General features: G+C 37.3%; 6 protein-coding genes, 1 long non-coding RNA gene, 1 other non-coding gene and 3 pseudogenes across 13 annotated transcripts; 6 read left to right on the top strand and 5 right to left on the bottom strand.

Moving 5' to 3' along the window:
* LOC109095724 overlaps positions 1-1,043 on the top strand; it is a 3,579-nt pseudogene extending 2,536 nt beyond the window's left edge.
* An 843-nt stretch (positions 1,044-1,886) lies between these two features.
* On the top strand, positions 1,887-12,237 carry LOC122138482 (annotated as a pseudogene).
* Positions 12,238-23,773: 11,536 nt separating this feature from the next.
* LOC109095725 lies at positions 23,774-41,965 on the top strand (annotated as a pseudogene).
* Positions 41,966-42,749: 784 nt separating this feature from the next.
* On the top strand, positions 42,750-50,910 carry LOC109095954 (serine/threonine-protein kinase 17B-like). Its single transcript, XM_019109620.2, has 7 exons — positions 42,750-43,480; positions 45,915-46,127; positions 46,226-46,364; positions 46,486-46,612; positions 46,738-46,786; positions 47,544-47,723; positions 48,322-50,910. The coding sequence occupies exons 1-7, from the start codon at positions 43,362-43,364 to the stop codon at positions 48,557-48,559; spliced, it is 1,065 nt and encodes a 354-aa protein (XP_018965165.1). The 5' UTR covers positions 42,750-43,361; the 3' UTR covers positions 48,560-50,910.
* Positions 50,911-51,880: 970 nt separating this feature from the next.
* On the bottom strand, positions 51,881-54,431 carry cb9h2orf69 (chromosome B9 C2orf69 homolog). The gene is given in 3 exon segments (XM_042731204.1): positions 51,881-53,044; positions 54,106-54,390; positions 54,393-54,431. Coding segments are annotated over 3 exon segments (1,041 nt in total). The 3' UTR covers positions 51,881-52,327.
* Positions 53,895-58,943, top strand: ftcdnl1 (formiminotransferase cyclodeaminase N-terminal like 1). Of its 5 annotated transcripts, none has more exons than XM_019110390.2 (6): positions 53,895-53,913; positions 55,693-55,809; positions 55,966-56,061; positions 56,174-56,329; positions 56,869-57,057; positions 57,574-58,943. In XM_019110390.2, the coding sequence occupies exons 2-6, from the start codon at positions 55,695-55,697 to the stop codon at positions 58,008-58,010; spliced, it is 993 nt and encodes a 330-aa protein (XP_018965935.2). In that variant the 5' UTR covers positions 53,895-53,913; positions 55,693-55,694; the 3' UTR covers positions 58,011-58,943. The 5 variants fall into 5 exon arrangements, with proteins under 5 accessions (XP_018965935.2, XP_042587136.1, XP_018965934.1 ...); XM_042731202.1 differs by lacking the exon at positions 53,895-53,913 and adding an exon at positions 54,348-54,481; XM_019110389.2 differs by lacking the exon at positions 53,895-53,913 and adding an exon at positions 55,137-55,322.
* A 1,304-nt stretch (positions 58,944-60,247) lies between these two features.
* Positions 60,248-64,257, bottom strand: nabp1a (nucleic acid binding protein 1a). Its single transcript, XM_019110399.2, has 6 exons — positions 63,236-64,257; positions 62,860-62,998; positions 62,569-62,640; positions 61,675-61,759; positions 61,299-61,359; positions 60,248-61,004 (listed from the first exon to the last, which is right to left on the bottom strand). Exons 1-6 carry the CDS (start codon positions 63,327-63,329, stop codon positions 60,802-60,804), a joined length of 654 nt encoding a protein of 217 aa, XP_018965944.1. The 5' UTR covers positions 63,330-64,257; the 3' UTR covers positions 60,248-60,801.
* A 742-nt stretch (positions 64,258-64,999) lies between these two features.
* trnas-cga lies at positions 65,000-65,081 on the bottom strand. The gene has a single exon. It is a non-coding gene; the product is annotated as a tRNA-Ser (tRNA).
* A 2,778-nt stretch (positions 65,082-67,859) lies between these two features.
* On the bottom strand, positions 67,860-79,724 carry cavin2a (caveolae associated protein 2a). Its single transcript, XM_042731201.1, has 2 exons — positions 79,091-79,724; positions 67,860-69,232 (listed from the first exon to the last, which is right to left on the bottom strand). The coding sequence occupies exons 1-2, from the start codon at positions 79,625-79,627 to the stop codon at positions 68,363-68,365; spliced, it is 1,407 nt and encodes a 468-aa protein (XP_042587135.1). The 5' UTR covers positions 79,628-79,724; the 3' UTR covers positions 67,860-68,362.
* Positions 79,667-84,363, top strand: LOC122138481. The gene is made up of 3 exons (XR_006155613.1): positions 79,667-79,803; positions 83,313-83,446; positions 84,253-84,363. It is a non-coding gene; the product is annotated as an uncharacterized LOC122138481 (long non-coding RNA).
* Positions 84,364-84,393: 30 nt separating this feature from the next.
* Positions 84,394-140,936, bottom strand: LOC109059480 (tomoregulin-2-like). Of its 2 annotated transcripts, XM_042731198.1 has the most exons (10): positions 140,027-140,056; positions 131,863-131,972; positions 114,286-114,415; positions 108,407-108,433; positions 93,864-93,964; positions 87,826-87,974; positions 87,450-87,509; positions 87,220-87,343; positions 85,954-86,112; positions 84,394-84,526 (listed from the first exon to the last, which is right to left on the bottom strand). In XM_042731198.1, exons 3-10 carry the CDS (start codon positions 114,406-114,408, stop codon positions 84,430-84,432), a joined length of 840 nt encoding a protein of 279 aa, XP_042587132.1. In that variant the 5' UTR covers positions 114,409-114,415; positions 131,863-131,972; positions 140,027-140,056; the 3' UTR covers positions 84,394-84,429. The 2 variants fall into 2 exon arrangements, with proteins under 2 accessions (XP_042587132.1, XP_042587134.1); XM_042731200.1 differs by lacking the exons at positions 84,394-84,526; positions 85,954-86,112; positions 87,220-87,343; ... (1 more) ...; positions 87,826-87,974; positions 93,864-93,964 and adding an exon at positions 105,414-108,308 and having other exon boundaries at positions 140,027-140,936.
* Positions 140,937-144,179: the final 3,243 nt, after the last annotated feature.

Genomic DNA, 144,179 nt, shown 5'->3' with positions numbered 1-144,179 from the left:
AAAAAAAAAAAAAAATTGTATAACGTAGACCATAAATTAATATCCATGCGAAAAATAATTGCAGTGTTATCCCATTGCTTTCAGGAAGGAAGTATGTAAGTATTTTGATGCGTTTTTGGTACTTGACGAGTGCCAGACTTCCTGATGAGAGTATGGAGGGAGCAAGAATATTCCAGGTTGCCGTTGGTGGAGAGGGAGAGAGACCAGAGACCAAGAGATTGCTGACAGCTAATTATGAGTGAGTATTGTGATGAAACACATCAAAACCAAACATATAAATACAGTCAAACCAAAGTTTATTCATACACCTTCAACATTTCTCACACTATCACAGTTTATTCGCTGTAGTTTAGAAAATGGTAATAAAATATTCAGCTTGATAATGTCAGATAACTTTGATAGAATGGTATGTAATGAATTAGGTTGAACACAATTAGATAATAATACCAATTTAGGTATCAGCCAATTACCCAATGGTCCCAAATTTTTAGCAATTTTATGGTAGAAGTCCACTGTATGAAGAATACTATATTGTCCTGCACCCACTAGTAAAAAAAAATATATCAAAAATTATATCTACACAGTTTACTTTATTTTGCTATGCTTGCTTACATAAATGAACTATATTGTCCTGCACCCACTAGTAAAAAAAAATATATCAAAAATTATATCTGGTGTCTTAATAATTTTTGGTTTGACTGTATATAGATTCTTATATTTTAATTACAGTTTAAATTAACTATACATATTATGAATAATAGAAAACTACAATTTTAATACCTTGAGTTAATGTCATAGAAATATCAGTATTATGTTATAACTGTAGTAAATGATAATATAAAGATCATTCTAACATTTATGCCTGTCTTGTTTTCCTGTTTTGGCAGATTTCAAAGGGAGTTTACCCGAGGTGTGACTCCAGATTGGATCATCACGAGAATAGAGCACTCAAAACTTCTCGACTAAGTTTGATGGGAGAGTTTTTTTCATGATTTTTTTATTGCTCATCATGCCAAAACATGTAGGCTCAATTCACTAACCTTCACAGGAAAAAATGGGCAATATAATTTTAAAAATGTATGATGAATTTTGGGGTGAATATTAAATCAAAAAATTTAGCAGTAAAGATACATAGACAAACTCTAGCATAATATCAAAAAAACCCACAGAATGAATAATACTTTGAAAGACTCTCACAGAATGATGAACTGACCAGTAAGTTCTGTAACGGTTTCAAAACTTCCATGTTATGTAAAACGTTTTAGTGCTAAAAACAAAATAATGTAATAAAATATCATAATTAATAAAATATTGTTTATTTAACTTGCTTTAGAATATTATAATTGGTTAGTAATTCTTATGGTATCTACTTATTTTGTGATGTTGCATAATGTACAGAAAATACATTTGGAACCAAATATTATTTTTCTATCACTTTTCTTTTTTTTTTACATGCTTTTTTTTCATTGAACATAAAATGCTGTACCTTTTAATGCTTAATAACATAAACCCATGCTTGTGTTTCTATAAAAGTGCACACCAGACTTTCTGAAATATGCTCTGGTCAGTCTCAGACACCTTCAAACTTTATCAATTATAGCTCTGTAGCAAAAATTAAAAAAATACTATACTACTATACTATAAAATACTATACTATGCTGCTATACTGTGTTCTGTAATTTTCTAATTGCAATGCTTTATAGTTAAAAGGTTTTATAGCAAACCAACTAAATCCAGAAACAAAAATCACCAATGCTTTTACTGTTCATTGCTCATGTTAGTTAAAAGAACTTACAAAAATATCCAGTGAAATTGTGATAGAAAAACCAATGTGATTTTTAATATTACTATGTTTATATCCATTATAGTCAGACATATAATGGTAATAATATGAAAGCGCACTGCATAATAAGAATTCCTGATATCTGATGTGTAATTATGCACGATGCAGGCACTACGTTCCCTTGATTTTCTAGATGACACGACGGACAAGGTCCCCTTTATTGATGCGTTTCTGCGTTTTATACAGAGGAGAAATACTCCACGATGATCTCACCGTTCTCCTGCCATCCCGCCCACTGTCGACTGCGATTGGCTAAAGCCAGAACCTGTTCTCCCTCTCCATTGGCTACTCTCCTGTCTGCGTCGTGACATCATGCCAGGGGCTGCGTGACAGATCCTTAGGAGGTTTCCTATAGGTTTAAACAGGCAGTGTGGGTTTACAACGAGGAAAGCGGAGCCACGATTACAATGAATTTATAAATAAAATCAAACAAGTCTTGTAGAGACATGAGACTCGCTGTATACGCGTTTTGCTGCTTTGCTCTCGGGCTTTTGCTCGTGGGTTTGCGGGAATTATTGTTTGGTTTCGGGGAGAACCGATGCAGCATGACATACATGTTCGAGTACCCAGAATACCGAGTGAGTATCACTGCAAACACAGTCTGGCGATTCTTCACACGTTTGCTTTGCAATTCACAAAATGCATAATTTCTTCTAATTAGAGCAATATTACTAGCTCACAATTCACTGACAGGCCATGCATCAGTTCCTCATACCTTTCATTCTACCTGTTGTTTTGGCAACAACTAACATTCCTTATCAGCAACATCAGTCATTATACAATATTAAATATTTCAGTAGGCAAAAGCTTTTTAACCCTCTGGTATCCACCACTTAGGGGTCACATCTGGGTTTTTAATATTTATATTGTAATGGATTTATGGTAAAAGACCATATCATTTATTTTTTCTATATGAAATATAAAAAATATTAGGGGAAATATGTCATCATTTAGTGAAGTGTTTAAGTTAAAAATAGAGGTATTTAAAAACCAAAAGAAAATCATATGTATTACCTAGTTGCTTATCAAAAAGAAGCTCTACCTACCATACATTCAAACCTGCACTGCAACCTGAACATGCTTTTACAGTGCCGATTGTTTCAAGAATCCTGTTCTTCAACTTGATTTGCTTATGAACTTGGATTCTCTTCACCTGTGTGTTTGCAGCGTGTGCAGCTTCCGAAGCGTGTCGCGCGCCAGTACCCATCATACGGGCTGTATCTGTATGGAGAGAGCGCATATGCTCAGGAGACCAGAGGACTCAAGCTCACCGGCGCTCCTGTGCTCTTCTTGCCTGGGAATGCGGGCAGCTACAAGCAAGGTGAGATGGAACTGGCTTTTCTTCATTATTTCATTCTTTTTCTTTAAGGTGGATTTTGACTGTTGGGTGAAAAAAGAACTTGTTTTTTTGCTCAATCAATCTTGATTCTCCTACTGACTTTTTTTCCCAGTACTTATGAAACATTCAGGTTGTTGATTACAAACAGAGAAAGACAGAGGTGAGAGCTCACACAGAGTTGTTGTTCTACTCTCTCTTGCAGCTCGTTCTCTGGGTTCAGTGGCGTTGAGGAAGGCTGAGAACCTGGACAGGCCAATCCATATGAACGTGTTCACCATCGACTTCAACGAGGAGTTGGTGGCCCTGTATGGGGGCAGTTTGCGCAGACAGACTCAATTTCTACATGAAAGCATCAAAGCCATCTTGCGCCTTTACAAGGTCAGAAGTCAAGGGCATCTTTTTTTCCTTTTCCATCCCTTTTGTTAGAATTACAGATCACAAGATTAGTTGTCTACACTTTTGTTTATAGTATACACACTTGGTTCACTTGGAACACTAACAGTGATGATTGAATTTATGGACAAGTATTAGTTTTGAGTTGATAGCACACAAAATATAGGCCTGTGTGTTTATATTTCTTCAAGGTTAAATATACTACAAAACTATTGCACAGATTTTCAGTCTGGAGAATTGCATAGTCAGAGCCAGTCTGCAGATTTTGGGCAGTCAGAGATCGCAGATATCACAGAGCATTCTTCAATATTTCAGCACATCTTATACATACATACATATGTGATCTGAATAACTTTCCCTTCAAGGTGGGTTTTAACTTACTCCCCGACTAATGCAACTTTCAGATTTTTCATTGCAGATGGAGAAAGAGATACTGTGGAAGCTCATTGCAACACACAGACAATGCTGAAATCCTGAAGCTTAACATAAGATTATTGCATTAGCAACACCAGGGTCATGGGCAAAGAACGGATAAAATATTTAACGTTGAAAGAAATATGAGTTGTAGACTTCTATGCAACGCTAAATACATAAATATAAATGTAAAATCACATAATTTATGATGGGTACAGACTCAGATTTTTAGCTTCAGGCTAAAACATGTTTTATACTTTGAGCCGATTTTAGAATGCATATTATTCTCATTTGTCATGCGTCTCCTAGCAACAAGGCGCATGTTTCTGCATGTGTTGTGCTAAAACAGTGTTAAAGTCTGGTTGTGTTTTGATCTTCTGCCATCTTTGTTGATGTATGATGGCAGTTTTTTCTGTAACCATTCACAAAGTCAGCAAATGTATGATGCCTGTTGTTTCAAAATCGGTTTTAGATTTTAAAAGTCATGTGGTGTATTCTCCAGCCTTTCAGTCACTTAGTTACTGAACCTCATTGCTATTAGTAGGTCATCTAAATTCACACCAGTGATTTTCTCTTCTACATTCCCGTGGCTGCAGGACCGTCCAGACCCTCCCACGAGTGTGGTTCTGGTGGGTCATTCCATGGGTGGAGTGGTGGCAAGAGCATTGTTCACCCTGGCACGTTTCAACCCACGCCTGGTCAGCCTCATCATCACCCAGGCCTCACCCCACCAGGCACCTGTCCTGTCCCTGGACCCTTATATACTGGGTAGGAAAAAACCTACAGACCGACATAAATATGTAAAGATGATTTGTTTGAGATTTTTGAAGGTGCACTACAGTTCAAAAGTTGCTTTTTTATTTTGAAAACAAATTGCTAATTTTGTTTCACAAGGATGCAATAAATAGATTAAATGTAACAGTAAAGACAATTATGTTACAAAAAATCTATAAAAAAAAAAAAAAATTGCTGAACTTTTAATTCATCCAAAAATCCTGAAAAAAATGTGTTTTTAAGCAGCACAATTTTTTCCCAAACTGGTATTACAAAATTGGCAAACTGATAATAACTAATCATCTTACAATATTACTTTTTTTTAACTGTATTTTTGCTCACATGCATACATGTAGTTATGGTGAGCTTAAGAGACTTCTTTCAAAAATGAAAAAGTAAATACTTTTTTAACAATAGTTTATTCTGAAGGTGTAAACTTGTGTATTTGTATATCACACTTTCTCAGGAGTTTTTTGGTACACTAACATCTGAATTGTGTGTCTGTGGTAGAGTTTTACTCTACAGTCAGGCATCGCTGGGCCACAAATGCTGAAGACCTTCGAAATGTAACCGTTCTCTCTGTGGGTGGTGGTTACCTTGACTTCCAGGTGCGCTCTGGTTTGACAGCACTGTCCTGCCCCATCGATGACCTCAGTAAGATGTCAGTAGTGGTAGGTCTACTAGCCATTAAAGTTTCAAGTTGAAATATTTAACTAAAGATAAGCAGAACTTGATTCGTTTTAAATGTGCTTACCTTGGTACATCTGTGTTTTGTCAATTGGTTTTAGGCGACTGCAGTTCCCCGAACCTGGGTTTCCACTGATCACATTTCCATCGTTTGGTATGTTTTTGTATCCTAGCATGGTTTCATGAAAATGGAGAGAGAATTAAAACTGATGGTTAATTATTTTGCTCTTAAGCCTCTTAACTTCCTAATAGCTAATGAATTTCATTCTTTATAATGTGAAATCCTCTATACGTTAAGGTGCAAGGAGCTGGTTCTGGCCACAGTCCGGGCGTTCTTCGACCTTATTGAACCTGAAACAGGGCAGGTGAGTCATGTCCTAATACAGTGTGAGTGTGTGTTTAAGGTGTTTTATTGACTCGTGTTTCTCTTTAGTTCACCGAGATTCCTGAGAAGCGAATGTCAGTGCTGAACTATCACTTCTTTAGACATCCAGTGCTGCAGCCTGGAGGAGCACAGGATGCCCCTGTCACTTTCTCAGGTCTGTGTTTGTGTGCACATGTATATTTATAGGCTTATTAGTTTTCATCACAGCTGGAAGATAATATCTCCTTTTCCTGCTATTTATATCCAAATCTGTTCATCCATCCTTCCAGCTCCTCCTGAGGCGTGGAAGGAGGTCAACACACTCCGTCTGTTCTACAGTGCCCCCAAGGTGACAATATGTTTCATCATCTCAGGCAAAATTATGCCAGCAGCATCTCTCTGAACGTTGCACTAATGTAAACCAACTCTTGGCAGGAAGCTCAGGTCATGTACTTCCTGTTTGCCCTCTCCAGTCGAAGGAAAGCCTACAGTCATTTCCACTGCCGCAGTAATAATATGGTGAGAGAGTCCAACAGCATCACACCCAGAGAACCTTTTTCATTTAAATGTAACATTTCGATTTAAATGTCACTAAACATTTGGTGAAATTAGGTCTGTTTAAGAGCGTGAATTTGTATAAAATTGTGTTATGAGTTTTTCTTACAAGAAAATGTGTTATGAGTTGTGATTTTCTTATATGCTCATTGTGAATGTTCTCAGCAGTTTTTAAGAGCTGTGTGTGTCTGTACGTGTTCAACAGGAAATGACCAGCTGGCTGTATGGCTGCACACAGATGAGTGGCTCAATGTGGTGAGTAAAATAAACCACTTAAATTATTCTCATAATTACCACCAGGCCTGTACAGAATCTGCACTCATAAAGTTAGCACATTTTCATAAATCTGGTGCATTGCACACATGTTGATCCATACATTCATTTGGACTCTTGTTTTATAATGTAAATTGTATAGTATGTGTTATATTATTTGCTTTGTAAATTGCTTTCTTATCTATTTTTCCCCATTACCCAGTGTTCAGGCAGTAGATCTCTCATCTCTGACAGAACTTCTTCCAGCCTATAAGGTCATTCTAGTTTATTCAGTAGCACATTATATAGCCACATCTAAAATAAAAATTGTTGTAAAAATTGCCTGTGTTTCTTTACAGGCTGTTACAGTGAAAATCAGCGAACTGTTGTCTGTCTCTCATCTCATTATTGACGGCCTCAAACCCCAGTGGAACTGAGGTTAGAAGTTAACTTACAGTCCACATTATTATGTCCGTAATGAACTCGCATTACAAGACAGACCACATTAGCAGACGTTTCCCTTCTTAAAACATGCATTAGATGATCTGTGTCAGAATAATTTGCGATGAGCTCAATGTTTTAGATGCTTTCTAAAGGCTTGATTGTCTGATTGTAGTTTGTAGTGGAGTGTGAGCTGCAGAGAGAGGAGAGCTTGACTGTCTCAGTGCAGGTGCCTCATGTGCTGTCCTTTGGTGAGCCACTGAACTGCATGCTTGTGTTTGCAGTTTACTTTCAAGGCATTTACCAGATGCTGTCATACAGAGCAGTGCTTTTTAGTTGCCCATTTTGCCTTAACGACAGCTGTATGAGCTATTTTTACACATTGTTAACATAAAATAGACCTGTATAAAACAAGGTAATAATCTTACACTGTCATTCTTTAAAAAAAATAAGTTGTTTTTATTGTATGTGGATGCTTTAACTTTTATGTGACGGTTTATAGGTCTGACTGTTAGTGACATCAGCATTAACTCCTCTGGGCTGCTTCATACACTACAGCTACAAGACTTTCATCAGGTGATCGCTCACAGCATTCCGTTGTTCTGCTCTCCTTCCCTTTGAACCTCAGATTCTCCAGAGAATTTATTCCTCTATTCTTCAGATATCCATTCATAGTAGAAGCTTTTTGTGATGGTACAAATCCCATAATGGTCTTTAGAATAGTTCCTATGGTTGATGTTGTATTCAGTAATCTGTTACACCCTAGTCTTTAATTAAAATAAGACATGTACCCGAAAACATAATAAAAATGAATTTGTTTGTGTCCCTTCAGGTCTATCAAGCTTTCAGAATAACAATCACGAGTCACTGCAAAACCACTAAAGGTATCCAGTTTTTCAGCTTTATCTGCCTGAAATGAAGCGTGATGAATTAAAAGACTGATACTGTGTCTGATACTGTATCTGTGTTGTGTTATACAGACAGACTGCCCAGTGTGTACAGACTGAGGGTACCTTGGTTTCATGAAGACTCCTTTGATAAGGCAAGGTAGAAAGAGTCTTGTGATTAATTAGCCAACTTTCTTCAGCTCTCCTCAGCTCTGTTTTTGTGGCAGAGTACTAATGGTTGTGTTGGTTATGACCAAATTTTTTTTTTTCTCCATCAAAGTATTCCTTCGGTATCTGAAATCTACAGCACGCTGCACACCAGCCGCAGAGACAACGCCTCCAGTGCCCTCCTGCAGCTCCACACTGCCCCAAACTGCCAATACAAGGTAGTTCATCCACATTTGTTGTTTGTAAGGCGAACTTATCAGTTATTGGCAACAAATTTTGTATTTTGTCTTTATAGGTGTCTATTCGGACTTCGTTCCCCAAAGTGCTTGGGCAGGTTTGCTTACATTGTGGTATTTCATTTGGCATGCTGTTAACTTTCAACCTCAGTGTATTCCTCATATTCAAAAGGATTTGTTTTTCTTTAGATTCTGCGTTTCTGTGGTCCAGTTCTGCCTGTCTACTCAGCTGTAGTGCTTCTTCTGATGATCAGGGCTCAGCTGAGCTCCATCAAAAGATCTGGACATCCTGCTGGAATGCAAGAGGGCATGAGTCAATCCTTACAGCTCCACAAAACTAGAGCTGCCCATCCTCCTGCTGCTGCTGCTGCTCAGGTGAGTCCTGATACAGGAGATTTTGTTCAATTTTGACAATACAAATAAATTGTTGCCTGCAAATTATACAGTTATAAAGTGTTTACAGTATATATAAATTTCCCCCCTATTGCTCTACCATAGGCAGAGCTGGTTTCAGGATGTCTGGTCCTCTCTTGGTCTCCCTGTGGTGGATTCTCTTCCTCTAAACTCTGTGGAGGACCTATCCCAGGATCCAAAGGCCTCTGTGCAGGAATGGCCCCGTATAGTGTCACCACTGCTCTTTGTGCTAGGTTCATCTATTGCATTCTGGGGTAGCACAGTCCTCAGAGTGTTTGTCTGCTTCCTGTCCTTTTTTCTTGCTCCACTGCACAGGTAAAAGTGTTAGTAGTAAGTGCTATTGTATAGATGCTCTAAATAAATAGATGATTTTTGAATTATGTTTTATCTAAATGTAAATGTTTTGATCTAAATCAAACATCAGACAAAAATTAACACTTGTCAGTTGAGTAACACTTGAGTTCAATAATGCATTTTTTGAAGAAAGCAAGGATGCATTAAATTGATCAAAAATTATAGCAAAGACATTTATAATGTTATGAAAGGATTCTATTTCAAATAAATGCTTTTCTTCAAAAACTTGTTCATCAAAAGATCATGAAAAAATGCGTTGCTGTTTTCACCAAACTTTTAAGTAAAACAACTGTTTTTAACATATAATAATAATATTTTTTTCTTGAGCACCAAATTAGCATATTAGAATGATTCCTGAAGGATCATGTGACATTTCAAGACTGAAATAATGGCTGCTGAAAGTTAAGCTTTACTTTAAAAATATATTAAAATTGGAAACAGTGTTTTTAAATTGTATTAATACTGTGATAATATTATAACCACTATTCTGTAATATTATCGGTTTTGCTGTATTTTTGATCAGATAAATGCAGCCTGCTGAGCAAAAGAGACTTTCAAGAGAGATTAGAACATCCTTACTGACCATAAACCTTTAAAAGGAAGTGTGTGAAAACATTCAGTTCACATGCAAATATGTTTTGTGAGGATTATCTTTTTTTTTAAACATGGTCTTTAAATCTTAGATGTTCATTAATAATTTAATATAAATATTAAGTCAATATTTTAACATAAAATGCAGTACAGCATACAGTATTGTACTGTGGTTACAGGACATAAAATTTACATTTTGATCTAAAGTCCTGATGTTGAATTACCAAAAAAAAAAAAGTTATGTGTGTGTGTGTGTGTGTGTGTGTGTGTGTGTGTGTGTGTGTGTGTTATACAACCACCCCAGTGCAGTTAATAGATGACACTGTTAAAGTTTTTTGCCATAGAATTTAGTTAACAACTATGTTTTTTCAGATGTTTTCAGAAATGTTTCCATGTGGTGTGTGTGACTCTGTGTTTGTCTGCAGACCTTCAGTGTCCCGGGATTGTGGCACGCTTCGTCTTCATTCTCAGATTCTCCTGATTATCTTTTTAATTGTGCTGGGAGGGCGTCACATGTGGAGCACTGGCTCTTATGGTCTCCTCTCTTCTCCACCTCTACAGGGTGAGTGATCGGTCCATCCTTCATCAAACCCTTAATACCTACTCCATAAGTCGTGTTAGTGTTGATTAAAGGTGTGCCTAGAGAGGTGCTTTTTTGTCCTTGCATGTGCTGAATGCTTGACTTAAGATATTCCTAGTGACGCTTATAATAAGGCAATCTCAAAAAATCGGAAATTTGGAAAAGTTTTTTTTTTTTTTTTGTAATTTAATCCTAAACTGTAAGTCATAACCATCTGAATTAAAACAAAAACTTTTGAATTATTTCCGTGTGTGTGCAATGAATTAAGAATATAAGAAAGTTTGCTTTTATGAATCAAATTACAAAAAATAAAGACCATTTCCATGATATTCTAATATTTTTAGATGCACCTGTGTTTACTATAATATTTCTCTTTTCTAATTTGAATGTACAGTTTTCTTCATAATGATTTTAATCTCTTGTGATTATTTGTCTTTGTCCAGGTGCTTAGATTACGGATGGCAGAAAGGTCACTGAGCCACATGTTGAACCTGGTATGAATGTCTTATTTTACTTATCGGTTTTTGACTTTCTAATTGGCTTACAATACCTGTAAGTGCATAATATTTTGTTTTTGTTGAACTAGGCGCCCCAGAAAGTTTCACAAAAATCAGAAAATGGTCTCCGTGCCAGTGATGGACAGAGTAAGGTTAAAGAATGTAACGGCAGCCCTTTACTGACAGAATCAGTGCTACAAGATGTCAGAGATGATCTGCAGCTCCACTTTAGTCTGTCCACACTGCTTACTCTTACCATGATGCTTAGCCTCCCTTCCCTTATCCACTGGAGACACAATCTCAGGTAATCGTCATTTAGAGTATAAATTCATTAGATTTATTTTCCTCTGCATTTCTCATGCAAGTTACTAAAGTACTTCAAGCTAGTTCTACAAGAGATCAACTGCCTGAGAGTGAAGAGAAAGTAATCTGCAACCTCTAAGAGTGATTTTAATGTGCACATGTATGTGTCTTGTTCAGATATTGGTTTCATCTGGATCCTGACCCCTGCTGGCATCACGTTGTACCCCCTGCTCATCAGCTCTCGTTCTGCTCATTAACTGTAACACAGATACACTCCTGCGCAGGTTTGTGTGCATTTCTTACAAATGTATTCATGTTATTTATTTTTCATATATTCAAAGTCATATTCATCAGTGTTACTCCTTAGAATGCTTAATATGGTCATATCAAAGAGCTTTTTTTTCATGATGTTGAGATTATGATGTTGCTTAATTATTATTACAATATATAGTAAATATTATATTTAAATACATACAAATTTTGTGGAAAGTTTAGGGTGGGGTAAGATTTTTGTTTTTGTTTTTTGATAAGTCTTTCATGCATTTATTTAATCAAAAAAATACAATGTAAAAACAGCAATATTGTGAAATATTATTGCAATTTAAAATAACGGATGTCTATTTTAAAATGTAATTTATTGCTGTGACTGTGAAGCTGAATTTCCAGCAGCCATGACTCACATGATTCTTCAGAAATCATTCTGATATGCTGATTTGATGCTCAAGAAATATTTTTATCATTGTTGAAAACATTTTTGTTGAAACCGTGATTCTCAGAATTCTTTGATGGATAGAAAATGGAAATAGAAATTTTTTATAACATTTATCTTGCCTTAACTGTATATTTTGATTAATTGAATGCACCCTTGCTGAATAATAAAAGTATTAAAAAAAAAAAATCTTACTGACCCCAAACATTTGAGCAGTAGTGATGCCTGGAATTCTGTTGTCACAAGTTCTAACAGTGCTGTATGTCTGTATTTATACTTATTCCAGCAAACTGATGCTGAATCTGACGCTTCATCTGTTGTTTCCTCCCTCTGTGTGAATGAATGCTTTCTTTTTGTCCGCTGCACATTTACAGAGTCACATATTTCCTGTCAGCAGCTCTGACCCTCTTGGTCTGTTCTTGCTACCTTTGACCTCCCTACAACTTTATAAACGTGAGTCTGCACTGAGATTAAAACAAGACCTGGGCTTTGTATAAATTCAGACCAGATTAGACCAAAACAGCCTTAGAACCCTTTGTGTGTTCAGTGGTATCACATGGACTAGTGACATCAGTGGACCAGCACATCCAGAGTCATGTGACTTGTCGTTTGTCATCATTTGTAGCTTCTGTACAGGGTATTATACTTGTTAATGGTGGTATGTCTGTATTTATGAGCAATACCTTTGTTCGTAAGGCTAGTTTCCCAGACTCATTAAATGGTTTTACTCCATCCCAAAATGAAAATTTTGTCATTTATCACTTGCCCCCATGTCATTCCAAACCTATAAAAGCTTTGTTCCTCTTCGGAACATAATTTAAGATATTTTGGATGAAAACCAGTAAGCTTGTGACTGTCCCATTGACTGCCAAGTAAATAACAGAGTCAAGGTCCAGAAAAGTATCAAAAAGACATTGTCAGAATAGTCCATCTGCCATCAGTGATTCAACCGTAATGTTATGAAGCGACGAGAATACTTTTTGTATGCAAAGAAAACAAAAATAACAACTTTATTCAACAATTCGTCTTCTCTGTGTCTCTCCACATCACCATAGCGCCATTTTGGAGAATATGAGCTGAACGCAAACTGCGGATGCTATTCTGTGTCAGCCGCGACACAAGGATATGTTTTTTACATGTATTTATGCCTTGATTTGAATGAAAACAGCAAATCCTTGCAGGGTGGCTGACACAGAAGAGCATAAGCTGCTTGCGCTCAGCAGATATTCTCCAAAATGGTGCTACGGTGATGTGGAGAGACACAGAGGAGACAAATTGTTGAATAAAGTCGTTATTTTTAATTTCTTCACGTAAAAAAAGTATTCCCGTCACTTCATAACGTTATGGTTGAACCACTGATGGCAGATGGACTATTCTGACGATGTTTTTCACACTTTTCTGGACCTTGACAGTGTAAATTATTTGGCAGTCAATGAGACAGTCACAAACCTCCCTGTTTTCATCCAAAATATCTTAAATTGTGTTTCGAAGATGAATAAAGCTTTTACAGGTTTGGACCGACGTGAGGGTAAGTGATTAATGACAAAATTTTCATTTTGGGGTGGAGTATCCCTATAAGCCTCGGTCTGAACTAAACTGAGTCTAAGGCTGTATTTAATCAGTGTGTGAGAAACTAGCCTGTACTGGTGTGTGTGTGTGTGTGTGTGTGTTGGGGTGTGGGAGTGTATATGTCTGATTTAGTATTAATTTGTCAACCTGAAGTCATAATTGATAGGGATACACAATATCTTGGTATCATTTCATTGTCAGTGGATAGTTGTCAGTTTTTAAATAATTATTTATTTACTACTTTATCGTTATCCAGTAATTCTCTTTCTTCATATTGCACATTATAATTTCAGGATGCCTAAAATTCATTTGTAGAATTTCAGTTTTTACTGATTTATTTTTAACTAATTCATAAAAATTGTATATAATTTTAATATCAACCATGTTATGATTATTGGCCATAACACTTATCATTTACCCGTATAAACCAGAATTTTAAAAATGGTGCCCTATCAATTGACCCTGTTTACTTCCTGATCTTGTGCATGACTCATCAGTGCATGTTACTTCAAAGATTGTTTTTTATTTTTTTTATTTTCTGTTTAAATATTGAGAAATGGAGCAGTAAGAACACCATCTACATTTGCTGCAATTCAGATAAATGTTCATTATTTTATTTTACGTGTTGATTCAGATCATTGTGGTGTGGATAGTGACTGAAAAGTCCATAGTTTCATAGTAAATGCATCGTAAAACCATTGGGAACGGTTCTGTTTGTTTAAACTAATGTTATCACTTTCAAACGAGGCTTTTCTTTTTTTCTGTTGACTGTTTTATTGACTGAAGCCTTGGCTTCAATTCTGATTCACAGTATCAACAATTTTTAATCACATTACAGCATTATTTAACAATTGTGTACTTGAAAAGCTGCAGAAAAACGCTTTAGCAATTAATTCCAGCCACTGCTAGTATAAAATCCAAACAAGCTTTGCAGATCTTGCAAAAAAAATAACATGTCACATTACGGAAGTAAGATGGGTTAGAAATGCATTTTCATGTTGACTTTTAAGGATGTAAAAGCAGCTTTAGGTGTTTGTTGAGCTTTTCTGCGATTCACATGTCTGTGTGTGAGCGTGACTGGATCAGTTTGCCTGTTCTATCTTCGATCTGTCATTTCTGCCTTAAGCCATTTAGCTTTGAATGCACATGTAATGCCTGTAGGTGCTGGAGTACCTCTGTGTTAGACAGATCACTTCTTATTAACACCCTTTTGCATTAGCCCAAGCTGTAAGGCGAGTCTGAGTAGCATAACATTCCGTCTGGAGGTGTTATCGCAAAACTGGACTGACAAGCAATATGATAATTCATTTTATATCGGTGGGCACAATTTGTGGTGTTGAAAAGACATCACAGTCACATTTATGGTTATAGCGTCTCTTATAACCTGAGACAAATTGTTAGAAACACTGCCACAGTCACAGTAGCCATGAGATTGTTGCTGTCTGCACAGCTTTTTTTTTTTACTGTAATGTTTGATGAATGCTGTTTATGGTCTGTCTGTGTTCCTCACACATTGCTCAGCAGCATCTATCTGATCTGTCATCATTTGATCTGCTCATGACGGCAGATTCAGGATCGCTTACCTGAGAGCTGAAATTATACTTTGTCATCCTGAATAGAATGAGAGAACGGTGCCTTTCTTGTAATATGCCCCAGCTTCTCTGATACCCATTCACAATTTAACCTTCTCTTCATTGAGGACGGATGTTTGTCAGTAAATTCGAGTAGTTTGTATTTAAATCAGACGTCCTCCTCTCACAGGATGTACTTGACCAAAAACACTCATATGGCACATAATTGTGTCTCCTGCACTGTGAATGTACCTGTGTGTGTTTGAATAATTTTGCAGTGAGCTTTGATGTCTGTTGTGTTCTTATGCTGTGTTGCAATCTTGCTCTGCCTCATGCTAAATTTGAGCTGTTTTTGTGGTGAAAGTGTGAAAGGCTGCCTTTTTTTCTATCAATATGATTGTGACTTATTGTTTTCATTGGTGTTCACTGTGATGTGCCACAATATTTGGAGGCCAGGATCTGATTATATGTCTCAAAGCAAGAACTGCTTATTCAGGGCCAGATCTGTCCTGATTATGTAACAATGAAGCAACTCTTTAACACTGCAGCAATGACAGCAATGTTTGTATTGATACTGGTAAGGCTTCTTCTGTGAAAATGTAACAAAGAATTTGCTCATTTTGTTTAATAGAGACTGTTGTTATGTGGTTAATAGCTCTGCTGTAGCAGCTAAATATTAATAGTGAAGACCCTAGAGGAATGTAGTTTTATAAATACACTACCATTTGAAAGTTTGGGGTCAGTAAGGCATGATCTTTTAAATTTGAACAGAAATGAATGCAATATACAGCTAGGGTGCATTCAATTGATAAAAAATTGTCAGTTTTGAACTTTATAGTCATCAATAAATTAAAACATTTTCCACAAAAAATTTAAGCAGCACAGCTGTTTTCAACATTCATAGTAATAAGAAATTGTTCTTGAGCATCAATCCAGCATATTAGAATGATTTCTGAAGGATCATGTGACACTAAAGAATGGAGAATGAGAACTAAAAATTTGGCTTTAAAAATCACAAGGAAAAATACATTTTAAAATGTATTAAAATAGAAAATATTTATTTTAAGTTTTTATAATATTTCACAATATTACTGTTTTTAGATCAAATAAATGCAGCCTTGTTGAGAATAAGAAACTTTTCCAAAAAAAAAAAAAAAAAAGATGTTACTGACCCTAAACTTATGAATAGTATTGTATGCCATTACAGGTGATTTGAAATGATTAAAACAAATAAAAAATGTAATTGAAACTTATGTATATATCTGTTAAGTATGTTGATGTATTAACAGGTTTAGAATATGAAGGGATATTAACCTGAAAACCTCAGTCGAACCATAATATACCTTTAGCGAAAAAAATATGATCCGAGGGAACAAAAGCCTATACAAGCGTGTACATTCCATATTCTGTGTCACACACACAAATTCAGTATTTCTGTTGGTTTTGAGTAGGGTTTCAGACTGGGCTTCAAGTTTAGCTGTGACTGTTTTGACTTTTTTTATAGAATGCAGCTCACTGCCTCATGAACCTAAATGCTGTTGTGCTTTAATATATTTGCAGTGACTCGTCTGTTATATCTGTATTGTAAAGAGTTGATATTACTTGTCTCATTTAAAAGCTGAGTTAATATTTTAAAATGAAAACATTAATCAGCAGTTGTAAATTGCTCTCAATAAACCTTTAAAAGTGTAATCTTATAAAATGTTTACTAAGAGATATAGTTCAAGTTAGTGCTGTTTTGCTTGGTTTGTGGTGCTTTTGTAATTCACTCGTGTGCAGTAACTGAAACTGTAAGAGTGTAAATGAAGACTTGTGTCAATGCTTCTTTTATACCGATATGTGATGAAGCACTGTCTATCAGCACATGTATTCTTATATATTAGCACTTCTATTGGCAGTCGGACTGATCTATCATCATTGGCTTGCACCTGTTTGGCCAAACAGCAGCGTCACTGTGATTGGTTGTGATCATTCTTTTCTTAATACAGTGATTAGAGCAGTTCATGCTTATTTCTGGAGCATCTTTTGTTGTTATTTAATATACAGACGTGCTAGGAAGTGTCAGAGATGTTGTGTACCTGCTTTGTAATTAAATTGTTACAGTGCAGGATAACAAGGTAATTGCTTGTTTATCACTAAGCTTTGTAAATGGTGAAATAACAAATTGATCATTCTCAGGTTAAATAACGTGTTGTGGAGTCAGTGGCTTTTAGTGTTTATATATCTTAACATGTTATTTTACCCAAAAATATGTGCAATTTTTGAGCACTACTGCAGTTCCAATAAAAATTGTTTACTCAGAGTTGGTTCTCAGATTTATTGAACATTTTCTGTGTGTTGCCATTTATTTAACTTTATTATTATTATTATTATTATTATTATTATTATTATTATTATTATTATTATTATTATTATTATTAAGGATTGTTAACCCAGAAAGGAAAGTTCTGTCCTTAATTTTGTCTTAAATTGAGGTATGGTTGTCACACAAAACTTTTTCTTGCATAAAATAAATAATAACAACATCTAATAATACCAACCATAATATTCTACAACATTTTTTTTTTATTTTTATTATTTTTTTTTCCAGGTTTTTTTTTTTTTTTTTTTTATCAGTTTTTCAATTTTCAGTTTTATTTATCTATTTTTTTTATTTCCTTACTTGTTAAATTTACTTATGCTTGACCATTTCAAAGAGTACCCAGGATATTCTTTTAAAATTGTTTGTGTTTCATTAGATTTCAAGTTATTTCAAGTAATTTATTTATTTATTTAATTTTTTCAATCTGTATTATTTCTTTTTTTTTGTCTTTTTTGTGTTATTTATTTATTTTAGCTTGACTATTTCAGAGAGTCTATGATGTTCTTTTAAAATCTTCTTTTTTGTGTGCACTGTCCCTTTAAAAAGAGGGCAGTATGTGCATTAGTAATGCCTAGAAAAATCCCTCAAACATCTTGTCAGTGCCATTTTAATTCCTGCTAATTAGTCACATTTAATAATATTTTGCTTTTTTCTCAGCCTAACAGATGGCTGTTAGTCGTGCTGAGATTTGGCCACTGCAGTTGCCAAAACACCATTTGACTGGAGATGTTGAAGTTCTTTCATCTCAGCTGAAAGACAGATAGCTATATAATCAAAACACAATGTCTTCTAATATCTGATGCACTGTTAAAATTGCTTCACAGAACGGTCCTTCACATTCATAAATACATAAATCATTTGGCCCATACAGCTCATTGATAGTCATCAGTATTTACTCTGAGGATGGCACAGAATTAATGTAAACACATGTCTCGAGTAATATCGAGGTCTATGAGTGTTTAGAATAAACCACAGGATATGAATACCAATGCTGTCCTCAACCAAGAACAGGCTATAGAGTCAAGTACAGTCACATCAAAGAAAAGATTCATCTACAGTGGAATGGAAATGTGGCCCTTAATCTTCAATACCAGAGGACTCAACTTTTTTTCCCCCATGAGTTTTGTTCAAAGTAATGCAAACCAATTTTTCAAATAACACCATTTTTAAATATGTTAAAGCCCGTATTAATGACGATAACCTAAAGTAAAAAAAAAAAAGAAATTCTTCTAAATTTAAAATAATTGCAGTCCACAACACAATTATAACAATAACGAGAGATTAACGATATCATTGGAATTACTTTCAATTAAAATTATTTTATTTTCCAGCCGATAAACGATAATGACACTAACAGCTAATCAGAATCCATCCTACTTTAAAGAGCTCAAACGTTTAGAGTGGCAGATGACAAAATTGCGCGCAACTTTCTTTCTCGCCTGAACGTGCTGATGATGTATCATGTGCACAGAGGTATGCAAACACATTTGACAGGCAGGCAGGACAGCCTGTCGTAATGTTCAGGCCGAACATTGTAATTGGACGAAAATTTTATGGTCCTATGCTTTCCACAGACAATATAAATACAAATAAATAATTTTAGACCACTTAACATAGTGATTGCTATCGGGAAGTGAAGAGACTTTCAACCAGCATAACAAAAATGTTTTTGAACCAAATCGCCTATCCTGCTTTTAAAGCTGCAGTCCATAAGTTTTGCCTCTTTGTGGCCATCTCTGTTTGAAACCTGCAATTGCAGTAATTTGCGGAATTATGGTTTTTAGTTTCAGTGGGACTTTAATGTTACTATACTTTTTAGCTGCTTAATGTTACTATTGTTCATAGTTTTAAACATTAACTCAGAAATGCTGTAGAAGTAGGCTATTGTTATTGATAATTCAAATTAGCAATTGCATAATGTAATATAATTGAACCCTGTTATAAAGTGTTATTGAAATCTATAATTCCTGCGTTATTTACAGTCTTTCACTGGTAAAAAATTGTATTTCAGTTTAATAGTTTTGTGTTAAATGTGTTTAAACAATCCTTTGTACTAGGGTATAAAGATTATATCACTCTTGTGTCATGCTATTAAAAGTATAATGTGATTTCCAAGCTATGTATTTTGTGGATAAATATAAATCGATATGGGAATGTTATTATACCTTGAAACACAAATAAAATCATTACTATATTACTTCACCTCCCCTAAACAGACCTATAAACAAAGTAACAAATCGTACAGCAAACAATTTATTTTAGCCTATATCTGCATTATAATGATGTCTTGGACTGATCAGTCCATGCACATGTGATGTGAAGGTGTAACCACAGAGGTTCGTGTTGTGTGTGCAGGACAGATGTGTTCCCCAGCAGTCGCCACCCCGCCGCGCTCTCACACTGCCTCCAGCTCCGGAGCGCCTTATAACTGCTTTATTACCACCGCTGCACGCGCTGCGAGGACGGACCGGAGCGGGTGTCACGTCCACAGGGAAACCCATCACCGTTTGCTAGTGTAATTACACAGGCGTTGAGATCAAGTCTTCAGTAGCGTAAGATCAGATAGATCGCGCTGTAATCCAGGATGTTATAGCGCATCTGTCAACCTGTGCAGAAGGGAATTATCCCCTCAGTCGTGATTTCTGCTTCGGGTAAGCGACAAAATCTCGCTACAGTGGATGAAGAGAGAGGCCTTGAAAATAGCGACGCATCGCTGCCAACGCGAAATCTAAAGAGGGAAAAAAAGAGCGATAAAAAGAGCATTAATAACGCACGTTATTCGCCTTTGCGCCGCGGATTTTTTTTTTTTTGCGTTTTCCATGGACACATCACGTTGATGCGCAGGTACGCGGTTACACAATGTACTGTGGTTATGATGCATGCTGTAGTGTGCAGCCGATATGTTAAAAGAGATGGTTTTATGATTCAGCTGTTTTTAATGCCTAGTTACATCTTGTGCTTGACTTTCATTTGCGCAAGTTATCTATTTTTTCTAGATGTAATAACGGTGCATTAGCTGGGCTGACTCAGATGTTCAGAAATACATATGCGCTGATGATGGTTTATGTTAATGCAGCATGCTGATTCTCTGCAGAGTCAATGATGTGTGAATACATGACGAAGGGAATTCCCTGCGTTATCTGATAGCGCTGCATGCGATGCGTGTCGTGAGAAAAGGCGTCACGGCTCTGTGGAATTTGTGTGCGCGCTGGGCTTTACCTGCAGATACTAATAAAAAAAAACAAACAAAAAAAAACCTTCATGTGAAGATCTGCTGGATCGCACCTAGTGGCGCGAGGAGAGAAGATCGAGCTCATATGATGTAATACCTTACGCTTCTGCTGAGTAAATAAAAATAAATTAAAAAATATTTTATTTCTTTTTTTTTTTTTTTATTGTTTTTTCGACAACATAGACCAACGTTTAAATAAATGCTCCAATAAATAAATATTATTATAAATAAATATTAAGAGGCTGATAAAATGAAATTGGGGTGGGAGATTAAAGCGGTGTTAAGTTTATATGCGTTCATTTTCATACAAGTAAACAATATAGGCTATACTTCAATTAGATATCCTATAGTTATATTACAAATTAGTTAGTGTCTTCCATTCCAAATAAACCCTAACAAACTTAAGTGGCAACCATATGCAACAGTAGCTGATCTTTTTTTAGTTCTTTTTTTAGTTCTTTCTTTTTTTTTTTTTTTGTTTTTTTTTGCAGTCAAAAAACCGCACAATGAGTTTTGTTTTCTTTTTTATTCTTTTTTATTTTTATATTTTATTATTATGAACTTTACCACCACAATATTGCAATATCGTAATAAGTGCCATATAGCTTAAGTAATCTAGTAATACAAAATGCCTAAAGAAATCCCTTTTTTTAAAAAGTCAGCTCCCTGAAAGTCACTGCATAATTTGCAGGCTGATTTTGATATCCTTATTACTGATGCTGCAGTACTCCCCCAGTTATTCTATATTCATAATGCTGCATCACATTTTCATTTAGCAGAGAGATGGCTGAGATTGTGAGGGAGAGCAGGAGATGGCAGAATGAATGTTTGATTACATTATCCATTATTCGTGACATATGAGAAAGACCCCATGTAGTTCTTTGCCTTTTCTAGAATTATCCCCTGCAACAGATGCAAGAAACCACTAAGGTTATCAAAAGCCTTACAAATTATACGCTTACAATGTTTGTGAAGAAAATATTTATAAATCATTCTAAAGTAATTGGTACGTCCATGTTGAGCCGAAAGTAGCAGTCCTGAGTTTGTTAATGGATGACACCTAAAAAGCTGACAAGATGTGTCAAACAGTCAGTAGTGTGTAGTTCCATACTTGTGATGTGTCTGCTGTTGCTGAATGTCTTTGGTCTATAGCGAGTGGAGACAAGTTCCGCTCCTGTGCCATTCTCTGTGCCAGCTTCCCAAGGTGCCCGTTATGTCAAGAAGCAAAGACTGCAGTAACCTCCGCTAGTGCACAGAGGGGTTTCCTTGTATAGCGATAGCAAAACACTGCATTTATGCATAGGTGAACAGACCTCATTTACTATTTAATGAGCTGTAAGATCAGGTGTCATCCGCATGCAAACACTGCAGAAACTCTCGGTGCTGACACTCACCTCCTGTAACGCACTCATACACACATGCACGCTCGCTCAAGCAGTTTTCAGACATGCAATACACTGTTAATCTGCAGTGTAAGACTTCTAATTTAAAATGTTTCAAAAAAGCAAGGGCACATATTGTACACGTACAATCCAGTGATCCACATTAGTAACTGCAGCACATACGTGGGGCGCTATGTAAGTACAGTTTAATGTTGGTCAGTATTGGTGAATAATAGATTATTAAAAGTTCACAGTATAGAAGTTAGTGAGTATGGAGTTTGAATGTGGTTTGTATATCCAGCAGAAAAACATATATTCTAGCAGGATATGTTATAATACACAAGAAATAATCACCTTCCATCAGTAGGTTTAGAGTATTTAAAAAAGCAACTATTTAGAAATTTGGAAAACTCTCCAAAAGTGTAACCTCAAAGTATTTTTTATGATAAACTTCTTTAATTTGTCTGTATAGCTGCTTGTTTAGGAATTCTTGGGTGCATTTTAACCGCCTGAGCAGCTTCACAAGATGGAAACAGGCCTTTCTCGAGTTTTCCCCATGGGCTGCACATGAAACTAATACGTGACCAGCGTAGACCAGTGATTCATGAACAAATAACTCTTATGAACTGATTCTTTTCAGGGAATCAAAACCAACCAGTATAGTTAAAATCATGAACAAATGACTCATATGAACTGGTTCTTTTGACAACTAGTCCAAAAGACTTTAGAGTTCAGATTTCAGAGTTCGTCACTGGCTGAAATTTAAGTCATTTAATAAATTAATAAGTGTTATTGTTAATAAAATCTGAAAATAAAGTGTAATACAAAAAATTATAAAAATGAGATGAACACTTGACCGTTGGTAAAGGACTTAAGTGCTTACACCGGCTAATAAATCAAATAAATAAGATTTATAGTTAAAGGTACATTAGTATAATTACTAAAAAACTGAAATAAAAAATAAAGCTATATAATTTTTTTTTTTAAACTAATAAACATGACAAAGCAATAACAAAATTACTAAAACTTAAATTACAATTAAAATGAAAACTGAAAAATATAAAAATAAAAGCTAATTCAAAAATATTAAAGAATGCTGTAATAGTTTAAAATATAGTTCTAAAATAACTTTGGAATTAACAATCGTCTATAGTGGTTAGGGAAAACATATCACTTACTGAACTGCAAGTTGTCATTAATTTCAGTGATGTACATCTCAAAATGATATATATATAATTATGTTATATAATAACTGTTCACATTTAACTGTACTGAGTATTTTCTCTTTACTGAAGTTTTCTCTTTCCTTGTTCCTCTCTCTCTCTTTGTCACTTTCCTTACCATTTCCCATATTTTTTTCATACCCCTCACGCCTGTTCATTAGATTTTAAAGACCCTTAGTGCAGAGATATCTGAATTAAAGATATATTCTTTTTTTTCATTGTGTATTCTTAGATAGAATGTGTTGATGATCTTCTCTTAGGACCCGAGAAGGATTGTGCTTGCTAGCTGGATCCCACTGGCCAATCAATGGAAATAACTAAGCTCTTTTAGATTCATTAAAGATTAATTAAATACCTTATTCTCGGACCGTTAAGGTCAATAGCCATTACCACAGCCAAGTGGTAATAGCAGAAGACAGGCCTATCTGGTCCTTCACCTGTATGTCCAGACAATTACAGGTCAGCCCAGCTCTGATCCAGGATTCAGGTCAGGGTTCTCCATCGTTCCGGCTTTTTCCTCAAAAACTCACCCAGTTTACAGACGTGTAGCTCCCACACAGTTGCCACCATTCGCCCCTCTCTTGCCACAGCAGTACTCCCGTCCAGGGCCCCGCTCCGGCCCGGCGTCCAGGCATGGCGCCTCAGGGGCGGGATCACCTGGCCACACGGGAGTCTGCAGGACGTAGACGGAGCCCAAATGTGCGGCACACACTCAGGGAGAATCTTCGGAGCTTAGCCGAGCGCGGTGTGGAGCCGAGCAGGCCTGGAGTTGGACTCCTCAGAGCCAACAGTGATACGGACCTGGTCAGTTCTCAAGGACGATCCTCACTCACAGCTTCTACTTTAGAGTTCACTCTGGGCCGGGGCCAGAACTTGGTCATCACATGGGATATCAAGGAAGAGGTGGATGCTACAGACTGGATTGGCATGTACCACATAGGTAAGAATTGGGGTAATTGAGTTTATACACTTGATTTACAATAGATTTTGATCTAGTCATATTGTATGAAATTTAAATAAATTATGCATGTCCTACTAGATAACTAAAGGTGCGTCACATTAGCGAAATTTCACAGTTTCACAGTCATGTTTGTAGTTTACTGTCAATAGTGTAGTGATGTATAAAGCACAGCTCACAAAATAAGCAGCTTTCTATTCATGTTGTCCATAATATCAAGCCCATTTAAACTTATATTTAAGCAAACTGGCAATCAAATACATTCTCATTTATTAAAATAATAACATACACATTTATCCAAAGCAAATTAGTATGAATGAAACAAAGTAATTCATCCTAAGGAGGCAGTTACATAAGAAGTTTCAAAAATGCTCACAAAAGTACAGCTACAACATAGAGACGCAATATCATACGAGTAGAATTTAAATAAAAAGTAGCAGGACGCTACCATACATGCTGTTGGACATGTTTATAGATTATGAGAGACAGATCCATTCACCCGCTGTGCCCTTCAGTCCTCCTCCTTAAACACTGAGATCACAAATCCTCACTGTCATGGTAAAAATATGAGACTGGAGCAAAGTGATACATCTGGGCATAAAGCCACTAACCACTGAATTGAAGGCCAGCAAAACTTTACCTTCGCAAGGGTCTTATCACTAAGGGGCTCCAAGTTTCGACAACTAAGCAGACATTCAGTAATGGCTTCAGTGTAATCTGCCCTACATTTGTTCTTTAGTAGATGACTAATGCTGTGTAATTGTAATTTAGACTGCCACTGTAAGAATCTGTATTGCTAGTGAAATTTGCCATCATCATGGGCTGCTGTTTTGCTAATTGGGTTTATTCTGCTCTCTGTACCACCAATTTGCCACATGAAAATAAATAGACAGGTGGCATGTCCAGAATGGATTTAATGTCAGCTGCTATAAACATGCACACACACAAATGTATATACAATTATTTATTTTTATTTTTATTAAATTTTTTTCAGATGAGACCTGTCCATCAAATATGTGGGATTGCAAGAACCGTGGGGTTAACGGTACACAGTGTGGTCAGATTTTCTGGAGGCTGGAGGCAGGGCCTTACTTTCTTGAAGGTGAGTGACACTGCAGCCAACAGCTGACCTCCACCTTGATCTTATAAAATATTTAATAGACTAGGAGGTTAGACAGAAGAATTTTGAAACTGCATTCACTTGTTTTTACATTCTTGGTGCCCAGAATTCAGTTTGAAATACTGAACATTTTAGCAATGCTTAAGGTTATAAAAAAGGAAGTGTTATGTTCTATTGGTACAAAATATCACGCTGACTCTACAAATATGATGGGCAGATTTATTATGTTGGCACTTTTCTGGTTATCTCTTCTAGCTGAGACAAGGATCTCTTTTAAGTACTATCATGGAGTAAGCGGTGCGCTGAGAGCCACAACTCCCTGCATCACAGTCAAGAACCCCAGAGCCTCGGTCAGTGTGTGTGTGTATGCAGACATTATTCTTTTGATATCATTATAGCTCACAAAAACACTGGATATATCCAGTGTTTTATGAGCTATTTTTGTGTGCTGAAAACTGCATGAGTTGCATTCAAAGTTCAAAAGTTTGGGGTCAGTAAGATTTAAAAATACTGTTCTGCAGCTGTCTTGTTTGCTACAGGCCAGACTATGATTGGACTGGTAAAGGTTATACAGTACATGAGGTGCTAAGTGCTAAATGGCTGTTTGACTGCATCCTCACATGTGTTTGAAGGTCAGACATTTCTCTGTTCCCATAAGTGCAGGCCATTTATCATGTCGCTGGATGGTGATATAATAGGGAACTCAGTCATATAGATATGGGAGCTTCTGCTTAAATTTATCATTGTAAGTCTGTGTTTATTACATAAGAAGGCCAGGTGTGTGTTGTCTCTCATATCAGTCTATATTCTAGGTCGAGGGTCAAGGTGAAGGACAGCAAGCTTCGGACAGCAGCCGAAAAATTGGTCAGCTTTACTCTATCAGGTGCGTTTTCTGTGTGTAAGACAGAAGGGCAATGATCAAATGATGATTGCATACTCTTCAAATAACTTATAATGCTGTTATCCTACAGGCAGATTTATTCAAGCTGTTTTTTATTGATAACTGGACTGTTGTTTGTTTTAGATATCCGGGCTTTGGGCTGAAGAAGGGGATGTTTTTTAATCCAGACCCGTATTTGAAGATGAGCATTCATCCTGGCAAGAGAAGTTGCTTTCCAAAATTTTCTCATCATGGCCAATAGAGACGATCTGGCATTACAACTAACACTACTAATCCTGTGTGGCATGGAGAGGTGACACACACACGCATGCAAAGAGAAACAAACTCTCTAATGCAGGGCATGAAAATACAGACACATTCACTGGCAAATAAACAAGTGCTGGAACAGTTCAGACCAAGATAGTATTCTTTTTTTTTTTTTTTTTTTTTTTTTCAATTCTCTCTCTGTTTTTCCATCTAGAAACACACTTTTGTGGCTCTTATGACAGACGTCTTAGTGATTGAGGTTAAAGACAAGTTTGCTAAAAGTCGACCAATTATTAAGCGCTTTCTGGGTCAACTGACCATTCCGGTGCAGATGCTGCGGAGAGACACGCATCAGGGTGAGCATCATAGCAGCATTTCATCTGATCATCACCACAATATCATGTGTCATTTATGTAAACAAACATGTTTCTGAACATAAACTCTGATTTTAGTCACAGTTTAACTGATCAGTAATACACTACTGTAACACAAGCTTGGGGTTGAGAAGACTGTTTAAAATGTTTTTGAAAGAAATCTCTTATGCTCACTAAGACTGCATTTATTTGAAGAAAAAAAAGGACATTAGTGACATTAAAAACATTTGTGTAATGTTAAGAAATATTTCTATTTTGAATACATGCAGTTCTCTTTCTATTCATCAAAGAAGCTCGAGAAAAAAAAAGATAAAACGTATCAAGTTTTCCACAAAAATATTAAGCAGCACCACTCTTTTCAACTTTTGAACCTGAAATTATATTACACAATATTACGGTTTTAACTGTTTTTGATTAAATAAATGCAGGCCTTGGTGAGCATAAGAGACTTTTTTTCAAATCTTACCAACTCCAAAATTTACAACAGTACTCAATATGTGTAAATAAATGTGTGTGTTTATATGGCTTCAGGAACCAATCACTGAGCTTCTCTCTATTGTCGTCGTTCGCCACTGATCATGTGAGCGGTCAAATGCACTTTAAAGTGGATGTTACATCTATGGGCCAAGATGGTAAGATCACATGCACATTTACGCTGACTAAGCTGTTCATTTTCAATGGTTTTGGAATAATTTTACCCACTTCTCATAGGACATTTCTCCTGAGACGATTCTGGCAGCAGCCCTCAATGGAGCTCCTGGAACCCCTTCGGATGATGAAGAGTTGCCCCATCCTCTCCCTGTCCCATCAGCAGGCCCTTCCCCCACCGGCTCCTTGGGTTCCCATAGAAATGGGGAAGGGAGCAGCATTACCTCCCCAGACACAGAGATGTATGGTACCACCCTGGACGATGAAGCCCCTACTTCACCTGACCCGCTCCAGGTTTCTTTCAGTGAGCAGCTTGATGCCATTGATGCCCCTAAGGGCCCGGGAGATAGGCCTGGCAGCTTCTCCCGAACTACGATCCAGCTTTCCCACACATACGCGCCTCAGCGCTATGTTGCATATTGACTCAGATGAAGATGAGGAAAGGTCCGCTGCTACAGAGGCTACGCTGCCTACATTTAATAGTGCTTCAAGGACTCAAAACACCCTCCCAAAACCACCAATTACAGAACCTGTGTTTGAAAGAACTGTAGAGGAACCTCCAGAAGAGGCTGGCATGGAGTCTGAAACAGAGACTCTGAATATAGGGATAGAGGTGGCTCCTGAGCCAGAGGTCGTGCCAAGTTCAGTGGCTGAGGTGGAAACCGCCAGTCTGATAGAGAGGCAAGAGGAAGAGGAAGAGGATGAGGAAGAGGGGGTGGCACCCAGTGAGGAGCTGGCAACTGAAGTTGATATCTCTTCAATGGCATCTGACTGCTGCCCGGGCCTTGCGTCTGCTTCTCAGGTCAGTTGAGGGTTAACTGAAAGAAGACTTAATTTATTTAAGTGGGTCAATGACATTTAAGAGTTTATCTTTAAGTGTTCAGTCCTTTTACAAATCTAGTTTAAAACAGTGTTTTAATTGTTAACTAAAACTAATAAAAATCATAAAAAAATCATTAAAACATTCAAAAATTAATGATAAAAATATATGAAAAATAAAAATCCACAAAATTAGAAATGTTTTGGAAATAAAAATGTTTAAGTACTTAAATTACTAAAACAAAAATCTAAATCGTGTATAAATATAAACATAGAAAACTAAAACTAATAGAAATTACTACATAACAAAATTACTAAAACCTAAACAAAACTAAAATGAAAACAAAATATAAATATATAAATATATATATATATATATATATAATATTTATAATATATATAATATTTATCACCCAGAACATTTTACTTAAAAAAATTTCCACCTACTTCATAATAAAAATAACAAATTATCTGCATATTGGTTGCAGCACATGACTTTGAAGAAATAATAATAAAAGATTATGCCAAATTTCTTAATAAAGTTTGCTTTTCAAGAATTTAATTCTTTTAATCAATGTTTATTCTTCAGTATGATACAATGACAGTTTAATCACCCTTCCATTGCCTAAAATATCAAAATTCATAAATTAAAGAGGTCATATGATGTTGCTAAAAAGAACATTATTTTGTGTATTTGGTGTAATGAAATGTTTATATTGTTTAAGGTTCAAAAAACATTATTTTCCATATACTGTACATTATTATTCCTCCTCTATGCCCCGCCTTTCTGAAACGCGTCGGTTTTTACAAAGCTCATCTCTCTGAAAAGCGTGTGCTCCGATTGGCCAGCTATCCAGTGCGTTGTGATTGGCCGAATACCTCAAGCATGTGACGGAAATGTTACGCCCCTTAACATACTGTGATGCCGTCTCCCAGCGCTACGAGACAAAACCAATAAAATCCATTACAAACGAAGCATTTGTTGCATCCAGTGGGGACATTATTCTGATTATAATGATTATAATAACTTAATCTGTCTTTTAACGCATTGCGTTGCATCGCGCTGCATAAACATAAAACCAGGTCTGCATTTGTGATTAGAGAAATGACAAACAACAAGCGCTACTCTACACTGCTAAATCATCAGTGGCAAATTCTTTCAATATAAAAAATGTACTGTGAGTCAGAACAGCCGGCAGATCAGGAAACATTCCTCCATAAAATGTGCTGCACACATCTGAATACTTGTGTTGAACTGTTCTGGAACAGTGTTGTAAATACTTAACCACTGATTTCTAGTCGTGTCCTCATTTGGAAGGCCAAACAAAGTAGTTTTGCTTCACAACGAAACACACAGCGTCACACACAGTGGGCTGAGTGAGCGGAGGCTAGCTTGAGGATGACCCCGGGCTGGACTCCACTTCATCCACGGTGAAAGCCGATCCGGCGATCCACATCGCAAAGTTGATGTATTTCCTCAGCGACCAGCACGGATCAGCTGTAGGCATGAAGAAGCAGATATCGTCCTCTTTTGGAAGGCCAAACAAATTAGTTTCGCTTTCACAACGAAACACACAGCATCTCCATGACATGGCTGCGGAGGCAACAACAATACTACAGAGAGAATAAATGTTACGCCTTCTTTCTTTGCGTGAACATCTGGACAGCGTTATGCAAATCTTCCCACATCATGATTTAGAGATGTGGGGCGTGTTAGAACGAGCCGTTTTAGGGTGTGTGTGGTTGCCTCTTAACTTTCATAAAGAATATATCTCTTTGGATTTGAGACTTTAGTCTTTGCAAATTTACAGATCTATTTTATTCACAGAGCGCGTATAACACTCCAAAGAGAAAGGAAAAATTGAGATTGCATCATATGACCCCTATAAAATGATTTTATGAATAGATAGAGAAATGTATGAACAGCATTTTAATGTACTTTTGATAGAATTAATAGGTAGAGCAAAATAATAAATGTCACATGATTGAGTGTTGGATCTTCTGACCCTTGCACTTGACCTGAAATGTTTGATGCCAATAAATACAAAGAGAGGGGAAGGTAATCGTTCTCTATGAACTTGATCTTTATAGGAGGCAGAACAAGGGGCAGAGGCAGCCATTGACCCAGGGGGAGAAGATCTTTCAGATGACCCACCCACAACTTACGAGGTTGCTGAAGAAACCGTCCCAAACAATGAGCTAGAGAGGGACGCCCCAAAACCAGAACCATCAGCCAACGAGGAAGAGGAATGTGAAGATGTGACTGAGGACACTATGTCCAGAAGATGGAGCCTGGAGGCGACAGCCGGTGTGTCACAGGAGGATGAAGAAGAAGAGGAGTTAATGCCATCAGTAGATGGAGAATCTGTGGATTCTGAGACCTTCATTACTGAGATAGAATCAGAATTAGGTATTCTCAGAATCATTGAGCTGCCCTTCACTTGACAATTCATTTTAAGATAGAAAAGGAATCAAATATGAGTTTAGAATACATCCTGATGCTGTATGTAAAATATTGCAGGTGTCCCTCAGATCAACGGCGATCAGCATGTTAGTTCTCTGCCGTCTGTAAGACAAGACATCCACCGATACCAGCGTGTGGACGAGCCCTTACCTCCTAGTGAGTGTGTGTATGTGTTTCTGTATGTCTGCATGTGCTTCCGTGTCTTTTATGTGTGTGTAAACACGTTGCTTATGTGTTATCTGTTTGTTTGTAAAGACACTTTCGCCAAATTACTGAATGTAATTTCGGCTTGACAGCATAATAATGTACCATCACACTCTACTCGCCATTCTGATTTCCCACCTTTCTTTTCTCAGACTGGGAGGCTCGTATTGACAGTCATGGCCGTATCTTCTTTGTGGATCATGTGAACCGCACCCACCACATGGCAGAGACCCCACTGGCCCACCTGCTCCTCAGGGTCTGACCCGCTCCAGCTCCATACTGCAGATGGAGCAACTCAACCGCAGGTTAGATAAATAACTTATATTTTTCACATGTCATATTACAAAGCTGAAAATCGAACTTAATACTGAAAGGACACCCAGCAAACAGAATATTCTCCTAATGTTATTGTGACTAAATTTAAAACATTCTAAGATCATTCTTTACAGGCTTACCATACATTAATCTTCTTATGAAGTTCTTGAAAGCAAAAATTGCTAGAGCAAAGGTGTGGTCACATTCACCTTTGTATGCAAAATTCACTGAGCAAAATGCAGTAATTTCAGTAGGAATCCTGATATTTCATGAGAGGGTCATGTGAAGCGATAGATTTCCCAGCATGGATTTTTACATCAAATTCAAGAACCTTTTGTCCACTTAAAAGAAAATAGCTGAAAAGAAATTATTGTGACAAGATGAATGGAATGAAAAAAATTATACTTGGATTTTGATTGTGCAAAGTAATGCAATACTTTTCAAAAAAAAAAAAGAAAAGTGATTTCTGTATTGTCTCTCTGGCAGGTATCAGAGTATTCGTCGAACAATGACTAGTGAAAGGTCTGAGGAACAAAGAGTGGATGATCCTCCTTCTGAAGAGACAGAACTGCTGCCCCACTCCATCGGTGGTAAGCTGGCAATCAAAGTGAGAACTACAGATGATGGTGTTTGGGAAAGTAAAAGATCAGTATGCTGAGATAAATGTAAAATGGCATAATCTGGGTAGAATGAGTGGATTTTGTTCAGTCTGTGCTTGTTGATGTGTCTGTTCTCGTGTAGAATACCGAAGGGACAGCTTTATGGGTCAAGCCAACTCACGTTCTCGTCTGGCTTTGCTGCTTCAGTCTCCTGGTGCAAAGTTCCTCTCCAGTCCAGACTTCTTCTCTGTTCTGCATTCTAATCCTGTGAGCTGAAGCACACGGAGACACAGATATCAGTGCTTCACACACACACACACACACACACACACACACACACACACACACACACCTTAAACTAAGCCATTGATAATATATAGCCGGCATTATTACGAAGCTACAGAGCACCACACAAAACACGTGAGGGAAAAACAAGAGAACGTGCCACAAATTCACAAGTTGTGGGAACTAATTCTTAATTTGTGTCCACAATATGTTTTTTTTTCTCTATGTATTATATACATTTTAGCTACATTGTAAAATGTTTTCCTCTATTTTAAATTCTGTGTCATTTAGGTCTTTGTGTCTCTCACTTTGTTTTTCTGAGCTCTGTTTTTGTCTTATTGCATTAAATGGGGACCCCTGAGCTTCTAGCCATCTAACAAAAGTTTCATGCTTACATTTCATATTCGAGTTCTCTCAGGTCATTTTTCCTGCATTTGGTAACTAACTGTTGTTGCAAAATGGTGCTAATTTGCTATTTAACTTTCAATGATATGAGAGAAAATATAGAATAAAATGAGACTTGTAGCAGTGGCATATTGCCACAGAAAACGGTCAACTATCCATGTCAGGTCATTATAACAAAATATTTAATTGCTCAGTGATTCGACTGGCCAATCAGAATAAAGTATTAAGAGTTGTTTTAACAATAATTTTCTGATTTATTTTCTTCATTTCCCTTTAGAGTGCTTATCGCATGTTCACAAGTAATACATGTCTGAAGCACATGATCAGTAAAGTTCGACGGGACGTCCAACACTTCGAACGGTACCAGCACAACCGGGACCTTGTCAACTTCCTCAATCTGTTCTCCAACAAGCAGCTGGAGCTGCCACGGGGCTGGGAGATGAAACACGACCACACTGGGAAGGTGTGTTTGTATTTTTTCTCCCTTGGGAGATGTGCACCTGTTCTTTCTTAGGGGCCTCTAGACCTGCATATGAGTAGTCTAATGCGACAAAATGTAGTGACAGAAACTGAAAGCTGAGTTTAGGATGTTCATGTAAGCCCATCTGGTGGGCTTCCTAATGCCTTAATTAGTGTCTCTGACAGGAACAATGAACAGATGCTTGTCTTATTTTTTCTAATTGGCCTGTCCGTTCTGTATACTCACACTCTCTGTCTATGTGTTTATGTATCACAGCCCTTCTTTGTGGATCATAACTGTCGTGCCACAACATTTATTGACCCACGGCTGCCCTTACAGAACTCCCGGTCCAGCGGCCTGCTGGCTCACCGACAGCACCTGTCCCGCCAGCGCAGCCACAGTGCAGGAGAGGTGAGAACTCTAGTTCTGTATACAGTGCAGATTTCAGTAATACACATTCACTGCCATAAGTTTTTGAATGGTAGAGTTAAATAAAGTGCTAAACAAAAGAGCATTTTGTCAGTTCTGTGAAATCTCTTTGCACCTGGACGTGTTTTTTTTTTTTAATGTGCTGTCTAATATCCTAGTTTCTCTAACTATAATACTGAATTAATTGCTTGTATCTCAAAAAACTTTAATGGGGCATTGTCATAAGCAGTGTTGGGGGTAATGCATTTCAAGTAACGCGAGTTACATAATCAGATTACTTTTTTTAAGTAACTAGTAAAGTAACACATTACTTTTTAAATTAGAAGGAAATATCTGAGCTACTTTTTGAAATAACTAATGCCAGTTAATTTATTTACCATGTCTGGACTGACAGCTCTCGTGTTGCCATGTTGAGAGAAATCGGGAGTAAGTGCAAAGGCGTTGTGTGCGCTGTGTGAACATGATGCTTACTATAGTTCTAGACTAAATATGAACATGTATTTACTCATCTTACCTGTACAAAAACAGATTCAGTATTCCTCAAAATAAATGAAAACAGTCAAACGCAAACTTAGAATATTATACAACCCTGCAATAATTAAATATTAAATAAGACAAATATAATTTATGTATTTAGTCCCATTTTATTAACCATAGTCTTTGCTACTGACCTGATTTTCCAATTCAACCATAAGAATGATATTTGTGTTTCATTTTTGTTATTGCAGAATAGTGTTGAACTTTCTTCATATTCTTCATGACTGCGCACTCTACTGTTCAGACATGAATTTACATTTCCTTCAGCCTGAGGCATATTTATTTCACTTTTGTTGTGAAAAGGGCTTTTACATTTGTAAAATAACTTTTTTATATTAAAAACAAGCAAGCAAACCCTGCCCAGATTTTAAAAAGTAGATCAAAAGTAATGTAACACATTACTTTCCATAAAAAGTAACTTAGTAACATAATACTTTTTAAAGAAAGTAACTCAACATTGTAATGCATTACTTTTAAAAGTAACTTTCCCCAACACTGGTCATTAGGAATATACACTGAAATCGTGAAGCCTCCTCTCATGTTTCAGGTGGCAGATGACTCTCGCTCTCCGAGTCCTCCCATCCAGGGCCGGTCGTCAAGAAACAGTCAGTATCAGGACTTGGTGCCTGTAGGTGAGTGTGCAATCACATGTTTACAAAATGTGCACACACTGACATATCATAACACATTACACATCTGTTTTTACAGCTTATAATGAGAAGATTGTCGCATTTCTGAGACAACCCAACATTTTTGAGATTCTGCAAGAAAGACAGCCGGAGCTCGTGAGAAACCACTCCCTTAGGTACATTTTCCTACCGTTTTGTGTTTTAACAACAGATGTCAACAGAGTGCAGAATTTATACTGTACATTTAAGAGATTGTGCTAAATGCTAAAATGTTCCTTTTTTAATTTATTTTTTTGGTTTAGAGAGAAGGTTCAGTTCATCCGCAATGAAGGGTCAACTGGGTTGGCCCGTCTGTCCAGTGATGCAGACCTAGTTATGTTGCTCAGGTTAGTGTGCACGGCTTTTGCATCATATTAATTACAGCTAATCACATGCCTGCCTGTTTTTGCCTTTGCTTGAGATAGGCATGCATTAGTTGACTGTGTATGTACTGGACGCTAGTGTTCAAATGTTTGGGGTCAGTAAGATTTTTTTGAAGTAAATACTTTTACTCAACAAGTACGCATTAAATTGATCAAAAGAAACAGTAAATATGATTATAAAAACACAGAGATGAGTTTATAGTAAATAAAAGTAATTATGATTTCTATTTTAAATAAATGCTGTTTTTAAACATTCTTTTCATCAAAGAATCCTGATAAAATGTAATAAATTAAATTGTAATGTAATAAATTAAATTTTTGTAATATATTAAAATTGTAAGTAGTTATTATAAATTGTAATTATATTCCACAATATTACTGTTGGTATTGTATTTTTGATCAAATAAATGCAGGCTTGATGAGCCTAAGAGATTTCTTTCAAAAAAGAAAAGCAAAACAACAACAACAACAACAAAAAAACATTAAAAAAATCTTTAAAATTTAAATCAACCCAAAACCTTTGAATGGTAGTGTACACAGTATGTAAAAAAAACAAAGCTGTGCATATTTTATGATGGCCTGACTTTGTACACCTAGCTCAGGTTAGAATACACACACCTGTTACCTGGCCCTCTCTCCTTGCAGCCTGTTTGAAGAGGAAGTGATGTCTTATGTGCCGCCCAATGCCTTACTGCTCTCCAGCTACTCTCATGCCTCCCCACAGAGCTCCCCTGGTGAGATCTCACATGACCCGGACTCACGTTTTAACAAATAATTCCCTGTTTCCCCCCTTTTTCATGCCTTGTATCCGCCATTACAAGACTGAATAATGAAACTTAACATATAATGAAAAATAACAAAAGTGGAAGATCCCCGGGGTGGACTAATCTGTATGTTTACCTGATCATGCATGAGTTTAAAACAGTTATTCTGATTGTGATATATTTGCTTTTAAATGTTGGAAGAGCCTTGCATTGTGGATGGATTTGCCAAGGTAGGTTTCAACCCACTTTTCATTCCATCTATTCACATCTTCTTTTGCTCACAGGAACTCCACGAGCCAATGCTCGAGCCCCTGCACCCTACAAGCGGGATTTTGAGGCCAAACTAAGAAGCTTTTACCGCAAAATGGAAACCAAGGGCTATGGCCAGGGGCCGGGAAAAGTGAAGTGAGTTCCATCTTCAAAAACATTTGATAATTCTCCATCAACAACAAACATCTGATGTCCACCAGTTCGGTGGTTTGTTGAAAGAACTGAAATTCTGTCCGATGGAGTCTAATATTTGAAATAAGTCAAATATATTGATAAATGCACATTTTTTTCAACTTTATTTTGCATTTCTACCAAGAAATTAGCATTGTAAACATTAAAGGGTTACTCCATCCCAAAATGAAAATTTTGTCATTAATCACTTATCCCTATATCGTTCCAAACCCGTAAAAGCTTAATTCATATTCGGAACACAATTTAAGATATCTTAAATTGTGTTCCGAAGACGAACAAGCATTTATGGGATGGAGTATCCCTTTAAATAACTTGGTTGTTTCTAGATCTTTAGACATATGGTGCATCAAGATAAACTGTCAGCACCAAATAGGGAGACACTTTGATATGCTTAAATTAATCTGTCCTTCTCTGGATCCTCTGGTTTATTGTGTCCTAATGGGGTTTAACTTACTTTTCTAGGTTAATAATTAGAAGAGACCACCTGCTGGAGGATGCTTTCAACCAGATCATGTGTTATTCTCGCAAAGACCTCCAGAGAAGCAGGCTTTACGTCAGCTTTGTTGGAGAAGAAGGGTTGGTATTATTGAGATCATTTAAGTGACGTTTCTACATTACAACAGGTGTTTATCTCATACAGACGTCAAAGCTGACTCATAACTGTAGCTGTAATTTAAATGAAGATGCCACTTTAGTTCATTTTACATTTTGTAACCTAAACCACATTACAGTATTATTACATATATTTGTGCATTGATTGGAAACTGTCAGTGCATTATATATAGCCGTCTGTTTTTCTTCAGGCTGGACTACAGTGGTCCATCCAGAGAGTTCTTCTTCCTGGTTTCCCGTGAGCTCTTCAACCCATACTATGGACTATTTGAATACTCAGCTAATGACACTTACACTGTGCAGATCAGCCCCATGTCAGCCTTTGTGGACAACCATCATGAATGGTAATCGATCAATGGATGGATGAATTGAATTGAATTTACAACCAATGTCCAAAGGGTATTATTATTATTATTATTTTTAATAACCTTGTCTTCTATAGGTTCCGGTTCAGTGGACGCATCCTGGGGCTTGCTCTAATTCATCAGTACCTATTGGATGCATTCTTCACCCGACCCTTCTACAAAGGCCTTCTTTGCATGTGAGTCTTTACTTTTAAGCTCTTGAGGATGTAACATCTGTTTAATTCTGTCACTAAATATGTAATTTATATCTCTCTGCAGTCCATGTGATTTGAGTGATCTAGAGTTTTTGGATGAGGAGTTCCATCAGAGCCTCCAGTGGATGAAGGACAATGACATTGAGGATATGCTAGACCTCACCTTTACTGTCAATGAGGAGGTGTTTGGACAGGTACTAATGGCTTATGGGTGTGTGTGTTTGTGTGTGTTGGCTGATAGCACAAGTATATTTAGAGGACTAATCTGGGATTTAGCTGATCTCTCAATATTTGATGGTAAATATTTGAGCACTATTCTACATTTACATCTAGAAAAGCCCTAAACGGCCACAAGAGTAACATATCTGCGAAAGTGTTATTTTAGTATTATTTGTAGACCGTTAGTATGTATTATTATGAATAGTATTTATGCATATTTTGAATAATTATTGTGCAATTAATATTAAAATGACATTTTTTATATTTTCAGTTTTCTTTTTAAATTCAAAGTAGTATTCTTTATGTGCTTTTGTCATTTTATTGTCCATTAAGCATTAATTTTGTTTTTTTGTTTCAATTTTTGAGTTGTAAGTTTTTCATCCAATATTTATATTTCATATTGTTTCAGCTTTATTTTAGTTATCGTAAAACATTAAAATCAAATGAAATGAAAAAAGTTGGAGCAATAGCCTAGTGTTTGCATTATGGGTGTGTCCCGATCTCGAATCCCTCCCCTCCACTTCATTTCCTATCTAATCCACACTGTGCTATCATAATAAAGGCAAAATGGCAAAAACAAATCTAAAAAAAAAAAAAAACATTAAAACATACTTTTCATATTTTTTCTGTTTTTCTATATATTAGTTTTCTAAGTGAAATGATTTGCTTTTTTGGTGAAATGATTGTAGTTTTCGCCAGGCAGTTAGTAAAAAACTATATTCAATTCCAGCAAATATCCAAATAAACAAGCAAATATGCAAACATCCTGGCCACAACAGCCTAAAACCTCATTAGCAACACCCTAGTAACCACCCAAATCACCCTAGCAACACTCTAAGAACCAATCATAACATTTTAACAATGGAATTAGCACTTGAAAAGTGATAAGAACAAGTTTATCTCTGCAAATTTTGTACCGGCCAGTACAAGTATCTTTAGAAATGTTAAATCTATTTTAGTTAGCCAAGGTTATTGTGAAATGATATAATATGAGAGTGAACTGGAGGTTTCTTTATGTCAGATTACAGAGCGTGAGCTGAAGCCGGGTGGGTCTGGCATCCCTGTGTCAGACAAGAACAAGAAAGAGTACATTGAACGCATGGTGAAGTGGCGGATTGAGAGAGGTGTGGCCCAGCAGACCGAGAGTCTCGTGAGAGGATTCTATGAGGTATGATGTCATCTGCGTCTGTGAATATTAATGACTCATGATTTAACTCTGGTTGATCTGAGACCATGTGACTGCACAGGTGGTGGACGTCCGACTCGTCTCCGTGTTTGATGCACGAGAGCTGGAGCTGGTCATTGCTGGGACAGCGGAGATTGACCTAGCCGATTGGAGAAGCCATACAGAATACAGAGGAGGTATGTTGCCGGAAGAGATTCAGGTGTTGTTTTACACCAGGATATTATAATGTATGTATTAGAGCAGGATATCATAATGTGACTTTATCTCTGTCTTTGAAGGTTACCATGATAACCACATAGTGATTCGATGGTTCTGGGCTGCAGTGGAGCGTTTCAACAATGAACAGAGACTACGACTCCTTCAGGTACACCCAGATCTCACAAACAGAATGGGTTTGATATACTACCATTCAAAAGGCTTGAAGTTATTATTTTTTTAAATAAATTAATACTTTTGGGTAGCAAAGGTGCATTCAATTTACCAAAAGTGACAGTAATGACATTTATAATGTTTTAAAAGATAAATGCTGTTCTTTTGAAACTTCTTCTAAGCAAACAATAATTTGCTGATCCCGCTCCCCTCTCTCCGTCCCAATACTCTCCTGTCATCTCTCCACTGTCCTCTCAAAATAAAAGGTACAAAAAGCTCATGAATATAACTTACAAAAAATAAACTAATAAATGCAGCCTTGGTGAGCATAAGGGACTCTTACTGAAAAAGAACATTACTGACTCCGTAAGATCAGTGAAATTAGCCAAGTCGACATGTACTTTATTTTTTTCCAGTTTGTTACAGGCACTTCCAGCATTCCCTATGAGGGTTTTGCCTCTCTGCGGGGCAGCAACGGCCCACGTCGATTCTGTGTGGAGAAATGGGGCAAAGTGACCTCCCTCCCACGGTATTTCTGAGCATTTTTTTATGTCTAGTGTCTCACAATGACATTACAGTAACTTGTATGTGTTAATCCACACTGATGATCAATCAGCTAATGCCACATTGTCTTTATATGTTTGTGCAGGGCTCACACCTGCTTTAACCGCCTGGATCTCCCTCCCTACCCCTCCTTCTCCATGCTCTACGAGAAGATGCTCACTGCTGTGGAGGAGACCAGCACCTTTGGTCTTGAGTGAGCTTCCATCACAGCAAAAGTGCTATTGATTTTTTTTTCTTTCCCAGTTCTCCACAACCTGGCTTACCATGCAGGCTTCATTCTCATCCCTCACTCTTCGCTATGACCTTGGTAACTGGACACTTCTATAATTGTTTTGTCAAATTCTACGGAACTGGAATATATACCATCAAATGACTCACTGGGCATGTGCCAACTCCTGCTCTATACTGTATGGAATCAAAATCCTGTAGTAACTGCATTCAATTCCTCAAACAAAAACAGACTTACACATTCACAGAAATCAGAGCTGGAGTCTTGATCACCTGGTTTTGGTTTTTCTGTCTGGACCAGTACATTTTGATCTACACTGTAGGGTTTTGCCTTTTGTTCTTGAATGAGCTGCTTTTTTAAGTCCAAAGATATTTCATTACAGTAATGTAGTCATTCTAGTTCATATATGTAGGGTTTGAAGGAACAAAGCTGTGATAGTTTTTGCTGCAGGGCTTTGTCATGGAGATATGATGTCAGTTAAGACCAACTTTTTTGGTTTCAGAGGTTTCACTTCGGCGGTCTTGGTTTTGAGGGGTCTGACTCTGGACCTAAATGATACTGATCTTGGCTGCAGCTCTGAAAACACAACTCAGAAACTTTTTTTTCCATCTTTTAAGAGAATGAAAACACACAAAACAGCATGCACACTCTCTTATAGAGATTCTTTGCACCAAATGTAGTGGTTGTAGAATAGCAACCTGAACGTCCTAGGTTCAAACCGTGAACTAGAAATTTCCTCTATCACCTCTTGTGCCCTTGAGCAAGACATTTATCAGCAGACTGTTCCAGGGGGCTGTAAATGTAATTCACTCTGGTTGGTCGACACTGATTAACTAACAGACACCAACACTTAGTATTTTGTTACATGCACACATTTTTTAATCCACTTCAATCTTTTATGCAACCCACAAATGTTACTAAAAACTATGAATGTATAAACACTGATCACCATGTGCAATATGTGCAACAGATTTTTGTGCATCAGGAAAGGTAGATTTGTTCTTAGAGTCCATCATAAGGAGACCTATTGCTCTAAACTGTGGAGACAGACACATACAGTGGCCTTGAAATTGTCTTTATTAAAATGTATGGTTGGGTATAGTTAATAACATGGTGATGTGTGCAGTCCACTGGATTAACTTAAAACCAGGGCTGCAGTGGTTAAAACCAGTAAAAAAAAAAGGTAAACAAGCTTCTTCTGGAAAATTAAAGAAAAGAAAAAAACAACGAAAAAAGATGAGAAGAACTATTTAACATGTGTAGGGAGCAGCAAGCCAAACTGAAATACCCTTGCACAAGTGGTATGAAGTGTTTTGGAAATATGACATAATAATGGAATAATCTCTGAGCAGGAATTTCCGTTTAATGAACCACAGATAGAAGCTTAACACTAAAATAAAGGATGAAAAGTTCCTCGTTTTTTGGGTGACAAGTTGCACCCCTTGTTTACAGACATGTAGTTTTCTTCTGTGGTCCCTTTCCCAAGACCTCACACACACACACACACACACAGTAATACAAGGAAATCACACATTCACACCATACAAATGCAGATCTGGCCAAAGCACGGATCCTATGATATGGATTTGTCTTAAAACAGCTCCTTTCTCTATGTAATTGATACTTGGATAAAATACTGCATGCTGGGTCAAAGAAGCAGTACCTGAGTTTGACCCTTAGATGGCGTTGTGTCATAGCTCGATATTGCATGCTGGAATTAGTGAAACAACACGAGTCCAGATTAGTTTAATTTGCATGAGAAATTGCTGTTAATCAGGGGTGGGATGGGATTGGGGACATAAATAAATAAATAAATAAATAAAATCACTTCCATTCTTTTCATACTTCATCTGCGCTGTAATTTAAACTTTATGGGTCACTGATTGTGTAAAATGATGCTGATGAAAGAGCCATCACTTGAAAACTGTTGGTGAAAATATGAACCTGCATGTGTTCCATGATGTGTCCATATTTGTATATAGCTGTAATATATGTATGTCAGTCTTGTCCTGTGTTTAAATTATATTTTGCACTGAATGTACCAGAGATTTGAGTCCTAGTCTGGTCTCTTTTGGTGTTTGTCTTTATGATTTGTGACTCTGCTTTCATTTCTTTGGTAAATACTGGTAATTTTCCCCCTGACACAATACTGGCAGATTTAAAAAGTGTTGTTAGAGCCATGATTTACATTTTATCTTTCTGCTAGGCCAATCAAACTGCACATGTCAGCTTACTCAGTTTGTCTTTCCATGTTCCGAAGTCCAGTACTTCAATTCTCAACTGGATGGACAAGAAACCCCAAAGATTCAGATCTACAAAGGTCCAGTTCCTCGGCACCCGACAGTATTACAGCGTGCAGAACAGACAAGCAGGAGCTGAACACTCAAACTAAAATAATTACTGTTTACCAAATGCATGAGTAGTATGTTTATTATAATGAATCATTAGTGACCCTGGACCACAAGACCAGTTGCACGGGTATATTTGTAGCAATAGCCAAAAATACATTGTATGAAAATTAAAAATCAAAATGATTTATTTTTCTTTTATTAAGTAAAGACCATGATCCACGAAGATATTGTGTACATTTCCTACCTACCTATTTCCTTCATACCTATATGCATTGCTTAGAACATTCATTCATTTGGAGTCTATCTATCTATCTATCTATCTATCTATCTATCTATCTATCTATCTATCTATCTATCTATCTATCTATCTATCTATCTATCTATCTATATCTCGTACAATGGGCGCAATTCGAACGATCGTCAGATGACGATAGTGGTGACGTAGAGCAGAATTTGAAACCGTGGAGCCGGTGGACAAGAGGCGAATCTACGAATGGAAACCGAGTTGCCTCAGCATGGACTAGTTAGCCAGACAAGCGTTTACTTTGCGTTCAGCTCCTTTCAGAGTTTATTAGATAGTTTGTCCGCTGTTGTTCCCGTGAGAAGAGGAAGGGGGTGTCCGTTCTAAACTTTAGTGGAGTGATTTTGTCTTGCGTTAAACACAGCGCTGTCTGTCGGTCGGTGTGTATTTTTAACAAAATGAGGCGAATCTCTTTGAACGTTTGTCTAAATAAAGAACAAAGTTTAATCTGGGAGTTTTAGCGGTATCTTCTTTTTTAAAAAAGCTAAATGAGCTAATCTGCGCTAGCTGGAAGCTCTTAGCATCGGTTATCGTGTTCAAACTCAACCGACTAACGTTAACTCCACTAAAGCGACTTCATTTATTGTCGGCTCTTTCTGAATAATCTCGAACTAAACTCTTACTAAAGCCTTTTCTCCGTTGACGGCGAGAACACAGTGGAGAGGCCGGTTGCAGTGGGTGTTTTTTTTCTTCCCCTCGTAGCGAGTCTTAACATGAGCAGAGTGCTGGTTTAGTGTTAATAAGCGGTCTGCAGATTGACTGGACACTTGTGGGACACTCTCTGGAAGTGATGGCCCGGAGGAGGCTGGACAGTCGCAGTGGATCCTCGGCTCTGCTGTCAGAGATCCACACTCACATCCACACGGATCCTCTGGACGCCGTTTTTGACATGAGCAACGTTCTGGGCAGGTGTGTAAAATACTCCCCATTACCTAAAAGATGTCTTCTGTTAAGTGTTTCCATGTTTCATTTGATGTTGTCATGAAGTTTTTATGTATGTTGGTGAACATTAGAGTGACTGCTCACATGATGATGTTAATCTGTCTGTAAATTTACTAAATATGTATATGCATGGGTTTCTGTTCTGTCATATCTTGAAATTCTGATGAAATAAAGTACTTGTCCATAACTTAGTAGTTTTAGGGAACTATATCATGTTTTTGTAGTCTCAATTTATTGCTCTACACATCATTTCATGTCATGTTTTCATGTCAATAGTTATTATTACAATTTAGTATCAAATGATTCTTAAGATATCATTCTACAGTAGTCAACATTTGAAGTGGATCAAAAAGTTTCATCAGAGTTGTCCTAAGATAAGAACACATTTTGGTTTTTAGGACAACTTTGATGAAAGGTTTTGATCCGCTTCAAATATTGACTAGTGTAATATGTCATCTGCCCAAGAAACGTTTTCTATTATTATCAATGTTGAGCACTGTTGTGCTGCCTAATATTTTTGTGGAAACTGTGATTAATGTTTTTTCAAGACTGACTGATGAATGGAATTTTTAATATACAAATCTTAATCGTCATTTTTAATCAACTTAATACATCCTTGCTTTATAAAATGTACTTGTTATTTAATCTCATTGGGTATGTGCATATAGTTGTAATATTTCCAGCATCATTACCATTAAGGGAAGTATTGTGGTCCCAAATCATAAGGCAACATATGATGTAGGATAGATGTGTTCCTGGTTTATTTTGTTTATTTTTTCACAGAGTGAGTAGGACTGAAGGTTGTCTGGTGTATGGAGTCTGTCCTGCTTAGCTATTCAGGATTGGAAAGGCCTTGCTCACTGAACTGTGACTAATATGTGTGTGTGTGTGTCTGCTAAAGGACCACAGCACGGCTTTGGGTCTTGGAGGAAGGAAACCCATGTGGGAACCAGACCCAGTTTTGTGCTGTGCTGTAGATTGTACTGTGAATACTGAGAAAGAGGAAGTGACATTGGTCTCTTCCTCTTTCTCTCTCACCATTTGCATACAGCCATATTCGGGTTGTTTTTATGCTGCTGGCTATGTTGTTTGACAGGAAATTATTTCACAGTTCACTTACTGTTTTACTCTTCAGTGTGGAGATGTTTTGTTGTTTGTTTGTGTGGAGGAAGGTGCAGTTCTCTGGAAATAAAGTAAACAAATATGAGCGTGAATACATTAATTGGTTTTTATGAGATGACGACATGCAAAGTTGTTCAAATAGAGCAGTTTCATTTTGAATCTGGACTATTAGTTTATTGACGTTTACTTGCATTGGAAAATACCTTGAAATGTCAGGGATTTTTCCGTGGTCTGGGAGAATCACAGAAATGATTTAAATGCCAAGAAATCATGGAAATATCAGTATTGATTCTATTCATACGCAGGGTTTTCGTTATCATAATGATATACACATTTCAAAACATTTTAGGTCTGTTTTTTTTTTAAATAAATAAGTAAATAGCTACTTCTTGCAAGGATGCATTAAATTAATCAAAAGTAACAGTAAAGACATTTAAATGTTACAGAGGATTTCAAATAAATGCTGTTTTTCCAAACTTACTAATAATCAAAGAATTCTGAAAAAAAGTGTCATGGTTTCCACAAAAATATCAAGTAGCTGTTTAGCTACTTTGTTTAACATTAATAATTAGAAGAAATGTTGCTCAAATCAGCATATTAAAATGATTTTTATAGGATATGATATTAAAGATTGGGGTAATGGTTGTTATATATTTTAAAATATACAGAAATAGAAAAGAGTTCACAGTATTACAGTTTTTACAGTTTGAATTTTTTTAAGCTTGGTTAATACATAAGTCTATTTCCCAAACTTTTGATAGGTAGTATATACTTTGTTACAGTTTTGATTTTGACTGTCTGCTTTGACTTGGTTCCAAGATCTAAATGGATACAGTATGCGCGGTATACAGTACAGCACAGTATGATACAGAATGTATTATAACGAAATCTGTTTACAGTCTGGTCCAAAGAATTGTGGGATTGATTTGAGTATATGCTTATATCCTAATGTCTCACCTGTTCATGTTGTGACAGTAATTGCAGTTTTTAGAGTAAAGACTGGCCCACATCAGTCATCTAACCTGATATTAAGCTGTGAGAACATCTAATGGAGGGTTTGAATCATTTAATAACTATCTGTGTCAGTAAGAGCTTTAGTGTGAATGAGAGAACTGCTTTAGGTGTGACTGATTGCATGCAAACTGTGACATCTTTAAAGTGCATCCTAAAAAACGATATTAGAACTTAAGGTACTTTATTTATAACTTAAAAAATTTCCTCCATTATACTCATTTTATTCTTTCTCTATATTTTTTCTATTTCTGTTTGTCTCCCTCAGGGGGAAGTTTGCAGTGGTGAAGAGGTGTGCGGAAAAGGCCACAGGGAAAGTCTTCGCTGCAAAGTTCATCAAGAAGCGGCGACGAGGTCGCGACTGCAGGCTGGAGGTCATTCATGAGATCGCTGTTTTAGAGGCGGCAAAGAACAACCCTCGTGTGGTGAACCTGCACTCTGTATATGAGACCGATCATGACCTCGTTCTAATGCTGGAATAGTGAGTGCTATGATTAGCTATATCAATTGTACGCCCAGTTCACGGAACAATTGTTGAGCTCAGTGCTAAGAATAACTGTGAATGTGTTTGTGCGCCAGTGCGGCGGGTGGTGAGATATTTGACCACTGTATGTCAGAGGAGCTGCTGCCCGAAGATCAGATCACCCGTCTGATCCGACAGATGCTTGAGGGAGTTCACCTGCTGCACCAGAGCAGCGTGGTCCACCTGGACTTGAAGGTCAGATGCACGGCTGCCTTCAATACCTTCATTGGACACATTTTAAATGAAATGGTCTATATTTCTTCTAAAATACAGTAGTTTTTATTTATTATTGAGTCAATGCTTTTCTTTCATTCAGCCCCAGAATATTCTCCTGACGAGCCTGAGCCCATTGGGGGATATAAAGATAGTGGATTTTGGCTTGGCCCGCAGGTTGGGCTCTTCTGGGGAGCTCAGAGAGATTCTGGGAACCCCTGAGTATGTAGGTAAGGTTTATTCAGTGCCATTCATCTTCAAATTCACACATATCTCTGTATTCATGGGCTCATCACAACAGAAGAGTTCATGCTCAGTGAGAATTTTTGTTTGTTTGTTTTAATGATATATCCAGCCCCTGAGATCTTGAACTATGAACCAATCACCACAGCAACAGACCTCTGGTGAGTCTTAATCTTTTTCATCAGGTGTTTCAATATACAAGGTTCCCACAGGCTCATATCCAGACCTGGAAAAGTCATGGGACATTAATAAAATTGAAGAAGGTCATGGAAATTCCACTGGTTTTCTATTCATACTCCTAGTTCATGGAAAACTCTGAATGTAGTGAAAAGTCTGGCCATCACATGCTCATACCATATTCTGCGTAGTAAAGGAACAAAATATACTACTGTTCAAAAGTTTGGCGTCAGTAAAATATTTATAAATGGTTTTTAAAGATTTCTCTTGTGCTCCCCAAGGCTGTATTTAAAAATACAGTGAAACCATTATTATTGTGAAATATTATTATACATTTTAAAAGATGTTTTAAAAATATATTTATTTGAATATATTTTAAATGTAATTTATTCCTGTGATGGTAAATCTGAATTTTCAGCATCTTTACTCCAGTCTTCAGTGTCACACAATCCTTCAGAAGTCAATCTAATATGCTGCTTTGGTGCTCTAAAACATTTCTTATTAACATCAGTGTTGCTTAATTTTATTCAAAATGAGCTAGAATGTGGTAAGCTAAAATGTGCCACAAAACCATCTTAAACCAGCCAATAGACCAGCGTGATCAAAACCAGCTGAGGCAGCAGCAGGACGGTCTGATACTAGAGGCAAAAGACTTTGTGCTAACAAGAGATATTTCATGCTTGGTGTCATATGTTGATGTTTAAGCTGGTTTTTAACTGGTTGTGTGTCTGTTGATATTAGGAGTGTGGGCGTGATCGCCTATATGCTGGTGACAGGAGAGTCTCCCTTCGCTGGCGAGGATAAACAGGAGACCTTCCTGAATGTATCCCAGGTGAACGTGGACTACAGCAGAGAGGCTTTCTCAAGAGTGTCTGAACTGGCTGTCGACTTCATCCAGAAACTGCTGGTCAAAGCACCAGAGTGAGTCTGATTTCAGATAGTTAGAGGAAGTGAAGCTTGTTTGCCAAGCTCAGTGCTGCGCAATATAATGTACGCTAATGCTTCTAGATGAAGAGTCATATGATAAGTGCTGTGGGAAAAACTCTTTCCCACTTACAGAGTGGTAATTATTCAGGGGCATACCATTTTATTGTGCATAACATAGTTTCAGAAATGAAGTCATTTCAATAGGCGTACAGATTAACTTGTCCAATGATCATTCTTATATGGCTCAAAGTACTTCCTGAATATTGACTTTCCCCATTGCCATAGATTGTATAACTATTGGTTATCACAAAGTATAAAGTCCAGTTTTTTTTTGTCTTTTTGTCTTCAGACATTCACACATTTGCAGAAAACATTTAAGCCTGAAAGCAACTGAGATTAAATGAGATCAGACTGTTAAGCAAAAATTGCAGCAAAAAGTTTGGGATGGTAGATTTCCACTTGCTGTCATCAACTAATTAATGTACTTTGGTTTTATTATTACTCTTTACTGTTTCAGCATAATAGTATCAGAATGTTTTCCATTCAGCCACATATCAAAGTCCTTTACGTGAATTCTCCCCTGCTTTATCAGGGATCGTCCCAGTGCAGCTGATTGCATGACCCATCCCTGGCTGTGGTTCCATTGTCCAGGCTCTGATTCGATCCCAGTGACCCCACGCACTCCCCGGGAAAGGAGTTTCGGTGGGAAGTGGTCCGCACCACCTGAGGATCCTGAAGACAAAGAGAACATTCTAGACTCACCGCACACCAAGAGGTTTCGTTTTGAGGAGGACATGTCAGCCACGGGCGACGGTGACCTCTTGTGTTGATCCGAAAGGGAAACGCACTTGCACTGAATAGCATTTTTGGTCCTTTTTGTTGGCCCCTACACAGCACCAGCAAACACGCTTCTGTTCTAATGCTGTTTTCAGCATCCTTTGGCCAACCAAAAGGGCCCAATCAAGTGTAATGTTAAATAGTGAGAATCTAAATATCTATGTTGCTGTCCTGTCTCAAGATGCCTTTTCCTGTCATCTTTGGATTTTAAATTATTCATTTGAATATTTTAATTGCCATTCAGTTCTGTTACCCCTGCACTTAAGGGATTTTCAACAATAAGGGATTTGAAAAAGACGGTTCAGTGATCCTGCTTTAATGAAGGATGAGAGTGTTTGAGCACACTAAGGAGTCTCTTAGCTCTTTGTGTCTCAACATCAGAAAGAGTTTGTATGATTAGACTCTGTTAAATGCGATGGTCTCTGTTAAAAAGGTTCAGTGCAGGAATGTTCTCGGTGTATGTGTGCGTGTTTTGTCTTGCATCCTCTTCTTTCTGGTGGCATTGACACATTAGTGGGCTCGTAAAAAGGTGACTCAACTCAAACACGCGCAACACACCCTGGATTACACAAATATGTGTTTGTATTGGTCACAGAACTTCCTCCCTGATAATGACTAAAGAAATGCAGGAAAGCACTTAAACCCTCTATTATCTGTGTTTGTGTCACTAAAATAAGAGAAAATATTTTTAACAGCTTTAAATTGAGTAAATCAACTGTATCTGTTTTAAAATGATTTTTGTTTTAAATATTTCCTTTTTTATTGCCAATTTATTGTATAATAAACTATTATTAAGCAACATTCTAGCATTCCCCCATTGCAGGCGCCTAATATCTCAATGCCTGTGATGGTTTATGATATACATAATCTTGAAATGACAGTTTTTATCTATGCACAGATCTGAGGTAACTCAGGGTTTTTGTTACCTTTTTTTTTTTGTACAGGTGTTTCTAAGCAAATGCTATTAACTGCTGGAGGGTTCAGTCTTCGTTCATTCCGAGCCTTGTTCTCAGGGTTAGCTGTAACTGCACAGTTTACCAGTGTGTATTTCTCGAGTGCCTTTGTTTGCATTTTTTTTTTTCTATGCTTGAGCCGAACAACCTGACTTGATCTTCTGTAATACCGGTGCAGCACATTTATGTGGATGTATTCTTGTTAATGTTTATCCTGTTTTAATTGACATACTGGCACACCCTTTAAACTGATGGCCTGTTGTATTTAAAGTAAATTATTTCTATGTGCTTTTGGTCATGGAGATGTATATGTATCCAGTGGGATTTAGAAAGGAAAACGGTGTTAAAGTTATATTTATGGTCTTGGATTAGGTAGGGCATGAAAAGATGGGTTATCAAAGTTGGCTGTTATTGTCGAAATTATATACTTATTTTCAGATAGTGAAGTATGTTTGGTTGTGATGAAAGTACAGGGTGTGAATTCTGGAAAGAAGGCAAATGGATGTTAGGATATTGTGGTGGAAAGTCGTCTGCACATCAGAAAGTGTGTAGTAATGCAACAAATACAACTTAAGGTTTATTGGTGTAATATTTTGTTGAGTGGCTGTTAGAACTGGAAATGTTAGTATTGCAGAATTCAGTCTTAAGGTCGAGCCCTACGGTTATTGTTCTCTGTTTAAAGAGGTGTGAAGAGCTCATGTGTATTTGCATGCTCAGGGCCTTACGGTTTCCCAGAGATGTCACCAGTCTGCAATCATAATAGGGCTATTGTCTCCTAAGACGAGAGGCTCTTGTCACGGTCGTGTGCTTGCTGTATGCCGTCATCTTAAAGAAAAACTTGAATCTATTCCTTGCCTGGGAAACAGCCTCAATAATGTTTAAGGGCCATGAGGTATTTGAAGCTGGAATTCAATAGAGAATAGACGGGGCTTTGGAGAGCATTTCTGAGCAGTCACTGTGGTATTTGCAGAAATGCTTGTGATAAACTTTGTAAGGACACTTAAGGGATAAACTTTCTCGATTCTTTTTCTATCTTAAGCAGGATTAGTGGAAACTGGTAATTGAAGATATTTCATTTCATGATGAAAACTGTGTATTTTGAGTTATATGTACCAGAATAAAAGATGCTCAAATGATTTACACAAATTCTAATAAAGCCATTGACAGTCAAGAGATGTACCCTTAATATAGATTTTGTATCTTTTTGATTTATGACTCGTAACATTTTACATTTTATTTTGAAAATAAGACAACATCCCTCGTACAACACCATTGGTTTATTTAAAATTTCCTAGCTCTGACATGTCAGACTTCTGAAATGTCATCTATTTTTTCCCTCAAAATTTCCATGCTAATAAGTAATGATGATAATAAAAATGTTGTTAAGCAAATGGCCTTTCACTATATATATATATATATATATATATGTGTGTGTGTGTGTGTGTGTCTAGTGTTTGAAGCATTTGATGTTGTAACTTTTCCTCGATCTCATTTCGTGTCAACTTGAAATGCATCCTTTAAATTAATACTTAAAAATGTATAAAATTATTATTTCTAATTAAACAGATCACTCAAACATTTCAACATTTTTATTGAATTACATCAGCCTGGAATGACTATGAAGCAAGAAGTACATTCATCGCATTACATTGAGGATATTGCAAAAAGCACGTTCATGTGATAAAATGTATTCAAGAGAACAATCCAAATAAAGTGCGCCACCTAGAGTCTTCTGAGATGCTAACCATTCAAGCAGTCAATAAAACATTTCACTACAAGTCAGTAAATAAAATATTTTTAATTAGTTTTTTTTCCATCTAGCCAAAAATATATTCTGTACATTTGATTCTAATGGAAGATCCTTGGATTTTTTTTATTTGATTATCAAATAAAATAAACACCAAATATTGAACATGAACGTCTGATAAATCCACTGATGTAAGACTATATGCTTAAGCAGGACTCCTAAAGGAAATGCGTTTTTTTTTTTTCATTCAAGACTATCCATACGTGAAAGTGAAAGTGAAAGTGACGTGACATACAGCCAAGTATGGTAACCCATACTCGGAATTCGTGCTCTGCTTTTAACCCATCCAAAGTGCACACACACAGCAGTGAACACACACACACTGTGAACACACTACCGGAGCAGTGGACAGCCATTTATGCTGCGGCGCCCGGGGAGCAGTGGGGGGTTTGGTGCCTTGCTCAAGGGCACCTAAGTCGTGGTATTGAGGGTGGAGAGAGCGCTGTACATTCACTCCCCCCACCTACAATTCCTGCCGGCCCGAGACTCGAACTCACAACCCTTGGATTGCAAGTCCGACTCTCTAACCATTAGGCCACGGCTTCCCCCGTAATAATGGATACATACTTGAACAAAAATCCATGCTTTTTAATTTAACAACATGAATTAAATGTATTAATAATAAGCACTTTCAGATTTCTCATGGCTTTTTCTATGCTGTGGGAAATGAGATTCCTTTGAATATAAGGGAGGTGATGATTTTACAAGCATATCCGCATTCCAAACAGACTATGTAAAAGAAATATCATACTATATCAGACAGAGCTGAGGCAACGAATAAGGCTTAATGTCAGGCAGCTAAAAGTTTTACAAGGTTGGTCATTAAGCTTCAGTCTTCTCTTGTATTTCATGAGTGTTTTGTAGGCAGCATACAGTTATTCTTTCAAAGCCTAGAAACCCAAAGCTCTTGACTAACTGATATATCAGTGCGATACAAAGCTGTCTGCTCTGAAAAGAATACATTCCATGTTAAGACTTGTGAAAGCACAGATCGAGAACAGTCAGAACTCCTGAATCACCCGGAAGTGATTCTCGATGGTTGCCGGCTCATCCTCAAAGTGTAGTTTCTGGCTAAGACAAGCACCCAGATCCTCCAGAGTTTTTATAAAGTGGCGGTGCTCTCGCCCAACCCACGCCCTCATTGGGTCGCATACCTCATATGGAGTGACATGGGCGTGGATAGCCACCCCACTGGAGGCCAGCTCACTCAGGGCACACTTATCGGTCACCCACGTCTCACTGCCACCAGGGTGTCCTCCATCCAGCCAGTAAATATCTGAAACGCTGTCCAGAAACAGCCTCAGCTCTGGATCTGCTCGCGCTCCAGCCAGCTCATACACTATCTGATTGAGAACAACACATCCTTTACTGAAGCCCACTATGGTGAGGGTGAAACCTGCAGGCAGGGGGCCAGGGGTGGATGTACCACTGAGAGGGGGTAAAGGGTTTGGGAGGCCAGCCCGCTGCATGCTGTGACCCAGGAGTGCCCTCAGGTGGCGAACGGCTCCGTAGTCTGGAGAGTGTTCTGGTGCTCCAAATAGGTTGCTCTCTACAAAGTTCTGATAGCAGCTGAACTTGTGTAGATACATTTGGGATGCACGGATGACCCAGATATGGCAGCCAGGGAAACGCTGGCCCAGGGTGAGGGCGACACGCTCCAGACTCCAGGACTGCCACGGGATAGCGTCAGGCTGGAGGGCCATTTCCTGCTGAAAGTTCTGCATGGTGGATGAGAATGAGAAAGTTGCATATGAAATGGGGATGAATAGTCGAGTTTAACAAACTCAGCCCAAGCATATATATATATATGTATGTATATATATACATATATATATATATATATAAAATAAACACTTTGAAGCAAAATCACTATACCAAGGAGTTTATGACTTTTCCGGTCATTCGTAATAGCTGTTTTATTTTTAGATCGCATTTTCTGAGAATTTAGAGAGCCATTTCTCAATTATTTAAACTGTACAGCTGCACCAGGACATAATGAGAAAATTTTATGCACTATAGTAATTTCCATGACTTCAGAAAATCTATCAATTTCTATGAACTTACCATTTTAAAATTAAAAAATTTCTGTTCAGGTATATTTAAGATTTTACTAACATTCTTCTAGAAGAAAATAGCAGGACTTAATGTGCACGTCTTTTCATTTTATCTGAAAAAAAGGGTTCCTTTTATTTAGACATATGATGAAATTTAAATTGAAAATTAAGCTTGGCCATATTTGTAAATACAGTCTTGGTGAGCATAAAATACCTTCCCCCCTCGGAAACATTACCAACCATCTTTAAGGTTTTTTTTCCCTCCAAAATAAGGGTTAACCAGAATATAAACTTGGAAAATAATGTGCTAATGATATGTGAACAATGAAACATGAGCATCACTCCAAGTCTAAAGGAATTCAGAAATCCTCAGAAACCTGTGATGTGCATGTGTGCGTCTACTAAACAGACTTCTGCAGTATGTGTCGTGGGCCTGTTTTCAATGTCTCTAATGAAAAACTAAATATAGAGATCCAACCCAGTCGCAAAAGAAGCTGAACTGTATCAGATGACTTTAGTGAATAATCAACAAGGTATTTTACAGGGGCTCCACAGTTTAGTACGCCGTCTTTTTTACTAGCAATATGCATATTTTGGATCAAATCAAAACCTGTGTAAACATTATCTTATTCCTGACTATGCTGAGCTCTTTCGTAAGGCACTATTGATTAAAAGGCTATTTAAAGCAGGGCAAGCAGTCACCGGTATTGATGACATGCACCAACCTGAATGTCTCCAGGAAAGAAGACTACGTGATCGTTTCCTTTCGGCAGCTCCTCTGTTTCGTTGTCGCATCGCCTCTGCGTTTCCGTGGCAGGTCTTAGGAGCAGAACATCATTTACGCGGTTTTGATCGTAACCGGGTACTGAAGTCAAGCGGCGCAGCGCGGGCGCAGCAGCGGAGGTCCCGGGCCCGCACAGCCCCGCCGCGGCGGTCATCTTCCTCGCTATAGCAGCTAGCGATAAACAAGCCACAACTGATCGGATACTTCCCATAAGCAAAAGGATATGTACGGCGACTGTGCGACCTGCAGCATTAAGACTGAAACCATCACTGCAAAACCAGAGCAAATAATAACGCCGCATGATCCAAACTAATCCGGTGGGCATTCAGCCGTTAAAAACTTGAAGCGTAAAATAAACCGAAAGGTTTAGGATAATGAAATATGTACGGCGTATAATTTGTTCATATTAAAACGCCACCGAGTGGCATTTACGGGAGCGCCAAACTGTGACAACGATGCGCATGCGCGGAGTCCGACGCGTTCGTGAACAGCGATAGCGCTGATACATAACGCATTTGGATTGACTGCTTGAATAAAACACCGTAGTGATTAACGCGGCACAACTATGTTTAACCAACTGTCCAAAAAGACAATCTTTTTAAACTTCAGGAGGCGGAATCTTGACTCTTGTCAGTTCGATCGGTTCTTTGAACAATTCGCGTCAAAGAATCGGTTCATAAACGGATTCAATATGCGTCATACTGTCCATGATTCTGGCGAGAAATATTACACGGCACTAATGTTCTACAGGCACTGTTTTATTAGTTATTTATTATGCTTTATGTGCAATTTACTGCAACCATTGTTCAGCTAATAAAACCCTAATAAAAAGTCAATTTGAACCCAAACTTTGTACTTAAATTAATTTTATTATCTCTTTGTTAAACTTGTTAAAATATAATTATATTCATAACCAATTTGTTTGAGTACGTTTATATATATTTATTTGTTTTAATATTTTTTTTTTCGTTCAGACCGGTTTTTTGAAACGGTTCAACTGAGTTTTTGAACAGTGTCGACTCAATAGAACGATTCGTTCATGAATCGGAGATTGTTAGCGGAAACAGCTGGGAGCAAGAGCATGTGAGCTGTGCTGGAGTTTCACGCCTTCAAGTAACATATTGTCCATGAAAAACAAGTACGAAGTTTGTTTGACAAGTCAGTTATGAAAAATATCTCTAAATTATCTCCTCTGCCTCTTTGTAGGAGCTACGAGCATGCTAAACTTTGGACTGTTAGACAGAAACTGATCAATATAACGTTAGTGTTGTCCAGCGTTTATCAACTTACACAACACCTCAAACGTGAGAGTTCATTTCGTCGTGGAGATTCATAAAACATATAGAACTTAAAGGCTCATGACATTTCTGTCAACTAATTTAAAATTCGACAACTTTATCTGTTAAACATTAATCAGTGTTGTTAAATAAGGTTATAACGTGTTACAGCGTCCCTGGATTGACTGAGAACCTGGTTTGGGTTTGGTCTGTGGGCCAGTAAAAGTGTGAAGTATTTCTGCTTTCTTCAGGGATGTCCTGTTCTGCTGTGGGTCGACGGCTGGTTGCATGCCTGCTGAACATCTCAGAAGCTCGGAGAAGAGACCTGGTGGAGACAGTGGCTAGATCAGCCATCACCGACACACTCGGTGAGACCATGCATGCGTGGTTTATACTTAAGAAAATTAGCCTTTAATTACTTTAAGATGGATTCAAAATGTTATTAAACTATACTTAATTGGGAGTATTTTTGTTCCATGTCATTGCACTGAGTTGACAAAACTGTCTGGATCTGTCCTTTATAGGAACAAAGCGTGAAGGCATCACAGTGCTAAACATCTTCAATGATGTTGACTACAACCGCTCTGTCATCACTATTGTTGCAAGCATTGACCTAATAAGTGAGTTGCCTGTTCTTCCTTCCAGATGTTTTAATAAATGTCCAGTTGCGAGAACAATTGCTTTGTAACTAAGTGTACAAAAGAGGCCATTCTTTATTGTTGTCCATTTTAGGGGAGGCTGTACTGTCGGCTTGTGAGCGTGCATGCTCTCTGATTGACATGAATGTCCATGAGGGCATCCACCCATGCATGGGTGCAGTGGATCTGGTGCCTCTCTATCCACTGGGGGAGGAGGTGGGCCTTGAGGATTGTGGAAAAGAGGCCCAGGGTATGACGTGACATACAGCCAAGTATGGTGACCCATACTCAGAATTCGTGCTCTGCATTTAACCCATCCAGAGTGCACACACACAGCAGTGAACACACACCCAGAGCAGTGGGCAGCCATTTATGCTGCAGCGCCCGGGGAGCAGTTGGGGGTTCAGTGTCTTGCTCAAGGGCACCTCAGTCATGGTATTGCTGGCCCGAGACCCACAACCGTAGGGTTAGGAGTCAAACTCTAGGCCACTCTAACCACTAGGCCACGACTTCCCCTTGTGTGGCCATGCAAACAAGACATTTAAAAGCATTTTCTGAATCTTCAGGTTGCAAAGTATAAAAATAGTTACAACGTAGTCTTAAAGTGTACATATAATAGAAGAAAACGGCCCAAACATCATTAGTTATTTTGGGGTCAACATTGCATTATTGATAGGGACCTATTATTATTATTTTAAGAATTTAGATTTGTGTCAGTGTAAATATGTCAAGTAATTTTTATTATATGTACCTTAAAGTTTAAGCACTGCTGTTTTCTTTCTCGTGTAGCATTAGCCACGGCTCTAACGGAGCGAGTCACAGGGACCAGTGTCTTTTTGTTTGGCTGGGCTGATTCTCCTCAGCGTCGAGGTTTGGCTAAGAGGAGAAAGGAGATTGGCTGGTTCAAAAAGGTCTTGGATATGTCAACCATCCAGCCAGATGTAGGTCCACAGCCCACAAGGAAATATGGTGTTACAGGTAACTTTTTTTTTTTAATTTACAATTACAAAATATAGAACATAAATGAAACATCAGGGTAGATATTGCATCACAATAAATGAACAGACCACAACAGTTGGGTTCCAGAAGTAATAATATAATGTATTTTCTCCAAGAATGGGACAAGTTTGTAATATATAGTATATGGTTTTGTTGCAACTATCAGCATAATTTCTTATAAAAAATTATATAAAATATATATTCTATAAAATTCTACTTAACAAAATATTACTATTTAATAGCTTAGTTCCATGTGATTGGACTATTGTTTATATTTAGTTTGCAGTATCTGTTTTGTAGAGAGATATGATTGTGTTTTTGATTAATGGGTTTAATTCAGGCCTTTTTCGGGATTTTTTGGTTTTGGATTTAGCATGACATGAGGGTGGTCAAATTAAATTTTTGTGTGAGCTATCCCTTTAAGAGAGTGTTTCAATTATTTGGATTACTATACGAACCCTCAAATAAAACAAATAACAGTTATCTAATCTGCAGGTGTTGGAGTCAGCCCCTATGTCATGAACTGTAACGTGACCATCGATACCCAGGATCTGGCCGTGGGCCGAATTGTGGCTTCAGCAATCCGTGAATCCAGTCCTGGCGGTATCCCTGGAGTTCAGGTCATGGCTCTACCACATGAAGGTGCTGTGGAGATCGCTTGTAATGTAGAGAGTGTTCAAAGTGGTCGTCTGTCTTCATCTTATGGTGGGGAAAAATGGCCAAGCTTTACCATTGGAGGGCAAAACTTTTGCCATGCTCCAGCCTCACTAATCACAGCACGAGTAGCAGAACTGGCTAGACACCATGGTGTGGCCATCAAGGGTACGGCCCTGGTGGGCTTCACCCCACGTGAGTGCCAGAGACTGGCAGAGGGAGCACTCTCAAATGGCATTGGAGAGTTCTGGAAAGAGCTGCAGCGTGTGCACATGTGAACAAGCCAAAAGTTTTCACCTCTGTGCTAAATTGCAGACTAATCAATGTTTAATTAGAGGGCATTGTTTAAGTCATTAACAACTTACCTGTTTGTAAACAAGAACAGTGCTTAAAGGTATAGTTCAGCCAAAAATGACAAATCTTTCATTATTTACTCGCACTCATGTCACTCCAGTGACTCTGTGTCTTATTGTCCTTCTGTGGAACACAAAAAAAATAATTTTAGGAACAGTTTTAACCATAAACTTACATTGTGTAGACAGAAACACTGGGACATTTTTCCAAATATCTCCTTTTGAGTTCTTCAGAAGAAAGTAATGCAGGTTTGGAATGACATGAGGGGAAGTAAATGATGACAGAATTTTTATTTAGTAATCTCCATTAAGAGTAATCATTTGGTTACAATGTGAATTTAATCTTTTAGTTAACTCTCATCTTATAAAAGCCTGAAAAATGATGATTTATCTCATGCTTTGTGTCAGTTTAAGCTGATGAAAAAAGCACACATTCTGGGTGTAATTTAGTTTTGATCAAATATGACAAGCATAGTCATGCTTAGAGTAACTATATTATATAGAGTGCCTTATATGTTAATGGGTAATATGTAATTTTTACTTGTTTGGGATGTATTTTTAATTCCTACATTTTAGGCAGTTCTCTGTGTGAATATAAAGGTTTTAATGCCATAATTTGGGTTCATTAACCATACTTATTCATCATATGATGTTCTGCTCATAGGTGTATATAATTATACAAAGGGAAATTGGGCCAGGGCACTTTGAGGAACCCTATCCTATTGCTCACCTACTTGATACTATTACAAAAAGGCATTTGGAAGAATATCAAGGCTAGCAAGTACAGACACAGCAACAGAAACTCTAATTTCACAAGCTGCTGAAGATTCACTTCAGTGATATTTTTCAGAGGAACAAGAATTCCGATAAACATGTTTTGAAAACATTCACACAAGTTTGTGCTTGACTGAGCTGATTATAAAACCTAAGCATGGGATTCCTGACCTTATATTTATGCTTCCATCTGGAAGAGAAATATACTGTCAAACAGAGATGGTCTTATGCAAAAGATGGTCAAATTAAATGTAATGTGCTTTAAACATAAGATTCCATCTGGTTTTTTTTCCCTCACCTGTAAACATTTCACTTGTGCTGCAGCAGTTGTCAAAGATCAAAAACTGTCTAGATGGCACAGAAAATAGTCACGGGGACAGAAATCACTAATTACATACACTTCCTCTGAGTACAGGCAATCCACATTTGGTACAGATTAAAATAAAAATGGCACACTCCAAGCAGCTGCAAAACAATTACTTGAGCCGGTTTTGACTTGGAGTTGGATTGCCGTGACCAGTTTTATATAATGATATAGCTTCCCATATAAGATCACGACACTATACATCAAAATTGTATAGCCTGTAATCAGGAATCAATGCTGTAATGCACTGATGTTAATCCTCTTTAAAGTTCAGTATGTTTCAAACACACACACACAAAATGTAATACATGCTTGGGTCATTTTCAGTATTAATCAAAATAAATTAACACAATTATAAAGAAACTCACCAAGCCACCAACACAAAAATGCATTTTACACTTAATCTAGCCGTTTTTCCTTGACAATAAACCCCAGGCTCATATTTTAATAGTGCTCACGAACTAACCACAATCACATGATCTGGCAAAAAATACCTGAATGAAAAGCAATGCTATTAAATTACGTATTAGACCATATCTTAATAATATAGTCATATATTACACAATCCATAGTCAAGGAAATCAACTGATCTGGGTCCTACATTGGCACTGGAAATATAAAAACACCCAGTAACATACTTTACCTGGCAGCTCAATTAAATATAGTTCTGACATCATTCTCTTAGCAGAAAAAAAGTTGAGTGCTACACCACAAAATGGGGGAAAAAAAAATTAAGTCACCTCTCATAGTCTAACTTTTTTTTTTTAAACCAAAAGCATTAAACATTCTACCCTGTGCACAAGCAACACTTTGCCTAGATGCATTAGCTTTACTCATGCGGCAAATGTTAGTATATTAAACAAATAAAACATAGCTGCAAACAAAACATATACAAAGGTGTTACAGTCTAAGAATATGCAGAATATTTCAGTGTAGTCACATTGCACTCTATAAAGGCAGCGGTCTTATTCAATGTAAATGCCACTCAAAAGATCAAGTAAAACAATTACAACAACCACAGGGATTAATTTCCCAATATTTTGTTCTTGATTTATTCCTAATTAAAATATCTTAGGTGTTCAATCAAACTATCACCTTTCCTTTCACATGGTCACTTCTGGTATATTTTTTGGCCAAAGGGGTGTGTAGAACCCATATAATCATCGTCACTTTGAAGTTCACTCCCCAATTTGCAACAGCAGTTAATCATTCCTGAATCACATGACAATGCATTCACTATAAATTAACAGAAGAAAGTGCATCGAGTGTTCAAGTAGGGTGTATAGTTCAACAACACATTTAGGGAAAGGAAATAAATGGTGGGCCAATGAACCAGCACTCAATTGGCAAAGAGAAGAGTGTGCCAACCATTAACTAACTAATTCAATTCTAACCTTTCATGATAAACAAAATCATACTATGCAAATATTGGCAAATTACAAAGCAAAAAGCACAGGTGGTAAAACAGTAGCATTGGACCTCGTATCTCTTGATTGGCAGTATTATTTTGTGTATTGTATGGATAGTTTGTGGATGAATTTTAGGAAGGAGTGGGAAGATGGAAGTGGTTTTGCAGTCTCATCTCTTTGAAACCCTTCTTGGGTCCCTGCCATTGCTAATGGTAACTGTGGGTTTGGATGGAGCAGGAGGTCCCCCTGCAGTTACTGGGGGTGGTCCATTGCCTGGAACACGCCCATTTGGTCTTCCTGGAGCCCCAAAATTGGGTTCCCGAGGCATAGGTGCAGCACTGTTATTGGGAAATACTGGCACAGTGCCATTTCCTGTTGGACAAATAGTTAAAGGAAATGTGACACTTAACATAAGAGACATTGTAATAGGTGTTACAGCTGTTACTCTAGTTGCATCACATTAACCAGACATTTATCAAAAGCAACTTACAGTATGCCAACGGTAGGTACAAACAGGAGCGGGATCTCAGTAAATCTAATTTCTGAGATTGAACCTGCAACCTTCGTTAGCAGATCAGATTCCAAACCATAAAGCTACCACTACTAAATCAGCATTGGTTACCTTCATAGGACAGACTGCGAGAAGCACTAGCCATATTTGCTTACCTGTCTGCGCAGGAGTACCTGCATTTTGATTCGGTGGAGAATTTCCCCGCTGTTCTTTACCTTTTGAGAGGATGAGAGATAACACACCATTGCGTTGACTTTAGTCATAAACTAGCACCTCCTGTTATGCAGTTTAATGGCTCAGTATTTGAATGTGCAGAAGTCAAACCAAATGTTTGCTTCTGCATAAATTACTTCTACATTCCAATTTATCTGTTCTAAACAAAGACATTGAAATGAGATTGAATGCAAAACAAGCAATGTTTTTCCATAATAACTGAAGCAAATTTAGGCTTGCAAGTAACCATAAGGAAGTATACTCATTGAGGCATTACACTGAGGTGGCATTTTGTATAAACAGGAAGACTGCACTCACAGTCTTGTTCTGCTGGTTAGCTTGTGCTAGCAGCTCTTGATTTGGTTCACTGAAATTAGGAACCTCAGAATACACCATACAGAACCTGTGAAAAGACAATACAATATAAAATATGCTTTTAATGACTTTGCGTTTACATGCCTTCGGTAGAAGCTTTTATTCTAAGTGACTTGCATTCAAGGTGTACTTGTTATCAGTTCATGCATTCCCTGAGAATCAAACATGACCTTGGCATTGCTGGTGCCGTGCTCTCCTGTTTGAGCTACAGAAACGTGTGTGTGTGTGCGTGTGGAGAGTAGGGAGAGAATTGTGATGATCAGTGAGACAATGGCTGAAATAACAATTGCTCCCACACCTTTTGCCTAGTACATCTGCCACGTTTATGATCAGAACTAATGTGAAATGTTTGAGTAAAGCATAAAATCCAGACCAGAGGTGTTTAATTATGCTCCTGGAGGGTCACTTTCATGCAGGCCTTTAAGGCTTTAAATTGGGTTGAAACGAAACACTGAAAGTGACACTCTTAAGAACAAGACTGGACACCCATGCTATTGACATTTCCATGAATTTCTCAGGTTTGGAAAGCAAGAATATTAAAACTGAGATTTATGGGTTCCCATGACCATGGAAAAACCCAGATTTTGAAATGTTTTTTTTTTTGTCATTTACTGAACACTCAGAGCATTTGCATAAAGAAATCATGCAATATCTACCCAATGATTCATCATCTGTCACTAGATTTTGGAACCGACACAAGGGTCAATCACCATTTCGGTTAATCTGTCAAGTGGACATTGTTATTGCCCAGTATTGATAAACCACAAAATGATGCATGTGGCAAATGATTATATTGCACTTCTTTATATATTGTGAGAGGCGATATTGAATACTCACTCTCCTATTTTCTGTAAGTCTCCTCCTCTTCCAGTGTACAGTGTAAGGCACCCCTTCCAGATTGAAGCATACCTAGCCAGACACACAAACATTTCCAAGTTAAAACAAACATCTGTACATAACGCACCATATTATTTAACCTCTGTACACAGTTGCCGCTTACATCATTGTTACTTATGCCGAGCATTTTAGACCACTTTGAGTTTGACAGTCCAATAGCCACACGGGGTTTAAAGCGTCTAAGGTCTAAAAGAACTAACGTTACACAAACAGACAGGAGGAGGTTCGTACCCTCTCGTGAGGCGGATGATGTCCCCGGGCTGGATGAGGCTGCCCAGCTCATCCCACACAGAGATGGCGATGCTGCCGCTCTTATCCGCCACCTTGCACGAGCGCACCTCGTGCCCGTCCTTTGTCTTCGTCACCCGACCTGCGCGTGCACAGGAAAGTACAGTTAAAATCTCAGCTGTAACAAAACGACTAAAAACACACAAATAGTTGCGCTACACGACGGCAGATGCATGAAAAACCAAAGCTACAAGAACAGTGCAACAGAGAGAGGTCAAGCGCAACGTTAGACATGTTAATAATGAATGTTAGCACGGAAGAATTAGCTCCTCTCGCGCTAATAAACGCTCGCGAGGGGCACAGCAGTGAATCCACTTACCGATTTCCAAAACTATAAAGACGATATTAAGGTTTTTCGATCCGGGCTTTACATCTTTAATCAAGATCACAGCTTCGTTGGAGATATTCGACATTTCTGAGGGCTGATATCGAGGCTAGCACACCGGCTAGCGAAACCACAGCTGTGTGAGAGGATTTCTTGATCTAAAAGCAAAATCTGTGCTCTGAGTGGGTACCTATATTTGCCAAATAAACTTGACTTGGCAAATAAACTTGGTTTACAAGACCCCCTTGGAAAGGCTGAGGTGTTTCTAGCGTAACATTTGAGGCAGTTTGTTTTCACACTTCAGCATCGAGCTAAAGGAAAGAAAGTAAAAGGGGGAAATATTTCCTCCCCCACTATTAAAACTACTAGTATAAAACACTCAATTCGTTTTCCAAACGGATATTTTAGACTTCATCCTTTCCTAAACCTAAAAAAAAAAAAAAAACTACGACTCCAAGACTTCGCTTCCAAGTCTGCTCAAAATGTCTAACAGCATCCAGATTGGTTTATACTGAGTCACGGTCTTTCTGTTAACCTACACTAGCAATACACGACGTCAAATTAACAAATAGCTGTTAACGTGAACGTTTCTTCACGTAAACGTGCCGGTTATGTCGCGGGTTACGTTTAAAACCGTGTCAGTGGGTTCAGTCACACACACTGCTGGTCAAACTGAACACTAACGCGTCTCTTCACTTCACCTTCCACGCGAAAATAATTCATCTGGCGTCTAAACGACATTTAAAGGCAAAAGCGACTAGTGTCAATCTAAAACGGATGTCAGCCGAGATAACTAACGTTATAGCTGCCTAACTTTAATGTGGGTTATGAGCAGCTCGAAACTTCCTGATGGCCTTTAAAATTGATATAATTATTGCATGTTTTCTACACGTGTAGCACTGCTAGCTTACTAAGAAAAATAATATATATATAAAAATAAAAATCGCAAGAGAGGGGAACTCTCTATTTCACAGTGCTATCTGCCTCTCCCTCACTAACAAAGCGTCTGCTCTGCGCTCGTGTGTGTTCGGGTCTTTAATTCTGCCGGATGTACCATCTCACTGTTCCGCGGGGGTGTTCAGAGACGTGTAACTGCCGTTTAATACACAGATGCGATTTTAATATACGGACATTTGAGTGAACAGACATGACAAACGATTCTCTCTGTATTATCCAGCATCATCAACACTGCACAGGAACGAAGCTTTAGAGATTCAAGTGTTGGTTTTTACCGTGTTCTTGTTACATTGAGCTCAATCTGATTGGACACCGTGGAGAATGTGTCCACATGGATAGGAAATAACCACACACCATTTCCTTCTACGATTGTCGACGTTGTGTAATATGATTTGATTACACGTTCCTAAATATTTCCGGAGGTATTTGGGTTGCATCACCACCTCAGTAATCCAAGAGACTGTCAGCAATTACAAGGCGTTGTTTTTACAGTTTTGCTGCATTCTAATGGCTGGGTCCTGTGTAGGACCCCTGTATATCAGTGAAGTGCAGTTACACTTGCGTTGGCGTTAACATCAAGGAAATCTAAACAAGTTTTTAAAGGCCATTGTAGATAAGTGCACAACTTGCTTCCTCGCATTTAGTGTTGTGCTTTCTGTAAAAAGTGTGAAAACATGACTGCTTTACTAGCTAGGTTCAGATTGTCATGATTTTTCACACACACAGCTGAGATGTATAAATTTGTTTTTAGGGGTTCAGCAACAATAATTCGCTCGGTCTCGCACACGCGAAAAGGAAGATCGTCACGAACAGGATTCGAACCTGTGCGGGGAAACCCCATTGGATTTCGAGTCCAACGCCTTAACCTCTCGGCCACCGTGACGCCATTTTTGATTTTTGGAAATACGATATAAAAACATAATCTCAATCCGAAATGACTGTACCTAGGATTTTTTTTTTCAGTGTTTAAAATAGCCTAAATTAGTTAAATTAATCCAACTATATACATTTGACAGAAATAGCTCACTTAAAATACGATTCTGCGTAGAAATAGTTCCCGTCTCGATTTGTAACGTCAGTTAACGCTACTGTCTAAAAGCAAGCACTAGCACATGGTCTTCAAATAAACTTTCCTGAGGCGATAATATTAAAGTAAAAGTAATTGTTACGTAAATGTAATGAAAAGCCGACGTACACTTGTTTTAACCAAAGCATTAACGTTAAAATGCGATTATTATTATTATTATTATTTCAAAACACAATCTGATAAGGTATTTATAACATTTATACTTCGTTTAGAAATAACTACGTTTCAAGGGCTTAAGTTGGATATTTGTAAACAAGCAGATGAAAACTGACGACGTTTGGCCACACGGTGGAGACAACATCATCCATTAAATTTTAAAAGTTCCAGAAACCAGTTACGGTGGCCAAGGAGAAAATAATAATAATAATAGCAGTACATTTGGGTATGGATCCCTTTTTTTTTTCTTGTTTTTTTCTTTTTCTTGTTTTTTACTTCTAATCATTTTTCATTTGCATGTAAATCTCTTCTCTTTATGGCACCTTTAATCTCAGCTACAATATCCTCTATACCTCCTTACTCAGCCTATTTCACACAGTCAGTGGAAGTTGTCGGTACCTCAAAAAATCTCCTTCAACTTGGACAGATATACAGTATATGTAACCCGACCCCTCAGTCTACCTGGGAGCCAGAGATTTTAGACTGCTTGCCAAACCCACATATGGTTGATGTAGAAAATGAAACCGTGAAGTTTTCTGTCAAGACAATTCATCTTACCTCACATACTCCACATTTACTAAGTAAAGAACGACAGGACTTGAGACACTCAAAACCTACCTTGGACACTTTTAAATTGCATTAATAAATGCAAAAATGTTGTCTAGATAATTGTTCATTGTTGTAAAACAAAACCCATCAAACCCAAGATGACGTGACACCATGCAGCATGCACTACGGTGAAGAGGCCTGCAGGCAGCACCATTGTAGAGCATGCAGCTATTCCATACCACAGCTAACCCTTGCAAACTATAGCCATTAATACATTCTCACCTTATCTTTTTCCAGACAGTGGCAAATAAACTGCTGAGAAGCCATCCGTCAGAACCAGGAATGCACCTTCTTCACCTGGTATGTGTGTGTCTCAAATAAAGTGTGAATATTGAGTAGTTACGATTATAGGAGCCAGCGATTTCAACCTAGTGGCTGACGCCAGCCTAAAAAGACGCTCAGGACAGTTGACGGTGCTGGGCGTTGTCACAAAAGCTTATCAGTTACACGTGTTTTTAAGCCTTGCCAATTTAAACATTCAAACTAGTTTAAAGCATTCAAGCACAAAAATGTGAAATAACTCAACTGAGTGCTTACGTGCTGTGTTCGTGTTATGTCTTAATGCAATAACTAACTCTTCTTCGTGTTATGTCTTAAGTGAACGTAAACAGTTGAGAAAGACATCGGGGTGTATTCCAGAAATACACTTGAACTCTGAGTTGATTTACCCTGAGATCGGAAACTCTGAGTTTACATACACCCCTGCTCCCGACCAGGTTAGGTTCACAGGTTAGGTTACTATGGTAACTTGCAGAGAGGTTTAGTTCTGTCTTTTACTGGAACCGAAAACCCTGAGTTTCCCTTTTCTGGGGTTGACAAACTCTGAGATACCAACAAAACCCGTTTTCTGGAATACACCCCAGATGTGTATCATTAAATTGGATGTATTGTCTCTTAAAGTGACCGCACCTTATTTACTAGCTGCTGTCGGTGTCCAGTCCAATCCAAGAAATTAAACGATAGACAATCACTCACAGTTTACTGAATTACTTTGTAATCTTAACAAGAATTAAAATTTTATTGATACAGTGAAGACTAGGCAATGATATTTTACATTTGATTATTCAGGTTCTGTACCTGGACACCTACAAACTTGAAAAGCCTTAAACATTGTTATTTATTTGTGCTATTACACAATTTCAAACAGGGCCCAAGGGTAGCACCAGGGCCCTGCAAACCACAGCTACAGCCCATATATATGGCAGCAGTTTTTATATTCACTGGTCTGATGTCTGAGTACAGAGTATTTTACCTCTGAATCATCTAAATAATGTAAGTGTTTAGCAGAATATGAAGTTATTACATCAGCAGTATGGAATGTTTGACTACACAAATACTTCTGCTTCACTGTACGATTGTATTTATCAGGCTGTGTATGTGTGCCCTTGCCGTGCACTATAGCAGTAATTGGAGAGTTTTTGGCAGCGGGCAAGGTTGCCATGGAGATGGCAGTCGATTGTGCTGGCCTTCCCCCAGAAATTTTGTAAACACGCTTCCTTCCCACCATGCCAAGCACTGCTATCAGTCCTCATAGACAACTACTTATTCAAGCCTTGAGACGGAGTGCTGCTAAATATTTTAATAAAAGTTCTAAAAATGTCAAAAAAAGCATAACTTTGTCAACACCTCTTTTCTTTTGTAGTTGTCTGTTTCAGTTGTCTGGTACAACAGTACAGTAATTATGTTCTGTGTTGTTACCATATATTTCATGATTACCATGTTAATATACAATGGTTTACATGGTAATTACATCAAAGTACTGTATGAAAAAACAAAGCATTTTTCCAAAAAAACATAATAATACCACAGTACTTTTTTGTATGCAATTTAATACTACTTATGTACATTGACAGAAGAGAGTCTGGACTGCAGCATAACAAAGGACAGATTGGTACACATTGCCTCTCCTACACACAAAGAAAAAAGATAGAGTGTGAGAGTTCAGGCATTTCAGTTCAGTCAATTTCATGGTATTCACAGGCTCCCACAGAAAAATATAGCTATTTCGGTGTATCATTGTGGTCACAGTGGTCTGAACTGCTGTACCATTCTCGGGGCTTTTATACAGAATCTATTTGAAATGGAATCTAAATGGAATTTCCTTCTACAAGAACGTGCTTAATTTCTGAACTTAACACAATAGGTTATATAGTTACATTATACTAGGGATTAATTCAGGGCAATATGTTATTTTAGCAGACATGCTAACATTAAACAAGCTTGGGAACAAGATACCAGTGGCACAAGGGAGTAACTACGCTTCCCAAAGTCTCAGAAGTGGATTGAAGTCAGAGGAGTAGAAACAACTTTATCTAAGAAGTTAGCTCAACAGTAGCTGCAGTCGACGGCAGAGACACGGACGCTTCTACTGCAGGTCTCGCATCTTTTTCCTCCTCCTTTTCCTCCTTCCTGTTTTCTTCATTACCATCAGTGTCACCATCTTTTTTATCCACTTCTGCTTCAGCCAGAGTTGAAGATGGACCGTTCTCGAGATCTCCACCCTCATCTGTGAGGAACACCTCTCCATCTCCGCTGCCCGGGGTGGAGGGGCTGTGAAGATCGTCTCCATTTGTTTTCTCACCTGAGGAGTGTAACTTAGCCAGGGGCAGCACACCATCAGGTCCCCCAATGTTGGGAACTTCCACTGGGCTGAGGTTCCTCGGTGAGCTCCCAGGCTCCTGGGAGGAGTCAGCATCTCCATCTCGTACCTTCTTGACGTTGAAGGTCATTGGAGAGACATGGAAGGACGAGCTCTTGGAAGAGGAGCTCTTTGGGTGGTTGGGGGTGAAGCTTTTCTTGATCTTCTCACGCTGTTCTGGAGGCACGATCTTGTTGATCTTCTTCTCTATGCTGCTTCGTGAGAAGGCCTTTTTTAGACTATCCACCTTCTTCAGACTGGAGCGCTTGAACTTGTCAGCCACTGAGCGCTCATGACGTTCGCTTCCCAATCCTGGGAAGCTGTCTTCATGCAGGTCTAGCGAATCGTCACCACCCTCTGCCAGAGGACTCGTTGCACCTTTTTCCTCGTCATCATCGGAGGTGAGGCTGATGGTTTGCAGGCCTTCATCTTGAGAACGGTTTAAATCAGTATGCGGAGTTGGTGCAGATGGACCGATCTCATCCTGAGAGGTGGAGGCCGGCCCATCTTTAGTAAGCAGAGTGGAGGGGATTTCACTGTCCTCCTGAAATTGGAGAAAAAGAAAATGCATTTAACAATGACTGAAAGGTTCTGTGTAAAGATCTGTCTTTAAGGTTACAGTGCAGATAATGCGTTACAGAACAGTTTTATTATAACCTGAATTTAAACGTTAAACGTGTTGCATTGTGCAGACGATTTTAGCCAATAACATTCCATTGCAGTTTATCAGTTTATGCATTTTGTGAGAATCGAACCCACAACCTTGGGTTCCGTATGCAAGCAGAATACTATACTGTAAAGATTAGTTTCAAGTCCACACACTACTTTTGTACTAATAAACAAAACAAATAGATGAGTCAGTTTGTCTGTTGTTGTTTTTTTTAGTTATATTGTGAAATCTACTGAAAAACCTGTTTGTTGCAGAGCAAGCTAATACCCAAGGCATGTGGAGGCATTGTGTTGGAGTTACTCCAAAAAAAAAAAAAAAAAGAACAAAAAAAGGCATTTATGGCAAGAGGTTGAAGTATACTGTTCCCACCAAATTCCTTTTAAAAAGCTTTGATTTATAACTTACATGTATTTCACTGAGCAATCTAAGTCAGGATTTGTGGGTATACTGCATAGCTCAATATATGTTGAATGCAATCATTTTTGTTCCTTTCTTCTTTGTCTATGTGTTCCTTTACTGTTTGATTAAACATGGACATTGAATATAAATTATGTTTACCTTATGCATAATTAAATATGTTCTCAATCATTTAATCACTGAAATAAAAAATATCAGGTATGCCACACCCTTTCAAATCTCTCTCTCTCTCTCTCTCTCTCTCTCTCTCTCTCACACACACACACACACACACACACACACACACACACAGAGAGTGCGGAATATTCTCTTCCACAAACATCCAAGTCAAATTCCTTTTAAAAATCTTTTATTTAAAAATGACAACTTAAATCATATTTCACTAAAGAATGTATTTATTTTGTGAAGTCAAGATTTTTGGGTATACTGCATAACGTAAATGAAAAAAATATTTATCACTTTTTTTGCTTATATTTGTTTTCTTATTGTTTGATTATGTGTGTGTATAAATAAATATATACAAATGCTATCATTTGCATAATTAAATAACCATTCAATCACTGCAATAATCAACAACAAAAAGATCACAAAAAATGCCACACCCTTTCAAATGTCTCTCTGACACACAGACAGTAGAGTATTCTCTTATCGCTGTTCTCCCCTCACACACGCAGACCCCTGACACACACCTCAGACACGGCTGCTGAGGTTTTCAGAGGTTATGCTTCACGCTTAAGGAGTAAATTGAAGATCTGACCCTCAGGGAAGGGCGGATTAGAAGCACGAATGGAGCTTTTGCACGCTCACCTGCTCCCTCTATAAGGGCACTAAGCACACAATTCAGAGCACGTATCATATATCTCTCCAAGCTCTAAACATCTAAATTACAGATTTGTTACTGTATGCCAGTATTCTAATATGAAACTGCAAGTAGAAGTATATGCTGAAAATTGTGGAGTATAAACATATTCAGATGCTCCTGTCAAGAAATTTTCTACCCTATAAATCCCTCGTTTAAGTTTTTTAGCTGTGCTTAGAATTAAGCTCACTAATTCAAAAGAACTGTTCCTGTTCCTTAAACCTGTAATAGAGATAGTCATTGAGAGCTCTCAGTTGTTGGACATTCACTTTATTTTATTATATATGCAATATAAAATGGAATAACATCATTTAAAGGCCACGGAACTCTGTGCCATTAACAAGAAGCTGGGTAACAAATTCCAATGAAGGAACGCAACTCCTATTTTGTTTTTTACATTCAAGAAATAATCCCAATGTTTTGCTGATTAATACGAGAAGAACCTTTTCCAAAGGTGCATTTTTTAAAATGTGTTAATTGTTATTTTCAAAAACCTTTGAATAGCCAGTATCGCCCTGAGGGCAGAGATCCAGTCCAAACCAGTGTTGACTCTGGGCAAACCAGTTTCTTCATGAGCAAACGTACAGAGTAACACCCCTCAAGTTCAAGAGCTACACGGAAACCAGAGCTGGGAGTTGGCTGTGTTCAGTTACTTCTATAAAAGTATCAGCTTTTAATTTGTGATAACCTGGTAATGTCTATATTTGTATTCTATTTCATAATTAATAATAGAGTGAAACTCAGGCAACACCTTTATATTATGTTTTCAGTCCAATATATAAGAATTGCTATTTACCAAGAACCTTCACAGATGGGATTTAAGGAGATGTTAGATTAAACAAAAAAAACATTAACTCTGTAAAACGATTCCCTGTTGAAATATGTTGATTCAGCTCAAATCTAATTAGTTTGTGCCTTCAGGGCTTTGTCAGATAAAAAGTGCACACATGAAATATATCTCAAAAAGCCTGGGAAATTTCACACATTAGTAGGCTGACCCCAATCAGAAGGCTTTATTAAAAGCGTCTCAACAGTACAAATTTCATTAAAAGTAAAACTAATATATATCAATATAATGATGCATATTTTACAAAAATCCTATGGGAATGACATCATTCTAGTGACAAATTTTTTTACTCTATTCACATTTTGAACCAAAGAAGGGAGTCTCTGTTTGTTAGTTTCTCTCTTCATTTATCTTTTGCATTCTTAGTTGAAGCTGCTCCAGTCTTTCTGATCCTGCTCTGTAACCACCTTTCTTAAACATTTGTTTGTCAGTCCTGTCTCTTGTAACACAGTCAGTGATAAATCAAGACATTTGCCATTCAGATTTGGACCTTTATCTAAATACACAATGGCCAGAGGAAGAGAAAGAGGAGGGGACTGAGAACTTTTGAAAACATTGTGTCACATGCCGATACCTCTGGTTCAGTGTGTAATGGGAGCCTGGATAATTAATGTGCTCTGCTGGAGGCCTCCAGACCTTTTGGAGTGGAAACATCGAAAGAGATGAGAAATGGTGTGTGTGTGTGTGTGTGTCTCAATCAGGCTCATAGGATCTGAACAGACAACACAAGAGCAGCAGAAAGCACAGGAAAGAAGCAGAGGAAAGACAAATATAAGAACAATAGAGGATGGGACTATTAAAAAGAAAAGACACAAAGAAAGGATGTGTAACTACTGGATGTTAGCAGTAATGAATTTGTTCTTGCTAAAGGAAAATGTTGTTTTGAGACTGACATGAACATATGCCAGGAACTGCTCTCAAAGTCTGTCACTACAGAGTAATCAAAAAGGAGAACCACGATGGGTTAATATAAAAATACAAACACTAAAATAACATGCAGTGGTATTTTAGTATTATTTACATACTATTATAGCTTTTATTCATATTTTTAAATGAGATTTTCTTAGGTTTATTTTTATTTCAGTTTAAATTTTTTTCCAGTTTCATTTTAGCATTTCAACCTGTACTTCTTACAGTTAGCTGCCAAAGCATTTCAAATTTTACTTGGTTTGTTTTTCATCTAATAATTATATTTTATGTTTCAGCTTTATATCAATTAGCAAAATACAAACGTGTGTCCAACATTTATGAAATACTAAAAATACATAATACAAAAAAAATCCCTCAATATTACAATACTGTTCTGCCATGAAAAAAAACAACAACAAAAGCACAGTACACTGTCTTTGAATCTTTTCTTCTCATCCAGGGAAAATGATTCTGCAACTGTTAATTCCAATGTAAATCTGACTCAGAAAAAGTCTACACCATCTGCACGTTTTGTTTGTCAGTGAATGGATGTCTAACTAAAATAAGGACTAAATTGTATGTCTAAAGCCATTTTCTCTTTCAGATTAATAATGTAACACATTTATAAGATTATGAAGACATAAAACACATGACATACATCCCACATGTGACGCCCCATCAGCCTTGGCAGGATTTTGCGTAAAAAAAAAAGCAGACAAATATGTGCTCGCTCATCCGTTACCTGTTTATGATGTGTGGAAGAAGTTCAGAGAATCTTTGGCATTGGAATAAGTGGAAAGCAACAGCCAACTGGCTTGAACACACAGTTCAGTGAGATGCTGGGCAAAGCAATGTGCTATCAAAGCCTCCGATCTCCAGCACTGTGGTGAAAACTATGGGAAAGTGATATTTAAAGGGCCATGTGCAGACTCTCGACTGACTGAATTCGGCATAGCAGAGGTTTACTGCCCTGCAGAACTGAAGAGTATTTTTTTTTATCTCACTTATTATTGTCTGAGCTAATAAGAAGAAAAAGAGGAGTCTGATTCCATTTCATTCTCTCTCAGTTTTATATTAAAAAAGCTTCATTGTCTCTGTCTGACCGCTTGAATTAATCACATGATAAGTCATGCTCCCTGAAGTATCATTTTTCTAATTAGACTGTATTTATTTGAGTGAGTCCAATAATACCTGCAGAATGAGTGTGTCTGGATCATTTCACCTTCACAGGGCTTAACTTTTCAGATCTCCGCCTTGATGTATTTCTTATTTAAACGGTAGGTTTGGGTGGGGAATATCAAATGGCTTGTCGGTTTGAACAAATAGCCAATAGGCTTTAATTATAATAAGCAGTGAACCATTGCTACTTGCTAGTCAGTTGCAGGTTGTATTTATAATTCAGGGGTGGTACATTCTCAGTCCTCAAAACATTTGATTGGACAAACATCTGTGCTGTGCAAAATGAGTCATACCGCTCTTAATCTTGATCTTTCGCAAACGTTCCCGAGCCGTGTGCTGGAGGAATTGCGCCTAGGAGGCAGGAAAGTGTGTTTAGCAGGATTATATGAGCAAATTTCTTCTGAAATTCCAAATCAACTCTGTCGATATGTCTGTCTTTGACAAAAATGAGTAGAAAAAAGGAATTCGAGTTTGTAGGCCGTACATTGTCAGTGGAGTGATACGAGTGATATGAAACTACTACAGAGTTGGAGGTTGCTGGGGCAACAGTCAAATATACAGTTTGGATGTCATTATACAAAACTATTTGACTGCAGAATGCTGCAATTGACCAATAAGAATCAAGTATTCCAAAGCATTGTATAAAACAAACAGTTGTATGTGCGTGCTATATGTTAGCACAATGGTAAAGGGAGGAGTCGAGTTGTCAAACCAGAAATCCAACACATTGAGCTAAAACATGCCTGAACAGAGAAGATCTCTCTCTCTCTCTCTCTCTCTGGCTCTCTCTCTCTCATACTTCAGTTTGTTTTCCATTGTTCTCATCCAGTTCATTCTATCTCTTCTGTTCCTCTGCTGTTTCCTCCACCATCACAATCTATTCCCTGGCCTTGAAGTAGTCTTGCTTTATTTTCTTTCTTTCTTTCTTTCTTTCTTTCTTTCTTTCTTTCTTTCTTTCTTTCTTTCTTTTCCCCAACTCCTTCTTTCTCTCATATTTCCTTTGAGGTGAATCTTTGTTGGTTAAGGGTGGAACTCAGGGAACAGCATAGGAATCATAATGAAAGGACATCAACCGAGCTTAAAAATATGCAAGAATTAATAAAATATTGTAATTGCGATCTGAATCAGTATATTCTCAGATTACAATAGCCAGAACAAATCTCTGACACACATACCGACCACAATAAGCAAACACATTTTCTCTCGCTGTCAGAGAACAGAATCAGTGATGAGATCAAAACAACACAATCAAATTCACATGAATGCTCTTTGTTCTTGAGCAGACTGAACTATGTGCATGCACTGCATGAAATGGATACAAATCTTTAAGGAAGTCATGCTTTTGACTGATGAAAGAATGTGTTTTGTGGTATTGTGCAAAATTTATCAGACTGACTTTTGTTTTGATAAACAGAATCTGTGCCGTCGTTATAAAAAGCTTTTTCTCATAACGGGAGGGCCTGTAAACACTGGATATCTGGTTGTTTTTCCTTCTCCTACCCCGAAAGATTGTCACTTTCCTGCAATTCACATTCGCACGCCCATATTTGTTTTTACCTTTAAATGAAGATCCTGATCTTGAGTATTAAACATCTACCTTATGCGAAAATGCACAATTAAACAAATGCAGATGGACTGACTGGTCAATCATACGTGGCATTATTTTAATCTAAGCAGACTTACGTCATCTTAATGAAGGCGTTCCATGGCATCTCTGGGCCAAAACAAACCTTGGCAATATTCAACAGGATTAGAACTAATGAGGGGAATCGGAGTGACTACAAAGGTGTAAAAAATGACAGTTGTCAGATGTTTTTGTGAACGCCCACTGCAGAAACATCTCAGCCAATACGTTCCTTCCTTCAAAAACATAAAAGCAATAAAATATGTTTTATGACTATCCATAAAAGCCTCATGTTTGCCATCAGTCATGCAGCTTGCCAAACTTCACAAGTCACGGTGAAGACATTTAAGATGCATGTTATCCCTTATAAGTACAGAAAGCATAGTCTGCTATAGGGTTCATGGAAAACATGCATTCATAACCAATCTAGATTAGCAAAAACAGCATAAACTATGAGCAGTTGTCTAGATTATTGCTGTGAACACATTTAATGATCTTTTCACAAGCACTGGTAACCACAAACACAAAAAGACAGTTACTGCAGTGAAGAGCCTCAGCACGTAGAACCACATTTTTCAAGAATCAACACCGATGTATTTTTGAGAACACAGAAAGAGCAGTGATGCATTAAACATAAACAAATAGAGGCCTAAATGGGCAGTAATTACTGCAGATCATTAGTGCTTGTTAAGGGAAACAAGGCAGTTGACCAGACTGTCTCTCTCCCACACAAATACATATTCAGTGCCAAACTCAGTGTGTTTACTGCATTTTTTATTTCTTTCGGAGGGCCCTTGTGTGTTCAAACCCCACCTTCCATCCCCAAATGCCTTTGCACAGTGCACAGAAAGTTTATAATTACCACACAGGTGGGTGAGCATCGTCAGATGCCAAAAAAAAAAATGAAACAAAACAAGCAAATGCGCAACCAAAGAGAAATAGCACTCTTCCAAAGCAAACTCCTGAGAGCGAATAGATTTGCGATGGCCCTCCCTTGTGTTTGCATTCTGTGTTTACTTTCAATATACTGTCGTTCCATAGAACAATACACCATTGTTTTAATGGCCTGTATGGTGTAAGGACATGCACGTCACTTTCCAGGAACAAAAAAGAGAACAGAAAAAGAAGAGAAAAGAAAAGTGTCTTGACTCAAAAGAGCCAGTGAATTAAAGTGCATTGGCATGTCATATAGCATTGACATGCAAAAAATGTGAAACATCACCTGCAGCTATAATGCCAAACATGTCAATGTCCCAATGCAAGAAGGGAAAGTACCTGTGCTGTTCTGTCACTGCTTGAGGCACTTAACCACTTGGGAATTTGTGTTTCGACCAAAATATTGTATAAGAACTAAAGCAACTGATGATGCAAGACTTTAATAATAAAAGGGTAACTGTGAGATAAAGTTTAAAATAAGAAAGTCTCATTGTAAGATACAAAGTCACAATTAGAGGGAACAAAGTTGCATTACATGACAGAAAATGTAATTGGAATTATGAGATAAAAAGTCACATTTACCCTTTTTAAATATTTCATTTTACTATGAGGAGGAAACTTGGTTCCATGCCTGACAATATCTATTAACACACACACACCCCTTCCTGAGACTTACTAATTGTGTGTGTGTACTCTATTGCAAACATATGCATATATACACTACTGTTGAATGGTTTCGGGGTCGGTGAGATTTTTAATGTTTTTTCAAAGTAGTCTTACACTCACAAAGCTGTATTTATTTGATTAAAATACAGTAATTATAGTGAAATAATACAATATTACAATTTTGCTGTTTTCCATTTTAATATGTTATTATAATTATTATCATCCATTTTGAAAACCATTGTACTGCTTAATATTTTACACAAACTGTCATACCTTTGATTTTTAACATTTTAAAAAATATATTGGATTTTTAAAAGTTTAAAAGAAACCTTTTGTTACATTTTTAATGTCTTAACTGCAATTTTCAATCAATTTAATGTGTCCTTGCTGAAAAAAAGAGTGGATTTCAGTAGATTCACAATACACAGCAGGAGTGCTAGTGTGTGTATGTGTGTGCATAGCAAAGCTTTTCTTTTCATCTTGCAGCACACATTCCCAAATTAGATATTACTATCTCCTGCAGCAAACTTTCTGCAAGCCTGCACTCATGCCAAAGTGTTTTAACAGGCTGCATACAGGCTGATTATCACTTTAGAAAATCACCTGCTGCTAGATCTCAAAGGGAATGGTTAAGACTTGGGATCAGCCATTAGCTGCGCTGTTCAGCCCCATGGCCTTCCTCTCTGACAGCTGGATTAGTCAAGAGTCATTGCCCCGATAATCAACTCTCTCTACTATGATGGAGTGCTTTTATTAAAAGACTTTATTAAACGCAATTTCCTGAAAAGTTTATAAAGTAAATAATTTTGAACTAGCATGCTTAAGATGAGTCTTAGAAACTGTTAATCTCAGCCTGTTACTTTGATTAAGAAATAAGACAATAAAGTTATCTTCTTATGGGAAATGAATCCACTTGAGACATTGTATGCCTTCATGAATGATCAGGCATTTGACATGAGGTATTAGGATATGAGTCTCGAAGGAGCTAGATAAAAGTCTGTTTTCATATCTAATGACGCTCGCTTTGACATTTAGCTCATTCTGCTATTGAATAACATTTGCCTCAGGAAAACTGATTCCAAGAAATCATTTTGAAAAGCAGAACTCTTAACACCCCAAAGAAATGCCTCTACCTGCTTCTACAAGTCAAAGATCACTGTCCCAGCGTGTAAAGCTGCATGTGGCTCGCTCCGGGGCAATCAGATAAGAATACTCTTCTAAAAGCATGAGCCCGACGCAGCTGCTTAAATCAACACGACGCACCCTTCACATTAACCAACCGGCATAAAGTATAATAGCATTTCCTGAGTGTGTAAAATTGCATTGCCTGAACATACAAAACACCTCACCTTAGATTAGTGCAAACTAAAGCACAGGTCAAAAAAGCTGGTTTAGCCAGAAGACCTGACTTTACAATCTCAGTTGGTTTTACGTTTATTTGTAAGGAGAGGCTTTTAATCAAACAAGCACACACACACACACACACACACACACACACACACACACACACACACACACACACACACACACACACACACACACACACACACACACACACACACACACTTTTCATCCCAGCTGCTGTCACATGAAGAATTCCCATGCACTAAAAATCCAATAAATCTATCTTTTTCTGCTGTTATTTTGTACATCATTTCGCAAATATTTAAGTGCATTTACCCCCCCCCACCTCCAAAAAAAGGAAAAATGAATATGCATTGAACTATTGAAACTATTTGTTTGCTATAGTTAAGTTTTAAGCATTTTTAAGCATTTAAGTTGTCTCAGGTCTATAGAAAAACCTTATTCAGACATATTTCTCATGAATGTATATCTTTGTGTAATTTCTTTCTATTTGAATATATTTTAAAATGTCATTTATTCCTGGGTTGGCAAAACTGAATTTTCAGCAGCCATTTCTCCAGTCATCAGTTTCACATGATCCTTCAGAAATCATTATAATATACTGATTTGCTGCTTAAGAAACATTTCTTATTATTATCAATGTTGAAAACAGTTGTGCTGCTTAATATTTTTGTGGAAACCCTGATACAATACCATTCAAATGTTTATAGTTCTTTAGTTATAGAATAGAGAGAGAGAGAGAGTCTTTAAAAAATGAATGATATTGAATTACCATGTTTAAATCTCCACATATTTACGTTATTTTTTGACATGTATTTTTGTTATGAGGTTTGTCAGGTGTTAAGAACTTCAAACAGACATATATTTAGATTCGTTCATCTTCAAAGCGTTAAAGGTTCCTCAAGAGTTGAAAGATCTCATTCTTCTCACCTGAAAGATGAGCACTTTAAAGTGGTTCCTCTTGAGCAGATGGGCGTGGTTGGCCTCCAGACGCTTCACCTGGCTGCTCTGTCTATCCAGGCGCTCCCTCACCTCCTTCACATTGACGCCAGTCTTGCGTGAGCGCTCCAGCAGCTTGGCCACGCTGTTGGCAGTGGACATGTGGTTCTTGGTGAGCCGGGTCACATCACCCTGCACCATCCTCACCGCCCCCTCCAGCTCGGCCTGCTTCTTCTCCATCTTCTGCTGGTTCTCCTGCACCGACTCGATCATCACCACCAGTTTGTCGAGCAGAGCCATCACCGTGATGGCGCTGACCTGGCCACCAGGGGCCGTGGGGCTGGTCGGGGACTTGGGGCCCAGGCGGGAAAGGGTGTGGACGGGGGAAGAGGGCACCGAGCCGGGACTGAAGCTGGGAATGAGGAGATCCTGAGCATCCTGAGCATCTGGAGCTGGTGGTGTCGGGGTGCTTTCCTCCCTGGGTAAGGTGGCTGTGCTTCGCTCAGCGTGAGAGGAGTCTTCACCCATTCTGGAGTCAACGCTGGTGGTTTTGAATGACAGGGTTAGATTGACTCTCACAGAGACTCTCCTGCCTTCTGCGCCTCTCTAAAAACAACATTCCCAACACTCCACTTAAAAACTCCCCACACACCCAGGGGAGGGGCCTGGTTGCCGTGGTATTTAGCCCAGCCCATCAGAGTAATGTGAGTAAAGAGTGTCAGTGTGAAAGTGTGCCACCGCATGTGTGCTTTTTCCCTCAATGCAATTTCAGTATTGTCTGATCAGCTTGCAATCAGTCATGGGTTTGATAATGTTTGTTTGTCATATGTATGAAAAGTCCCCAAAAGACATATTTTGACAACACCAGCAACAGTTTGTGTGAAGGAATGGGGGAGTATCAGTGTCTGTGTGAATGCACCTGAATGTCTCTTCATTTCTTCATGAATCTCTGCTGGCGTTTCTCTTCTCAGCTGTCCGGCAGTGTTTGAACAGTGAACTCAGCTCAACTGTGGCAGTGACACCATGCCAGACTCAAACACCACACACACACACACACACACACACACACACACACACACACACACACACACACACACACACACACACTGCATGAATGCTAGGTTTAAGGGATATCTCTTCCAAAAATGAAAATTCAGTCATCATTTGCTCTCATGAACTCATATTGTTTCAAACCTATATGACACAAAAAGAGATGTTTTGAAAGATGTTCATGCTGCTATTTTACATACACTGAAACTGGATGGAGACCAGAGGCCGTCAAGCTCTATGCTCTTCATTCACTTTTATCATATGGAAAAGAGCAGCTTAGTTATTACAGTTAACTAAAACTAAAACCATAAACTTTTAAACATAATAATAGTAAAATAAAATTTAACTGAAATAAAATATAAAAAAACTAATTTTATTTCAGCAACGTTCCTTATTTTCGTTCAGTTTAACATAATGTACAAAAATGACTAAAACTATAACTGAAATAATATAAATAATAACATAATATTAATATGAAATAATATTCATTTAAAAATAAATGAACTAAAACTAATAAAATATATTATAATAAATAATACTATCTCTATGATAAAATAACGCTGGCTTTTATAATACATTTAATGCTAATTGTACAGCAGGGAAGTACAAAGGACATCAAGGAGACAACTCACAGTGATCATAATCATAAATTGTGCATTAGGGTACTACCTCTGTGTCTTATGATTTATTATAGGTTTTAAACCCATGTCAGACTTTGAATGTTTACAATGTATTGAATCTTGCTCAACAGTCTGAATGAACAAAGAGAAGGAAAGACTAACTCATTCATAGATCCTTGACCACGAAAGTAAACACTGTGAAATAAACGCCTCACCCGGAAATCTGGTGTGGTGCTCGTATCAAAGATAAACATGCCACATTATTCTGTTTCGACCAGAGGTAATTTCCTGGATAATGATAATCAATAGCGACAGAATAACATGCATAACTTAGATATCTGTTTGGGCTGCAAGAATCTAACTTAAAATAAACGTTATCTCCCACATCCGTTCATTTCCTGAGACTGAGGAGAATGCCTCCCTGCATGTACAAAGAAAAACACTGCTAATGTTTTCTGTGTTGTGGTATGGTGGTGTATGTGTATTCTCCTGTCGTATGACTATACATACAAAGCAAAAATCGTCACCCATGACCCCACATCCACACATGGACACCGAAAGATAGGTCATGCCAAAACAAATCACATTATACTTAAAGGTTTACCTAAAATCATTAACTGTCCCTCACATCGTTCCAAACATATAAGACTTTATTTATTTTGTGTATTTTGAAGAATGTCAGAAGCCAGTCTTTTCTGGTGACTTCCAGTGTTTGGACAAAACATTGCTTGTCAACACATCTACTTTCATGTTCCACAGAAGTTCCACAGAAGAAAGTCAGTCATACAGGTTTGGGCTGACATGAAGGTGAGTAAGTGACAATATAATTCACACTTTTTAGCCATCCCATTAAAAAAAAAAGCTTTCTTATTTAAACTTATTTAAGCTCAAAACTGAAGTTGAGCCACTTATGTCACATTAACTGTTTTACTACGTATCTGGACCTGCGAACATTACAGTTACTTTGCTGTCTATTGCGGGTCAGAGAGCTCTCACATTTCATCAAAAATATCTTAATTTGTGTTCCGAAGATGAACGAAGGTCTTACGGGTTTGGAACACGTGAGGGTGAGTAATTAATGACAGAATTTTCATTTTAGGGTGAACTAACCCTTTAAGCGATTCCATAATCAACCATTACATAGTGCAGTGAGGCCTGACCTCTGCAGGTAGAAGGTACTCACTGCATTAAAAAAAGAAATAAAATAAATACAATTAAATTAATCAATCAACAAATTCACTAACTTGGAGTTTGGCACTAGTATTTCAAAAACCCTGTCATGACCACAAAACCTTTTACGCACAAAACCTGAAAGCAGAGAAAATATGTGCATGTTATGATAGGTACAAATTATTAAATTTTTGGACCACATGTGACAATGATTCAGTAAACGAATGCACTTCTGCAGCTGGATAATGATACTGTAAAGCATCTCGGTAATGTGTAGCTTCTCAGCTATGTAAAAACATCCTGTTGTTGATTCTATTTAATAAGAGTCTGTCTGTAGATCTGTAGATCGTATTTCTTATTAGTTTAATATTATTGGTGACTGTTATTGAGATGTCACTCATAGCGTTGCATGATTTGTGTTTCAGCTTCATGGGAAAAAACCCGAGTATGCAAAGACATCTCACTGCAAAACACACTAAAGTAATGCATGTGTTATATATAATTGCCTACCTTTGTTTGAAACTTGGATGGCTTCGCTGGTAACAGGTTCTTCAATATGACTGTAAGGTGAATGCAAATTGCCTGGTGAAAGATTTGTGACGCTTGTGGCTTCACAGTAATGAGAACGAAAAAGACTTCAGCCTTAATTAGCCGAATGATAGCAGACAGATTTCTTTTTCTTGCCTCTGGGACCTTTTGACCAGTGATGAAAAAAGCAATAGATGGTGAAGACATTTGAGAGATAATTTGACCATTTTCCCTCAGATCTTGACGGCCCTGAAGAATTTTTCAAAGCCCTCCCAACCACCCACATTAAATGCCATTCCCTTGCTTTATTTATTCATTTTTTTTATAAAGATCTTCAAGAATGCAACAAGAGTAAAAAATTGTTTCCTATTTTTTATATGTATATTTTAAAGCAGTGCTTCCCAAACAGGGCTATAGTTTAAAAATGAATCCCTGTTAAATGGCCACTGCGTGCTAAATGACATCCAGTGTAAGCTAAAAGGAATAGATTTCTGATTGGGTTCAAAACCTTGCAATAGTTCTCATTGAGACTGACATACAATGAAACAGATCAGATAAGTGATGTCTTCACGTGGCTTGGCAACTGATTCAGCATTGCTGAGAATGCAAAGTATGTCTACTTTGTACCTCTTGCACTTTAGTTCTGTTTGCCTGGAGCTCTTTTAGTCTACGGGGAAAGCAAAGAGAAAATCATATACCAAATTCATAGTCACCAGGGCTACAGTTTCATCCTGCATTGTTGAAAACAAATGAGCCTGAGAATAAAGGGTCTTTTTAGTGGAAGCAGAACAGGCAAATGTATGCTGATTTTCATTAAGGCTCTCTCTTACCCCTGTGGCACACAGACTGTCAGACAGGACAGGAAGTGCATGGACTCCACTGGACTGGTCTGGGGATGAAGTAAGAAGAACTTCTGCAGACAAGGAATGTCCGGAATTCCTTAGTCCTAAGGGTCCTGTCCTCCACATGACCTTTAGAGGTCAGTATATTCTCTGTATCTCTCTTTTAAAAATAAAATAAAATAATAATAACTCTACTTTAACAGCCACTTTAACTCATTTCCCAAAATCCAGGACTCATGACAGTATCATCTGTTGTTACTGGTTTGTTTGAAGCTACACTTTTAATATGCATTTGTCTTTTTTTCTACAGCCTTTTCTGTTGTTAGGGTAAAATTGACCAAATACAACAAATATATATTGATATATAATAACAAATAACAAATCTGATTTGAAAGGAAAATAAGAGGTTCATTTTGAAAGTCAGTCCCATTATTTTTAATGTTTTTGAAAGAAATCTAGTCTTATGCTTATCAATGCTACATTTATTTGATCAAAAATACAGCAAAAAGAGTTATATTGTGTAATATTATTATAGGATAAAATAACTGTTCTCTATTTTAAAATGTAATTTATTCCATTTATTCCACATATGACAATCTATTATTATATCATAAATGTTGCTGAGCTGAAACCTTTAAACAATATTTTTTACATGACTGGGTTCTCAAACATTAAAAACAGCAAAATAATTCGCTAGAAACACCTGAAACTGACCACATACCTTCAGGTCAGATCCTTTAAAAGTCATGGCATCCACAAAAGAAAAAGGAAAAAGAAAAAAACACTGTGCTTTGTGATATAAATTATTTATTTACATTACAGAAAAAGGACCCCATCAAGACAAACAAATTAACTATTGGAAATATTACCCATACATAACCAAATAACAGGACTTGTCCTATCACGGTGTCCTAAAATTCTCTGTTTGTGTCCTGTGCCACAGGTGCAAGGCATCGTGTGTAGAACCCATCGTCCTCCGTTATATCTGCACCGTCATCCTCCGTCCCTCCATCCCATCATCCAGCAGAATGCAGTGTCTCTATGGGGACGGAGAGTGAGTTTCTTCTTCTTTTCTGTCCTCTGTCCACACTACATTTCCCATGATTCTCTGCTCACGGGCTCAAATGAGGCGGGTGGAGGCGCGCAGGGTGTTTTCAGAGTTGTAGTGCATTGTGTTCTGCTTCTGTCGGTTGATTCTGTTGGTCCGTGGGCACTTCCTGCAGAGGAAGGAAGCAAAAGGACATCCTTATCATACATGTAACTTGCCTCCACCAGGCAGCTCTTCGTTATTTCTAATCAAAACAATGCATGGAAGGAAAAAACTCATATTTCAGAGCTTAAAAAAAAAGGCTTTGCTATAAAAATAGCTTCTTATTTAGAGTTTGGAGAGTGGAAGTTTTTAAAGGAATGTTTCATGCATTCTTCTGCATCAGTATTCATCACAGTTTTCCACTGATATGACTTGAAACAGCACAACAGCCCACAGACTCTTTGCCTAAAGGGGCTGTTTCTTTTACTGGAGAAGAGAATAAATAAACAAATACTGACAATGAAGCTAAATTAACAATGATTCCTAATGTATATATTTTTTGGCCCATACTAATTTATTCTGACAAATACGTTTTGACTGGAGTCTTTAAGTAATGTTATTATGATTTTATTCATAACACCTTATAACAAAAGTACTATCCATTATTTTGGGTGTAATTTGTTTGAGTGGGTAATTTCTGTGCCACTAGCGACACCAAAATGGAAAAGCAATCTTTGAATACAACATTTGCTCAACCAATGGCATGAGTATAGAAAGGACTACTCATTTGTCCAAACAATGGAAGATGGGGTAAGAGTTTGATTATTTATTAATTTTTTAAAGAAAATTTTGGTTAGTGCAGAAGTGTCAGGTTTTTGGAACTACTGCTTTTGAAAGAAGTCTCTTATGCTCACCAAGGCTGCACTTATTTGATCATAAATACTATAAAAATAGTAATACTGCGAAATATTATAACAATTTAAAATACCTATTTTCTATTTGAATATCTTTAAAAAATTTAATTTATTCTTGTATTTAATTACTTCAGAAATTATTCTAATATGTTGATTTGGTGCATAATAAATATTTGTTATTATTATCATCAATGTTGAAAACAGTGAAATACAACTTTTTTGTAACATTATAAAGGTCTTTACTGTCACTTTTGATCAATTTAATGTGTCCTTGCTGAATAAAAGTATTTATTTCTTTCAAAAACAAAACTGATCCCGAAATGTTGAAAAGGTAGTATATATAGACTGAAGACTATCTGAGGTCTAATAATCCATCAGTCACTTCTACAATCTCTCATGAAACATCTACATATTAAACACATTCACTTTTTTTTATGTGAAAAGTAAATATTACAGTAGATGGGTGAGTTATTCAGTGCTGCGAGTGATTTAGATTTCACTACCCCCCACACACACCCTTCGACAATGACCTTTCACAGAGTGTAAAGTGTGTTATTCTGCAGACTCCTGCTGGCAGGAACTCTCACTCTATAAAGAGCTGTGAGTGTGTGCGATCTACACAGGAGGTAGCTGTCCTCTGCTTTGCTTCGCAGTTGCACAATGTGTGTGCTATGATGCTGTGGTGTGTGTTTATACTCACCGGGTGATACACAGCACCACTACACATATGATGGCCACCTGCAGAGTCCCAATGACAGACGCAATGAGGACATAGCGGAGCTTTCCAGAGCCAGGGACCACGTACAGCACATTATACTCTTTAGTGTCACACTGTGGACCGCTGAATCCTGAGTGACAGCTGAAGAAAAGAGGAAGAAACACGGCGTTATATCCTTGTTTGATCAGATGCGAGTGTTTTAGTCCTCTGTGGATTTATTCAGGTTGTTTTAAAGAGTCTGCTCTCTCTGTAATATCTCTGTTCACACACACACACACACACACACACACACACACACACACACACACACACACACACACACACACACCGCAGTGCTTCTCGCTCTCAAAGTCTTTCCTCAGAAACACCTGCTGTTTTACTGCAGCACCTGCCAGAGAGACTCTCCTGTTCTGTCTTATCATTTCTCTCTAGTACCCTTTAATTTGTTTTTGGTGACTTTAATATGAGTTTCGCAACTTGAGCAACCAATATTTTTTTAATAAGCTGATGTGTGCAGTTTTCCCTGTTTAATATATTCTTCTGTCCCAGTTTGATCTGTAGAAATGATTTGTAGATTGAATTCCCTAAAAAAGGTAACAGTCATGCTTGGACGTTTGGAGTTTTGGGACAGCACTGGGGTGTGTTTGTACTACCATTGAAAGACCAGGGTTAATATACAGCATACGATAAAATATGTTTACGTTTTATGGTCTTAGCATTAGTTAAATATCTGTCTATCTGTATAGTTAACTAAAGCTAAGACATAAAATGTAAACATATTTTATTTCAGCTAGTTGCCAAGAAAACATGTCCTGTTTTCATTTAGTTTAACTAAATTTAACTAAGTAAAGCACTAAAATAACTAAGGCCACAATAAAACCGCATATAAACTATACAGACATTACCCAATAAAAATATCAAAAATACACAACAAAATTACTAAAACTTTACAATGAAATTAAAATGGAAAGCCTACAAATAAATTCAAGCAGTTAAGAAAAACTATAATAACATCTCGATGGTACTAAAATAACTGAAAAAAGGGGGAGTGTTTGGAAAACAGTTTTTTTTTAAACGTGGCAGATCTTTCTTGGCTTGAACACCAGGGGGAGACAAAGATCTGTGATATAGTGTTACATACACAATCACAAATGGTGTGTGCCCAAACACACACTGATGATTCACAATGTATTTTTGTAGACAGGATACGCTGGCGTGATCAGACACATCATGAGTTTGTGTGTGTACCTGCAGGACGGTGTTGAGAGCATGTTGGGATATTCACAGTCTCCGTGAACACAATAGTTCTTATAGTGCTCAGGGCAGGGGATGTACAGCCCTCTCGCCACCTCTGAAACCTCAGGCTTCTCCTCTATAATTCAAACACACTGGGTCAGAACAGCCAAAAGTCAAGGGCACTTCAGAACCACAGGACAAATATATTAAAAACAACTTTTTATAATTAAACACACACCCACCTGTATAGTCTGTCCTGGCATACTGTCCATCTCCTGCTTTGGTGCCTGTAATCATGTCGCCTACAGGATAGAAATGAATTCAGATGTTAAAAATGAACAGATCTGCTGGTTACATAATACAACATTGTTTTTTTCCCTCTTCATTTGTACATTGTCATTTTGAAAATATCATCTGGGAAATTGCTATATTCTAGAGACTAATGATCATATGTACATGAATGAGCTTGATTATGTAACAGTGATTTATAATGTTCATCTTTACATGTGTTCTCTGTTGTTGTCTTATATAAATGCAAATTGAATTGAAGAAGACATCATCTAACAATATAAGAAATTAATACATTATATAAAGCAAACATAAACCTGCTCTTCTTACCCTGACAGTGACCTAGGAATTTGACCTCGATTCGTTCCTGCCGCTGACACGATGCCTCTTTTACCTGGCAGGGGTTGTCATAGGAACGGCCGTCTGATGCGCACACGGGGTTAAAACTGATGTGGGAGCAGTCGATGTTACAGACGCACCTGTGTTGTGAAAAACAGCACAGTAAAATGCCAATTACTGACAAATCAAAGACCGTGAAAAAGATCATTAAACAAGTGTCACACCTTGTTTGATCAAGCTGTCAGCTAAGAATAACACTTCAAACATGCAAACTGGGGACTCAAAATAATTGCTGGAGGGGATTCGGTATTTCACACCTGATATTGATGCAAAAACTTCACTATTCAATTAAAAATCTTCAGGGTCTCTTTGGAAACAATGCATCTTTTTTGGCCTTCTTCCAGTTTTTATAAAATATTTTAGGAGAAAGGGGACTGGAAATGTTGGGGAGAGTGGAGAAATGCCACAAAGCAGATTAGAAGGCTGGTCAGACAAATGAACAGCAGGGCTTAATCTAAGACTACACCACAACTCTAGGGATGGGAAACAATAAAGATTTCCTGATTCAATTTGTATTCACAAGCTCTAAGTTTGGTTCAAAACAGATTCATTTGGGTATATATTTGGGTTAATTTGTGTACATATAATTATAAAGGACAGTGTTTTAGATTGATTCAAAGCAAAAAACTCTTTTTTTAAACAATTTATTAAAGGAATCCTGTCAGGCCCACTATCATCAAAAGATGACTGACAGTTAGCAAACAGTTTGGATTGGCTCCCTGTGCATCCATGCACCCTAGCATGGATAAGAGCAGGGAGAGCAGCGATAACCCCCCTCTAGGGTAAACAGAACAGAACCCACATAAATGTATTGCAGATATCATTAATGTTCACTAATTTAAATTAGTGAACATTTTAGAAATTAGTCTGGTTCAAAGGAGAATCAGAAGACCGAATTCTGACTGGATGAGAGGAGGAGCTGGGGATGGAGGAGGTTAATATAGCTATTGAGAAACGTAAAGCTGCTGATAATACTGAAGGACCTTGTATATGAATGCTGAGATAGGCGTTGTATGCCTATAGGTATAGGTAGATGTCGATCAGCTGATGCAAGCTTGACTAACGTGACCTGCCAAAACTGTTGCTATGCTTGATTATTGTGAAATATTATAAAATATCACCTTGCTGCTCAACATTCAAATACTTGCTGTAGTGCTTGCTGTAGCAGTTGCAGCACGCTTCAGAAACCCTCCACCTTCCCCAGCTCCACCTGTGTATTTGTACTGGCAGTAGCAAGTCTCAAGACCAAACACATTAACACTGCCGTGTATATTAGCCTGCTAACCTCTCAGAGAGTTGTCATAACAGAAATATATTAATATAAATATTGATGGCAAAGATGAATTTTCAGCATTATTACTCCAGTCTTCTGTTTCACATGATCCTTCAAAAATCATTCTAATATGCTGATTAATTGTTGAAGAAACGGTTCTTGTTATAAATGTTGAAAACATTTGTTTTGCTTTATTCATTTATATATTTGAATAAAAAGTATATAACAAAGAAAAAATATAAAGACACAGCAAAAGTTTGTCCCACAAGCAATATACTTGCCAGCAATGGATGGTTTTAAGTAATTCATGTATTCTGTTGCTGGTAGATTCAATCAATCAAACGAACACTTGTTTTTATGCCTATAAGAAAATTGCTTTTGTAAAAGCCAGTTCTGCAAAGGGTGAACATTACGGTTTTAATGTACACCTCTCCATCATGTATGAGTGTGTTAAGCTCAGCATTTTCACAGGCGTCCTGCGAGACTACAGCCCTGCAACATACACAGATTACAATGGTAAAAAAATACAGGCCACTTTACAAAAGGTCGGCATCAGCGGGAACGGCAACCTCGCATAAACATTAACTGAGATTCATAATTGCCCATTTGGCTTGAGGCTGGATGAATTACCATTAGAAACAGATTAACACCAACATCAACAATGTTTTTATGATGTGTCTACTCTATAAATGTTGATGAGGGTGTCAAGATTGCAAATGTAATAAGTAAAGTCTGTTTTTCATCTTCTCGTCTCAGCGTGAAGCTGGAAGGGAAAGCTCAGGAATGAATGTGGATGGGATCGAACTGGATGCTGCAGTGATTTTCAATCTATAGCACATTCTTGAGTCTATCATCTCAGGGGCTTAATGACTAGCACAGAAGACTGGCTTAGCAACCAAAGAACTGCGAACACACATCAGTGGAGAATAATACAACGCTCCATTTCAAACGATGAGAATGATGAGTTCCAACACTTTGATGTTCCTTCACTCGTTTTCATGGCTGCTTTTATTCACATACCTTCATTAACGATGGTAATGAGTGCTTATGTGCGTATGGATGAAAGGTGATGCTCTTCTGAGGAGAAAAAGATGCACAGAATCCTAGACAAAGTTTCTGACATTTGAGACCAGCAACACATGAAGCCTTTGCATTTGTGTGTGAACCAGTCATTTATTTCTCCCAGAGAGAATCGAAAACCTGTCATCTAGTCTTCATTGTGTATGTTCTGTGTATTTGGTATTTCTCAAAAGCGTTTACATGAATTTATGGTCTGCATCTTCAACGTTCAGGTGTTTCCTGCTGTAGTTTCTCTCTAAAGTGTGTATGTGTTGTCTGTGCGCCACTGCAGGAACATGTTGAGCAGAAATGACAATTAAAACTGCCGTCCCCAGTCACTTCTCACTGCAGCAAACAGACGACAGTATAATTATAAAATCTGTCATTATTTTTGTGTATGTGTGTTTTTTTTCTTCATCTTTCTTTTTTAATATATCCACCCTGCCAGTGAGCTTTAGTGATGTATGGAGCTGTTTTCTATTCTGGCACTACTGGAATAATGCAAACTGACTACAAACATAAGATAAAAATATCTGTTTTAAATAGAGACATTGACTGAATTGAACTGTGGCGTGGAGTCAACTCAAGGGCAGCTTTGATTGTTTGCCGTTGCTAATTGAGATCTGTAATGCATAGTAATTTAGATACATCCCCAGGAACATTGAATGTGCGATAAAAACAAACAGGCACAATGATATTGAGATGTATTTATTGTGAAGCACTGGTAATGCTCACATACACATTTGCTCTCCAGTATGACCGTCTGTAGTGGTCATAAAGGCTAATGTGTCTTGAGAGCATGAATATTTAATGTCAGCTCTCACATTCTCTAGGCACACACACTGCAAATGCACTGCGTCAACAACACACACACACTCACACATTCACTTAGATGCACACACACATCAAAGATTTCCAATAGCAAATCAAGTAATAATGGCTGTGCGAGAGAGTCAAACTGAATGGTTGAAATTTCCTTAAAAAATCAGATTGTTTGTATGATAGCCTCTGTATGTGTGTGAGTGTGGTTTATCTTGTTGAGTGAGGGGATATGTCTTATTGATTTGTAAGAGCCATGTGGTTTCTTTGTTATCTAAACTTTTGCAGCATGGCCTGTGGGCTTCCTGTCTGTCCAGCTGCTCTTTACTCACACACTTTAGTCTCCCCCTCTCTCTCAATAGCAGGATTATGATGACTGAGTCTCTACCTGGTGAGGATAAGTCTCTGTTTTGTATCTTTGATGAGGATAGATGAGGAGTTTTGGCTTTTTGATCCCAATGTTTCACATGTTTGATTTAAATTAGTAGTGTTAACTTGTTGCAGTTGCATCCATCCATCCATTCATCTGTCCATCCAAATAAGAGACTTCATGTATTTCCAGCTGGTTATAATTAAAAGTTCTGTATTATGCTTTTTTTTTAATGAAACATATATTCAGTATAAACTCTCATAATTCCTCATAATTATATTTAACATATAATTGGAAAAATAACCAGTTTATTGCCTTTCTTTAACCATAGTAAAGTCCAATATCTGTCTGTCTGTCTAGAGTATCTGAAGAGTTTTTAAATCGAATTTAAGACTTTAAGACTTTTTTTAGACCTGCACAAATAAAATAAATACTGTATGTACACACAGGTCAAACCTATACAATCTTTTGAAAACAAAAACAAAACAAACAAACAACAAACAAAAAAACCCTTCCATCCCAGATTATTTATTTGATATTGTGCTGATACTAGTAAAATGTATATGCTAAATGTGTTAAATGTTTTTAATCTTTCCTTCCTGTGAAAGGGCAGACCAGAGAGAAGCAACAAACGTTTACATTGAATTAAAAGCTGGTTATAGTTTTATGATTATGAAGATTAATTCATTCCATATTAAAAATAGAATTGAAAATAGTTCAGTGTAATTGAAACATTATTCTATACAATAATTGTGTGGTGCGAGGTATTGTATACATCCTATTTTAGCGAATTTACTGAACTCAATAGTACTTCTATCTCCTTCTCTCTCTCTCTACTACACACAATCAATGACTAGGGCCCTAAACAACATCCAAACAAATCCGTGCTTGTCACTACACACAATCAGTGCACAAACACACACAGACATGTTATTAATGCAGCTTATAGCATTGATTTTATTCATAATCACTCATCTTGTTTGTTTTTTTCAGTAATCCTTTCAAATGACACAGGAAGATGGGAAAATGGAGCGAGACTAAAAAAAGAAGGGCTGCTGAGAGAGGTAGAGTGTTTTTGGAAGAGGAAACAGTGAGGTGAGTGAGTCATCTGCAGTCAAGTGTATCAGAGCGAGGGCCTGTCATGGGACCATCCCTATGACTAAGGCATAAATGCCTCAAATCGTGCTGATATCTCAGAGGAGGGAGAGGCTGGGCTGTTTCATTCTGATGCCTCCACACACCCCAGCTCTCCAGCCAGTGCTTGTTGAATCTTTAGTGAATCTACAGGCTGTCTTTGCCAAGGCCGACATGTATTTCCCTTCAGACACCCTGAGAGAGATAGGCAGGAGGGAGGAAGAGAGGCCTTCTTCTATTAAGATTAAAGGGTAGTCTCCTTCACTCTTGCTGGGCAGTTTGAGCTGTTCACTCATGCCCAGGGTAACGAAAACCTTTGCACATCCTCGGGTGGATTTTAAATATATCATGTGAGTCATGATTTTTTCACATGTTTACAACTCAAACAGATTCTCTAGAAATGATAACCGTTTCTTATTGAATATAGCATGAAGATGTTGTTAGAACAAAGTGGATGTTGAGGTTTTCCTTTTATTTTTTTATGGAATATTAATGAGTTCTCATTGCTGGAGCGCCGAAGCTAAGCGGCCATTCATCAGCGATGATGAAACTGTCATAATTGGCCTTGTTTCTAGCTCATTTATTTTGGGCAAGTTCTTAAAGTTCATATTAAAAGAACTGAGATTTGTTGAAGTAGGCAAAATATCCCATATCGACCCCAGTGTCCCATATTCCATATCCTACTACTGACAGCACCAATCAATCCAAACCAACCTGTCTGTTACTGACCAGAGAAATTATTCACATCAAAGAAAAAGTTAACTGGGAAAAAAAAAAAGTTCAAAAGTTTAGACACTGGATTTCTTTTAAAGAAATTAATATTTTTATTCCGCAAGGATGATTTAAATCACCAAAAGTGACAGTCAAGACATTTATAATGTTAAAAATACTTCTATTTCAAACAAATGCCGTTTGTCTGAAAGTGATTTCTGAAGGATCATGTGACACTAAAAACTGAAGTAATGGCAGATGAAAATGCAGCTTTGCATCACAGAAATACATTTTAAAACACATATTAAAATAGAAAAGTAATTTTAAATTGTAATGATATTTCACAATAGTACTGTTCATTGTATGATATAAAGCAGTGTGACCTCTTTTAAAAATAACTACTTTAGTGTTTTGCCAAGAAATAAAGTCATACAGGTCTGGAATGACATGTGGGTGAGAAAATAATGATAATATTCATTTTTGGTTGAACTGTCCCTTTAAAATAACCAAGTTGTATTTAAATTCACAAAAAAAATATGGCATCTTTCTTTTTTATTCTGTTTTTGTGATATTAGTTCTCCGACAGGCTGTTTTTGTGCTTACCAGACATCTTCAGCATCCACATCACACTCGGCCCCAAACTGGCAAATGTCACAGGTGGACGTCTCCTTCTGTCCATTCTCCGCCGAACCCTCGTTCCCGTGCTTGGATACATAAAGACAAGACAAGACAGCATAAGCTACCAAAGGTCTGACAAATATTACTAAGGGTTCGAGATGAGCAGGCAATAACAGTCCGTCCCTTTCTCCGACACAAACATTCATAAATAGATGGAGAGACAGAGGACAGACATAATTCTCATTCAGTCTTTGTCTCTGGCTCTCACGAGAAGTTCAAATCCCCCACTGATCTTTCCTCAGCCTCGCCCCTCATTTCATCATGATGATTTCTGATTTGCCGCTCCTGCTCCCCGGTGATAGAGGCTTCCCAGGAGCCGAAGCTTAAAGCCCCTCGCTATCGCATATCTGCCCTCATCAGTGGACGGGGAAAAGCAATCGCGTACGCCACGGAATTTAAATTACGTCTCCTTCTCAGAGGATCATCGTTCCCCTTTGGATCCTGACCCTCCATTATGAGGTGCTATTTTTAAAACTTAGACTGCAAAGACAGAAAAGAAAGTCAGGCAGATAAAAGGAAGAAAAGATAGAACAATAACAAATAAAATATAAAATAAGTCACAGGTGTTTTTAGTCACTGTTCTGCTCTATTGATGTCTTTATTTTTTAAATTTTGGTGAAGATGACAAAAACAAATGCAAACTTTGCACTGACACCGTGTTGCTTCATGAATCAAAAATTAAATAAATCTCAGTGTTTTTGAATGCCAAACTGTTTTAATTGAGCAATATCACATGAGAGTGCTGTTGTCCTGAATATTTAGACCAACAGTACAACTGCTTTTATACAATAGTATAATGATCTGTCAATATTAACAGTCTAATATTAAAAAAAAAGGGAGCTATTCACTTGAAAGAATAATTCAAAGACAAAACTAAAAAAAAAAAAAAAAAAAAAAAAAAAAACTTGCAGAATGAGTCACTAAAAAATACCCACCACTAATACACAGACTGTCTGGAAGGTGCAAAAAAGACAACCGGCGAGACAACAAAAAGTACAAATCAATTTTTGAATTTATTATGTTAACGTGAACACAATGGCTAACATTAATTTTTACAAGCATACAATAATAGATCAAGCTTTGCTCTAAACACAGCATCATGACCGGATCTGATTACTCAGCACCCAGCTTCTCCCTGAGGTGTGTCTGCATGGACCCAAGGGTGTGGAAATGAGAGACGTGTCGGAGGGAAGGGGCAGTAACAGTTATCTCCATCTCCCGGTTAGACGGACCCTCTGAATCGATTTTCCCTGACCAGAAACACAGTCGATCACCAACCCCCTCTTGTTTCATTCTGCAACCACTGCCAAAAAGATCCTGCTTCTGGTCCTGTTTGAGAACATCTACGCTGCGTGCGAAAACCAAAGGTCAATGATTGATTTAATATATCTGTTTTTTTTTTTTTGTGGAAAATGTCTACAGAAATCTAAAGTCTTTTGTTGTTGTTGTTAATGAAGAATCTTTAAAGTGATTTTATGTATAACGCAAAGACATTTAAGGTTATGAAACATTCAGATGTAGCAATCTGAGCACACACTGAGCAGAGGAATAGGTTTTGCTGTAAATGGTGAAAGGAAAGGAGATACTCAAATGAACAGAAGACAGATGGTGAGCGTCCAAGAAAATGGCTCTTAATGGGACAAACCTATTTGTGCAGAAACTAAGGAGAAAGTTGGGGGTGGATTTAGGGCACAACATGCGCTGTCAGACAGATGATGAATGAAGCCACCCATCTCCTGCACAGTGTATGGAAACTGACCTTCACAGCAATATATGTAGCAACAATGAGCGTAGCATTCCAGTCTGGGTCAGAGAAGCTTGTAGTTGAACTGAGAACACATGTGAAGTGAAAATAGCACCAAGAAAACTAGATAAAAAAATATTTTCTATATTTAATAATAACTAATTGTTTCTTAGTTTTAGCTAAATCACTGAAACAAATTTATACATTTTGTGTTCCAGGATAACTACAATAATAATTTCCCACATGTAGTGTGTGAAAAAGCACAAGAAAAATAAAATAAATGCTTTCTATCCCCATTATCAATTCTTATTTTATGTTTATTTTAGTGCATAATTGAGTATTAAAAAGACAAATTCTCTGAAAACCTATTATCTAGTCCTATTATCTAACAGATATTATCTAACTTAGCTTTGCTCATAAATATAATTGTTCTACAGAGTACATTAGTTTTTAGCCCATTTGCACAAAATAAATTGTTTTGCTTCATATACTGTATGAGCATGAGATGGAAATGAATTCCACTTGATTGTTTTGAGTGGTATTTATCACAATGCACACAATGACTGAATGGATGGATGGATGATACTGTAACTCCAGGGTCATCTAGTGAAAAGCAGCTCAGATTAACACACACACACACACACACACACACACACACACACACACACACACACACACACACACACACACACACACACACACACACACACACACACACCCCTCTGTGAAATGGAAGGGGTTTTGAACATCACAGTTAAACAGTTGCGTAAACAAAGAGAATAATGAGAAAGCTCTCCCTGGACTCCAAAAGGTCAAATCATATCATGTATATTATTTTGCATTTTGAAGATACAATAATGTCTACAATAAAAAATAAAAAAAAATAATAATAATAAAAAAAAACTTGTAATGAAAGAAAAGCCTGCATCCATTACTCCCAGAAGAGCTGCCACCACACAAGAACAAGCTGAGCTCTTAAGGGACACAAAAGGTCAAGTGAGTCTCTACAGATGGAGAGGACACATTACATCTTTGAATCAATAGTGAATGTAGGAAGCATAATGCTTACAGTGGAAAGATGATAGCCTGAAAGAGGATCTTTGGATTTCCACTGATCTCCATGAGCTAATGATGCCGCTTCTACATGGTGAATGTAACATTTAAGTTTTACGCATGAGCCACAAAATCATCTTACTTTCTCAAGAGAATCTCCAGAGTGATGAAAATTGCCTTGTTCCTCCTTTTGTATTGCAGTAATGTGATTTTTTATTTTTTATTTTCCTGGCAATGATTTCTAAAATTATGGAATGACGCTATGGGTGTTCTGTTTCAACACATTGCTTATGGCTTTTTATATGGTGTGTCACAAAGTGTTTGTGCCACAACATTAGGAATGTGCTTTATCAATCGACTAGAGCTCAATCCAAAGGATCTTTTTTTTTTTATATCATTGTTGGTAACTTAATATTTCACTCTCTGAGGACTTGACAACTCATTTTTTGTAGTTGAATACTATAACATATATTTAAAAAATATCGTTAAAAATTTAATAAATGTCTAAACATTTTGTAAGGATGTATATTTTGACATATGACCTGCAATCTTGTCTCATAAATATGGTTCCAGGCTCTTAATGCTCTAATCATGTGATCATCAACTCAGCCTTCACCACACTGGGTCCATTAAAGCTACTTCACACAAATAAGGGCAGTTTGAGTGTCCCAGTGCCATTGGGAAAAGCATGTCGTAAAACCCCTTTGGCACTTTGCCTCTTCTACCCACACCTGACAGCATAGAAGACCTTGCCAATGACCCATTTGCACATGTAATTACAGCAATCCGCTGACGACGGTGGCGCAGAGCGAAGGTTGTCTAATTTTGTGGAGTGCTCCCGAGGCCCTTTTCTTCCACAGGTTTGACAGCTTTTGGAGAGCGCTTTGAAAGCCAGATGAGGGTTTGAATTGGCAAGAGAAGTAGAGCCAATGTGTGAAATTCAGGAAAGGAGGCCTGAAACGGACTGCCCTTCTTCAAGGGATTAGGGAAGAAGAATTATGGAAAGGAATTAGGTCTTAAAAACTTTTTTCCCCAGCTTTGACCAGATTAAGTGCTGCTCGCTGAAAGTCTTCCATTGAGCGCTAAAAGACCCAGCAGAAGATCTACGAATCGGTTTCACTCTGGGTCACTGCAATCGTGGGTCAACCGTGTAAAATAAACACACATACATTTAACATACCACTCAGAAAGGATCACATATACTGTCCATTAGATGTACACCCAATACATAAGCAGCATTTCACTAGCATTTGATACAGCTGTACTGTTTCTAAAGCTCTCCATTATTCTCCCACGAGAAGTGCTGCGAGGTTCAGAGCCTCTTACATTCCCACACAAACTAACACACGTGTGCTGATCTCCGGCTCTGACTATGATCTGCCCCTGATGGCACCCATAATAACACTCGTGATGGAGCCGCTCTCAGATATATAATGGAAGAAGAGTGCAGGGGAAGGAAAAGAGATGAAGAGTTGAGGATGACGAGAAATGAGAGGAAAACATCAAATGGCATTTGTGGTATGTAGCATGGAGAAAGAATGAAAGAAACAAAACAACAAAGTAAACATGACAATGACGGAGAGCGTTCGAAAAAAGAGATGAATGATGAGAGGACATAAACAGAGACCGAGTGAGACAAAAACACAAAGGGACAGAGAGAAAGAGACAGAAAAAAAAACATCTCCAGCAGCTAAGGGGTCGATGGGCAGTCAATAAAGTGTCACTTTCTGCAAGCTAAGAAGCCGGCCTTGATGAGGGGATCTGACCACGTTCGAGGATGAAATGAACATTTGCATTAGTGGCCACAGCAACTAGTGCTTTACCCACCGAATGACCTTCCCTACACCACAATCTCATATTAGAACTCTAAGATGCCCCAGATTTAAAAATAAAAGCATTTTGTAAGGATTTCTACGGAGCCCCGCACCATGGGCATGCAGGAAAAAAATAGTAGGCTAAATCGTGCGCACGATTTACTAATTCGTTCCCTCAATGTACTCAAAACGTGCACATGATTACTATTGCGTTCACTCGATTTTATAAATTGTGCGCAACGATTTACTAATTCGTTGCCACAGTATTATGAAGGAGTTAAATCTAGCAGAAATCTGCAGGGAGTCTTTTCACAGCTAGGCATGTAAGAAATCTACGGAGCCCCGCATATTACATGCAAGAAAAAATAAATAAATTGTGCGCACGATGTACTAATTCGTTCCCTCAATGTACTAAAACGTGCACACGATTACTATTGCGTTCCCTCGGTTTACTAGTGCGTTCCCTCGATTTGCTAAATTGTGCGCACGATTTATTTATTTTTTCTTGCATGTAATATGCGGGGCTCCGTAGATTTCTTACATGCCTAGCTGTGAAAAGACTCCCTGCAGATTTCTGCTAGATTTAACTCCTTCATAATACTGTTGTGTTAAAAAAATAACAGACTTGAACTAAAATCAGTTGTCTTATGCTAGTGAATTTAGGCAGAGATTTGTTAAATATTAGTCTTAAAAATAAATGTTATTTATTTCCATTGAAGGTTCCACGAAGAACTTTTAGCATTCATGGAATCTTTCCATAGAGCAAATGTTCTTGACAGTATAAAAAGGTTCTTTGGATTATTAAAATGTTCATTACACTAAAAAAAAAAAAGTTTCTTTGGGAACCCAAAATGGTTATTCTATGGCATCACTGCAGAAACCTCCTGCTGGAACCTTTATTTTGAACAGTCCATTAAACAGTGTTATTAAATTATTAGTGTTTTTAAATATTAACTTGAATTAAGCATTAAACAAAGGCAAGGAAATAGACGAAAATGAGCACGCAAAAGTTAAATATTCAATATCCACATAAAATACTGCAATATACAAAAACAAAAAACAATATATATAGGTCAGGTCAGACAATAACTATTTTGGTACCAATAAATGCATAGTGCAAACTGATATTGATAAATCTGGAATTTTAACAAACATTTTGCTCAAGTCCACTTACAACATTTTTTTTTTTCCTTTTACTGATATGAATAAAACATTTGATGTAGATTTACATAAAATATTACACAATTTATATCAAATATTCTTTAAGCCCCCATTACATTCTCCTTTCTTCTAGCACATCCCCTGCTGCAGTGTACTGAGACTGTCCGAGCAGCAACATCCTGGCACCTTGTCTTTCCATCTAAACTCCCAGACATCAGGGGGTGGCACAGAGAGCAGCTGAAATGTTCCAGCACTGTGGGTGCCAGTCTTTGCTATCGGGCCCCGCTAATCCCACTGGCACCACAGTGCCAAACTTTCACTCCAGTTTGATCCTTAGAAAAGATCCAAATCAGTAGAGCAAAACAAGCTTCTGGTAAACAAGATCTAGCTGCTAAAGGCTATTCCAGAGAGGACTGCATAAAATATGACAGAACTAGTTTAATATGTTCTCTTACATAAAAATGTTACGTTTCATTCACTTTGTTCTGATTGTCTGTTTATAAAAGAGCAATGTTATTTTCCCTGAAGCAGATCTTATGAACTCATTTGACGATGAATGATTTAGTAAGAACGACGTGAGATTTTCCACCTCAGTAGAACAACAACTAGTTTTTCTGTTTTTCTTTTTCAAGTTAAAGGTCATTTCTCAACTCAAAGGAATATGGATTCATTGCTCAGAGACCTAAACCAAATTTAGATATTGGCCTTTAACAACATGTGCCCACCAGGGACCTTGTAACACCCAACAGCCAATGCACAAACGAAAAGCAAATGAAAACAAATGAAAGCATTTTCACAAGAGATTTTCCTACTTAGCAATCTCACGTCAGTGAGGGTGGAACCTTTACACATTAGAGTAAAAACGACTTGAAGGTACCTTTACTAAAAGGTACAGTAATACAATTTTAAAAGATACATTAAAAAATTTATTTTAAAAATATACCTAAGCTAAAAAGAAAAAAATAAAAAAAAACAAACAAATAAAAAAACAAAAAAAATAAACACAAAAAAAAATATATAAAAGTTGTGAAAAATAAATGATAAAAAATGCTAACAAGAACCTAAAAAGATCCTTACAAAGAAATTATTTAAAACAATACATTCACCAAAAAAGCCTTAAAATAAAAAGTTTTATAGATATATTTACTAAAAAGTATTTAAACTATTTTAAAAGAAAAACATAAAAATACAATAAAAAGAGCCTTAATTGTTTAAAATATATCTTTGCAAAAAAAAGCCAAAAAGTAAGCTAAAAGAAGCTATCCTTTTAAGCTAAGCTAGAAGAAGAAGATAAAAAAGAAACATCAACTAAAAATGTACCTAAAAAGATCATTAAAAATTTATTATGTAAAAATATACTTTATCATGTGCCTGTATAGGACCAATATATGTATATTCATTCTCTCTAAAATTATTTAAAAGGATCACTATTTTCTTTAAATCAGTACATTTTCAAGAAATGGCTAAAAACACATCGCTTCCATCTACACTTGACCCTCTAAGACTAGCACTCTCTATTCTATTTGGAGAAGTCGTGGCCTAATGGTTTAAAGAGTTTGACTCCTAACCTTAAGGTTGAGGGTTCGAGTCTTGGGCTGGCAATACCATGACTGAGGTGCCCTTGAGCAAGGCGCTGAACCCCCAACTGCTCCCCGGGTGCCGCAACATAAATGGCTGCCCTTTGCTCCAGGTGTGTGTTCAAAGTGTGTGTGTGTGCATTTTGGATGGGTTAAATGCAGAGCACGAATTCTGAGTATGGGTCACCATACTTGGCTGTATGTCGCTTCACTTCACTTCTATTTCTATTTCATCTGCTTGTTTTCTTTTTTATTTCTTTTAAAAAAGTGACCCTCTAACACTTGCACTCCCTATTCTATTTCTATTCTACATGTTTTCTTTTTATTTAAAATGGACCCTCTAACACTAGCGTTCTCTATTCTTTTTCTATTCTATCTAATTGTTTTCTTATTGTCGCTCTTTTGTTAGTTTTGATTGCTTGTATTGTCCTTATTCATAAGTTACTTTGGATGAAAGCATCTGCTTAATGACTAAATGTAAGTGTAAATGACATAAGCAAGGTCTAACACTTGTTTTAGTATACTGATTGATTGATGTGAGTAGGCAGTCTTTCACTATCCAGGTGCATTAGCATTACACTATAAATGTGAATGTACTCACATATTTCTATCACACAATGGAGATGCCCCAGTGGCATCTGTATTTTGAGCTAACCACTTGTGATCAGAACACACGAAACTCAAAAATTCCAACATTTTAAACAAGATCGAAGTCAGAAAATCACTAGTAGTCTCCTAAACCAGCTGCAAACATCTTAAGAAACTGGACAACAAATGCTAACATGTACTCAACGCTTATGCTTTTAGCCAAAAATAAGCCCTACCACGTTACGGGCATCAACAAAGAAATGTGAACATCTTTTCTATTCCAAAACACCTCCAGCTCCAGCACAAACTCTAGACTCAAGCCCAGTGGAGCTCCTCTTTGCTCCTTTACACTTTCTATTCAAAGACAGTCAAACAAACCAACAACCTCAGCGGATTTTGCAGATGGATCCCAGGATAAATAAGCCTTTAAGAATTGAAAGCTCTATAAACAACCAAGCCCTTAGATGTTTACATTTCAAGCAATGAGGTTTGTCTCCAAGGAGTTCAGGCTTAGCTAGTTACAGTAATTTGGGAGCTGGAGACTGCTGTTATGATGGGTATTTCTGCACCACTGAGGGTTGATGCTTTACTGATTTTAACCAGAACAGATTGCAGTCGGTTCGTTTTTAGTGGCACTCAAGAAATGAAGCTCACTATTGTCAGAAAATAGTGTCCTCGTAAGATTCACGATCGGAAAGGGATTAAACTCCTCATAGATGCAGCTGCTGAAAAAATGAGTCTATTTTCCCAAGTTACTGTATACATGCCTCTAGTGTTCCCTTCTGTCTCTGTCTTATCTTTCTCTCCATACGTTACATTTTCTTTCTCATCTCCTGGACTGTAACTCTCCATATGCTATGTCGGTATAATTTATTCTGTCTATTGGCAGAAGAAATTCAAACTTCTCTTTGTGTGTGACTTCTGTTCGGCTCTACTGTATGGTTATAAGCCAAAATGAACTCTGCTCTTTTCTTTCACTTTCTCTTGTGACCTTGAGGCCATTTTGCCACTTCCTGTCACGGCTCATCAATCACAATGTCTCCTGACCCGTCTAGTGTGCTAATCTCCATTTAATCCCACCATTACCGTGAACGGCTCATCTTTTTGTGTCTAGTGTGATTCCTGTTCATCCACTTTCCCATTCTCCCGAGCCTGCCTGTATCATTATATTGTATTTCCCAAAATAAATTTTAATAGAAATCCCCTTCTGCCCCAAGAATGACCCACATTAAAACAGCACATTTATTTCTGAGCGACAGAAGGTTCATGTAGCCCCCAGTACACCTTTGTCTCATTTGATTCAGCGCCTTCCACGTTTGCCTGAGATTTACATTTTATCTGCAAAGACCCTGACTATATTAATAACTCCGGAGGTATTTGTCAGAGCTCGGAACGAATCGCGAATGAGTATGCTGCCATAAAATGATTGCATTTTCCCTCTTGTTGGGGCTGGAAATAGCTTAGTCTCTGAAATGCTTTGCTACAAAGACAACAAGGGCGAATCTATGTTTTATTTGTAATAAGAACAAAAGTCATTTATATTTTAAAATGTTATTTTCAATTTCCATACATTAAGGAAGCACTAAATCTTTTTTTATTCTGCTTTTCTCTCAGCTGTGGAGAATAAGGATACAGAAAAAAGTGGTTTGAATTTACGTGATTTAATCACGCATAGCATTCCACACAAATCAATTAGGTTACATCAACCGAATTTTTCCTTCTTTAGAGACCATATTAGCAGTCCCAACATGACTTTATGTCTGCCCATGGCATGGTCCATTTTCATTTGTGTCAAATTACTAGTTACTACCAAATAACCATTTACCAACTAGAAAGAGCATTTTTATCATGTTAAATAGTAGAATAAAGGAACATTCAGGACCCCATCTTTATTAGAAATGGTTATAAATAAAATTGTAACTGGACAATAAAGTCTTTACATTTGCCATTTAAAATCAAGTTCCAAGCAAAGCATGCTAGGCATTATAACCGCCCTGCCCAGATTCAATTACTAGCAAAAATTATTAATGTAGCCAAAGGAGGCATGAGGTAAACTCAAATGGATTTCCAGAAATAAAATTAAGTTGTTAAGATGAAAAAATTTGGCATTGCATTAGCAGTTTTTTAAAACTAAGTTAAGCAGCAAAAAGTATTTGAAATCATTCAAAATATAAATGTAGCACTAAGGCTGATGATACACCGGGCAACTTTTTTTGAGCAATGTTGCTTGGGCACTTTCCCATTGAGAATGGGTTACAAAATTCTCCACAGCCTGTCTGCAGAAGTGCACATAAGTAATGCACTAAACATTTAGCTAAAATTAGGATGTCAACATTCTGAAAGTTTGATTCCCTTTTCCTCTTTACAATTTGTTAGTCAATTTACTGTATAGCTTTCATGTTTTAATAGATTATAAGCCAAAAACATCTTTCAACAATAGAAGTAATTCATATGTTAATATTAATTTAACAGATAAACAATGTGCCATCCTTAAGTTATTGGCTCAAAATAGGTGTCAGCCTAAGAAGTAGTATATAAACTTAATAATCCAAGATAAAACACCACCCTTGCATTGAAGCTAGGTATCGGAGAGCTTTTCAAAAGGGCTTATTTATCAGATGAACTTATGAATTATATCCGTTGCGATGGTTTAAAAACCTTTTCCAGCTGCAGTGACACATACTGATAAACAGTGCATCTGACTCAATAAGGGCTGCAGTACAGAAACAGTGCACATGTTCACACTCAGCTTGAATGTTAAGCACACAAACTCTGAGCAGAGCTAGACACTTTTCCTTAGTCTTCACCTTCCATTCCAGACTGCACTGCACCCATCTTTATCGCAGCAGCTGAAACGGGGAGATTAGATTATTCCCTTCTCATTCCTCTAAGCTTGTTACCATGGTGATACCACGGTGACTGAGGAAGGTCTTCACCCGCAGACGGCTGTGCAGCTGACTGTCGTCACCTCAGGAACGTGAGGTCATTAATTTCCCTCCGGTAAAAGCTGCAGTGTATTTTAGAACAGTTTAAGGCACGACTTAACAACCATTTTTATGTGAAAGATCAAACGTGGTCAACCGCAGCTGCAAAGACCAAATAAACACACAACGAAAACCCAAAGCACACAAGCCAACTCCCTTCCTGTGTCTATGTTGTCTGTATTGATTATAGAAAATCTACCAAAATTAAATACATAATGGATCCTTGATGCAGAGCCCTGGATACACAGTAAATGGATTACATTTGGAAGTAATTAGAAATAATGAAGTGCTGCTGGAGCCGTACTGCTGCAGTTTTGACAGCTGAAGTGATACAGCGATTAATCATTGAATAAAATTGGGCGTTTCCTGCTTCACAGCGATGGAACAAAGATATTTGCTTCTTGAATTAAAAGCAAAGAGCAATAAATAAATAAATACAATAAAATTAAATAAATAAAAAGGTAGTTTCATCATCATCTACTCACCCTCATGCCACATATTTTTCTCATGTAACCCAAAATAAGAAAACTAGCGCTAAGTAAATTAACTTAATTAGATCTAATGAGACAATTCTCAGGTGGTTTCTCTATAGTACTTTTCCAAGACTGTCTTTAAACATTAGGAGTGCAATTAAACTAAATTAAACAACAAAAACAAAAACACCATTTAATGTTAACAAGGGGTCAATGTTGGGCTGGTTAGCATGACCACATTAGTCCCTGCTACCTACCATGACTCCAAACAGCATCTTTTTCCATACGTCATGGTGGTTCCATTTTTCATTTTTGACAGGAATGAAAAGAAGGCTATGAGGCATAGAAGTACAGTGCATTCGATGGATTGTGATGTTGTTTAACGACATACTGACTGTTCAGTAAAAAAACTCCATAAAACAGTTTTGAAAGTAATGAGTTGTGAAAATTACTGGGGCAAGAGCTCCAGTGAAATACCACTGTGCCCCAGTAAAATTTTACTGATAAATCCCTTGTCAACTGGATTGACATATGATAAAGTCATGTGTGGTTTATCAAACTGCAATAATAACAGGATATTTTGTACAAAAGGAACAAAAAGAATGCTGGGTAATACCAACAACCCATTGTAGGAAACAAAACTTGCGAATGTCTTCTATTGTTTGTCAGTGACGAAGCAGCTCCTTATTGCACGTGCAGGTTGGGAAAGACTCTGTGCTGCAGGTAAAAATGATTTATATTCATTTATATTTAAATCCATGTTTCAGTTACATTGCTGTCTATGGAGGGTCAGAAAGCTCTTGGATGTTATCCAAAATATCTTAATTTGTGTTCCGAAGATGAACGAAGGTATTACAGGTTTGGAACAGCATGAGGGTGAGTTAATTAATGACAGCATTTCCATTTTTCGGTGAACTATCCCTTTAAGGTCTATTAATGACCATTCTGTGTATCAATGATAGACAATTTTTTGCATGCAAAAACAATATTTCTGAATATACTATAATACATATTTTATTAGTGCTTGATGTGTGTTTGAACATACATCCAAATAGGACTAAATGGAGTCATTAAAATCCAATGTTATGCACTGTTGATGGGAATCATTATACAAACTTCATTAGAATTAGAAGTAATGTCAACTGTTGTGAAATATCTGATAATCAGAAAAAGCCTAATCTCCTAGCATCAACCATAATGATCTCTGGTTTCTCTATATTGTTTTTGTCTAAAGCGTGTTATTCTGCATGTAGCCTCTCATGCAGATGATGTTACATGGCCCTCAGGGCGGCTTCTCTCGGTGCTTTGCCATAAGTGTCCAGCAGCCTGCATGCCCAGTAGGAAACACATATGATTTATCTGCAGCCATTGAAATACATTTGATTTTTATCACACCGATAGTGCTGTGCTTACCTAAATGCCCCTCTTTCTCACTCTCTTTCTGTTCTATCTATAAACCACAATCATTTCTCCCTTCCTTCACACAGCCTTTATCGCCCTCATCTTTCTCTTCCTCCTCTTTACTTATCTTTCTCTTTATCTGCCCTCCATTTCTCTTTCCCTCTCCTATCCTTTCTCCACTCATTTTATCGATGTGCAGTTCTCCAGTCTCTTATCACTCTTCTTTTGTCTCTCTATACATATTTTCTCCTCTTGCCTCATCATCTTGTCTTCCCCACTTTCTCTATCTCTATTGTTCTGGTCTGCAGAGAGCCATTTGCTTTCATCTACTAACACAAAACCATTTTCCTAACAAAACATCTAGATATTCTTAATTGGCATACTTGTTAAATGAGAAGTTCATGATCAGTTAAGTCCTTCATAAGCACTATTCGAACAAGAGTAGTTCTCTCCTTTTCTCCAAACTTTTGAAAAGGCCTGGTTTAGAAAAACTACTCCTGTATATATCAAGGCAAATATAAAGGCAGCTGTAAAGACCAGTTTAAAATCTTAAGTGCAACATTATAAAGAAAACATGTTGTTTGCAAAGTAATTAGCTTTTATATTGTTACTAAACTAAAGCCAAAGTAAGCTATTAGAGTATTATTGTATATAGCTGGAAAATATTATAACATATTTTCTACCCACTATTAAAGCATTGTATACAACCTGAAGAGAACATTTATGATTCAAATTTGTATGTATAGTACTTTTTACAGTTAACTTACAGCCTCAAACATACTACTACTATTTTTCATTAAAAAAAAATCCTTGTTCCAAACAATGTTTATGATTTTAAGGTACAATTATTAACACATGAAATCTGTGTTAATCTGACTTAAATTTAAAAACCAAAAATTCTGTGTCAGTAGTGTATTTTTAAAGAAACTGATACATTATTAAATCGTAATAATATTTTAAAATATTACAATATTAATATTTTCTTTAAGTCAAACTAAAAAGCACCTACAAAATAATATACCCCAATTGCAGACATTCTTATATGGATGGGATTCAATTTCTCCGTAAACTCCGGAGGATTCAAATCACAAAGTACTGTGAAATATAAATTTCCCTAACCTCCTCAGGGAAAAATAGCCCTGTCCCAATGACACATATACCAACCAAGCTGCTGCTATTTGCAAAAAGCACAGACCACATCTAGTAAACAGGAAATGGCTAGCAAAACAAGACCACAATAAGCAGCAGCATGCAGGGGGATGTTACAGTACTCAATTAGCAGATGTAGCCTGTTTGGTTGAGAGAGAAGAATAAAAGGGTTGACTGGAAGAGCGAGAGATTAAAATCAAAGAAGAGTGACACATTTTAAGCGATGCAAATATACGGCTCGAGCCGCAGACTGTTCTACTGTCAGTCAGACATTGCACTTTGGGGGGAAGAGTGTAATAATTCTGTTTCTCTGAACAATACGTGAGTGGGTGTAATTGAATCTCAGTTTCAGTAGGCGGCTTGTGGAGGAGAGCAGATGACTGCTGACAGGCTGAGAGGAAGTGAGTGTGTGTTTATGAGCATCATCTGTGGGGAAGTGTAAACAAGTGCAGAGTGATTTAATGAGCAGTATGCACACAAATTCAGGTGTCAAAATTGGAATATTTTGAGATGGTCTGCCTTACCTTCATCTCCCGATCCTGAACCAGCATCTGTAAAACACAAGAAGCAGAACATTACATCAATGTCTCCTTCGAAGTCTTCATTTCTGTCATTTTAGTCAATACAATACGAATCAAACAATTCACACAGGTTTTTCCGCATCTAAAGTTCATGTCCATGTTGTTTATTTGTCAACTTCCCAGACCAATAATAAGTAAATACATTTAATTAAATACATTTTTAAGAATGTACATGTGATGAACCGGCCATACATCCAATGTGTTTTCTTGTCTACATCTAGAGATGCTGGAATGGGCCCCAGCAACCTTATGACCCTATAGGACAAGTGATTTGGAAAATGGATAGATAAACCATGTATATTATTGCTCATCTGGGTCTCAGGAGTCTGTGCACACTTTCCCAGTTTGCAGTACAAATGTGGTCTTATGTACTTGAACTGTGGGAGGATCAAAGGTGAATATGTGACCCATTTGGCCCATGTAGGCAGAAGTGGGCTGCACAAATGATGCAAGAGGGAGATATTATAAATGCACACATACTCTGATTCATCGCAGTCTGATTTAGAATCGGTGTTTCAACTTAAACCATAGAAACTATAACCCTTCTGCACACCCTTTGCACATAACAACAGAAAAGTCCAGGACTTCATGGTTTTACTGCCACAATATTTGTTTAAACATGACTCTAAAATCAAGTATAGTCAAGTATCATAATGTAAATGATGCACTGGATATGATGCACTTGTATAAAAAGACATTCAAGTGAAAATGAGGAAAGAATAGCGAGATATAGCTATGCATATGTATCTTCAAACAAATACACACTGTAATTCACATGTGTGGGTCTATAGGTCACACACACACACACACACACACACACACACACACACACACACACACACACAGAAGTTCAGACTGGTTTATTTGCTGTCAGTTTTTCTAATTGCCTGACAGTTACATTCTTAATTCAGAGACATGCCGCACACAATCTGTCTTTGACCATCTGAGCGATGCTCTCTGGCCATCTGGACATGAAAAGCTCAGCTATGGCTTTAATGCAAAGAATATGTCTAAACCTTTCAAAATTATTTCTACCTGTTTATTTGATGTGCTTTCACCTGCATATGTGTATAAAATGAGTATAAAATTAACTCTGTGAAGCCTGACATAAATAAGAGCCAAACAACAAAATGTGTATATTTATTATTATGAGCAATAATCTGGTAGAGCGAAGATAATTGGAACTGAATTGATTTTCACTATAAAAATTCAATGACAGAACAGGCTGCATATAAAAAAACACAAATATACAGTATATCAATTCTCACCCTAAATATATCTTAGTACAATAATATTTAGATTTTTATTCAATTAAATGTAATGATTTAATGATAATGCTTATTTGTGCATGGCGTCCTAAAATTATATCACAAATATGATAGAAATAATTATTTCTAAATACCTGCTGTATCATAAATTGAAAAATTGGTTGTTGATTTTTTCAATAAACGTAGCATTACTTTGCTTTAATCATCATATTATTATTGATCTTGCCATTGCTTTATCAAAATTCAACAATTTCTCAGCAAACCGGTATCTGTGCATTGTGACACAGAAGCCAACATTTTGGAAATGATATGTAAAAAATATAGAAGTACAAAAGTTTTTTCAAGTATTGTTGGTGTTAATAATGTAGAGTCATCAGTAAGCTATATTTTAAATATGATATATACAACTTTATAAGGTAAACAGATAAATAGTCTACATTCAACAACTATCTGTCCTTTGAATCCTTGTATTCAATTCCTCATTCCTTATAAAAAACTGAAGACCTTAAAAGGCAAAAACTAAACAGAACCAATGAACCTGTCCTGAAGCACTGGGTCAAAAAAGTGGAAAACGTTCCACTGCCTCAGAAATTCATGAAGTTCCCAAGTACATCAAAAAGACTATTTCACAGTGCGGCTGAAAAAGTAAAGCGAGACAAACAGTCTGTTTCTCGGTACACTTCTTCCTGTGAGACTGGACTCTGCTGAGTTTGCTGGCACTAAACAATGGCAGGAGTCTTATTAAGTGTAAGAGACCTTTGTTTCTCATTCAGAGGTATCAGCGGGTTATGCATCTCCTCCGCCGTTGTCATTTATCAGGAAGAATGTGTTATCAGGTGACTTTGCACTTTTTTTTATCTGGGCTCCCACGATGCAATGGGTTGAGTGAACTTGAGCTGGAGGCTCAGAGGCAGATGGTCTTTGTCAGCAGAGACAAACGCAGCTGTGATTTAACATGCCACGGCCGCTGTACAACACACAATTAACTATTTCCAGAACAGCGTGCTTGACTGACATGTGTGTGTGTCAGGTAACATATCATACTTAATGATAAAACAGTCCTGTTGAGCTGTTTATGTGAGAGTTTTGTGAATGTAATAGTCATTTCTTGGAATATGATGCATGCTCCCTGCATGGAGAAAGCTACTTAAGCACTACATGGAGTGCGATTACAGAGAAAGGCTATCTTAACCTCGATTTCCAATGTCGAAAATGAACTGCCTTCTCCTCTCTACAGTTACGCACCACTAAGCTAATGGCTAGCTGCCCTGAGCTGCACTGAAAACTCAATATAAGCGCATGGCCCGTCTCCTTAATCAGCGCATTATTCACACTGATCTTACAGTAGCACTGCGGTGAACTTGTCACCGTTTGCGAGGTAAATAGCCCACTTATCAATGCCAGAAAAAAACAGAGAAGCATATACTCACCTCTGCCATACTTCTTAATATTTGGTGCATAAGCCCTTTCTGAAAGTTTCAACGAAGCACAGCAAGAAACTAAGCTACAGTCAGATTGCAGTAGCCAAGTGTGATAGAGCAGAGGTTTGAAGCAGTAAAGGATGGTGAAATTACTTAGTTAATAACATGATTTCACCAAACAGTATTGGAAGTGACTGTTGGTGAATGATATTATAGCTGAATTGAGTGACTATTCCAGTAACTCATGGACTTTAAACAGTACCATAACTTTTAATACTGACTGTAGACTAGAAGTGAAGAATCCATTTAGCATCATTTAACATGCAGAATGGGATTCAGTACCATGGAGAGCAACAACCACAGGCCCAAATCTGAAACCTTGTGCAAAATAAATAAATAAATAACACTGTCCAACAGAATTTAGCAAAGACAGTAAATACATTTACAATCTTATTATTATTATTTTTTTTTAAATTCAGCTTTGCCATCAGAGCAGTAAATTATGTTTTAAAATATATTAAAATAGAATTCAGTTATAGTAAACTGAAATAATATTTCACAATATTATATATATTTACTGTTTGGTTATACAAATACAGCCTAAAAGCATAAGAGACTTCTTTCAAAAACATTAAAAATCTTTCAGACGTCAAACTTTTCAATGTTTGGTGCATACACCTCCACATTATACTGTAATGGATAAGAAATTGCAGGCTTACTTGTAAACATCAGTTTTCATAGTGTAAACTTTGTCACATATGTTTACATGGCAAAGATGTTTCTTATAGGCACAGGAGTATTTAATTCCAAAAGGAAGATGAAGGCTGGGAAATATCAATGAAAAAGAGCCAGACAAAGAGTGGGAAATCTATGAAAATATGACAAATTATAAAAATGTAATATGATGTGATATGACGCCTTTAATACTTCTCCGGTTATTACAATCAATGTTCTATTTCCTGATGCATGAAGGTGCTCACTTTCAGTTATGATACTGATGTATGAATAAAGACAGAGGAGCTGAGCTGCAACCAGCCTTGGAGAAATAAAGAAAATAGCAGAGTGTGATACACTTCACTTATCTCTGTAGGTCATCTGTCAGCTGCTGGATCATTTGCCAGGGAATTAGTGGAGAGGAAATCAGTGTCAAAGAGTTAGATGAGCTGGTACAAGCATCAGAACTGTGAGACAGTCCATTTCTCTGTCTCTTTCCTCAACGTCCTCAGGGCTGAAAGTGTGAAAATCTCATCGGGCTGTGGATATATTCTTTTTGTCTTACTTAAAGCTCTTTTAGATAGAGCTTTAAGCATTCAACAGGGTTTCAGGCAAATAAATTTTTTTGTTCAACCACATAATTTAATCCTTGACATAATGATGTGTGTAAAATGAACTATTAAACCTGAATTGAACATAGTCAAAATCAAACTTGGTAAGGAATTTAATACATCTGTCGAGAATGTCTGTTGGGCTTCAGGTTTGAATTATGGGTTCTACTACAATTTATCTACTATAATATGGTGAAAAACTCTATTGACATTACTTTATAGTTTTGTAGTTGTTCAACCATGCTTTAAATTCAAGATTAGTGAGGCTGTTGTATATATACACTACATATAATACAAAAGTTTGGGGGTCAGTAAGATTTATTTATTTATTTATTTATTTTAAATAAATTAACACTTTTATTTAGCAAGAATGCACTCAAAAATATTATAAATGCTTTTCTTTTTAAATTTCTATTAATCAAAGAATCCTTAAAAAAATCACTGTTTCCACAAAATTATTAAGCAGCACAAATGTATTCAACATGAATAATGAGAAATGTATCTCTTAGAATGATTTATGGAACATCATGTGACAGTTTTTGATACTGAATATTCAGCTCTGCCATCACAGGAATAAATAAAATTTTAAAACATGTTCAAATAGGAAAGTTATGTTAAATTGTTATTAAATTCTACTATATTACTTTTTGTATTCAAATAAAAACAGTAGTAGTATATAAATTATTTAATTATTTATTTTTGCAAGACCACAGTCGCATATGTCTTTTAATTATCTTCATTTGGAGACTTTTCTCTGCAGTTGCAGATATATGTGGCTAATTTGATTACTTAATCGGGAAGGAAACAAACCATGATAGATATTTAAAAACTGTGATTTTTGCAGCACTTAGCATGTAAACAAGCCATCCTTTATCATAACTATAATTTCAGCTTTTGTTTTCAGAGTAATATCCATGAACCAGACTGGTCTGATGTGCATTCAATGCATGAAGGCAAAAGAGAAATAAAAGCAAAAGATGACAGGAAAGCATTCAGACAGACAGAGCCAAGCAGAGAGATGATGAGAGATGATTCAGTGGTGCCATTCAAGCTTCATGTAGACAAAGACAAACACTCTTCTTGTTTTCTGCAGCTTGTTTCAGTAAATTAGCTTTTACCTTTCAGAACACCTACAGACAAGTACATGCTCGTACACATTCAGGCATAGATGAGAACCAACATCCTGCTGGGACTGAATTATGACTTTACCTGCATACACATGGTGTGAGGAGAACATTTCATTCTCTGGATGCTCCATAAGCACAAATACCTGCCTCCCACACTCTCTCTCTCCCTAGAGATCATTTTTAGAGGTTTCAGTGTGTTTAGGCCCTGTTTAATGGAGTCTGACTCAGCAACTCCCAGAGCACCAAACATCTGCTTTAGCCTCTGCAATACACTTCTTACTGACCACAGAACACACTTTCACTTGTATCATTTGGTCTTTGATTTGCCATAAACATGCAATGTTTACTCCTTTAATATAAGAGGAAAAAGGGGGCCATTTTTCTAAAACTGTAAACAACAGCAATCCAGTCTTGTGAAAAAGCCTTTGTGCCTTTATAAGCTCTGAATGCAGGTTTTAAAACACAGCAAACATTTTACACAAAGCAGTAATATACAGTTCTAGCCTGTAAAAGGTATTATGGTATTGTCTGACAATAGTACAGTATAACATGTTTATCACAACACAGATATGAGTCTCTGTCTGATTCAGTTCTGCTCAATCTGATAACCCCACACTTATGGGCAAATGATTAGGCTGTGGTTTAACCTTCAAGAGACACCAAACACACGACTGAACGTACCGGCTGGGCAGGATCCTTCAGAGACCACCAGGATCTCGTTCTGCTGTTTGCAGGCGTCTCTCCGCAGAAAACACTCGTTTTCATAGTTTTCGTTGTTGGAGCCGCACACAGGAACATAATCATTGTTGCACTGAAAAAAAGAGGGATTATAGGCATTAGAAAATTTGAGAAAAATTAGATTGAAATATAAGGGCAATAAATAATAATAAATACTTTGAAATAAACTGTAAATTAATATTCCTACAGTAGTTGTCAGGAAAAAACTACAATGAAATATAATTCATTTTTTTCTTCTAAGGATTGCATGAGATGGGAACAAAGGGGTCTTTCTTTAAGAACATGTTGTAATGTATTACGCAAGAATAAGAATTGAGCATGAAACTGACCTATATATCTCTCACAGCCTAATTGCGATGTTTTAGCAGCGTTTTATTTTGGGGGTTTTAGATGAGCTCACAGCAGAGAATAAGAATTGCGTGATCTGAATGTGAATAAAGCTACTGTGAGCTCTGAGGGCCGAAATACAGCCTGCCAACTACACTGCCCACGTTACCAAACCAGCCGGAAAATGATGATTACAGTTTAAGAAAATGCCAGGAAGGAATACATCACAAAATACCGTGAAACATTTGCAAGTTGGTTTCAGGTTGTTTGGTCATGTAGGTTTGAAGATTTAATCAGAATGTTTAGTAAAAATGTTTTAAAAAAATGGAAATATAAAAAGGTAAAATGTATCTAAAAGAACAAATCTGACAAATAAAAAAAACTATATATATATTTTAATAGTGGCCATAAAAAAATTTATTGAGTCTGTTTCACACATAATTTCAATATTAGTGCATCCCCAGATTTATGAAAAGCAAAACTTTTCAAAGAGAAAGACAAAGATCTACTTCAGTGCTTCTAATACATTTCAGTCAATCTCTTGAAAACCCACTAAAGTTCGAATTCATGAGAACCAGGTATTTTAAACTCACTAGGTGGCCTGGTGGAAAATGAAGCTGTTCCAAACCTCACGCAGGTATTTTGGAAGAGTCTGACCACAGCGCACACACATATGCACCTGAACACACAGAGACACACAGTGTCTGGTCCAGCAGGCCCCCGGGGAGGCCGGTACAGTGCAGGGCTGCAGTGGTCTGTCAGCTCACATGTTGGCTGAGGGATTGTGTGGCTGCTGGCCAGCTGGTTGGCAGGGGTCACAGGAATAACTGTGCCCATCGATTCTGGAGCGGGATTTGTACTTGCTGTTTTATCGGCTGAAAAGCAATATTATGCAGGATGAGAGAGCTCTGAGCCAACACTGGCAAGAGATCCAGAGAGAGAGGGGTGAAATATGAGGAAAAAAGAAAAGCTAGGTCTACAGGAGATGATTATACTGTAAGGATAGGATACAACAAAAAGCAAAAAGATAGACATGGATGGGTTTTCTTTTAATAAATAGAATTTAACATAAATGTAGGGTGATATGCTGTATACAAAAATAAAACTATACAAATTAAATATTAATAAGATCATCTGGTAAGAAAAGAGCAAATCCAGTTTGCAGTCAGTACAACTCCAAGATGATATTAGAGGCATTCAAAAGCAAGACTGAGAGTGTAATATTCCCAAAGTATTCCAACAAGTTAACAAGTTAATACCGGGTAACTTAATATTGAGTAACAATGTGTCTGCATTCAGCATGGCCAATGCTGCATAGCGTTGTAATAGCTTGAGTTTTTGCATTTAAAAATGAGAGAGGCATGGTAGTGGAATGAAAACAACGTAAAGTGTGTAGATGCATTTTAAAAAAAAAAATTAAACGGGAAACTTCTTTGAACTTGAGTGTTGCATTTTTAGAATGCAAAGAAATTCATGAGATGCCGATGATCAATGCATGCATTTGTGTATAGTGCAGGATTACATAGAAAAACAATGGAAAAGTCTACACTGAACGTTCCGTCAAACACCTTCGAACTTAGATGCGTCAAAAGCCAACAGAAGCCATTATAATCAGTAATACTGTCTTATATAATCAGTAATACTGGTGTGATGTGACAATTCACTGACAATAAATGGATGACCCATTATACTTGTGCTACTCTGCATGCTTCACTTGTATGGAGAAGAAATGTCTAATGAATGATTCAATAACTTGTTTAAAGACCTGTCGCAATCTACTGGCTTGCTGTTGTAACTTGCAGAAAGAGAAAAATACCCACCACTGACAGCCTGTCTGTCTAGAAGAAAACACAGATAAGTGAAGAGATACAAACAGTGCCGTTGGATTCAAGGAAATTTAAGCACTGTAATTAATAACTATATAATGTTAACTGAAGTGTTGTAGGTGTAAAAATTGGGCCAATCTGTGATCTAATGGCCTTGAGCACTGAGTTTTGTATTTTTTCCCTCCCAAAAAAATCCCTCATTCAACCAAGGTCGAATGTGATTTGAGTTCTCTTTGATAAAAATATTCCACTATTAGCGCACCTGAGACGGAGATTGAAAGAAAAGACTGAGTGACAGTAAAACGCAACCGAGACACCAGAATAGAAAAACAGAGTGAAATCTCAGAAGAGCTAAGCATGGAGATGATCTCAAAATGAACACAGAAAGAATGAGAAGAGGAGGAGAGAGCAAAATGGATATTATAGCTTTTAAACCTTTTCATTTTTTTGACATTTCTACAGCTTCAAGTGTTCAGTCAATCTTTTTGGCCTGGCATGATGCAATAGTCAGAAAGGCTGCCCAGCCCCAGGCAGCCCCCAGCATGCCCAGAGAAATGCCTGTTTTGCCGAGGCCCTGCAGTTTGGTCCTTTTAACTTTACCCCTTGAGGGGAAGGAGTGCATTAGCACTTCATCTTTGCGGAAAAATAACTGGTGATTATGATAGAAAAGGTAATTGAAATAAATTCATGGCAAGTAATAAGTGTCTTAAAAACACTAACAGTTAAAAGAGCAGACAGACACTTTATATATATATATATAAGCTTTTCACTTGCAGGTCAGAGGAGTAGGATTGAAGCAGTATTATAATAAATAAAAGAATCTTGAAAAAGCTGAAAAGCATGCTAATAGATATAACGTACATTTCTATTCCACTGCGGAAAAAGTTTGATCTTTTCACAGTTAGCCGTGATAAAAAAAGCATTAAACAAGCTCCCTTTTCCTGTTCACAGACAAGACAACGGAATTACCCAAACTACACCATATTCCCATAATGTTGCATAGGCATTCTTGCATTTAATAGAGCTCAAATTTGGACTAAAAAATTATAACTCATCCTGCACGACACAGAAATGTTGTCCAATCAGAAGATTTCTAGAATAAGAATGCCCCACCCCTAATTATAAACAACACCTGCACTAAATAGCTAATAGCAAATCATAGTTCACTCACAGCTGTGATGTAAACCTTAACATACTGGCTATCTCTACTGTCTCACTCACAAAACATTCATTGATAAGACTGGCGTTGCTTGATGTTTTTATCAGCTGTTTGAACTCTCATTCCGACGGCACCCATTCACTGCAGAGGATCCATTGGTGAGCAAGTGATGTAATGCTACATTTCTCTAAATCTGTTCTGATGAAGAAAGAAGCTCATTTACATCTCAGATAGCCTGAGTAAATTCTTTTTGGGTGAAATATTCCTTAAGCTATTTCCTGACACCATACTCTCAAGTAAAAACATGGCCATGACTGCGCATACAAGGTGAAGAATACAACAAATTCTCAACTAAAGTAATAAATATTTTGATCAATACAAATCAAGGCATGCTGGTAATTGACAATTACACAATAAGACAAAGTGAGGGGGAAAAGGAAGACAGAAGAGACAATGAGACAGGGACAGGCACAGGGAGGAGAGATAAAGAAACTTGTAAGAGACGGCCATAAGGCTGGACAGCGTGTGTTCGAAAGCAATCTAATGCAATGAGCCTCCCAACAGAGGCCAGACACAAACACTCAGGGCGGAGGTCGACAAATGTTTTCACCCAATAAAAAAAAAAAAAAGACACACTACACATTATGGCTCTTAAGTACCTTAAAGTCAAGTCAATTCACTCAGCGGGCATCTCACAAACACCTTTTTAGTTATTTTCTATGTAGAAAACAGGCCAGTACAGCTCCTATCTAATTATATAAGAGAGGTCTGAAATACAATATTGTATTTTAAATCAGCAATAGAAAATGACAATAACAAAATCATAAAGTGTGCCTCTTAAGCTCAAATCACACAAAAATACTTTTAGTCAGGTCCAGCTAATGTGCATACATGATTCTAGTTTAGTGATTGGCTCTTTTAACTGAGAGGCGGAGTTTCCACTTCACAGGTGATATACTGGGGGTTCTAATTTGACTCATTAATTTACTGACAAATGGTCTGTCTACTAACCTTATTCTACTCCCTGTGCCTTTTGTCTCTAGAACCAAAAGTTAACAGTGCTTCAAAGCCATATGTATACGAGTAAGTAGGTTTGCTTTTGCAGATTAATCTTATATATATAAGATTATATATATGGCCTTAGCCTTATTAGCCTAAACTAAACTAAGAACTAAAACCCATCATTCTAATTCATCATATTTTGGTCCCTTTGACTTCGGACAGCCATTGGAGGTGCTGCAATTCTTATTTCGTCTGCTGTGGTGCTGTGTTCTGACTAATAGTGAGGTCTTGCTTTAGTTCCAATTTCGCTCATTATCTTTTACTTATTTTAAAGCCTCTTTTCCCTCACAACATTGAAAAAGTTCTTGCAAACACTCAGAGACACCTGTGTTATCATGTTTTAACATATCGTTCACACCATGTCTAGTCACACTTAATCACAGGCAGGAAGCCAACGGGAAAGTGTTGCAGTATTATTAGAGTGAGTATAAGAACAAGCACGTGGCAGCCCATTAATTCCTTATTTTTTACCCATTTGTCAGTTTTTTTCCCGATTCAGCCATTCATTCCTGCATCAGTCAGTCCATCTATTAGCTGATCTATTCATCTATTCAGAGGCACAAATCAGCCGTTCTCTTTCTGACAAGTCAATCCATCTCTGCTATAGGCACCGCTTGTACGGCCATAGCCTACACAAAGAAACTTCTCAAGCAGTAGGGCTAGACTGAACCAAGACAGGCAATTAAAGTCAGACACAGTGAGCAGCAGAAGCGATCGGTGCGGTGATAAGACTGACTGACTGACTGTGTACTGCGTTCTGTAAGAGGAAGAGCTAACAGCACCGAAAACTCCCGAAACACTTGCTGACATGTTTTATTTTTTTATTTTTGTTTTTTGTATGCAATAAAAGAACAACAAATACAATTACAATGACAAAATAAGAACAAAAGATAATGAGGGTTACGTTCAACAATCCAAAGCATACTGTTATCGTATAAGACTTACACCATGAAAGAGTCTCACATGCAATAGAATTATTAAATAATTTCTTTTTATAAATAGAGTTTCTTAAAGAGTTTACATACACATCAAAATCTTTCCTGAAAGTTTTCTTTGAACATTTACATTTATGAATGTAAAATTTAGCAAGAAATAGCAATAGATTAATAATAAATTTGCAGTGAGAAGGGTAGATGCTGACAATAAGACAACACACTCCCATAAGAAAACGGCGAAATCTAGAGACTTGTATCAAGCACCACCTAAATGTCACTCTTGTGCTGTATTCAGGTCCTGTATTTAGCTACTTCTGGAGGACTTTGTAAGTTTAAAATATTAGTAAAAATTCAAATTGCTGTTGAAATGATGTTTGGAATTTTTCCAAATGATAAAAGCAACACACACACACACACACACACACACACACACACACACACACACACACACACACACACACACATATATATATATATTTTTTTTAATGTGATACCAGGTTCAATTGCTATTTTTAATGTAAAAACAAACAAACAAACAAAAAACCACTTGACTGATTAATTTTTTTTAAAGTTTTAAATAAAACAAAGATTAAGTAGCTATGTTTTAGAGTAAATACTACTTAAGTCTTGCTTCTTTAATATTCACTTTTAATTCAATTATTCGTAAAATGTACTATCAATTTTGAATTGAAATCATTTTAAAGTAAATCATACATTAAATTGCAGCATAAATAAGGTATTTAAGGACTACATTTGGATTAATTTGACTAAAAACCTTTTTAAGAATGTCTGAATAAAAAAAAATATATTTTACAAACCAATAAAATATGTTTTGCAGATAATGGGCTTTGATATATGACTTTTCTTTTAATGGATATTTAATTTTAAATATGTGTACAGTGAGTATTTTACCTTGTGTTGTGTGAGAATGACTTGTTTTCAACAGTTGTTAAAAGAAAAAGTACTGTCCCAAAAACAGGATAAAAGTAAGAAACATCACAAAAAATTATCCATTTAAGTTGTGTGCTTTCCAGGGAGAGAAAACAACCCACAATTTTTTATAATATACATTTTCATACAATATACTATTATATTATATATTTTAACATGGATGGGAATTGCTACAGTATAGCAATGTCTCCCTTATGAGCAAACGGAGAAAGCTCAGCTGGTTTGTTTGGCCACACCAAATTTAAGTGAAGTTGTCATTTGTGTTTATTGTACAACACCGCGAGGGAGTGAAACTCCAAATGTAAGGATATCTGTGAGGAAGTGTGAAATCTGAGTGTCATATTTAAAACAGCGGTGTATCTTGAGTGCAGATGCAAAACTCCCATATGGTCCAACAGACTGAGAAGTGCTAAAGGAGTCTTGATCCGATATGGAGTAAGAAAAGCAAATGTGTGTACTTGTCCACAGTGGGTACACAACAGCTTGAGATGAAACAGGCATAGCGAGTTAATTATGCATCGTGGAACATGATATAACCCATTTGATTCATTAGGCATTATGTAGCATTTCTTTTCACCCTTGGGCACATTATGAGGGCTGAAACAGCACGACTCGAGAAACATGAGAGGCCAGAACGATGCTCAGAGTGCACCATGAGTGAGCGGCTGTGACTGCAAACAGACTTTGCGTGCACACGCGCGCACAGCTCAATCTGACATGTACAGAGACAGTCACAGACAAGAAGTCTGCTCGGCCTGTTTTTTCTCCTACATTAAGATAACGTTAAGCCTATCGGCTGTGTATCAGTAACATCAGCTGATCCTTATCAGGAGAACAAATCTGTCAAAGATGGAGTCGAAGCCCCGAGGAGTGGAGAAACAAGTCAGGACATCGTCTGCTTGAATTCCAGTGACATCCTTGGTACTCCAACCACTGTTTCCTTGGAAAACACAAAGCTGCCCGTAACTTGAAATCGAAAAATCTCAGATGTCACGAGTGGAACTTGCACTAAAAAGACTTAATGTTCCAGACATTTGGAACACCTGTGGTTCGTGACAAAAGACAGAGATAGCGCCTTTGAGTGGCCCTGTCAGCTGGCCCTGCGGAGTGATGGATGTCTGGCACAGCATTTGTGACAGAGTAAAAGCTCCAGGGAACGACGACGGAAAACTGGGCCTTTCTGTCAGATCATTAGTTCAGTACCAAAGGGATGAGTTGACCTTAAACCAGTGGAGAAATGTGAATGGGACAGTCTCGCACAAGGACACGAGGGTGTGTGTTCATTCGTATGCGATTTGTTCTCTCATCATTTCAAAATATTGCTTGCTTCAGTTGACATACTGGAGAAATGCATCATGGGGTTAGGTTTGCGACAGCTGCCCGAAATGACGAATTGAAAAGAATATTTTGAATTCAGTAAAAGTAAAGGTCAACAGCACTTGTGGATTTGAATTCACAAAAAAAAAAAAAAAAAAAAAAAAAAAAAAATATTCTGGTTACAATGGAAGTGATCAATATGAATTAGATGTTGGTCATTGTCAATGCATATTTCAAGAGCAAGGTGGTGGATGGCACATTGCATTATTGAATATAGAGACAAAAAGCAGCATCAACTAAAAACAGCATAGACTGTATTAAAAATGAGAGACTGATGTTGCCAACCCAGCTGTTCACCTGTTGTCGCTTGTTCACTATGGAACCCTGGCCGCACATTACATGCAAGAAAAAATAAATAAACTGTGTGCACAATTTACAAATTTCTTCCCTCGATGTACTAAAACATGCACACGATTACTTTTTCATTCCCTCAATTTGCTAATTTGTGCCCTCGATTTGCAAAATCGTGCGCACAATTTATAAATCGAGGTAACGAATTAGTAAAACTATTTTTTTTTCCTGCATGTCATGTGCGGGGCTCCGTAGATCATACTGAGTGTGCAAAATGACCATTAGAGAAACATTAACTACAGTAAACGTGACCGTTTTGGTCAATGATTTTGGTCCTCCTGTTTTGATCAAAACCAAAAATAATTTTTTGGACTTTTTTTAATTTGGTTGCTGAAATTTGTTGCATCATTGCTTCTTCATTTATCATTTACATTCTTTGTTTAAAAAAGTTTTGAGAAATAATTTATTAGACAGAGCTGTTAAACAAAGAAAGTTAACTAATGGAGATGGCTCGGCTCTAAGCATTCTTATCGCTGTCAAAATAAAAGTACTTTTCCAGAAGCTTAGGAGTACAACATATTGGCTGATGTTAATTAAACAACATCAAATAACTTATAAAGTTGAATTATTATATGTGTTATTGATGTAAATGCTTTTAAGCATGACATTTCTGCTTTTAAACCCTCTAAAAACTGGCGCCATTCACTTTCATTGTAAGTGTTGCCACATCGCTGTCGAATGAGCTTAACTTGTACTGAACCAACGATACTCATTTAACTACAGTCTCATCTGGAAAAGTAAGAGAGCAACTGCGTCTTAGTGCATTTGGATTCAACGCTTTCTTTCTTAAAGAAGCACATTATCTGTGACAGCTCTCAGGGAGGGTGGCCAATAGGGTCATGGGACGGAAAAAAATAGAAACAGATCAGGCATGATATCCCGGAGAGGCACAAACAAGAAGAAAAAAAAGAATCTGGTGCATGTCTTACCAGATGATGTATTTTTTGTGCCCCCTCACACAGAGATGTGCCTGCCATTGTGTGACTGAGTGACATTCTCCATTCCCAGGATGCCTGTGTACGTGCCGTTTGCCTCTGATGAGGGTGGTGGAGGCTAGTGGGGAGGGCAGAAAGGCTCCTGCCTCCCTCCTTAACCACTTGGCAGTCTGCTCTTGATTAGAGCTACGCTCTTCCCAGCGAGGAGCTCCCGGGTCCTGTCAGGGGAGACGGCTCTTCGGTAATAGCGTCTGACAGGCTGAGGGGAGCCGCGCGGGGACTGATACAGATGCTGCTATCCTGAGTGGCATCAGGCTCAAGCCAACATCACCTGCTTCGGTAAAATCCCAACACCACCGACTCTCCAGCTGCCAAACCGTCAACCGGTCTCATGTCTAGCACATGCCAGCCGAGGGTCTGTGTGTGTACATGGATGTATGACACATTCTGCATCTAACATAGCCAGGAGGAAAACACAGGTGCTGCCAGTACGACTGCATTTTCAATCTCACCAGACTGACTTTTAACAGGAAACTGGACCTAATTCCACCCTGAAATAACTTCCTTCCTGATTTTAATTGCTTCATTTTAGATATATTGGTGGAAGATATCTCCTGTGGCAGCTCATGGAGAGAAGCTATTATGGGTGATAGACGTGAAATAAAGAGAGCAAAAGAAAAATGAACCCTAATTTTTTTTTTTTTTAATAGACTGAATGTATGGGCGGCCATGAAATGCTGGTCAAAGACTTCTGCGTCATCCAGAATTATTTAAATGCACTTCTCCTTTAAAAGTCATTTAAAGCAAAAGGGTGTAATTTCTACACCACTATAGTGGCAGACGCAATTGCCAAAATAATGATTTTTAAACAGGATACAAACACACATCTGCCACTGACTAGAAATTATGCACTAAATTTTTGTGACTGCACATAAGCTGAATTCTAAATTAATTCAATACAATTTATTAATACTGCTTTACTGTATGAATTGTAAAGGGAATGTTAAAAAGGAAAGTTGTATTCAATTTTATGGCAAAAAATAGACCTCATTATTAAAAATAGACAATTGTGAAAAATAACATGTGGTTATTTTTGAGTTTGTTACTTGGTGGAAACGGCAACAACTGAAATAAAAAAGTACAAAAAGAAAAGACAAAAGAAACCAATCTTATTTATTGAATTTTATTTTATAATAAAATAAAAAATGTTTACCGAACAATTTAATTATACCATATTATAAACATTAAGGTAGCTGCCTTTAATACTAACTTGAGAGAATCGAATAGAATTGCTACCTCAGTAACACAAAATGGATTAAAAAGCAAGAGACAAGTTCACAAGAGCATGTGTGATCCATATGGTGTACCATGGATGCCAGATTTTAAAAGATATGTGAAGTGGAGTGAACAAGAAAAAGCTTTTTATTACTTTATTCCAAGTCTTCCCTTGAATATTAATCTTTTTATTACCATCTCATGTGTACTGTGTGCTTGCAAATTGAAGAAAATTGTGTTTGTTATCGGGTCTTAGGTACTCTGACTCTGCAAAGCTGACTATTGCTTATTCCTTAAAACACAAACATGAGGATACACTCAAAACTGCAGTTACAGGCACTCCAAGAACATTTCAGTATTGCACCTGTACAACATGATTCATGGTTGTAGTCTTGTAAGACTCTCTAATGGCACCAGGGAATAAAGCCCCACTTTTAATCTGTCTCCAGCCATGGTGAAGTCATGTGACTGGAGGATAAAAGGATCACAAATGCATGGAAATATATGCAAAGAGGTCTGGCTGAAAATGGCTCTTATGATGGGCAGCCGAAGGCCCGGAGGGAAGGCGTCCACCTTCTGCCACTGTCTGCGCACCCTGCGAGTTCATTCCCAGAGTTCACGCTAAAGGAGAACTGAAGGAGATGCTGCTTTTCACTTGAATGCTGCACCTTGGCTAGAACTCAAATGTCAGCCGGGCCACATCCATCTTAAAATGGCAACACCTCAGTCATCCAAAGATGGTCAGAGGGATGGTATATTAACCAGAATCGGAGTGTGTGAGAGATGAGTCAAACAGAGAGAAGATGGCTGCGATAATTGACCAGTCAAGTTAAACTGAATCAAGACCACACATCAACAGTCAAGGGACAATGCCATAAACTAGCTTGCAAACAAGCCAAAAAACTAAAAGCCCAGGCAGTCTGTGGCTAAGCAATAACCCCCCATTAGAATGAATCACGCGGGTAAGCAATGAAAGTGCACATGAATGACTGAGCATCAGAGCTTTGGATCAGAGGTGTCATAACACAGTGAGTCATCAGCACCAGCATGACTGAACATGCAGAATCACAACACGATCCGTTATGACATGATGGTACATGTCCAGATGAGGACAATCGAAGATTTGCTAGAAAGAGGGCAAAATCTGACAGGGCAGATGGACATTCTGTTGCTGTATTTTCAGATATTTCAAGTTTCAACAGCGGCTCTTTGGAATTATATCTATAAAACAACAAAAGTTTGAAAAGTTTCAAATTATTAAAAAAACATCCACATTCAATCATCCCCATGTCATCTAAACCAGTTTGATGTGATGAGGTAAGGACTTTCAGAACTTTATTTCTTCTGTGGAACATATAAAAATTACATTATACTTGGATTATTATTTTTTTTTTCCATACAATGAATGTCAATGGGGTCTAATGTGACAAATAATAAAAATGGACTGCCTATGAGCAGAGACAAAATCTCATACCTCCAGGGAGTCATGTGCACTGAAAAAACAAAAAAAAAACAAAAAAAAATGATTCATTGATTTTTCTAAAAAAAAAAAAAAAAAAAAATTAAGGTAAGTGGTTGCAATGAATTTATTTTAGCTACATTTAAATAAACAAATTTAGTTTGCAACCACTTACCTTAAAAAAAAATTAGCATAATTTTTTTTCAGTGTGCAATATGAGGAAGTGGCACTAAAGTCAGGGAAAATGCTAACAGACAGTTTTCTCCAGTTATAATAGAAGACCCTAAAAGTCAAAACCCTTGAAAATAACCCTAAACCAATTTATGACTGTGTGCTTGTGATTGAGTCTGTGGCAGTTTGGATGGGACCTTGACGGACCGGATGGGGCTGTACCTCACAATCTGCACAGACTCCAAATGACATCCATCAGTTGACAGCGGCCATTTTTGGAGCATTTTAGCTTCATTTTTTTAATAGTGTAAGGAAATAGAGATACATTGTGCCTCTTTTTTTAGTCTTTTTAGTCTTTGTTCTGAACACAACACAAAATCACTCTGATGATTAAAACTGACCTGTCACCCTGTTCCAGAACTCCTGCTGCTGTGTCAGAGACATGCATCTTTAGTAATCTTATCCATTATAAGCACAGATGGAGAAGCCTTACCTCATCACATCAAACTTTTTTTCGGAAAACCATTTATGGGATTCATGTTGTGTCCCCAGGTTTCAAAGTTAACTTGTTCAGTGGTCCAAAGACATACTGCAAATTACATTATATAAACTAAGAGCTATACTGCATACTTCCCAGCAGGTAAAAATCACATAAAAAATGCTAAATTGATTTTGGGGTTAACCAACCTCTTACAATGCAATAATGTACTAAAGAAAGTTTTTGCAAGTATTACAAGTACTTACGTAAATGAAATGACTTTCATTTCTGCGTTGCTCTCAGTTTCTGCTTTCCACAGGCCGCAGGGATACTTTGGTGCATTTGATTAATTTTTCTTGGCTAGATTAAATTTTACATTTCACACTTCTTTTTTGAACTTCATCATGCTTATTAAAAAAGTCATGGATCATAAAAACAGAAAACATAAACAAATCAGAAAAAGCAGAGTTGCATCTGCCATGAATAAACAGAATAATAACTACAACTTTACCATGTTTCAAGATTTCAATCAAAACCGATCAATAGCCACTTATTTGAAACACTACTGTTTAAAAGTACATTAAAAAAACAAAAAACAATAAAAAAAATAAAAAAAAAAATAACAATAAAAACAGCAATAACAATAATAATAATTATATTTAGCAATGATGCATTAAACTGATCAAATGTGACAGTAAAGTGGTTTACATTATTATTATTACATTAAAATGTATTTCAAATAAATGATGTTTCAAAGTTTCCACAAAATAATATAAGTAAAAAAAATAATAAAAAAGTTTTCAACATTAATAATAATAAATGTTTCTTAAGCACCAAATCAACATATCAAAATGATTTTTGAAGGCTCATGTGACACTGAAGACTGATAAAAACAGGAATTAATTTAAAATACAACAAGATAGAAATCAGTTGTAATAATATTTCGAAATACTGCTTTTTGTTGTATTTGTGATCAAATAATTGAGAAAATTTAATTTAATAGAGAAAACTATTACTATACACACAAAACCAAACATCCAGCTTCCTTTTGGCTGCCTCCGTTAGTGAATTCTAATTCAGTGTGGTATGATGAAGCAGGGTTTATAAGTGTAAAAGTGGGGGGGGGGGGGTTGTTCTCTCCTCTGATTGGAACATAAAGACAACACACTTAAAAGTGATATTATGTTCAGACCCCTGCGACCTTGTTTTTTGGAGCCATGCAGAAAGTTGTAAAATTCAATCAAACATCCAGACATAATGAATACGTAAAAAACCATTAAAGAACCAATCTTAAATAAACAGCACAGTATGAGTGATGTGCCAGGCGCCTCTGAGGGCCGGTGTGAGGTGAATAAACATCACTAAATGAACATCAGGGGCTGAATGACCTCTATTCATCGGCAGATCAAACCTTCTTCCTCTTTTCAGCAACACTACCTCCCTGACTGTAGACTTCCCTGGGCTTCATACCCGTCACAAGCCTCTTGACGATCCTTCTTTGATGAATTATTTCACTTAATGGAATAAAGACATTGACCATTATTAGGTTTAAGCTAGTTGACGCCAGAGTTTCACTTGCACACATGTGGCACACAGTCCAGAATGCCTTAATCAAGCCGATCCTATTCTCGCCGATGGCATTAGTGCCTCACTTGAAAACAAATTAAAACAATGTGACCTAGTGAGGCCAGACACAGAATGGGGTTTGTCTTAAAAAACACAGCACCATCATGAGTCTGAGTCCTATTTGCACCAAAAAAAAAAAAAAAAATAGACGAGGGGAGGGGGACAAACAGGTAATGCTATTTATCTCACCAAAGAAACTAATGTGCCTTTCGCAAGTTGGGATAAAAATAACAGACTCATTGAGTGCCTATGTGCTCAGTGCCTTGGAGGGACTCTAATGCATTTTCATTTAGACCAAACTCAGATGTTATTAGGACCGACTCTCTCCGACTTCATTTCACTCTGATCTCAAGGCCAAAGCAGACAAAGTGGGCCACTTTCTAGTAGTCCTCTTTAAATTCGCTTAGACTGAAAACAGCAAAAGGCAAATATACTGAAGAATAGTGGAAATTACTGTTATCAAGGCATCAAAGTCTTGCTTCTAAATTATGTAGTAGACACATTTTTTTATACCTCCTAAAGGACATTGGTTTTAAAATTGTAAAAACAACTGTGAAAAGATCTGGGAAGATTCAAACAACATTTTTAATTAAATTAGACTGTACAATTATATCCAGTTGCTGGTTGTAATTGAGGGTTTGGGTTTGGGCAAGCATTGTGGCTGCTCAGTGAATGAAACATAGCAACAATGCTTGAATATTTTGAAAATATTCCAAATTATATTCAACAAATATTCAAAACATTCTAAACACCTAGAATTAAATTGTGAAGGTTGATCAAAAGCTGAGAACCTATCCTAGAATTGTGTAGTTTATATTACGAATGGCGTATGAATGCTACTGAATGAGTGGCAACCAACTGCAATGATTTTGAAGATTCTTCTTTAGTGCAGAGGTGGAAAGAGTACAAAAATATTCTACTCAAGTAAAAGTGCCATTACATTAATAAAATTTTACTTAAGTACAAGTAAAAGTACCAGTCTAAAAATCTACTCAAGTAAAAAGTAGCTCATTTAAAATTTACTCAGAGTAAAATTACTTAGTTACATTTTAACAGTGGGAGGGAGGCAAAAATGGGACAGGCCAAGGGTGTCAAACTCAGTTTCTGGAGGGCCACAGTCCTGCACAGTTTAGATATAACCCTAATTAAGCACACCTGATCCAGCTAATCTAATCATTTAGGCCTATTTGAAATCTACATGATATGTTTGCTGGAGCAGGGTTAGAACTAAACTCTGCAGGGCTACGGCCCTCCAGGAACTGAGTTTGACACCCCTGGGATAGGCCTATTAATCTCAAACTAGTTGTTTTTAATTAAAGGAATCAGTTATTTTGAATAATAAGAAATTTGGGCTGTTACCAGGCAAATCAGTATCAACAAACTCATCTTTTCAATGCAGAGCATTGCAGAAGCTTCATCGGAAGTGGCATTAAGATATATTTACACACTGTTTAATGCAGGACAAGAATGCATTTAACCTGCAGTTACAAATGCATGATTAATGTTTTGATATACAAGACATAAAATGTTGAATACTCATTTGAAATTATAAAAAATTAATTATAAAAAAAAAATCAAAAGATACTTTAAATGTGAAATTAAAATGGCCAGTATGTGTCAGCAAGTCACTGTTAATGAGTCATTGCGATTGAACCGAATCATTTAAACGGTTGATTCATTCAGGAACGAAACACTGTCATGTTGCTCAGAGACGCAAAACTGTGCTTTGGTGGCTGTGTTTGGAATTATTTTTTTGTTGTAGAAATAGAGCAAAAACAGGCAATACGGTGTCTAAAACGCAAGTCTCTTAATTAACTTGTTTACTGACCTGTTGTAAATATAGCCTATATATATATATATATATATATATATATATGTGTGTGTGTGTGTGTGTGTGTGTGTGTGTGTGTGTGCGTGTGTGTGTAATCATGATGATTTTTGGAGGAAAGAACGGCATTCTTTGTGTGATTTTGATTTACTATATGAAATGATATAAAAATTTTCTGCCCCTATATCTTCAATTTTGTGATCATTCTAAATGCATTTCAACAGACTGAATCACACATTGAAAGAACGCACTATAAATGCGCGCGCACATCAAGACAACAATTATGATATTATCGCAGACGATAATGCACCAATGCAACGATGCAATTATTTAGCTTACCTCTACATGCTTGCGAAGGGTTGATGTCTTGTCGAGATTTTATAAACTGCTAGTTTGGTCTCCCTGGGTAAGCACAGCTTACACTGCATAATAGAGCATAAATATGGCCAGGGGCTCACTTCATTTCCTTCGAGTTCAACTTCAGAATATGACGGGGTTTCGTTTTCAGCGGTGTCTGCTGCCCATTATTTACTGCAGTAGTTTTCAGGGAGCGATTTTTTTTTTTTTTTACTCCGTAATTAATGTGTTTTAAAATGTAGCGAAGTACAATACTTCAAACAAAATGTACTTAAGTAAAAGTAAAATTACAGATTAAAAAAAATACTTTAAAAAGTAGAAGTACACAAAAAAGCTACTCAATTACAGTAACGCGAGTAAATGTAATTCGTTACTTTCCACCTCTGCTTTAGTGTGACGTTCTGTATTGAACAACCTTATTGCTTAGCCACACAATGGTATACACATCATCATGTTAATTTGTTTAATTAAAAAGTATGGGGGCATGTATTTAAAAAAAAAGATGATTACAGACAAATCATTCATAACAAACACTGTTAAGAAAAGTTAAGAAAATTAAAAATGTCGAATTTGATTTCATGGTGACTGAGACTGCTTTACATTATTTTGAATGAGGGCAACAGAGAAACATGGGAGTCCCAAAGAAATCATAAAAGGTTCTGCTTTGTGTGGCTCATCCAGTCAGAACATTATACATTTATTAAAATACTTTTATTATTATTAGTTTTATAGTTTTGTTTCTACTTTATGTAAAGTGAAATGTTCTTGCAATGAAAGATTATGAAGAGCCTTATATATTGGGCTGTGCCCAAGTCCCAAATATAAATAAATAAAAAAGTTATTTTATTTTTGAAGTATTTAATTTACAGTATTGATTAGGGCTGCACGATTATGACAAAAGGCATTATTGTCAATTATTCCCTTGAAACTGTAATTGCGATTATTAATTACGATTATCACAATTTACATTGAATGATGTTTATACCATTGTTTGATGCAACTGCATGCCGTATTTTTATATGAAAATAAACAAGCAGAAAACACTCTAACTGAAAAACTTTTAGTGCTTTTCTATAGCATTAAGCCTCAAATGTTAACTGTACATCATATTGGTTTCTTCTTTAAATTATAAAAAAGTAAAAATATAAATGGTATTATAATGTTATACTAAAACTAAAATTAAAATAATGGGAAAACCCCTTAAGATAACATGTAGAAAGAAAAAAACACATCTTAAGCACGTAGAATAACATAAGTGGACTTTGAACGATTAAATGCCGCTTTGAATGATTATGTAATTGTGGCATCTGTAATTGTAATCGCGATTAGAAATGCAATTAATTGTGCAGCCCTAGTATTGATGTAACCTGTAACCTGAATTAGCGATGCTGCTTCATTCTTACCTTGAAGTTGCATATACATGTTATTATGTCCCCAATTCTGAGACACTCGCCATCAAACTTGCAAGTGTTGGTGTCACAAAGGAAGAGATCTGTGTCCCGGTCATCATCCCCTGCAACAACATGAAGAGCCAAAAAAAAACATGAATATCTGCATAAACACAGCAGTGTCAAGACACAACCAGCACAAGCAGGATAATGTTTTTCAAACACTTCTGATGAAAATAAGTCAGCAGAACTAATGGTACGAACACGTCATCCAGCAGGCAGGCTGGCAGGGCTTCTGAAGGGTTCATCAAGTTGTGATGAGCACCTCTATTCGCCAAGACCATATTTTACTCTTGAGACATTTTCTTATCTGGAATAAAACAAGTGCTCATGGAGGAATAATGATTCAGCACATGGTGAACGTCTTGGAATCACCGCATGAGAACCTTATTCAGCTTTTATAATAAGCTGAGTACAGGCTCTGCGAAATATTCTTATTTTGCTGAGGAGCCGGACAGACTCTGAAAAATTGCACTTCATCAAAAATCAAGAGCTCACAGACAGTTTAAGTCCACAAGGATTCCTTAAGATGATTACAATTAAGATGAGTTGTTTCAAAAACAGGCCATCGCTGAGTCAAAACCTAATTTTACTATTCAGCATAAAGCTGACTGCTGTTCATTTAACAATTAAGCTCCCCAAGTAATGAGTTTACCCATTAGGCACTACATCATTCAGCCCTTATCTGATACCTTTTATAATGATGCAAGAAATAAGCATCTCTATCATTTGCTTAGTGCTGAAAAACTACACAAACATTAAGCAAAGAATAATATCTCATGATACATTCCACATTACCGGCATATATTTCGACTCAAAGTGCCATATATCATCATAATAAGACTATACGACACAAAACAGCGGGTCCGCTCATGTGCCCAGGGATTTTTGCTGTCAAAGCAAATAAGCTTCTTGCAAGTGCTACACAGTATTTTTACCCTGTGTTATCCAGTGAGGCCTGGAAGCTAGATAGAACCAGAACATTGCTCATTGTAACAACAACACCAGAGGACATGCAGCTACTTTAGGCCCCTGCTAAAGGGCCACATACAGCGTGGAAATATGTCTTACATAACCTTGTGGATTATTTGCGTTTCAGCTAAAAAAAATTATCAATGCACCTCAAATGCTACAAGGGGGCAAAAAGAATAGTAGTCTTGCGAGACAGTTGCAATATTCACATTATGTGCCTCAGACTCAGTACTGGAGACCTTGAGAAATGATGCCAGCTCTTGGTATGTGCATAAATCCCTTGTGTAAACTTAGTAGCTATTCATGCTTTGCACCAGGAATATTTCATTAAAATTAATCTTGTTCACAATCTGTTTTTAAGGAGCTGTGATAAACTGACATTCAGTCAATTCAGCCTACTGAAGCAACAAATACTAGTCAGAGTATTTGCCAAAGCTAATTAGTCAAAACCATTGTCAATCCCTTGGCTTACTGATAAAATATGAATTCATGCCTTAATTTGAATCTAATGTTTCTTACACAAAACATTTTCTTGACATTCATTCCTCACATTTTTTGAGGTGGCATCAGAAGAAATCCTAGATCACTTTAAGGCATAGTTCACAAATATATACACACACACAAAAAAATATTCTGAAGAATGTTTTTGTCCAAACATCATTGTACCCCCACTGACACTGACTTTCACTTTATAGACTAAAAACACTTGAGAAATGGAATTTGAGAGAGAGAGAAAAAAAAATTATTTTACTAACATCAGTTATACAAATTCATTATCAAACATACAAATAATTGTTCTGGAAGTTGCATTTAAGATCCACTTGGTTCACAAATCTAATGTGGCACATTGCTCTTTGGTTTGAGCGGGCATTATGCATCTGCTTGCATTATTGATGCAAGCACTCCCTCTGCGAAGGCATACAGATGCAAAGCATTTTGTCACACCTCTACTGCTTGGCTGCCCTTCCATAACTGTGTCATAATACAGTTTGACCTTGCAACGCAGGTAGACACATTTGAGTGCATGTCTGAAACATGCAGTATTCAACAGGCCACTTGGCAACAGGAGCAGGAGGGGGAATTGGTGTTATGGATTGGAAAGGAACATGGAGATCTGAGTCACAGGAGCTTTTCTCTCACCAGACACAAAATCCTTCTATTCAGACTAATTAATCTGAAGCAGTGGCATCCTGTAGCAACACTGAAAAACACATTCCATTAAAAAACAACACATGAGGTGCCACCGTTTCAGAAACTGCATAAGAAACACACCAAGTGACCTTGAAAAGATATTCTAACACACACACACACACACACACACACACACACACACACACACACACACACACACACACACACACACATAAAACAATACATTAAGAATGATTCAACGGTCAGGACTAGTGTTTACCAACCTTTCGTCTTCTGAACTTTCACAGCCACACAAGTAAATTTCAATTACCCTTTCATCAACAACAAACCAGAAATGTGTTGCCTTTACAGCATGTTGTATTTTATATCGTTAATTCAGAGTCAGTGATTTCTGTCTATACAATGAAAGTCAATGGAATTCAAAGCTGTTTTGGACCCCACTGACATTTATTGTATGGACAGCTGAAACATTCTTCAAAATATCTTTTATGTTCCACAGAAGACATAGTCATAGCAGGAACAATTTTTTTCTTTTCTTTTCTTTTCTTTTCTTTTCTTTTCTTTTCTTTTCTTTTCTTTTCTTTTCTTTTCTTTTCTTTTCAAGTGGTGGTGAACTATCCCTTTAAGTAGCCCTTAAGAAGCTTCTTATTTACCTCCTGAGGTCCAGTTTCTCCTGGTGTGGACCATCAAAAAGTTCAAAGCCATATAATGTTAGGACAGGAAAGTGAAAACAGAGACTGGGAAAAGTTATCAGGTCACGCTTGAGGAAATGAGCTCTGGAAACAGGCAGTTGCATCCTTGCAATTTTATTACGGTAATTTCTTCATTAAGGACACTGAAAGGCCTCTAAATGCTTAACCAGATTTTAAACTTAACCAAGACATCAGTCAGATAATTTTATTAACTGTAAATATGCTTTTGGAAGTCTGTTAAAAAAGCTTTTTTGAGCAGGGGTGAGTTACCATGAGCGGAAAGGAATTTTGTTCTGCTCTCTTTAAAGTCTTTCTGGCAGGACAATCTTTCAGTAGCTGTCTACACGTAGAGATAAGATCTGTTTTCCTTTTCTTTGTGAAGAAAGCGCTGTATGTGTATGGACAACAAGAGAGTAAAAAAAAAAAAAAAAAAAAAAAAAAAAAACCTCCTGAAATTTTCAATAAAAATTCCTCAAAGTCATTCCTTGAAGTCACAAAGCAATGATTAGAGCAGCCAAACAGGAAATTACATCTTTCATCCTAAGATGCTCTACTGTCTGACGGCCCACAAAACAAGTTAAAGCAACTCTTCCAGAATCCAAAATAGACTTTATCTAAGTACAAAAACAGTTTGGTTTAAACTCAGGACTCTTATGAACTTCAAGGTATGTGTATATGAAAATGTGACGTGCAAACAGTCTGCATGACACACGGCCGTAAATAAGATAACAGTTGATGCATGACTATCCACAACAATGGTTTGCAGAGTTGATTCTTTTGGAGCTGTCACTAGCAAGGCAAACACTATATTTAACCTCCCAACAAACAGCCTTATTCTGACATCAAATCATTCTGGGACACATTACATTTAGAACAAGAGTACATATTACAGACCTAAAGGAAGGTTATAGAATTTATACTATTCCTGTAGCATTAAACTAATACATTGGTAAGATCACATATATATATATATATATATATATATATATATATATATTTAAATACAATACAAATTAAATATTTTTAATTCCTTAATATTTTAAAATACTATTTAAAAGACATGTGTAATATTTATGCCACTAACATTACTAAAAAAATTCAAAATAAGAATTTCCAATAGTTTCTTCATCTGCCAATGATCACAGAAACAGACAGTCCTGCTCCAACTCACGCCATTGTTTCCCCTTTTTAGGAATTAGTTTGGAAAATAGTTGTCTCTGAACAATGATGCTCTATAGGCAAAAATATTTTAATAATCAAAAAAACAAAACAAAAAAAAAACAAGTCTTTAGAGTTGCCATAAAATGAAAATTTACATAATTTTGTACATGCATGTTATGGATTTTTTTTGTGAACAACTGGTTTAATTTTTATACTAATATGCTGGATAACATACTACTAATATTATATAATGTACCTCATAATGTTTAATCAAAAATATCAATTCAATCTTTAAGTGAAATCAGTCTGGTGATGTACATCAGACTTCTACAATCATGTAGGCTGATTAAACTCTTCCTCAAAATCCAATCATGAAATGATGGGTAGAAGTAAGTCCCACATTTACACACACACACACACACACACACACACACACACACACACACACACACACACACACACACACACACACACACACACACACATATATATATATTTCTTTTGATAATTAGTTGCATACAGATCTACGATACAGTCTGGAAGGAAACCTCTGTTGCTATTTCTGTTTTATTGCAACTTTAAAACATTCTATATAAGGCCAAATATCTGCACACTGCCTCATAAGAAGGGATTCCCACCAAGTCTGTTTAAGATTCTAAAGCAACAAATTCTATAAAAAAAAATTCATAATCAGTATAACCTTGGTAACAGCTTTTGAATGGGTATTTGGAGCAACATAATTTGTCCTATGGCTTGGCCACTTTTGCATAATAGCTATTTAGTAGCTAATGGAAGGCAATTTAAAACAAATAGGTTGTGAGTTATGGCTGTAACTTTACAGTGACAAGGTGAAGGACAGATTTAGCATAGAAAATGTGTTGCAGAACTTCGTAACTTACAAATGCACATGAAGAACACAAGACTGTACTAATTAAAAATTCCACCTCCACTATTATAATTAGCCAACAACATCCACTTCATCAGTTACAGAGCTCTAACAGTCCTAATTAAGGGTGTTGCCAGTGCTACCTCCAGCTGCTTGTTTCTTCATTCTGCAGTGAAATAGGAAACTTCGTTTGGCTCACACACCTGGTATTGCAGGTCTCCTCGCTCTCCTCAAGAGTGTCGTAATTTTATCAAAACAAACGAGAAGTGTGAGCCAATGTTACGTCTCACAATGTGCCAAACGGGAGAGTATCGGGGAGATGCAGATTGTTATTTCTGCCTTGCCAGCGCGGTGATTAATTGAAAGAAGCAAGCTGGCAGAGACACAAATATTCTAAAGGTGAAGTGTAGACAGCTCCAGACATCGGACCAGTTGTCTAGCCATTAAAGAGCTGGATTTCAAACCTCAGGACATTGTTATCAGTTGAAAATGTTTTTAGCTTGTTTGAGGTGTAATACAAAATGAATCTGTTTAGAATTTTCTGCTCTTTAGAGATAGAATAGAACGAGTATGTTTTAAAAAATCTGGATACTTTGTAACTAATATGAAAAAACTCTAACAGACATCTAACAGACAGTAAATCTTTAAAGAGATAGTTCACCCAAAAATTAAAATTCTGTTATCATTCACTCATCCTCATGTTGTTCCAAACCAGTATAACTTTCTTTTGTGAAACACAAAAAAATAACTTTTCAAGAACACTATGGTCTAATCAACATTGACTTTATGGAAAAAAAAAAATAAAATGAAAATAAAATTCTTATGTGTTCCACAGAAAGAAAAAAGCCATACAGTAAAGGTTTGGAATGACATGAGAGACAGTAAATAATGACAGAATTGTAATTTTTTAATGAACTATCTCTTTAAGACTTCAGTTGAACCACCAAAAATTGGCAGTTTATGTTGTTGTGTCCCTTCAAATTCGTTTGTGCTTGTCTCGCCTCCTTTAAAGCTGATATGCAAAAGCCCTTGGTGAACCAGCACTGCAAAACATTCTCCAAAGTAGAGCTTTTGACATCTATGAACAATACAAATAAAAGCTGACAGCCCTTTGGGCAGTGACTTTGAGGGCAGTAGCTACATAAAATTTATTTGATTTTATGAAGAGTTGACGCTGGATTCTGATCATGAAAAAGATACTTTGTAATAAGGCACTTACTTTGCAAAAGTATTCACACTACTTGTGTCCACAGCCAATGGCCTTAGGTTAGGACTGTTGACTAAACAGCTGGCTTGCATTTGTTTTGCTGGACATTGTTGCTGTGTTCAGCGCATAATTCAGCGCTGGGAATTTAAACTATATTCAGTCAGTTGGAAATTCAGTTTTTATGCCATAACGCTGCAGGTTCCTCTCTTATGTTGTTGTAAATGCACTGCAATGCAATGTCCAAATATATATCCATTCGGTTTGCTGTGTGCACTAATTCATCAATAATGTAAAGGGACAGCCAGCCTAAAAATATGAAAATCCTGTACATTTTTTTCCAAAACAACACTAGACACCACTGACTTTCATTAAACATACAAAAACACTTTTTCAAAATGCTTGTCAAATGTGCTGACAACTGTTTGAATAACTGTCACTAAATACTTTAAAAAGCACTCCTGACAATCAGATCTGCTATTAAAAACTCACTTTATAATTACAAACACTGGCCACACCTGTTTGAATAGACACTTATATGTAAACCTGTTTGATTATGGAAATTAATGTTATGTTATGTTTTTTTTTTTTTTAACTGCACTGGTTGTATGACTGCATTTGTAGTCAGAATTCACTAGGAAAATGTATCATATTATCAACACCTTTTTGTAAATCATGGAAACACTAAAGTGGCCTTCAGGCATACCTGTGGTAGAGCTTCCCACGTCTCATGCATGCCATTGCCATGAGTTGTATAACCAAAGTACAAACAAGAGACAAGGATAGACGTTTTGGAACGAGATCTAATTGCCCACGGTAACCTGCTGATTGATAGTCAGGCGCCACGGCGGGAAATATGCGGCGAGTACCGAGCGTCTCTCGCTCGTCAGGGACGTTCAGTCATCTGAACGGCGCTCACAGTGAGGGTGAGAGGTCGGCCGCAATCCAAATCAAAACCTACTTAATATTCCAGTCTACAACGGACTGATGCTCCAGATTATTTTGCCGGCTTGATGGAATTGTTTCCAAGAAAGCATGGCTTCTAAAAGGATTCTTACACGTGCAGTCTTCAAGACGGCAATCTTTTAAACTTGACCAAGATATCGCCACTTGTTAAAGTTCTAGCAGTATAAATTTAGGAACTATACGTTTTAAAACGGCCCAAATACTAGGGTAAAACGATATTTTTTTTTCTTTCTAAAATTATGTCGTTACAATCAATTGCAGATTAATTCAGTGTTGTTCTCTATTGAACATAAGTGATAGAGCTCAGGGACCGTATGCTTGTCTTTTTTCTACCCAAAACAACAACAAAAAACATATTGTTCCATACATGATAATAAAGAATTCTGAGCAAAAGTTTATTTCCTTTGAAAACTTTATAGGTGATAGGCTAGACAGAATGACGACAAGTGCCGCTATTCTGGCCACTTCGGCTAATCTGCCTGTTTGGGGGTTTTTCAGGGTGTTTAATGCAGAAGCATCCGTTTTTCCTTTGAACGCACTGAACTTGAAAAACAGGTCAATTAATGTAGGAACAGTGGTATCAGCGACTGTTAGTAGACTAATCACGGTTTCATCCGTGCGAACAAGAATGAGCCATTTAAACCGCAGTCAAAACAATATCTAAAAACAGTTGACAGTTTATTGACTAGCTATTGCGGTGAATAATAACGATTATAGATCGGCTGGGTTACATGCTACACTGATTTGAGGCGAGTAACGTTAGCTAATTGTGGGGGAGAAAACTATTAATTTTTGTTCCAATGAAAATAGCATTATTTACATATCGCAGGAGGAAGAAACAGGAAAAATAAATAATAAACTATTATACGTTAACATACCAAACAGCTCGTCCGGATCATCAGTAAACTAACTGAAACAGGTCTTCAACATCTTTTTAGCAGCAGTGAACTGCATAAGCTTGCTCCACCACACATTAGGATCAATTTAGGTCCATAACTTATGCTACTTGTATGATAAACAACCGTCTTCCGTTGCCAAGGGAACGTCAAACCTTATTCCCTTCAACGGACTTCTTGATCATCTTACCCGAGCAATTCCATCCAGTCGGAGTCTGACAGTCGCTGAGTGAGGACGGGAAAGCGCCAAGTTGTTGCACCGGGAAAGTGGCGAGAAAGGACAAGACTGCAATCCATACCCAGTGTCCCACTATCCGGCTCCACTGGTGCGGACTTCGGGGCTCATATAGGGCCGCCGCCACCGTGACACCCATCTCAGTTCCCCGACGCTGCTCGCAGACGCGCAACGACAGCCCTGGTCCTAGTGTTGTCAACTTTGCCAATGCGCTTAGAAGCCAAGAGAGGGGCATTTTCCGACGGACGGAGTGTGCCCCATGAAGCAGTTGTTTCTGGATGACCGGAGCGAGGATCCGCCCGAAGCGAGAGGGTGCAGATGCGAATGAGAGAGGTCTGGGTGCGATGACAGGGGAGGGATGGTATCGGGAGGGAAGCGGGTAAGCGAGATGTTCAAAAACAAGGCAAGAATAAAAAGACGCAAGGGGTGTTTTTAAGAAACAGAAGTGGGGCAAAAAAAATCATATATCCCATTCGAGTGACATGCCGAAGTTACAACATCCACTGAGGCGCGGCTTAGAGAGACTGTCCTCGGTCCTCACTCCGTGCGCTCGCGGAGAGCCGTGAGTTTGTCAGAGTCTCGCGGAGGGACATTCCTCTGTACCTGTGAACCACAATAACGCACTGAAGGCGAGCGGCAGGTTTCCAGACCGCTTCGGATCACGTGTTCTCAAGGAACCGGGAGGGGCGGGACGATGCTGCGCTCTGATTGGTCGAGAGGGATGCAGGAGTGTCGGGAGCGAGGCGATGGTCCAGCTCGAGCATATCGACGGCCAGTGCAGAATAGTGTACCCTGTAGTCTACTTTAACAGGGCTTTGGTTTGCAAATGCGTGGGCGAGGGGCCATGCAGAGAAAGTCTTCTTAGTAATTGAGCTCTGCTGCTCTGGGCACGATGGCAGCAGAAATCGATCGGAAACTTGCAGTGTTGTGAAATGATCCCCGTGTCCTAAACAAAAGGCTTACAGCATTAGACGAGAGAACCGAGGGGCCAGGAGGAGTTCACGACTGTCTGCGACGCTCGCGGATGATCTCGGCGGTGGAAATGGAAATGCAGAGACGCTTTAATGGATACGGGTCGCGACATGAGCGAACGAGATGGCACTTTTAACGGCATTTAATGACGCAACATTTTGTCTAAGAAAATCTACTTTCGCAAGGCGTATCCACGATGATAAAAAAGGCTCACATTCTGTAAGCAAATTGTAGCCTATATTATCGACTTACGTTAGACTACGTTTTCTCTATCGCTTAAACATTTCAATAACGTGTTGCCCTTTGCTCCTATAGGACAATACACACGAGACCTGATCAAACTTGAACTTGGTGCAACAAAGTGATTTTTTAACCTCTTCTGTATCTTATTTCTAGCTGATTCTTAAAGAGGCAAAGTTAAAGACTTGTTGTATGGCGTTAACAAAACATCAAAACAAACCGCATTTATTAAAAAAGAAACCCGAGGAAAGCATTTGTGACTGAAACACGTTTGCAGACGATTTAGTGTAGACTACAAATACTTTGAGGCCCCTTTTGTACAGTGTTTCAAAAGGTATCTACATGAAAATTCTTAGTTCATGTTTGACTGTTGAACCAAAGAGGATAAAAAAATCATTATGATTTAAAAATACTAATAAAATTAGTTGAATGTATTTTATTATTAATTTATTATTTTAGTAATTATTATATGCCTCTGCAATTGGCAGCAATTACAGTCTTGCTAATAGGTCTCCATTAGCTATCAGGTCACTGTTATTTTTTCCCAGTTGGAGATTGTGAGTGAACAGCCAAGTCCACCCATAAATCTGCCGATTAGTCTGATGGCTAAAAAGCTAAATTTTTGGTCTTATTGGACCGTAAAACCTTCTTCCAGCTGAATTCATAATTCTCCACATGGCTTCTGGTTAACTGTAGCCAAGATGTCATATGCATTTTTTTAACAGTAGCTGTCTCTGCCACTTAATAAAACTGTAAGTGGTGAAGCACCTGGACAGCAGTTGTTGAATGCAGAGTTTCTGCAAACTTTGCCTGTAATTCCATCAAATCTGTCACTGGTCTCTTGGTGGCCTCCCTCACCAGTCTCCTTCAGAGGTATTTGATGATACTTGTGTCAAACTTATGAAAGGCAATTTCATGTAAGTCAGAATGTATTTGTGTGTGTGTGTGTGTGTGTGTGTGTGTGTGTGTTTTAGTCCTTACAAGTTTGGAACTACAACATTTTATTTTTGGGTGAATTCTTCTTCTTTTTCCAGAGCTTTTTAAACTCACTGTCCTTTATGAAAATGAATACTCTCAGTTTTGCACTTATGTAAGTCATTTTGAAGGCTGTTTGAGTGCAGAACTAATAAATGATGACAACATGCTGACATGCCTCATCTATCAAATTCATGTCAGCAAATAAAAAATGAACTCAAATCTTTTTTATTTTCTTAGAAATGTTGTCATGCAGTATGTGTTTCCCAATAAGATGTCTTTAGTTACTTGCATGTTTTCTCTTTAAGCAAAAAACACATTTGGAAAATAGGTTTGAGACCTGTTGCTTTAACAGTTTAAAGCTGGACTTCTGGGCATGTCCTCAAGAAAAATTACGATATACTCTCCACTGTTCATTTCTCTCCTACCTGATCATTCCCACATTTCTCCTGGAGTCTGGCTCCATACCAGCTCGGTATTATTAGCACGACTCAGAGCTCCTCTGGAGAGCAGCTGGCTCTGGGCTATCACCGACAGACACTCTTGACAGATAAAACAGCACGCCCTTGCCCTAGGATTTCTGTAGTTTTCTCAATGCGGTATCATGTGTCACATGATGGATCTGACCTTGTAATTAAGACTAAGGAACATTAATTAATCATTCGTTTTGTAGGAGACATGGAAAGGTTCATGTCCTTTATAGAACCTGTTCAGAAATAGGAAGAAACTGATAAAAGATATTCAAACCAACGGCAATGTTAAAAAGTGAATTTTTTGAACGGCTAGATTGCATTTTTCTGACAATGGAATTTAATGATGGAATTGAGTCCTGACATCTTCATTCCTATCAGAGCCGTATGAAATTAAACACCTTTAAAAAGGAGTCTTGGCAAGTCTCCCTCAGCTGCTTTTAGTTATTTGATATAGAAAAATTATTCAGGATCAATGAACACCAAGAATTCAACATTTTTAAAGGTATATATACGGTATAATGTGGGTTTAATTCAGCGTATGAACTAGTAATGGTGTCAAAGATAAAACAATAAATAAGGTTTATAGAAGCTTGCCTTTGTTCTCTCTAGACTCTTTAACCTGGACTTATTTCAGTGCCATCCTCAGTATATTCTTCCCCTCATGGGTAAAGGCTCATTTACTGTAGTTTGTGGGCCACTCTTCAGTCCCAGCATTGGTTTCTGCATTACAACAACTGTCCCCATTCCACCCAGTTAGATGGAATAGTGACAGTTTATACATTTTTTAAGTCACCTTTTATAAATCATTTACATCACATCTAACATGTTATCTCTTACCCGGACTGGAAAAATCCCCTGTGGAACATACTTGGAGAGTTGACATGGCAACTAGAGTCTCATGGTTTCATTATATGCAAGTCTTCGCTGGAAGAGTATGGTGAGCAGGGTAATGAGGAAGGCTGCCTGGGGATCGGTGAGAAGGTCACATCTCTGGAGGGAGTGTGTGGTGTTTGAGTCTTCTAGCAGCATGGGATCCGTTAATGATGCAGGCGTTTTAAAACGGTCCCTTAAGTTCTATTGGTGCTTTGGTATTCCTGCTGAGAAGCTCTTCTCTTTATCTATGTATGTAAAAAAACTTGCCAAGCATATCACATGAATAATTAATGGATATTGTCTTCTTTGCATGGCATCATTTATAAATGTATATTCTGAAATGACTATAAAAAGTTAAATTCTTTAACTGATTAGCTTGGTATTATTAATCATTTCCCATTAGAACAATAGCTCAGTAAGGAAAATTGTAAATCACTTATTACATAACAACTGTACCACAGGCATGCAATCTATAATCCATATAAACTCTAAGTGAATAATGTAGTCATTTGGAGAATTTTATGAATTAATTGATTTGTTTTCACAGTTGAACTCCTGCTTACCCACAGAACAGT

This window comes from Cyprinus carpio, chromosome B9 (genome assembly GCF_018340385.1).
Source record: "Cyprinus carpio isolate SPL01 chromosome B9, ASM1834038v1, whole genome shotgun sequence".
In the NCBI taxonomy this organism is placed as follows: Eukaryota; Metazoa; Chordata; class Actinopteri; order Cypriniformes; family Cyprinidae; genus Cyprinus; species Cyprinus carpio.
Note: the sequence above shows the minus strand (reverse complement) of the source record. Positions and strands in the feature narration are given on the sequence as shown.

Coding starts and splice junctions, on each gene's coding strand:
- ftcdnl1 (XM_019110392.2), top strand. CDS start 55,330: ATGAAAAATATCTCTAAATTATCTCCTCTGCCTCTTTGTAGGAGCTAC. Junction 55,810..55,965: donor AGCCATCACCGACACACTCG/GTGAGACCATGC, acceptor TGTCCTTTATAG/GAACAAAGCGTGAAGGCATC. Junction 57,058..57,573: donor AAGGAAATATGGTGTTACAG/GTAACTTTTTTT, acceptor TCTAATCTGCAG/GTGTTGGAGTCAGCCCCTAT.
- LOC109095954 (XM_019109620.2), top strand. CDS start 43,362: ATGGCCCGGAGGAGGCTGGACAGTCGCAGTGGATCCTCGGCTCTGCTG. Junction 43,481..45,914: donor ATGAGCAACGTTCTGGGCAG/GTGTGTAAAATA, acceptor TGTCTCCCTCAG/GGGGAAGTTTGCAGTGGTGA. Junction 46,365..46,485: donor TGGTCCACCTGGACTTGAAG/GTCAGATGCACG, acceptor TCTTTCATTCAG/CCCCAGAATATTCTCCTGAC.
- nabp1a (XM_019110399.2), bottom strand. CDS start 63,329: ATGTCGAATATCTCCAACGAAGCTGTGATCTTGATTAAAGATGTAAAG. Junction 62,641..62,859: donor ATCATCCGCCTCACGAGAGG/GTACGAACCTCC, acceptor GTGTCTGGCTAG/GTATGCTTCAATCTGGAAGG. Junction 61,760..62,568: donor GACTTACAGAAAATAGGAGA/GTGAGTATTCAA, acceptor GTCTTTTCACAG/GTTCTGTATGGTGTATTCTG.
- cavin2a (XM_042731201.1), bottom strand. CDS start 79,627: ATGGGTGAAGACTCCTCTCACGCTGAGCGAAGCACAGCCACCTTACCC. Junction 69,233..79,090: donor TTAAAGTGCTCATCTTTCAG/GTGAGAAGAATG, acceptor CTCCAATTTCAG/GAGGACAGTGAAATCCCCTC.
- LOC109059480 (XM_042731198.1), bottom strand. CDS start 114,408: ATGATTATGTTCCTGTGTGCGGCTCCAACAACGAAAACTATGAAAACG. Junction 93,965..108,406: donor TTCAGGATCGGGAGATGAAG/GTAAGGCAGACC, acceptor TATGTATCCAAG/CACGGGAACGAGGGTTCGGC. Junction 86,113..87,219: donor CTCTCAACACCGTCCTGCAG/GTACACACACAA, acceptor TCTTTTCTTCAG/CTGTCACTCAGGATTCAGCG.